This window comes from Desmodus rotundus, chromosome X (genome assembly GCF_022682495.2).
Source record: "Desmodus rotundus isolate HL8 chromosome X, HLdesRot8A.1, whole genome shotgun sequence".
Taxonomy (NCBI): domain Eukaryota; kingdom Metazoa; phylum Chordata; class Mammalia; order Chiroptera; family Phyllostomidae; genus Desmodus; species Desmodus rotundus.
Genome location: NC_071400.1, coordinates 4505327 through 4622744, shown reverse-complemented (window position 1 = coordinate 4622744; position 117418 = coordinate 4505327). Strand labels below are relative to the sequence as shown.

Sequence of the window (117418 nt, the reverse complement as noted above, 5' to 3'; positions counted from 1 at the left end):
AACAACTTATCCATATTTACCCCTTCTACCCTCTTCCATCCTCCCTCTGACGCATACCTTAATCCCTGGCAACTACAAATAACTATCCATTTGCTATGTCCTTTCATTCCTGTGTGCATGATGTTTCCTAAATATAACACCATGTTCTATCCCTGCTTCTACATCCCTGGCAAGCTTAGTTTCAAAAAAACACTGCAAATATCATTCTAAATGTGAAATCTTCCTCAACTTTTTAAAATTAAATTTCTGTTACCTTCTAAATTTAGTTAATCTGTCTTTAATAACATTAATCATACTGTACTATCTATAATCAATTAGCATATCTGGTACTTTCCCTGGTCCTTCTATCTTTGGCTGTGGACTATTTCAAATAAGAAACAAGTCCCCTTTATAGCTCTCTTTTTTCACATGCTCCATAAATTAATTGTATTAATTGGTGTGACAACTCGAGAGAAAAAAACTGAAGTTGATTCCTGCACACTCTTAGCTTATTAACCAGAGGCCAGTATGCCAGGTTGGGAAAGTGGAGTAACTTTTCTGTCTTTCCTCCATCCCTTTTTAGCATGAATAATGCTACAAGAGGCACAACAAGGAAGGAAACCACTAAGGGAAAAGAACTCAGAACTCTGTTGGCCCCTCCTGTCAGCCCAACAGACAAGAAGGAGATTACCACCCAGCTATTGCTGTGGCAGATCTATCCAGGAAGTGTTGCTGGGCTAGTAGGTGGAGCTGCAATGCTTTGGGGTAGCTGTGAGGGACACAGTTGCGATGCCAACACCGCTTCCTGTTTATAGAGGATGGCCCTGTGGGAAGAAGACGGGCAAAGGGCACATAATTTATTGACACAGCTTATAGCCCCTGTTTGGATACAGTGACTTCTCCAGTTAGGTGTTGGGTTCCACATATCTTGTCAGTTTCCAAGAAGCCAAATGATGTTCTGCTTTCTCAGCTATGAGTATTGGAAGCATCAGAGAATGGAGCCTGTGCACTTAAATTCTTAGAAATATCCAGATTCTGAACTGGAGTGAGGTGACAAAACTTTCCAGAAGATTTGGGTTCATTGGAGGACCCTTTAATATGTTATAGACACACTAGGAGTGGCCAGAAGAGACTGAGCAGGCTGGGAAAGGAACCCAGGTCTCAAACAAAAGAGTCTGAGGGGTAAGTAGGAGTAGTTTAACTTGGTTTGGGGAAGCCACAGGAGAATGAGGCCACTGTCTTCACACTTATGAGAGGGTTCCTTAGATCAGAGAAAGCAGACAAATGAAAACATGTTCCACTTCAGTATAAGGTAGAACTTTCTTAAAGTCAGAGTCCTCAAATGGATTTTTTGACAGGAATTGAGTTCTCCAATACTGTTGGTATTCAAGAAGGGGTAGGGTGATTGATTGGTGAGAATTCAAAAATAGTTGAATGTAGTTCACCTTGGAGCGCAGTGTTAATGGTGGACCTACCACATATCAAAAGACACAGGACTATTATGTCTTTTCCAGTTTAGAGAGGAGTTTGATGTCACTGTTTTGTTAGCAAGAGCTGTATTGTCTTCTCTAACCTCCAGAACATTGGACCACTGACATTTTGTTCACTTATCTTGCCCACCAAAGAGATATAGATGCTCTACTTTGGAGCTCAGGCATACAGTTGCACTCATTGACAGATGGTGATGTCTGTGAGGTCAGCATTTGGAACGTCCACTACCTATGCTTTAAAAAGAAATACTTCATTTTATTGAGCTTTGCTTTATTGTTCTTCATAGATATTGCATTTGTCACAAATTGAATACAAAACCTTCCACCAGCAAAAAAAGATTATGACTTGCTACAGGCTCAGATTGTGCATGGCATTTTTAACAATAAAGTGTTTTTAAATTAAGGTATGCTCAGTTTTTTAGACATAATACTATTGCACACTTAATAGACTAAAGTATAGTATAAACATAACTTTTATGCTCACTGGGAAGTGAAAAGAAGTGACTTGCTCTGATATATTCACGTTATTGCAGTGGTCTGAAAACAAACCCACAATATCTTCAAGGTGTGCCTATACCTAGAAAGGATTTACTGCTTTTGAAACAGCTTCTCAACCACCCTGAATGAAGGAGGAAGGTTAACATTCTCATTTTACAGATAAAGAAAATGCTCAGAGAGATTAGCTTTTCTAAAATAGCTATAAAGAATGAGAAATGGGTCCTGTCTCAGTTGGTTGAATGCTGGCCTGGGATCTGAAAGGTTGCTGATTTTATTCCTCGTCAGAGCACATCCCCAGTTGGGGGCCTGTGAGAGGCAACTGACAGATGTCACACATCTATGTTTCTCTCCCTTCCTTTCCTTATTTCTAAAAATAAATAAATAAAATCTTTTTTAAAAAAGAGTAAGCAATGACAGATTATGCTGGCACTCTGATGTCAGCCACAGCCAAACTAGCCTTATAATCTTTCCTCCCCAGATATTTTTTGATCACCCATTATACACTAAACACTATGGAACCAACTTTCAGGCCTTTCCCCCATCCCAACTTTTAATTCTGAAAAATTTCAAACTAAGAGAAAATTTGAAAAACAGCACATTTAATATCCACATTTCATTTACCTATCTACACACACATAGCCAAACACTCTTAGCTAAACCATTTTAAAAGTCAACTGAAGACATCATGAAACTTTACCCATAAATACTTTAGCTTGTATCTTTGAAACATGAACAGTCTTCTATGTACCACCACAGTATTATCATACTCAAGGAAGTAAATGTTGATTCAGTGTAAAATAATATACATTTTAATTTCTCCAGTTATAAAAAATATCTATTTTAGATTTCCTTCTTTGTTTTCAATCAGGGAACCCATTAAGGTTTACAAATCGAATTTATCATGTCTCTTCAGTCTTCTTTAATCTAGAATGTCCTCTACTCCAACTTTTTATTTTGGCCTTTCATAACCTTAGCATTATTTCTTAAAAGATTTTATTTACTTATTTTTAGAGAAAAGGGAAGGGAGGGAAAAAGAGAGGGAGAGAAACATCCATGTGTGAGAGATACATTGGTCAGTCGCCTCTCATATGTCCCCAACTGGGGACCTTGCCAGCAACTCAGGCATGTACCCTGACTCAGAATAGAACCAGAGACCTTTTGCTCAATCCACCGAGCCACACAGCCAGGGCAACATTAGCATTATTTGAAGAGATCAGGACAATTGATATATAGAATGTTATAGGTTATTTCAAAATACAAGTTAGGAAACCTGGCTTGTGTTAAATTAATTTAAAAAGGAGGTCATTAGACTGAGGTGGCTTTAATGCTTTGGTAGCCTATACAGGCAAACAAAACCCTAAGCCTGAAATTCTAAATTCATCATGAAAACCTAATTACAACACGTCACAAATAGCCAACTAGACTTTTTCAAATAAATCAACCAGTTAATCTACAGCCAATTAAGCAATTTCCTTGCTCTGCTTCCAGCTCTTCACTACAAAGGCCTTTCTCCTAGTTCCTGTTGATGGAATGTGCCTAACCACTGCTTGATTCAAATTGATTTTTGCTCAAATAAACTCTTAATATTTTTAATATGCCTCAGTTTGTCTTTTAACAGTTTTGGTATCAAAAAGGGGATCTGAAGAAGACTCCCAATGGTCCCCAGGAGCAATAACCAGTGAGCAGGTGTAGATACACTCTGAGTGCATTTTGCTTACTGCTTTCTCACAACATCTAGAGGTCTTAAGTAAGTCCTTCTCAGATATCTGAGCTCCACAGCTTTTTCACTATGAGTGCCCAGGAGTTATTTGAGCATTTCTTTTATCAAAGTATCTACAGAGTCAGACTGAGTCTGGGGTTAAACTGGGTCTGGTTTAAACTGGACTGGGTTCAGTGTAAACACTCAAGTAAATAAATTTGTTTAAGGGAAAAAAGACAAAGTGAGTTTCTCTAAGTCCAAAGAGTCTGGGCTTATTCTCTGTGGGATTCTAGCTAACTAAATGAATAAAAATTACAGCTCCCGAACCTATATTTGTTTGAATAATTGAGTTAACCTTTCCAAAGATTATTTTTGGTGGAAATTACAGTAGCCATGCTGAAAAGCTTTTAACCTAGATAAATTTGTCCATTTACAAGATACCCTAGAGAAAAAGGAGCCTCAGCCAAGAACTCAGAATGGTAAAAGAAAAATTATTTTTCTTCCCCTACAGTTTCTGGCAACTCATACGGGGGTCTGCTAGGACACACTCCACTCACTTTGGAGCCTGCAGATGGGATTCTGTGAAAACTGGCAGAACCTCATAAAAAAACAAAAATTCTTAATACAGTCAGCTTTCCTGGATCTGTGTCTGTAGTGCCCTGTCAAAAGAGGAATGTAAAATTTTATATTAACCCTTCCTTTTCAAAATCAGACTCTTGTAAATGTGTTTCATGGTGTCCATTGCTTATCTACCCTTTCCCCCTAGTAGAAAGACATTGCTTTCTTGTTTGTCTCATTTTGTGTCCTAATAACTTGGCTTTGCCTTTCCAACTCTGAGGGCACACAAATTTTAAGTTATTATGTGCACTGGCAGCTCACCTATCAGGGGTGGGGTACAAATATGCCTTAACAGAAATGTGGGTTGCACCTCATTTACAGCTAGCATCCTACCAACTGTTGTCAGCTCTCACAGAAATTGTCCAAGTCTTTCTTTTGGATATCTCTTGGAGTAATTCTGGATCTGGGTGGGATGCATCTTTTGCACCCTCACTGGTAATGCCTCATACAACCATGACTAAGCCATAAAGGCATACTGGTTTTGGTTTCAAGTCACTTTATAAGTATACTTTTGCTTTGAAAAAAGGAAAAGTAATATTTTTAAAAAAATTCAAGAGGCTTCCAGTCAAGACTGAAGAGTAGGTCAACAGTGTACTGGCCTCCATTCATGAGCACATCAAAACTACACTTACCCATACTTTGCCGTGTATAATGCTCACTTTTACCCAAATTTTTGAGGGAAAAATAAGGATGTGCATTATATATGGGTATAATGATTATATACCGTGGATATAATAATAGGTACAATAATCCCATGTATGATGCACACAAAACGTGGGTGTGCATTATACACGGCAAAATACAGTAAACCATACAACAACAATCAATGAGAACCACCTGAAATCTAGCTGAATGGAAGTTCTATAACTAAAGACATACAGAAGTAAAATCAAGACTGGTAGCAGGGGCAGAGACATGGAATGCGCTTGTCCCACACACGTGTGAGGTGGTTAAAAATTGGAAGGGATATCTTGGCTTTGGAGGTTCCCTTCTGTGGAGTGAGAGGTCCCAGGTCCACACCAGGCTCCTTCACCCAGGGTTCCAGTGCCAGGAAGAGGAGTCCGCATAACATCTAGATGTGAAAACCAGCTGAGACTCACTTTGAAATCCAGTGCTGGTGCAGCAGCTTAAAAGGTGCCAGGGACATACAGGGAGGAAATGAATTTATCCAGCTATAGGGAAAGGGCTGGACAGGCAGCTCTCTCCCAACCAGAAGTGTTGCCAGAGGGCATTGTTCCTTGCTGAGCCCTCCCCCTGCTGGCACAGTCAAGCAGCATATCTACATCTCCATCAACCTGGCTAACACCATTCACCCTACCCTGGTGATTCCCTGAGACCTCACCCCACCCAACCTGCAGGCCCTCCCAAGCAGCTTCCCATGGAATTTCCATACAAACAACTGGTTTTGGCTTATGCTGCAGACTTTCCTAAAATATCTTTTTTTTAATATATTTATTGATTATGCTATTACAGTTGTCCCATTTCCCCCCCCACTCCACTCAATCCTGCCCACCCCCCTCCCTCCCACATTCCCCCCTCCATAGTTCATGTCCATGGGTCATACTTATAAGTTCTTTGGCTTCTACATTTCCTACACTATTTTTACCCTCCCCCCGTCTATTTTCCACCTATCATCTATGCTACTTATTCTCTGTACCTTTCCCGCTCTCTCCCCCTCCCACTCCCCTATCGATAACCCTCCATGTGATCTCCATCTCTATGGTTCTGTTCCTGTTCCAGTTGTTTGCCTAGTTTGCTCTTGTTTTTGTTTTAGGTGTGGTTGTTAATAGCTGTGAGTTTGCTGTCATTTTTACTGTTCCTATTTTTGATCATCTTTTTCTTAGGTAACTCCCTTTAACATTTCATATAATAAGGGCTTGGTGATGATGAACTTCTTTAACTTGACCTTATCTGAGAAGCACTTTATCTTCCCTTCCATTCTAAATGATAGCTTTGCTGGATACAGTAATCTTGGATGTAGGTCCTTGCGTTTCATCTTGGGTAATGTAATTATGATGTGCCTTGGTGTGTTCCTCCTTGGGTCCAGCTTCTTTGGGACTCTCTGAGCTTCCTGGACTTCCTGCAAGTCTATTTCCTTTGCCAGATCGGGGAAGTTCTCCATTATTTGTTCAAATAAGTTTTCAACTTTTTGTTCTTCCTCTTCTCCTTCTGGCACCCCTATAATTCGGATGTTGGAACGTTTCAAGGTGTCCTGGAGGTTCCTAAGCCTCTCCTCATTTTTCCAAGTTCTTGTTTCTTCATTCTTTTCTGGTTGGATGTTTCTTTCTTCCTTCTGGTCCATACCATTGATTTGAGTCCCAGTTTCCTTCTCATCACTATTGGTTCCCTGTACATTTTCCTTTGTTTCTCTTAGCATAGGCTTCGTTTTTTCATCTGTTTTTCAAACAGATTCAACCAAGTCTGTGAGCATATTGATAACCAGTGCTTTGAACTGTGCATCTGATAGGTTGGCTATCTCTTCGTCACTTAGTTGTATTTTTTCTGGAGCTTTGAAGTGTTCTGTCATTTGGGCCATTTTTGTTTGTTTGTTTGTTTGTTTGTTTGTCTTGGCCCGTCTGTTACTTTAAGGGGCGGAGCCTTAGGTGTTCACCGGGGCGGGGTAATGCTGGTCGCTGCGCTGTGACGCTGGACGTGGGGGAGGGGCCGAGTGGGAGCAATGGCACCCGCCTCACTCTCCTCCGGATTTCAATCTTTCACTCCAATACCCACAATCAAACTGGGCCACTCTGGTGCTGGTTCCTGAGTAAGTGGGCCTGCGCACACTCTAGGCCCCTGTGGGTCTCTCCAACAACCTCTCCTGTGAGGCTGGGAGTCTCTCCTGCTGCCGCCCCAACCCCCAGGGGCGCTTTCAATCAGAGGTTTGAGGCTTTATTTCCCCGAGCTGGAGCCCTGGGTTACGCAGTCTGCTTCGCTCCCCGCTGTTCGTCCGGTTTATCTGTGGGCGAATGTGGTGCCACGGGGTGCTACCCACTTGCTCTGCCTGCCCCGTTCTCCGCCACTCTGAGTCCGGCCCTCTGGGTTTATCTGTGCAAATGTGGGGCCGCAGGGTCTGCTAGTGCTCGGAGTGCTTGTGCCATTTGTCCCACACTCCGCCAGTCTCAGTCCCGCCACAGTCACGCGAGTCCTGTCCACCCCGGTGCCCGTCTCCACCCCTCCTACCAGTCTGGATGAATGTTTATTTTCTATTTCCTTGGTGTCGGTCCCCCTTGCTGTTCGATTTTCTGTCAGTTCTGGTTGTACGAGGAGGCGCAGTGTGTATACCTACGCCGCCATCTTGGTTCCTCCTAAAATATCTTAATAGTTCACAAACCGAAAACAAGTAGCAGCTGGCCTCAGTGTGCCCTATACTTCTTGCTAAGTAGCCTGAAGCACAGCACTAGTGTCAGCTGACCTCAGGAGGGTAAATTCTTCCCGTTGAAGTGTCAACAGCAACCAAGGCTCAAAAACAGGATACATACACCCCATACAAGGAACATACTTGGAGCACCTAACTAATGTGACCAGGAAGACTGTGCCAGTGAACCTCACAGGACATCTACTACATACAGCCACTCTACCAAGACTGGGAGAAGTAGCAGCTGTAGCTAATACACAGAAACAAACACAGGGAACAAACATGAGGAGACAAAAAAAAATGTCCCAAGTGAAAGAACAGAACAAAACTCCAGAAAAAGAGATAAACAAAATGGGGACAAGGAATATACAGGTGTAGAGTTCAAAACACTGGTTATAAGGATGCTCAATGACAGTCACCTCTTCCCAGGACCAAATCAAAATTACAACTAATAATGGAACAATCAACCTGAATAACCGACTGAAGACTAGCTGGACAGAAGTCTTTTAACCAAAGACATAGGGAAAAAGCCACCTTGAGACTGATAGAAGGGAGGAGACATAAAACAGGCTGGCTCTGCACTCATGTGCAAGTGTTGCAAATCTGGAGGGATATCTTAGCTGTAAAGGGCCACCCTGAAGAGCACGACACCCAGCCAACTGAACCACACCAGTCAAGACTATACCATTAATTTTTAATTCATAAAGCAATTAGAACTTTACCAATGGTGAATTGGTAAGACTTTCTGTATTTGGAGTCTGTGGTATTTCTTTTTTCACAAACTGATCTTAAGCACCCTTAGGGCTATATATAACATTATACTCCCTCACTATTTGGAATCTCTAGTTTCTGCAGCAGCTGGCCATTAGTTCCACAAATGTTTTTGGAGGCATATGTTCTGGGTTAGGAGTAGAATACAGGTTATTGAGACCAGAGAATGGATTACATCTTCCTAGGAAGCAGGTGGATTCCAACAGAGAGAATTTGGCTCCCCAAACACTAACTGAACTTCTCTCCATACATCTATTTCAAAGTTGTTTTCCATCAGTCATAATGCACTGCTGCTTATGTAGTCCATTCCTTGGAATGCAAGTCAAATCACATGCTCTGTGCACAGTGGGTCAAAATAATCCTTTGAGAGATAGCATAAAGTAGTACTTATAAACACAGGTTTTGAACTTATTCAGTCATCTGGATTTTAATCCTGCTTTCACAATTTGCTATTTGTGAAATCTTGGGTGAATTATATAACATCTCTGAGCCTCAGTTTCCTCATCTGGAAAATAGCACCTATTTCTTTGGGATGTTGTGAAAATTAAATGAGGCAATGCATGTATCAAGACTTTTGAACATAGTTCTCTATGAACATTAACAATTGCATATTATTGTTTTCATTGATATAATGGAGAATGACCAGAAAGCAGAAGTAAATTAGGCAAGAAGCATAATATCATAGAAAGGACACTGGCCTGGAGTTAACAGATCTGACTTCAAGTCCTGGTTCTACCACTCCTACTATGTATAGAAGCATAGATAATAAGGACATGTTTTAAGAAGGATGATTGGTAAAGAACATATCTGTGGCATAGATTCTGTGAAAGAATGTGGTAGAATGGTGTTTTCCTAAACATTACTGAATTCCAAGCTTTGGACTTTATAAGGATTAATTATATTATGCAGGATAGTAAGAAGCAAGGAAAATTCCTAGACAAGTGGAATGGGGAAACCGAGACAAGAAAATTTAAAAAGGCCAAGCACTTTGAGCAACTTACAGCCAGCTGGTGAATCACAAGACCTTATCTCCCCTAACCAAGGACACTCAAGAGCAAATAGTTCATACTTCTCCTCCCTAATGAGAGAATACATAGCTTTAATTTCCATGGTCTAGGAAAAGAGAGAACAAAGACCCAATTAATGCCATTTGTTCCAGCTAAATCCAAGGACAGATGAAGTCAGGGGAACAAATAACAAAAAAAACCCTATTAAACACCAGACAGACCCAAGATAAAAGTAAAACAGTATAGAAGACCAAAGAATACTCCCCAGCCCCTCCTATGTGCTCATTTTGATGCATCAGCATATTAAAAATGCATGTGGAAAGCTGATTAATATTCTGCTGAAATCCTCCCCTAAGATTCTCACCTGCTGAAAAAAGGTAAAAAACCCTCAGGACAAGGACTCAGGGTGGGCTCACCCTAGAGCATGCCCATGCCCCTTCCTGGGCACTAACATTTTCCTTCCTCCTAAACTCTAAGGGTCCCCATGAGATTTGCAGCCAGGGGAGCAGTGGGCATCTAGCAGCTCATCCCAGGCTGACCCCCTAATCCTGTCGCCAAGGCCCAGTTTTCCCTGACTTCCCCACCATGGCTCACTTCTGTCTCTGTGACCTTCACTTCCCAGTGAGCTGGCAGCAGGCCCGCCTTGGCTCCCTCCTTTCCTATAACATTTCTAGGGAGCCAACGCAGAACACCGCCTGAGCTCTCCCGGCTTATGCTCCTGTTGCTTCTTCTGCCCTTAGTCCTTCCTTTGTTTCACTGTCCCCAGCTTTAATAAATATACTACCAAAATCACCTGGACTCGTGTTGTGAAATCTATCCCACACAAAGCCAAGAACCCACACAGTACAGGCCGGCAGGAGGCGGATCCACTCCAGGCCAGCGGTCCCGGCCTGGTAACAATATTTTGGAAGCAAAGTAGAGGCTGAATCTGCATCAAAGATTCTTTACCTTGTGGAGATTTCTACAGATTATTTTCATTTTTAATTTGTCTAGTTACTCACCATTTTAGTCATCTGTTCATCTGTGCTTTCATGCCCAATGCAGTCTTCTATATTTTTTTCTGCACAAGAAAGAAACTCTAATTCTTAGTGAGATCTACTCAAGTTGGTACAACTTTCTCAGGCTAGATTGAGTCAATAAGTGCCAAAATTATAGTTAGTTACCCCATATTCTAGAACGATTCTTTATCCCATTAGTGTCTGTCCTTGGCTGCCTTCTCCTGGACTGGGTTTCACCTATCATTTCTTACCTCTGTCTAATCACGGCCCAGGACATCTCATAAATAAGATTCTGGATCATAGAATTTTTCATACTGAAATATTTGGTTCTGTTATTACAGTGCATAGTTGATTTCTCATGTCTTTTGCCACCTCCCTCCTCCCCAGGTAAACAGAAATAGAGAAAGGTGTGGATACCAGGGGATACTCCCTAAGTGGTCATGGAAAGTCTAACCCAGGGAAGTTGCCCAGAAAACTCCTACTATCTTTCATTTTATTTAATTTAGTTTTTAATAAGAAAAAACATTTTTAAAATGTGTTACTAAATTATTTTGTATTTTTATTTCACTGGAACTACCAAGGCCCAAAAGGGGTCCAAGGAGACAGAAGTGATACCCACAGCAACCAAACCCCTCATTGGTTGCCAAGAACTGGCTCCTGCTCTCAAAAGACTCCTAGAGCCTAACTAGGTGCCATTTTGGAAACTGAACCTAATTTCTAAGAGGCACCATGGGCCTGTGAGAAGAGTAGTTAACTAGGAATCTCAAATCTGATATTGACAACTTGTGAAATTCTTGCTTTAGTCTCTCTTCAGGCCTGAGTCTCTCCATCTGACAAGTGAGAGGAGAATAGGTCGAACTGAGTGATCTCTGAGATCCCTTTAAACTTTGATGTTTCCTGAGTCAATACTGTCTCATCACTACCCCTTCATCCTGAAATTAGTTTTGGTGTTCAAACAACAATGAGAAAGGAGAACATCAGAATAGCCACCCCTCACATGTATAATGTGTATATTTCCACCTCTGATATGTGTTTCTATCCCTTCAAATAAGTTGACATGCTGTTCTTTGTAGTCCATGGTGAATTAGAACAACAAAGGTAAATGACACATGGGTGAGCTGAATTGGGCCTGTTGGCCTCAATAATGAGGTGTGCCAATCAACTGAGTTAATCCGCTACACACTAATAAAGCAGCTTAATGGCTTTATCTGAAATGCCCAAGGGAAGATAGCAGGAAGAAAGAAGTTCTAAAATACTTATATTTCCCTGAAAAAAAAAAAGATGAAAGGAATGAAACTAGCACTTCTTAAGGACCTACTATATCAGCTCCATGCTTACCATACACCGTCTCACACATTACCTCATTCTGCTATGAGGAATTTGTAGATACAGTGTCCCTCATCCTGTGGACTTCTCTTTATTACTTTCCCAAGGTTGTACTCCTCTTCATTACTCTCCATCCCCTGTGTGTCACTCTTCCTTGGTTGAAGAGGCTGACGTTCTCACATTGAAAAAGACCATCATTTTGCCAAAGACTTAACAGTAGCTGTCTTTCTAGAATCTTCATTATCATATTTAATTCTCTTACAGGCTTCATGAGGTCCAGATATTCTTGCCTTCAGACAAAACAGATGATGAAACTGAAGTTCCATGAACTGAAATGATTTACCAAAGGTCACACCCCAGCAAGTGTCAGAGCTGGAACAGGAACCCAAGACTTTTTTTTTTAAGTACATTTTATTGATTATGCTATTACAGTTGTCCAATTTTTTCCTCCCCTTAATTCCCCTCTGCCTTGTATCCCCCCTCCAACCAGCATTACCCCCCTTAGTTCATGTCCATGGGTCGTACATATAAGTTCCTCTGCTTCTCCATTTCTTATACTATCCTTAACCTCCCTGTCTATTTTGTACCTACCATTTATGCTTCTTATTCCCTGTACCTTTTCCTCCATTCCCGCCCACTCCCCACTGATAACCCTCCTTGTGATTTCCATTTCTGTGATTCTGTTCCTGTTCTAGTTGTTTGCTTAGTTTGCTTTTATTTTTGGTTTTTTTTAGGTTCAGTTCTTGATAGTTGTGAGTGTTGTCATTTTACTGTTCATAGTTTTGATCATCTTCTTTTTCCTAGATAAGTCCCTTTAACACTTCATATAATAAGTGCTTGGTGATGATGAACTCATTTAACTTGTCCTTATCTGGGAAGCACTTTATCTTCCCTTCCATTCTACATGATAGCTTTGCTGGATAGAGCAATCTTGGGTGTGGGTCCTTACCTTTCATGACTTGGAATACTTCTTGCCAACCCCTTCTTGCCTGTAAGGTTTCTTTTGGGAAATCCACTGACAGTCTTATGGGAACTCCTTTGTATGTCAGGAAAGAGAAGTAATTTTCCCAAGATATGGAGCTGGGGCTGGTCTCTCGACTCACCTTCCAATACAGTATGCTGCTCAGGGGCCCCAAGCCAGCCAGCCTTATCCCCTCCTTTTAGTCTTCCTCAGTCACCAACTTGTCATTACTGTCTAAGGCCTCAAGCTGCAAGATTTTATAAGTGAGAAGTTCTTGAAAGCAATAAGAATATTACTGAATTTAGAAAGTGCAGGCTGCAAAGGTGCCTAGGGACCATCTAGTCAGGGATTCTCACAGAATCTTCAACACGTGTAAGAGAGTTCATCATTTTCCCAGCAATGAGAGGAAGGAGCTGGTGGGAACAGAGTATAGGGTCAAGGATTTTCAATGAGTAGTGCATCAGACTCACATGATGAAGTAGAGAAAAACAGTGCAGTTGTATGTTATGTGGAATCGACAAAACTTGAATTCTAGAGTTAGCATGTAAAGGAAAAATTGAGATTGGTCACAATCTCCCTTAAAAATTCTTTTAATTACCCAACTTAGGTGGGCACTTAAAGTTCAAAAGCAAGATTTTTGTTTGTTTGTTTCACTGTATATTTTGGTTGTGGCCTCTCTTCCCTCCTGGTGTCAGTGGAAACCAATTTAAATTAGGGAAGGAGTAACAGTAAATAAAGCACCTTTTCTTCTTTTGCCTAACAACATACAAGTAAATGCCCATAAGTCAAATGTGTGTACCATGCAGCACCACTGTATGAAGAGAAACTGCTCCTCCTATTCCTCCTCCACATACGATTGTAGTGATCCAAACTACAGCCTTTCCTGGGATTGCCCCAACCAGAATAGGCCCCAATATTGTACATATGCTGTTCACCTTTCCTTTGACTTTCCTTGTTACCTATCACAATCAACCACATATGCAACTTATTGTGCCTGTGCTTGGTCCTGGGCCCAAGATTTCATTAAGTCTGCATCTTACAATAGCCCTGTAGGGTAGCCAGATCATGACTCATTACCCCCATTTTGAAAAGAAAAAGACTGAAGCCAAAGTCACACAGTGGCAGAACTGTTCTGGTTTCCATTTTAGTGCTTTTTACCATACCATTCACTTTATGGACATGTAGAAGAAGAAGAATAGCTGCAATTTATGGAGCACTTATTCTTTGCCAACCTCTGTGCCAAACAATTTACATTTATTAACTGAATTGAGAAGATGGTTGGTGGTATATGCAGAATGAATTGGTGGAAAATTAGGGAGGAGGACATCAGATAGAAAGCTATTGAAATTGGTTACATGGAATAAGAACACATACTAGGAAACTGATGGTGAAAATGGAAAGGAAAAGTGAAGTGGGAGAGACTTTAATTGAGTCAGCTGGAAAACAGCAGGATCCTGGAGACATAAAACACACAAGTTTTGATGGGGGAAAGAAAAATAAATGTATATTCTAAAGAAAGGTGCTATCTAGATTACTAGCGAACACCTATGAAGTTAGCTAGTTTCTGGAAGAATCCCAGACTAGTATAGATACACTTCAGTCACCATAATCTTGTTTACTACTTTCCAAAGATGGAACTTCTCTCAAATGCATCTCACTCCCCTCCATATGCTGGCCATAAATCCTGCTCCATAGCCCTCCCAAATTTGATTATCTTTCACTTCTGCAATGGGTATATCTGAGGAAATGAGGGAATTGGAAGGATCTCATGCAGGATTTTAGGCATTAATAATCAAAGTGAGGAGGCCTCCAAATAAAAATATCTACCTACAATTCAAATTCAGTACGAACTTTTTCTTTCTATAGTCTTTCTATTGTCCCACCACCAAGATTCTAAGTTTTGAAATCCTCCCAGACTTAGCCCTGGCTGGTATGGCTCAGTGGATTGAGTGCTGGCCTGTGAACCAAAGGGTCTCTGGTTTGATTTCCAACCAGGGCACATGCCTGGGTTGCGGGCCAGGTCCCCAGCAGGAGGCGTACAATAGGCAACCACACTTCGATGTTTCTCTCTTTCTCCCTCCCTTCCCCTCTGTCTAAAAACAAAATTAAAAAATTAAAATCTTTAAAAAAAATCATTCCAGACTTCTCTCTATCCTTGCCCTCCCACACATCAAACCAGTCACAGAGTCCTGTCAGTTCTTTCACTACAGCAGAGCTGAGATCACTGTGTGCCTTTTTATCTCTAATGCCCAAGTCAAAGCTCTTATTATCAGTGACCTGGATTATTGTAATAACTGTTCTTCCTGCCTCCTCTCTCTCACTCCTCTGATACATCCTGCACCAAACACTCACCTCCTTAATGAGCTCTTTTGATAGCTTGTACACTGGAGTGGTACAAAGAGAAAGACACAGAGAAAACAATAACTTTGCCCTTAAGAACCCCCTTATCTAGCTAAGTAATACAGATGAAAAATAAATGTAAAAATAAACCCTGACAAGTAGTAAGTTAGAAGCAATGAAAGTCTGTAGAAACATAAAAAGGGAATAAATGTAGTATTTTTGTTGTGGTTTGGGGGGGGGGGTTTGAAAGGAAGGAAGGTTTTACAGAGGCAGTAACACTTGAGTAGGATCTTAAATGTTAAAGAGTTGACCTGGTGGAGAAGGGGAGAAAAGCATTGTACACTGAGGGGAGGGTATGTGTGATGACATGAGGTGGTAAGATCAGGACTTTTGAGCAGTTAAGTGGTCTAAATACAGAGACCTAGTCAATAAGGCAGAGGATGGGGCTCAGGTGGAGGAGTCAGAAGGCAAAACCCCTCTTGGAGGAAGTGAGAATGGGGAGAGGACTACACAACCACCTCAGACAAGATTCAGGCTTAGGGGGCTGTCCAAATGGGGACTTGTTTTGTGGCAACAAAGATGAAAGCCCAAAAGTATGTCCAGGGGTCTGCTAGAGCAGGACTATCATTCAGCAGCCAGTTTCTTCTGGTCCCATTTGAATAGGGAGCCTCATTCATTGTGCCTTGCTCTTTCCTCCAGGGACACAGTAGGGGTTGACTCCAGCCCTCTTCTTGCCAAGCTCTAAGAACAGTTACCTCTGGTTCAGCATCTCCAGAACCTCTTCATCCTTACCAAGTCCTCCCTAGGTCTTGTCTGTGCTTTTGCAGAGGGAACATCTGGCCCTTACACATTCTTCTCCCGGCCTTATCAGCATTTGGCAGGGTATAGATCTGAAGCATCCTGAATTCCTTGCCTTTGCTCTCTCATCCCCAAGTACTCTTCCTCCACTGATGCCCCTCAGTCTTGCTGGCTCATACCCTTAAGTAAGCTTGTGTATGTGGTGTAATATTTCCACTAACTCCTTCAGACCAGGGGCTCTGCATTTTTGGCACTTGTGGATTCCCCATAGCAATCAGTGCAAGGTCTTGAAGCTTGAGAAGATCCAGTGATATTTGTCAGTGAATGAAAATGGCACTAAGCTCTAAATCCAAATCATTGCTTCTTGCCCTTCCCCATGTCCTTGGACCATAATTCCTGTCACTGCAAATTGGCCAGAAATTCTCCCCAAACTTGCCAACTCATGCCCTTATCTTTCAGTGACCTCCTCCTTTCATTCCCCACTCCTTTCACAATCGCTCAAGCTAGAGGTCCTTCCTTGCCTTGGCCTCTCCTCTCTTCTTAGGATCCCTAGCCCCTGTCTTCCCTAAGCACCCTAATCCTGGCCTTTCTTTGTCTGCACAAGGGCCCCAATACTGCCTCCCTCTTTGCTGGCTGTCCCCCTAACACTACTTTGCAGCCCAAGTCTGTAGAGCTTTTTCTGCAGTCCCCACCCCCACCATGCCTCAGTCACTGAGCTATTGGATCTACACCCTACTCCTCCCCTCCCCTTCACAGCTCTCCTGTAGCCCCTCCCAGGGCTGTCTTAGGGCCAGAGGCTCTCCCCAGTCCAGCTCCATCCAATCCATTCCAGTCTGGTCTCACTCGCCTGGTGACTAATGCCCTTATTTAGCAGGCAAGGAGGAGCCTAGTTGGGTGGCTACCAAGAGGTTCGAAACCCTCCAGCAGAGCCAGCTGGAAGACCACACAGTCTCTGTTCAGTGGGCTGCTCTGAGCCCTTTAAACCTCTCTCTCTCCCTCTCTCTCTCTCTCTCTCTCTCTCTCTCTCTCTCTCCTGCCCCTCTCTCCAGCCTCACTCCTCAGCCCTCTGTGTGCTGCTACCCGTCGGGGCAGCAGGGAGGTGGACAGTGTATTGCCAAAGACAGCTTCGCTGCTGCTGCTGCTGCAGTCCCTTCCCGCACCACCCCCTTCTCCTCTGTCCTGGATAGTGATTGGCTTCTCACAGGCTAGGACTACAACCCCAGGGCCCATGCCTGCCTCCTCCATCCCTTAGGGGAAAGCAGTGAATGACAAGCCTCGCCGCTGGCCACCCACACGATAGATCCAGCCAATCTGTCAGCCTGTCATCCTCTAAGCCTGGGCTCAGCAGCAGGATCAGAGCAAGCAAGGTAAGTAGTGGGGCAGCAAAGGAAGGAACAGGTGGCCAATTATGTTCTAAGCATGGCCAGGCTCGCATGCTGGGATGTGTTGGGGGCTCAGGGCTGAGGAATGGAGCTCACCAACTCCTGCTGACTCCATCTCTGGTGACTTTGACTCTGGCCAAAGTCCTGCTTTCCTGCCTCAGACTCGGAGGTATGGATGTGAACTCCACTTCCTTCTTCCCTGACCTGCCAGCATTACCTGCTGGGGAGTCAGACCCTGCCGGGGTAAAGTTCAAGGGGACTCTGCGGGGTTGGGTACTCAGCAGTGCAAGAGTGCAGCAGGAGCAGAGACCAGCCTCCTCCCCACAGTGCAGATATTGATTCCCCACCCCCACCCACCACTCAGAAAGTATGGGAATTTCACTACTTTGCTCCATCCAACTCCAGAAGCATTTCTTCACTATGCTACAGTATATTCATCTGTTAAACAGGGCTAACAAAGTCCATGTAGAGCACTGCTGTGGGGATGACAGGAGGTAATGTATATGAAAGAGCACAACACAGCTCTTGACACAGAGTAGCCACTCACTTTTACTTTTCTTTTCTCTTGACCCTTCAACTTTTACATGATAGAAATTGGAACATTTCATGTGAGATCAGATTTTTGACCCTGTATGCACGAATTAAGCTGAATTAATTATCTCAGGGACAGGGGCTGGAGAAAACAAGTGGGGATGGGCAGGAAATGTCCAGAATAAAACAAGAGTTTGCCAGTGAGAGGATAAATTCAGGTGACTAAACCAATCCAAGGAAAAGAATTGCTGGGAAAGTAAGAGGAGATGCCAGCAAGGAGGTAGAACCTGAGAAAGATATGGGGTCTCAGGAATTTGAACAGGGGACATCAGGAAATATTAGATCCAGGGGAAAAAGTGAAGCTTCAGGGAATTAGAGAAGATGGTGGGGGGAGGTTGTGCCACAGAGATATAGGGACCAAGAAACTGCACAAACCCAGGAGAAAGATAAGATTTCAAGAAAGTGTAGAGGCCTGAGGATGCCAGGAGGAGATCACAGGAGAGAGATGGGCATGCAGAAAATAGGCGGGGCCCCAGTGATACAGGAAAGGGTCTGTAAGAAACAAGTGCAAAAAAGAGGTGAAATCAAATAGAGATAACGGTTCCTAAAACAGAGAAAAACTGTGAAAGAACAGTAGAGGGACACAGTACCATGGATTTAGGGAAGAGAACACAAGAAAGAGAAAAGTCAAGAGATATAGGTATAGGTGGCCCCTAGGAGAGACAAGTCTCTAGAAAAAAAAGATGAAGCCCTAAGAAAAGATGGAGTGGCAGCCCACAAAAAATTAGGACCTAAAGAGAGATAGGACTAAAAATATAAATGTTAGGGTAGTTAGTCTAGGATTGAGATAGGACCTTACAATAGAATGGCCTTTATACTGGAGGGACATCAGAAAAGGGAAGTAGATCCAGGAATTTGAGTTAAGGATGCCAGAAGAAAGGACCAAAGAAAAGTGGTGGAATTGCAGAGATGTAGGGAGAGGACATCAGAAACATGGTATAGCCCCAAGATTTGGGAAGACCCTCAGAAAGAGAAGACTCCTAAAGCAGGTACAACTTCAGAGATATAAAGTTAAGTGTCTCCAGGAGAGAGATAAGTTGAAACCCTGAGGGACATAGAAAACAAATCCTAAGAAAAGTTTGGACTCTATAAAAGAGGAAGATAACTGCTGACAAATATGAGGTTTATTTTGAGGGTAATGAGACTCCTACAAGTACGGTGCTGGTTACACAATTCTGTGACTCTGCTAAAGAACATTGAAATGTACAATTTATTTTACTTTATTTCATTATTTTTGAATTTTGCTCATGAGGTTGCTGTGGGGGTGCACGGGAGGTATTAGCAAAGAACCTGAGGCATGAGGACTGGGGCTACTCTTCTCAGGAAGCAATGCTCTCCCTTCTCCCCACCTCCCTGGAGCAGCAGACGCTGTGGATCCTCTGCCTGCAGCCCCAGGTCTTCCACTTCAGGGAGATCCAGCAGCCAGCAACTACATCTCTCTGCCTGAGGCCTTTTCCTGCAACCATAGAAGGTCACTCTGCCCCCAGGTAAGTCAAGCCAGAAGCAGTCCTCCCCTGGAGTGTGTAATGCCACCATCTCCCTACTTTCTGGGCATCCAGCTCCTACCCCCACAGGGGCTGGGTGATACTGTGTTGGTAGCAGCCTTCCTTGCCCAGGCCCCTTCACTGCCCCTCTAAGGATGCTTTCCTTCACCTCCCAAAGGAACAACTCAACTGGAGTCCTTTCCCAGGAACTGCTTCCAGGGTGACTAACCCAAAGCATGACACTTCCCCCCCCCCCGCCATGTTTTCCTTGTTTATTCAGCCTCTCAAGGTGCCTCACTCATGTGGACCACAGGACTCATGTGTTTCTCCTCCTGCAGGCAGAGTGCATTCCTGCCCGGGACACCCTCCCCAAGCTTGGGAGCCCAAGCAGAGCTCACTGTAGTGCTAGAGGTGAGTCTTCCATTCTGGTAGCTGGCTGAAGTGTACACTTTAAATATGTTAATTTTATAGACTCTAAATGATATCTCAATTGAGATATTATATATGTATATGTATACATATATGTCTGTATATATGTATCTATATGTATATATGTGTATGTATAATGTGTGTGTACATAGAGGAAAAAGAAAGGAAGAAAGAAAGAAAGAAAGAAAGAAAGAAAGAAAGAAAGAAAGAAAGAAAGAAAGAAAGAAAGAAAGAAAGAAAGAAAAGAAAGAAAAGAAAAAGAGAGAGACAGAGAAAGAAAGAAAAGAAAGGAAAGGAAGGGAGGGAGGGAGGAAGGAAGGGAGAGAGAGGAAGGAAGGGAGGGAGGGAGGGAGGAAGGGAGGGAGGGAGGAAAGAAGGGAGGGAGGAAGGAAGGAAGGGAGGAAGGAAGGGAGAAAGGAAAGTTGACTAACTTAGGGACATGGGAAGGAGAGCCACAGAAGGAATTTGGACACACAAAATGGATGGCCCTAGATATAGTGAAGAGACACCAAGAAGGATATAAGACCCAAGAAAAATGTGTCCTGCAAGATGGTGTGACATAAAAAAGGGTAACTCTAGTAATTCGGGGCAAGTTAGTTGAAGAAAGGACTACAGAAAAAGGGTAAAGGCACAACGATGTAAACAGGGATTTCTAGGCAAGAAACTAAACTGCCTAAAAGTAGGGGAGTCCCAAGCCTGCAACAAGGGAACCCTAGGAAAACAATAGAATTTTCAATGAGTCGTGCCCACTTAAGGAAAGTTCAAACCTGTAGAGAATTTTTAAAAGTTTATTTGAGCCAAACTGACAACATTGCAGGGAAGCAAGTTCTCAAATGCTCCTGAGAATGACAGTTCGCAGTTTCTTTTATGCATTTGGAATTAAGGCAGGAATGTAAGAAAGACCACATGAAAGTGGGGGAAAGCAGGGCATTACAGGATAGTTAACAAGATTGTTATGTGCTCTCCTGAGGGTAGTTACTCTTCAGAGGAGTCTGAAAGAGACATTTCAAAGGCACATTAACTAAGGTGCACAGAAACAATGGGCAGGGCTTGCTTAAGGCAAAGGTAATTTTTTTTTTATTGAAGGAGTTATTGGCCTGGGATGTGAATACCCATCATGACTAGCCCACTTGAGAATCTATGATCAAATCATCCTCTGAGGTTACTTTCAGTTAGATTTATTAAAGCACCACTTAATAATCCTAGTTGAAACCTAGGTAATTTGGGAATGAAACACCAGTTGAGAGGATGAGCTGCAGAAACTTGAGGACCATGACTTTAAGATACTTATAGGACTTCAGAAAATAGCTACAGGACTGGAGATTAGTTAAAGGAATTCTAAGAAAAAAAGTAGGGATGCCCTGGCTGGTATGGCTCAGTGGAAACAAAGGGTCACCAGTTCAATTCCCAGTCAAGGTACATGCCTAGGTTTCAGGCTAGCTCCACAGTGGGGGGTATGCAAGAGGCAGCCACACATTGATATTTCTCTCCTTCTCTTTCTCCTTCCCTTCCCCTCTCTCTAAAAATAAATAAGTAAAATCTTTAAAAGAAAAAAGTAGGGGTAAACACATAAAAGACATAGTGTTTATAGAGCTTAAGAGACTCAGGACAAGAGGAGGTACCTCATAAAAATGTGAGGTACCAGGGACTTGGGGAAGAAAGCAACTTTAAAAGAGAGATCAGTACCCAGAAAAAAAAAAAAGTGAATCCTTAGGAGATCGAGAAAGAAGTGTCCCCGGGGACATAGGGATGGAGATATCCAAGGAGAACAGTGTGGCCATTAAAGAAGGAGCTTTCAGGGAAGGAATATCACCCCAGCAGAAGGCTGAAACCTCAGCCTGAACTCCATCTTTTTCCTTTTCTGCTCCCTAGTAGACTGGGTTGAGATGTCTGTGTTCAATCAAGGCTGTGACAGATAAGGGAGTCCTCAAGGAGGGGGTTGGGCTAGGACACCACCCCTGCCTCAGGTTCTTAATTAAAACCTTCCTTGCCTACCTTTTCTCTTCCATTACCTCAGGCACACACCCCAAAGGGCTTGCAGACCACTAGGTTTTAAGTGATATTTGAACATAGGACCTTTTTTTTTTTTTTTTTTTTTTTTTTTTTCAGATTTCTGCTGCTTAGCCTGAGGTGTTTTTTTAAGCCTCTTCTCATTTAAGGTTCATTTTATTTCTGTTTTCACTATTTCACTAACATATCATTATTATTATCATTACAATAACTGTTGTCAGCCCACTACTTAAAATATAAATCTACTAAGGGAAGTGGCATTATATAAGACAATGATAAAAAATATATACTTTCTAGTCCTCTGTTGAATGTAGGTGTGCTGGAATAATTCACTTTTCTTATCTGGGCCTCAGTTTCTTCATCTGAAATACTCCATGTTATTCTGTGATTCTATAAACCAATTTCTGGGTGGCACATTTACTCATCCACCTTAGGGTTTCAATTAGAAGAATCAAGGCAACCAGGGCAGCCTACTCCCTCTAGTAGAGTCCCAAGAACTCCCTAGGTAGTCTCATTGTCACATCATACTAACAGTCCTGTCTGGGCCAACAGGAACTTCTGGAAATCCAAGATTTGGTGCAAGTGGAAGAAAATTCTGCTTTCTTATTGGGCTTAGTGGTCTGACAGTCACTGATGCCTGCACCCAATATTAAATCAATGAGTGAGACAAGTGACTGTTTGATTGCTTATGCCTGCTGATCACCACTCAGAAGAAATATCATGTGTCTGAGAGGCAGACTCTGGGTGTCCTTGGGTACCCCATTATGTTCAATCTCGAGCTCATAGCCAAGTGCCTTTAGGTAGGGCACCAGGAGAACTCCAAGGATCTTTAATAAGTATGCCAAGAAAAGGGGGTACCCCATTATGTTCAATCTCGAGCTCATAGCCAAGTGCCTTTAGGTAGGGCACCAGGAGAACTCCAAGGATCTTTAATAAGTATGCCAAGAAAAGGTCTCTGAAGGATTACACTGCTCCCACAGAGTGCAATGACCTCTCAGTTGCTCTCATCCCACAGGAATCCTAGTTTTTTAAATTGGTCAACTTAGCCATGATTGTTTCCAGAGGAAAATGGGGGAGTTCCATCCTCCCTTGTTCTTTTGCTGACTTACTCAGAATCTTTGCATTTGGTGGTATCAGCCAAGGAGTCCCCCTGTGGGGGACTGCATTGCTGCTGCTGACACAAACCCAGCGAGAGAGACCCAGCACTATGGTTTGTTGATGGACCTAAGAGTCTAGGCATTATGTGGATAAAATTTTAAGACTGGTACTGCTATTTAGTTCATGGTAAGTACTCTGTGTAAATTATGGATATTCTGAGCTTGACTAATCCCTAGGCACACTCTTTACTCACTAATAACAAAGTACCCACACTGCCCCATCAATATGTCCTCTATGTCTTCTCAGCTCCAAACAAGGCCAAACAGAGTAAACCCCCTCTGCCCCAGGTATTTTTCTCCTTCCTCCACCCTCAGCTGAAATGAGGGGTGCCTGCTCTACCAACAGGTTCATGGGAGGGGTAGAAAATAAGCCATCTCTCCCCTTGCCTTTCTCTCCCAAGGAAATTACCACTAGGGTAAAGTAGAGGTTACTCAGCCTTTCTAACTGGAAAGAATAATTAATACCTAGTCTTTAACTTTCCCCTACCCACCCTACATTTAGTTAGAGTGAGCCAAACACGATACCTTCATTGATGTCAAAGCTGAAGGGAAATAGACTGTATGCCTCATTTTGTAGATGGAAAGCTGAGATTCAAGAAGAAGAGATTTTCTCAGTTACACTGTTAGTGGCAGAGTAGAGTGTAGAACCAGTATTATCATTTCTTCCCCTGTCAGCACCACCCCTCTCACCCACCCCTCCACACAACTCTGAGCCCTCTACAGTGTTGGACCAATTCATTCCAGGTGGATTACCCATGAAAAGAGGACCTCAGGAAAAAGCTATCCTTAACCAAAGTAATGAACCTAGCAAGATATGGTCTAGGGTATCTGATAACAATAATAGTCTGAGAGAGATATTGGAGTTGGGGGAGTGGAGTGGGGCAAGGTGGGAGGGGGTCCAAGGGAAAAGAACATGGACAATATCTTCATTTTGACTTACATTTAGAAATCCCTTTCAGCTTGTCTTTGACCCCTCACCTTCATAGGCAGTTAACTCTATGTATCACCCCTCCCCACAAAGCCCTCCTCCTGAAGGCAACCCTAAGACAGCTACTCCAGACAGGAGTGAAGTGATAAAAAGCCAAGGTAAAACACTCCTACTATTTTATTCCTCATGTACCACTTAGTAGCCCCAGACCACCCTTGGTTATCTGAAGCTTTTATTATGGAACCCGGGGTTTTCAACAAGTTTCTATTTTATCACTTCCCTTGGCCCCTAGACTACATTTTCTTCCAGGAAAAATAGTTCCTTTTTCTCTAGGATTAGGGTACTGTGGGCTGCCTCCATAGCCGTCCTCACAAGGCTTAGGAACTGGACAAAGAAATGAGTGATAAATCATTGAAATTTCTGGGGGGTTTTAGGGGAACGGGGATTGTATGTTCATAGGAGATCTACTTATAGATACTGATTTTTCAGAATCACCTCTAGGTCCTGAGTTCTGGTTCATCTTGGCAATCCTTTTTCCTGGGAACAGCCATAAGGAGGCAAATACTTAACTTTATTGTTATATTGTGCCTTTTATATAAATTATGCAAGTGAGTGACAGTATGTTTGTTCATGGATATAAATATGAGTGGTAAGTTTCAAAGGTCAGTTGTACAAGTTTGCATGTTCATATTTCAGCTAAAACTAGTATAGTTTACATTGCTGGTTAACATTGGCATGAATGAGAACAAACTTCCAAATACTAAAATGATATGGAACAACAGTTATTTATTCTAATTTCCTTAAATACTATAGAAAGGGTCTGTGTGAACATCAGTCTTGAGGACACACGCATGCCACACACACACAGCAGCAGCAGCCTAGACAAGACATTATTGTAGGGATACTATAGCTATTTACTTGATATGGTGGCTCTTGGAGTAGAAACAAATTCTAAGATTAGAGAGTAGATCCTTGAAAATGTTTGGAGCCAAGTGAATGCTTAAGAAGCTTAGTTCTTGTTTTGGCTCTTAGAGCAACTTACTGTGTGAGCTTAGGAAGATCTCTTCAACTCTCCAAGTCCTTTTTCTCCATTTGTAAATGTTGGCTTATGACCCTAGCCTTCCTTTTATCCACAGTTTGGGAGTTGGAGAGGCAAAATATCCAACACAATACCTGAGAATAAGGGATCAGAATATTGCACTTGTTCTGTGGAGGACAAGAACTATGCCCTTTACTTGCCTTCATGTCCCCTGTCCCTTGGCCTCAGGGTAGCTCTTGTCAAAGTGACCAGGATGGGTGAGTGGTAGGTAGCTAGACTGGTTGGTAAAATTACTTTGAGTCTGAAAAGCTCTATCTCCACCAAGTTCAGAGCAGGAAGAATTGGCATCAGCCCATTTGCGCTTAGACCTCTACCCAAGCGCAGATGGAATGATGTTATTCCTTTTTGCTTGATTCCTTGTTGTGGTGGGGACCCTTCTTCAGGACCATATCCCCAGGGTTTCTACTCCCTCCATCTTCTTCCAGCCATACACATTTATCTGCTTACAGATTTTTTTAAGTTGCTGGTTTATTTGTTTACTATACTGTATTTTCTATTCTTATTTTAGAGTATACTCTCTACTTATATAAAAACATTTGCTGTAAAACAGTATGCTGTGTATACCAACAGCACCCTCATACATCTTGTGTTTAACCGCATCTCTTGATTGCATCATTTTCTCTTAGGCTTGATTTAATTATGTGTTGTTTTGTGAATTTACTGTAGATCAAGTGTAAATTAAGTGTACAATGTTTATAAAGTTTTCAATAATGTACATTGATGTCCTAGGTCCTCACACTCACTCACCACTCACTCACTGACTCACCCAGAGCAAATTCCAGTCCTGCAAGCTCCATTCATGGTAAGTGTCCTACACAGGTGTGCCTTCTTTATCTTATCTTGTATTTTTAATGTACTTTTTCTATGCTTATATATATTTAAATACACAAATATTTACCATTGTGTTACAACTGCCTACAATATTCAATACAGTAAGATTCTGTACAGGTTTGTAGCTCAGGAGCAATAGACTATATGGTGTGTAATAGGCTATACCATCTAGGTTAGTGTAAGTGCACTCTGTGATGTTCACACAATGGTGAAATCACCTAATAATGCCTTTCTCAAAATGTATCTGTCATTAAGAAGCACATTCCTGTAGCTGAAATATGAAAGTTAGCACAAGTATGCTGGCACCACTAAAAATATCAAGAAGGAAAATGGAACAGAAGGAGGAAAGTATAAACACTAGTAAAAGATGTCAAACTTTCCCTCCCAAGTTTGATAACCAACTGAAATTCAACCACCTGCCCTGTTCTACATATTTTGATTTTTTTTTTCTTTTCAGATGATTTCAGTGTGGGAAATATGGGGATTAAGGAGTAGGGCAGGGGGTAGGGACAGCCAGGGCAAAGCCCTGCCAGACAGTGGGCAGTTTCTTTTTTCCCTCAACAGTTCTCAAATGTAAGGACTGGGCCGCTTATATTTCTGGAGGAGATTTCTCTTGTGGTACAAATAAATGGTTTGAGGGCCTACAATTTTGCTAGCCCAAAACCATTCTGGCCTCTGACCCTTTGCCCATGAATAAGAGACTCCAAATTCACTTTCATTGTTCAGGCCCTAAAGCTGGAAGCTGGCCACACAGGTTGCTTGACTGCTGTTTTGGCAGAAGCCATCCTATCTTCAGCAAGGTGACCCTCCAAGGACCAATAGACATTTGAAGGTAGTGGGGCAGGGGTACATGTGGGAGAGACCCAGGGTTCTTTCTAGGAACAGAAGAACAACTTGGATGGGGTGGGGTTTTGAACCAGTTTGTCTCTAAGCCTGTCTAATTTTTTGCCACTCCTTTTGGGAGAACCACTAACTCTTTAGGAATAGATTTGGGAGCCATTTGATAAGACTGGAGAGAGCCAAGAGATGCAGGCCCAATCTTCTCTGATGCTGCTCACAAGTCAAGTGATCTGAGTCCAGGGTCCCTAGGTAGGCCCTGGGTCCCCTCAACCTACTTCACCGGGTTATTGTAATGATGCCATAAGATCATGTACGTAACACAGAGGAGGGCTCAATAAATGTTTCTTTAACATATTCATACATATGATAGTGCTTTGCAAACTATAAAGCTCCATTCCAAATGGTAAAGAGAGTCAAGAGTTTTGCAGCCACATAAAGAAAATGATTTTTGCAACCTGGTCTCACTCTTGACTCAAGATTGAGGCATGGGAGTAAAATGGAGAGAAGAGAAAAAGTTGGAAACAGTAAATAAAGGGGTAGGAAAACAATAAACAAAAGAAGGACCTAGGGCCAGATGTCTCTCCAGGGGCCGATATATTATTTGAGAGTGGCAGTGAGGGTACAGGTGGGAGGGACTCAGAGCTCTTTCTAGGGACAGAAGAACAGATATAGATGGACCTTAGATATTCACTTCAAGGCCCACCTCCTGTTTGCACACCTCCAATAATAGGTAACTATTTTCCTCCTTAGGCAGCTTGTTCTAATCATAACCAGCTTTAACTATCAGAAAGTACTTCCTTGTATTAAGCTGATATCTGCTTCTTTGTAGTTTTAAATTCTACCCCTTGGTGCCATATAGAAAAGGGCTAATGTCTTGCCTGACACTAAGTGAGCCTTTAATGAGTGTCTGTTGAGTGATATATTGGCAGGTGCTAGGAAGGAGTAGACTAACTCCTTTTGTATTTTCAGGAGCCAGTCAGCATAGCCTTAGATTTACTGAAGGCTCAATAAGTATGTGTTGAGTAAATGAATGACCATCCCAGCATAGGCATGACTGCTATAAACTCTTGGGATGAAATAGTACCTTAAAGATCATCTGAATCTATCAATCTACCTCTCAAGAAACTCTAAGCCATCCCATAGGATTCTGAGTCTTCACTATCCACCTGTTTGTTCAGTGACTTTTGGGCCAAATTGCAATCTTACAGTGGAATAGAATAATAATCTCCTATTGATCCATCTCCATCCTCTTCCACATTCCAAGGCTGATGGAAAGCAAAATGCGATAAGAACTGATTGTCTAGGGTAAAAGATAAAACTTAATCCAATGTTTGACAAATGTTCAAACGGAAATACAGAGGCAGGAGTACTTGGGTTCACCTCATTGAAGGCTGTGGGAGAAGATTCTAAAGCTTAGTCTTGAAAAATAAAGGAGCTTCATAAATGAATGAGGTCGGAGGTGTGGGTATAAAGGGGGCAGGCAATCCAGATAGAGCAGATAGAGGGAACTTTGTGGGTCCTAAACATGTATTCATGAGTCTGCAAAATGACTAAGTCTTCCTAAATAGGCTCCCGTAATTTGGATGGGGAAGAGCAAATAATCACTCTCAATTCAGTTTGATTTTGAAGGTGAACCAGAGTTTGGCAAGAAGCTGAACCATGATTAATCATAGCTACTGTGATTATGTGATTAGCATTGTTAATCTTCACATTCTCATCTCACCTGTCACCAACACAATCATTGCTGGCCTCAATAATGGCTGTCAGAACTATGATTGCAGTTCCCTGAGGTGTCACCTTAATTGCCACCATTCCAGTACACCATTACATCACTCATGCCCTTCACAGTTGACATCCACTATCCCTCTTGCCATAGCTCTCTAAGCCACTGTTTCTCTAACCCAAAAGGCTGAGGAAAATGTTCTGTCCTTCTGGGGGTTCCTGGGGCTGCAACCCAAAAGAGCTAACTACAAGCCAAAATTTCTTTGAAATTTTATATCGTGTATTAAATATTCATGCAATTTGTTTTTAAAGATTTTACTTATTTATTTTATAGAGAGAGGGAAAGGGAGGTAGAAAGAAAGGAAGAGAAACATTGATGTGCGAGAAAAACTTCGATCGGCTGCCTCTTCCACACCTGCAGTTGGGGACCTGGCCCACAAACAAGCCAGACATGTGCCCTGACTGAGAATCGAACCAGAGACCTTTCAGTTTGCAGGACAACATCCAACCCACTGAGTCACACCAACCAGGGCTCATGCAAATTTTTGTTTTCTTTGATATAGCCATGCCTCTTTTAAGATATTTTACATTGTTTGTTTTATCCTCCCCAAACCTATAAGTAAAACAGAAGGCATTTAGTGTTTATCCCGCCAAACTTTATATCCTTTAGCACCTGACATTTTCCTTGCACCATTCCCCAAATGTATGTGTGTGTGTGTGTGTGTGTATGGATATACCCTCCAAAATGGAATTTATTTATTAAAAAATGTGCGTGTATTCTTACGTTTAAATTTCAGTCACCTTCAAAGTACTCTCCATTTGATGCAATACACCTATCAAGACATTGTTTCCACTGCTCAAAACAGTTTTTGAACTCCATTTTTTAAAACATTTTATTTATTTTTAGACAGAGGGGAAGGGAGGATAAAGAAAGGGAGAGAAACATCCATGTATGGTTGTCTCTTGCGTGCCCCATACTGGGGACCTGGCCCACAACCCAGGCATGTGCCCTGACTGGGAATCAAACTGGCAACCTTTTGGTTCGCAAGCCAGCACTCAATCCACTGTGCCACACTGGCCGAGGCTGAACTCTGTTTATTATTTCACCTCTTTCACATCAGCAAACCATTTCCCTTTGAGAACTATTTTCATCCATGGAAACAACAACAAAAAAAATAGTCATTCAAGGCATGATCGGGTGAATAGGGAGGGAGGAGCGTGGGGCTCATGCTGTTTTGGGTCAAAAACTGCTGAACACTCAGTGTGGTGTGGGCAGGTGACACCATAAATCACCCATCATGAAATGGGCAAAGACAATGAAAGAATCTTCAAAAAAAATTCACTGAAGCTCAACACAGCTTCTCACAACAAGGCCAGCTGGTACACTGATACACTCACCTAGCAGGGGAAACCTGTACTACAAGGGACCCACCCTCCAGAAAGTAATTCTGTTTTTTTGGGGGGGTCCCCCCTCATATATCCCAATTTGGTAGTTATTTCAGGAGCAGCTGAGCATAACAGTTAAGAGTGTGGGTCATGGTATCAAAGGCCCTAGGTTTGAATCCTATCATACTATAGTATGACCTTGGGAAAATTAATTAACCTTTTACACTGTTTTCCCTTCTATAAAACAGAACTAATAATACCTATCACATAAGATTGTTGTAAGAAACCAATGAGCTTGTGTACGTAAAGTGTTTAACACAGTGCCTGGCTCATGTGTGCCCAATTATTTTTTCATTTTTAAATTACAGTTGGTGTACAATATTATTTTCCTTTCAGGTGTACAGACCCATGATTAGACATTTATATAACTTATGAACTGATCGCCCCAATAAATCTATTACCACTCTGACATCATACACAGTTCCTACAATATTATTGACTATATTCCCTATGCCGTATTTTATATCCCCCTGACTATTCTGTAACCACCAATTTGTACTTCTTAATTCCTTCACTTCTTTCACCCAGTTCCCCAGCTTCCTTCCCATCTGGCAACCATCAAAATATTCTCTATGTGCTAGCCAAGATGGAGGCATAGGTAGATGCACTGTGCCTCCTCATACAATCAAAAGAAGGACAACAACAAATTTAAAAACAAAAAACAACCAGAACTGCCAGAAAATTGTAAGGAAGTCCAACAACCAAGGAGTTAAAGAAGAAACATTCATCCAGACCGGTAGGAGGGACACAGATGGGCAGCCGGAGTGGAAACATCCGAATTATAGGGGTACCAGAAGGAGAAGAGGAAGAACAAAAAATTGAAAACTTATTGGAACAAATAATGAAGGAGAACTTCCCTAATCTGGCAAAGGAAATAGACTTCCAGGAAGTCCAGGAAGCTCAGAGTCCCAAAGAAGTTGGACCCAAGGAAGCACACACCAAGGCACATCATAATTACATTACCCAAGATTAAAGATAAGGACAAAACCTTAAAGCAGCAAGAGAAAAGGAGACAGTTACCTACAAAGGAGTTCCCATAAGACTGTCTGCTGATTTCTCAAAAGAAACCTTACAGGTAAGAAGGGGCTGGAAAGAAGTATTCCAAGTCATGAAAGGCAAGGGCCTACATCCAAGATTACTCTCTGCAGCAAAGCTATCATTTAGAATGGAAGGGCAGATAAAGTGCTTCTCAGATAAGGTCAAATTAAAGGAGTTCATCATCACCAAACCCTTATTATATGAAATGTTAAAAGGACTTATGTAAGAAAAAAAAGATAAAAAATACGAACAGTAAAATGCCAACAAACTCACAACTATCAACAACTGAACCTAAAAAAGAAAAACAAAAATGAAGCAAACAACTAGAACAGGAAGAGATTCACAGAAATAGACATCACATGGAGGGTTATCAGCAGGGAGGTGGAGCGGGGAGAACGGGGGAAAAGGTACAGGTAATAAGAAGCATAAATAGTAGGTACAAAGTAGACAGGGAGTGGTTAAGAATAGTACAGAAAATGTAGAAGCCAAAGAACTTATATGTACGACCCATGGACATGAACTAAGGTGGGGGAATGTGGCTGGGAGAGGCAGTGCAGGGCGGAGGGGAATAAAGGGGGGAAATGGGACAACTGTAATAGCATAATCAACAAAGTATATTTGAAAAATAAAAAATAATTAAAAAGAGGAAGATACAGAGATCTCTCCCTTTCTCTTTCCATGCACATACAGAGGAGAGGCCAGGTGAGAACACAGTAAGTAGATGGCCATTTGTAAGACAGGAAGAGAGATCTTCCCACACACCAACATTGATGGGAGTTTGATCTTGTACTTCCATCATCCAGGACTGAGAGGAAATAAATTCTCTTGTTTAAGCCATCCAACCTTTGGTATTCTGTTATGGTATCCAGATTAGACTAATACATTAGTTGATGAACTTATTTTTGTGACCAGAGCTGGTTTTTCCTCTTATTGAGATTTTGGGTTCTAAATCAATTTTCTCAATGGCCAATTTATCAAATTTACTTTTTTCTTGTTATGAGTTCATTTTCATTTTGTCCTCTTTTTTTCAGTGAAATATTGTAATAAACATTTACTAAGCACCTGTTACATAACATAGTATTTTGTTAATATTGCAATATCCTCTCTCTATAGGACACCAAAATGAATGGGATATAGTCCTTGCTCTGATAAAACTCACTTTAGTAAGGAAAAATGTCAAAATAGATAATGATATGGTAGAAATATGAATAGACAGATTACAGAAAAAGAAGCAGTAAACTTTACCTGAAGATTTTATAGGTGTCATCAAATTTACTCACTATTATTTCATTTTTTTATTGTTGTTCAAGTACAGTTGTCTCCATTTTCACTTTGTCTTCTTAAAATCATCTCAAAGAGTGTTCATTTTGTTTCAGTTCGTCTCCTGCTGCTCATCCTGATTAACATACATTAGGTAAATTAATTGTGTTTTATTTTTATAATGAATATGTACAATATATCATACAACAGTGAATATAAATATATGTATCAACCTGGATAAATCTCACATATAAAAAAAAATCCTCTATGAGTCTCTTTCTATTCTGCTTGTTTACTTATTTTGTTGTTTTAGATTCCACCTATAAGTGAAATCTCTGGCATTTGTCCTTCCCTGTCGGACCTATTTCACCCAACATAATACCTTCTAGGTCCATCCATACTGTTGCAGATGGCAAAATTTCATTCTTTTTTATGGCTAAGTCATATTCCATTGTATACAAGTATATGCACCACTTCTTTACGTATTCATCCACTGATGGATACTTGTGTTGCTTCCGTATCTTAGCTATTGTAAATAATACTGCAATGAACATAGGGGTGTATATGTCTTTTCGATTTAGTGTTTTGGGTTTCTTCAGATAAATACCTAGAAGTGGAATTGCTGAGTCCTTCTTTGTCTCTTATTATAGCCTTTGTTTTAAAGTCAATTTTGTTTGGCATAAGTATTGCTACCATGGCTTTTTTGCTTTGTTTTATTTCCATTTCCATGAGATATCTTTTCCCATCCCTTTACTTTCAGTCTGTGTGTGTCCTTCAATCTGAAGTGAGTTTGTTGTAGACAGCGTAAGGGTCTTCTTTTGTGACCCATTCAGTCACCACACATCTTTTCATTGGAGTATTTAAGCATTTGCAGTTAGTGTAACTACTGTTAGATATGTATTAATTGCCATTATTCATATTTTTATCTTTGCTTTCCTACTTAAAGAAAACACTTTAACATATCATGTAATACTAGTTTGGTGGTGATGATTTTAAATGGCACATGCCGAAAATTCCCTCTGATCTCACCCTCCTCTTTCCTGAAAGAAGTCATATAACTTCCAAGTGAAAGGTACCCTCCATGTACCAGGAGGAAAGAAGATATTCTTATCACCAGCGATGGGGAACTTGGGGCCCAAAAATCTGTACAAACAAACCTTGTTAAACTAACCGTTATCTTCCTGGTTACTTCTTCACTACTTACTACCCTTAATCAAGTCCGTTTGTCTTGTCAATTCTTCACAAATTTATTGTTTCTTTGTCTAAAATATATGATTGCTTTCCTGCTCTGGCCGGTTCTTCAGGTATTCATTCTCTTGTGAAGGCTCTCATGTACATCTAAAAAATAATAAATTGGTATGCTTTCCTCCTGTTAATCTGTCTGCCACTTTAATTTTTAGAACCATCCAGGAACCCACATAGCATCAGGTAAAACTTTTTCTTCCCCTCCAGAATTCAAAAGGAAAAGGGGGGATCATTCCAAAGCCACACTTCCCAGTGAGGAGCCATACAGTTATTCAACAAACATTGGGAGTACCTATTATGTGCCAGGCAATATCATAGAATACAGCTGTGAATAAGAGTCTCTGCTTTGTGACGCTCATATTCTAGCTCAGGGGTGTCAAACTCATTTTCACCGGGGGCCACATCAGTCTCGTGGTTGCCTTCAAAGGGCCAAAATAATTTTAGGACTGTATCAATGTAACTACTCCTTAACCGTTAGGGAGTTGAAATTACATTCGGCCCTTTGAAGGCAACTGCAAGGCTGATGTGGCCCCAGGTGAAAATGAGTTTGGCACCCCTGTTCTAGTTGGACAAGACAGGTAATAAACTAATCAAGAAATAAGGGAGAACCAAGATGGCGGCGTAGGTAGACACACTGCGCCTCCTTGCACAACCAGAACTGACAGAAAATCGAACGGCAAGGAAGTCCGACACCAAGTAGATAAAAAAGAAACATACATCCAGACCAGTAGGAGGGGTGGAGATGGGCACCAGGGTGGAGAGGACTTGCGTGGCCGTGGCGGGACCCAGACTGGTGGAGTGTGGGATGAAAGGGGCAGGCAGTCTGACCACTAGCAGACCCTGCGGCCCCACACTCGTGCACAGATAAACCTGGACCAACGGTGGGGAACAAAGCAGACCGCACAACCCAGGACTCCAGCGCGGGGAAATAAAGCCTCAAACCTCTGATTGAAAATGCTCGTGGGGGTTGGGGCGGCAGCAGGAGAGACTCCCAGCCTCACAGGAGAGGTTGTTGGAGAGTCCCACAGGGGCCTAGAGTGTGCACAAGCCCACCCACTCGGGAACCAGCACCAGAGGGGCCCAATTTGATTGTGGGTAGCAGAGTGAAAGATTGAAATCCGGTGGAGAGTGGAGCAGGCGCCATTGCTCCTTCTCAGCCCCTCCCACACGTACCGCGTCACAGCTCAGCGACCGGCATTACTCCACCCCGGTGAACACCTAAGGCTCTGCCCCTTTAAGTAACAGGTGCCAAGACAAAAAAAAAAAAAAAAAAAAAAAAAAAAAGGCCCAAATGTCAGAACACTTGAAAGCTCCAGAAAAAATACAACTATGCGAGGAAGAGATAGCCAACCTATCGGATGCACAGTTCAAAACACTGGTTATCAAGACGCTCACAGAATTGGTTGAATTTGGTCGAAAACTAGATGAAAAAATTGAGCCTATGCCAAGAGAAACCAAGGAAAATGTACAGGGAACCAATAGTGATGCGAAGGAAACTGGGACTCAAATCAATGGTGTGGCCCAGAAGGAAGAAAGAAACATCCAACCAGAAAAGAATGAAGAAACAAGAACTCGGAAAAATGAGGAGAGGCTTAGGAACCTCCAGGACATCTTGAAACATTCCAACATCTGAATTATAGGGGTGCCAGAAGGAGAAGAGGAAGAACAAAAAATTGAAAACTTATTGGAACAAATAATGAAGGAGAACTTCCCCAGTCTGGCAAAGGAAATAGACTTGCAGGAAGTCCAGGAAGCTCAGAGAGTCCCAAAGAAGCTGGACCCAAGGAGGAACACACCAAGGCACATCATAATTACATTACCCAAGACTAAACAGAAGGAGGGAATCTTGGAAGCAGCAAGAGAAAAGGAGACAGTTCCCTACAAAGGGGTTCCCATAAGAATGTCAGCTGATTTCTCAAAGGAGACCTTGTAGGCAAGAAGGGGCTGGAATGAAGTATTCCAAGTCATGAAAGGCAAGGGCCTACATCCAAGATTACTGTATCCAGCAAAGCTATCATTTAGAATGGAAGGGCAGATAAAGTGCTTTTCAGATAAGGTCAAGTTAAAGGAGTTCATCATCAGCAAGCCCTTATTATATGAAATGTTAAAGGGAGTTACCTAAGAAAAAGAAGATCAAAAATAGGAACAGTAAAAATGACAGCAAACTCAGTTATTAACAACCACACCTAAAACCAAAACAAAAGAAAACTAAGCAAACAACTAGAACAGAAACAGAACCACAGAAATGGAGATCACATGGAGGGTTATCAATAGGGGATTGAGAGGGGGAGAGAGGGGGGAAAGGTACAGAGAATAAATAGCATAAATGATAGGTGGAAAATAGACAGGGGGAGGGTAAGAATAGAGTAGGAAATGTAGAAGCGAAAGAACTTATAAGTATGACCCATGGACTTGAACTATAGGGGGGGAATGTGGGAGGGAGGGGGTGGGCAGGATGGAGTTGAGTGAAGGGGCGGAAATGGAACAACTGTAATAGCATAATCAATAAATATATCAAAAAAAGAAGCATAATTGGTAGGTACAAAATAGACAGGGGAGTGTTAAGAACAGTATAGGAAATGGAGAAGCCAAAAAGAACCTATATGCACAAACCATGGACATGAACTAAGCGGGGGAATGCTGGAGGAAGGGAGGTACTATGTAGAGGAGGACAAAGGAGGAAAACCTGGGACAACTGTAATAGCATAATCAATAAAATATATTTTAAAAAAACTAATCAAGAAATAGATTATATCATTTCAGCTAGTAAGAAATGTTATGAAAATATTAAAACAGGATAAATGATATAGAGAATAGGTTCAAATCATGGCTCAGCCACTTATTAGTTGTGCAACTTTAGGAAGTTTGCTTAACTTCTCTGTGCCTTAGTTTCCTTACTCATCTATAATATGGGATAATAACAGTATTTACCTCATAGAAGCATAGTGGGGAGGATTTAATATATAAAGGAGGACTAAGGACAGTATGTGACACACTAAAAGCCATATGTGTTGGTTATTATAGATGTATGTATGTGTGTTTTGGGAGGTAGAAACTACTTTATTTTTTAAATCAAACTGTTGTTATGTTTTAAAAAAGCTCCATGAGGGCATGATCCCCTCCCTTTCATTATATTCCCTCTCCCCAAGCTTCAGAGGCTTTAACCCTTTAATTTAGGGCCTTGAGGGAATAGGAGATAGAAAAGGAGGATACAACGTTACAGAATGGGAACTACTTTAGATAGGGTGGTAAAGGAAGGCCACTATGAGTTGGGACCTGAATGATGAGAAGCTAGCCATTGGAATTCTTCTGGGAAGGCCATCCCAGAGAGTGGGACAATTAAAGGTACTGATACCAGAATGAGTATGGGATATTAATGGAATAGAAATAAGAACCAGGACTGACTGATAAGAAAAGCTGAGAAAAGAAGATGAGAAGGTTGTAGGGTTTTCTGGCAGGTGGCTGGCAGCAGAGGGTAGAAACACAGACCAGTGATCTAGTAAGGAGGACATGGCAATGGTCCCAGCAGCAGAGGAAGAATAAGTACATGTGGCATTAAAAAGCTATATAGGGAACAGAATGGGAGGCAGGAGGATTGGGAACAGGGACAATGAGGAGACGGGGGGAGGGGGGGTTGCCAAGAAAAAATATCCAGGTTCTTATTTTGGGAAAAAGAGTGCCACATGAGAGGGGAACATAAGAGGGTGAGTAGGTAGGGTGAAAACAGAGAAGATATATTTGCTTATTCGACTTTACAAGTTTGAGACTCCAAGAAAGTCAAATGTTGCACCTGTCACTCTAAACTGTGTAACCTTGGGCAAGCTACTTAGTCCTTAGTCCTCTCTTGCCTTGGTTTTCTCATCTGTAATAATCACCCTTACCTCAGAGATGTTGTGAAGATAACATGACATAATAACTGACATAAAGCACACTGAATAGTGTCTAGCATAGAATAAACATAGTTAATGTTAATTATAATTATTATTACAAAAGCATGTAGGCATGAGCAAGTCTGAGATGTTGAGGGGCTGGCAAGGATCTACTATACCCATAATGTAAAGTGCTGGGGGGAGATAGTAAGAATGAAAAGTGAAAAATAAGACAAGGCAAATTGTCGACAGCCATAAGTGCTTTTTAGGCTCAAGAATGGAATCCATGTTCTCAGGGAGTAACAGACTTGGAACCCTCCATTTCAGCTCTAGAAAGGGATCTAGAAGTTGTGTGGCCTGTTTCCTTAGGATGTTAACTAAAAGTTTCAAGAAACATCTGTACACAGCTATATAAATGGTAGGGTGGGAGTCTTTCTTTAGCAAGAGGATTGGAGGCAAACCATCTGAAACACTAAGGGTGCTGCATGGTAGACTGTGTACAGGTCTGGGGCAGAGGCAGGAAATAGTTCAGGGTCCAGTCCTGCCATTGTGACTGTGGACAAGAGCCTTTAATTCATGGGTCTCAATTTCTCACTATATAAAATAAGAAAGGATTAGAACCAAGAATCTCTGAGTCCTTCCTGTTCAGGCCTTATAATTAAGGGATATAAGAAAGCAGGCAATGGAGTACTACTCCTGGATAGCAGAGAAGGCCCATGAAAAAAATCAGGAAGCAATTTCTAGACCCATATCTGCCCAACCGCTTGTGGGATCTTACACAAATCTTTCCTTTCTCTGAGATTCCATCTGTGCCAGGAAACTCTTGGTCTACTCTATACTCTAGAGCAGTGGCTTTCCAAGTGTGGTCCCTGGAACAGCAGCATCAGTACCCTCTGGGCACTTGTTAGAAATGCAAATTCTCAGGCCCCACTTCAAGCCAACTGAATCAGAGACTCAGGGGGTGCAGCCCAGTAATCTGTTCTAAGAAGTCCACTGTAATTCTGATACACACTAAAATTTGAGAACATTGTTCTAGATATTTCCAAACTTTCACAGTGAGGGAGCTACCCATTTTTTTCTTTTTTTTCAGTTGTACTTTACATACAACTGGATAATTTTTTTGCATGTTTATGCCCTGTAACCACCACGCAAACCAAAACTATTTCGATGACCCCAGAAGGTTTCCTTGTATCCATTTCCAGTCAATTCCAGCCACCAATTCCAGTCCCAGCTCCAGACAACCATGCCTGCACTAGAACCTTACCTAACTGGAATTATACAATGTTCTTTTTTGTATCTGCCCTTTCTTGTACATGTTGCCTATGAGATTCATCCATAATGTTGTATGCATCAATTTGTTTATTTCTACTGTTGAGCAATATACCATTGTATGAATATACTAGTTCTGTCCATTCTCTAGTTGATGGGTATTTCAGTTGTTTCCACATTGGAACTATTGCAAATAGTACTGCTATTCCTTTGGGTGCATGGAAGCACTCATTGATCTTGGATATATACCCAGGAACAGTCTCCCCTTTTAATTAAATCTTTTTTATTTTTAGATCCTTGTGCAATAAATTCATATGAAGTTATAAGAAATAATACAGAATAATCTCATGTATCCTTTACTCATTTTCCTCCAATGGTAACATCTTGCAAATTATAGTACAATATCACAAACAAGGTATTGACGATGATACAGTCAAGATAGAATATAATGGCAAGTATCCCTCATGTTGTTCTCTTATAGCCACACCTACTTTTCACACCCCACTCCCTTTCCTTAACTACTGGCAACCTATTCTGTTCTCCATTTTAATAACATTAGCATTTTAAAAATGGAGAATTCTGAGAAGTGGATAACAACGTTATAGTGACTTAAAACACAAATTTATTGCCTTACAACTCTACATGTTAGATAGATGTCCAAATTGGGTTTAATTTGGGCTTAAACAAAGATGTTAGTAGTGCTGTGTTCCTTCTGGAGATTCTAGGGGAGAATCTGTTTCCTTGCCTTTTCCAGTTTGCAAAGGCCACCTGCCTTCCTTGGCTTATGGCCTCTTCTTTCATCTTCAAAGCCAGCAGCATAGCATCTTCAACTCTGATTATGACCCTCTCCCATCATTTAAGGATCCCTGTGATTGCATTGGGCCCACTTGGATAACCTAGCACATGTCCCTATCTTAAAATCCTTAATTATATCCCTAAGTCCCTTTTGCCACATAAAGTAATATACTCACAGGTTTCATGAATTAGAACAGGTACACCTTTGAGGTGCCATTATCTTATCACATGGAAGCAGAAAGTCCCTCTGTCATCCCCTTTAAAAATAATTAATTACACATATACAACCTAACATACAAAGCATACAAAAAACATTCTCTGGTCCTGGCCAGGTATCTCACCTGGTTAGAGAGTAATTTTGATATGCCAAGGTTGCGGGTTTGACCCCTGGTCAGGGCACATACAAGAATCAACAAATGAATGCATAAGCAAGTAGAACAATGAATCTATCTCTGTCTTTTTTTCTCTCTCTCTCCCTGAGATAATTTTTCTTTAAATCTTCTGGATGAAGTTGGAGCGGACCTAGAGCTCCTTTATTCCCCAAAGCAGTAATAGTTGGGGCTATCATTAGTAGAAATTCCTTAGCCCCCCTCCTACACTGATGTTCTAGGGCCCTGGAATTCTATTTGCTACCTTAGAACTGAAGTATATCATGTTCCCGGTATATGCCCACCCTCTCCAATCCTCTGGTGGGAATGGTAGGGAGAAATATAGCCATAGTGGTTAAGAGTGCAGGCTCATGAACTGGATTGTTTGTGTTCATCTGCTAACTCTACTACTTCTAATCTCTGTGACCTTGGACAAATTAATTCATTTTATTGGGCATCAATTTCTCCACCTGTAAAATGAGATAAAACACCATGTCCTCAGAGCAGTGGTTTCCAACTCTTTCTGCACATTGTAATCATCAAGTACTATACTGATACCTGTGTGCCACCACTAGAGATTATAGTTAGATTTGAGGACATAACCTGGGCTTTGGAATCTTTAAGATTCTAATGTGCAGATACATTTGGGAGCCACTGCCTCAAAGGGTTATTGTAAGAATTTAAGGCTCACAAAATATGTAACTTACTTTTCCTTGTAAGTATTGGCCCACCAAAAAGGGAGCTGGTGAGATTTTTCTCACCTCTAAAATTGGGATGACCACATCTAGGTTACAAAATTGATGTTTTATAAACCATAAATACTGCCCAGCAGTTATTGTACATACATACATGATTCACCCTCACTTTACACCTCATTCTCCACTATTTTTTGCAACAGGGCTCAAAGTAATTTATCTGACTTTCATTGGCACTGCAATAAGTGTGGGAAGTAGGAGGTGGACAAGCCTGGAGGCTTTGCTAACAAGGAGGCAGGACAGGGCTTGACCACACCAGAAGTTGAGATATGAACCACCCCTCACAAGAAGCCCCAAAGCCCCGATGCTAAGCGAGCCCACCTAGGGACATGACCATGTGCAGGGCCCACCTAGTTGCTGTGGAGCTGCGAAAAGGACATAGAGTGTTAAGTCAGTTAGTCCTGTGCCCTTGGACAGTAGTTGTACTTTTTCATGTCCATTCCTTCTTCTATAAAACAAAGATAGTCATATCCACTCCCCGTAGGACTGAGGTGAGAATGAAATGAGACCAGAGATGGTGATCTATAGAGTGAAAATTACAGTGAAGTATCTTACAGCCATCCACTCATGTCAGAAAGAAACATCAAGTCACAGTGAAGTCTTCCTAAATTTTATTGGCACTGAAATAGAACACAGTTGAGCATAAACCCTTCCAAAACATAATTTTTAAAAACCCCCAAAATACACACACAAAAAAACCCTGAATACAAAATCTAACTTTTCTCCCCAGCCTCCCTGGGGGTTGGTTACTGCTCTTAAGGCAGTTAGATTGCCCCACAATTCCAGGTTTAAATTTAGCTAATATAGGGTATATCATCAAGAGGGTGTCAATATAATTCACAGCAATGCACATAAAATTCCCCAAGGTCAGGTAGAGTGGAGAAGAAGGGGTTGGGATCAAAGCCATGGGCTCTGGGCTAGGGGCACTTCATGCAGGAACAGTATAGCCCCTTGTGGACTGAACTCTGGGGAGAAGGCAAAAAAGGAATGATAAACCACACACCAAGGACTTTAAGAATGGATTGTATGACCTACAGTGACAGGTGATATCACTAATACTGAAAGCTTCTTACATTAATGTTTCTGGCAAAATATTCTTTTATAATATAGTATATGGTTCCTAGGTATGGGAGTGGTAAGGGAATTTGGCCAAAATGACTGCTCCAAGACTAAGATGTTCTAAGGGTACATTAGCAAGACATGCAGAAATCAATATTTAGTTAGATGCCACTAAAATATATAATACTGGTAGGAAAAAAAGAACACGCATGCAACAGAGAGGGAGAAGAGGCTACTCCTGGGTTAAGAGCAAGGGCTAGTAGGGCTGTGGAAGGGACCAGGCCAGAGGCCCCAACAGTTCTCTGGTTTACAGCTTCAAAGGACAGCACAGCTGGTGGGAAGATCTGGGTTAGAGATTTGTCAAACATAGGCAAGGCCCAGTCACCAGCTTGGAGGTAGGTGACAGAAAGGGGCTATTAGGCACATGATGGAGTCAAGTAAATTGTGGGATCCAGGCCATGGACTTCTCTCACCACACTCAGTTTCTTCTATCCATTCACCAATTGAGCTAACTGGTATCAAGATCCAAAGTTCACCATACCAAGGCCTTGGATGGCCCTGAAGCAGAAGCGGTGGCCCAAGTAGCTCTGATAAGAGAAGTGTCCTGGGGCCCATAGCAGGGAAAATACAGAAGCCAGGTGTGAACATTTCCTCCCTCTGACAACAGTCCTGGATGGGGAGGGGCACTGGATTTTTGGGTAACCATCCCTATTGTTCTAGCAGGACAGGATTTGGGGATTGGAATGAGGAAGAGTAAATCCCAAGAAGGGAGAAGGAACCCAGAATAATAAGGGATACTTCTGCACACAGAGCTCACTTGAAACAGGCCTAGGTTCCCATAAGGCATTGAGGGAAGTATCTTCTACCCAGCCTTGCCTTAATAGAAGGGCAAATGGCCTTCTAGGATGTTGGTAAAGCCTCTTGAAGGCACTGTCTTCCCCATCTCAACCTGGGGAGAAATTGAGTCCCTGAAGTCAAGGACAAGGCTTATTGGGACTGAATTTGTAACAGGCCCAATCTGGGAGGTAGAGAGAATGACTGAACATCTTTTTAGCTTCCAATGATTATAAAGCCTAAATAACTCTAGAAGGAATGGACACTGGGAGGCTTAATCCTAGGTCAGTTGACATCCTAGAACATATAGCCAGGGCCCTGCCTCTTTCCCTAAACCTGTGATGCTCCAATTCTTCAAAATCACAGGACCCTGAAGAGGAAGGCAGTGGTGGGGGCTAGTTTTCAACCTACTCCACACTTGACACCTAGAGAACAACAGTAAATGTGGGAATGTTTCCCAAATCAAGTGGGAATTGCCTCTGAGCTATAGAAGTGGTCTGTTCTAGAAAGATAGATTGAATGGGACAGAGAGGCAAAAGAGGGTCCCATTGGCACCAAAGTGAGCCATTTCTCTGCCCAGGGAAGTGAATAAGGGCTGAGGGGCTAGGATTGGTCCCGTGACTACAATGAACACTTGGCATGACTTCAGGGCTGCTCTAGTTAGTGGCTCCAGCAAAGTGTGAGTTAGGCAAGAGTATAGGAGTACAGGGGCGAGGAAGAAGGGAGGAGGGGTCCCTAGAGGCTGGGTGCCTATTACATATTACATGGACTCAAACTCATCTATGCGCTGCTTGGTGTTGCCCTGCCGAATCTGGCGCAAGGTCTTGTATTTGTCTCGGCCCAGTCGCATGTTCTCAGCATGGATCATGTCATTGGCAGTCTTCTTGGACTCATCGAGGGCATTGGCCAGCTCTGAAGTGAGGGCCTGTGAGGATGCAAGGGAATGATGGGTTAATGGATTCCGCTCATTTTACCTCCCTTTTTTAACCACCTTTTTCCCTTCTCTCTCCTCTCTTCTCTTCCTCCCTCCCCCTCCCTCTTGTCTTCCCTCCTGGTGCCCCCTTTGCATGCACACACACACACACACACACACACATTTTTGAGAGCCTTTTCCAGCCCTGGTAGGACTGCAGTAGGTCAAGAATAAGAAATTAAAACCACAAACTTAGGGGCCAAGTTTCAACTGATGACAAGTATTCTCTGAGAGTAGAACAACATACTAAAGATCCATGTAGAAATTGTGTCAGCTAAGTACTTCCTTAATATGAGGTAAATGGAGTATGGGTGGAGGTTGTGGCAAAAAAAAAAAAAAAAAAAAAAAAAAAAAAAAAAATTTAAAGAAAGAGGTGGCTCAGGGTCTGATTAATAAACAAGCGGTGCCACTCATTAAAGTTTTCACTTGAGACAGGCTCCTCCATCTACTCCCCCATGATGATCTAGTGAAGACCACACCATGCACTACCAAATCAATGCACATGGTCCCCTTGTCCCTTTTGCCCTGAGGATACCTTCAGGTGCTTCTGCACACGCTCATTCTTCTCTGCCTCAGTGGTACGTTCCTCTTCACTGCGGTCCTTGGCCATAGCATCAGCCCGCAGTTCAGCACTGGCCTCTGCCCCATTCTCATCCTGCTCATCCTGCTCATTTTCAGCAGGCTCTGCCACATGAGGAGTACTCATGGCAGTCTTCAGCTCGGCACGAGTCTTCTCCAAGTCTTCTTGTACCATTTGAGCCTGTCCAGTAACAGAGGGAGAGGAAAGGCAATCAGAACAGGCTAATTTGCAATATCCTACATATGCCTAGAATGGCCCAGCAGAAGGCAGGCACCAGGTAGGCCAAATCACTTTGTCTGCCTGATCCTTAGTTTCCTCAGCTATATAAGAGGAGCAGTTGTACCTATTTCCCTAGAGTATTGAAGAATTCGAGGAAGTTACTTGAGAAAGCCTTGAGCTCCTTCTCCCATGATGCCTGCTGTCAAGGAATGATCAAAAGAGGATGGAATGCACACCTAAGGCATATACGGAACTGGAACCTATGCATGTGGTACCCCTTTCCACAACACTTTGCTCTGGGCACTATGTCTTACCTTCTGTTGCCATTCTACAGCCTCACTCTCTTTCTTCTGTCGGGCAATCTCCAGCTGGGAGATCCGAGCTGTCAACTCAGCCATTTCCAAGGCCTATAGATAAATTGAAAGTTTATGAGAGCTTGGCCTTCTGGTCCTCAAGGCCCAGGTGGACAACCTTCTGTTCCACTTGCTTGCTGTACTGGAGGCTCTTTTTACCACACCTTCTCCAAGAATCCCAGAGGACCACTCTTACTCTCAATCTACTATAGTACCCTATTAACTCCAAACCATTTCCTTATAAGTCAGAGCACCCCACCTAGACTGTACACATCTTGAAGACAAATAGCCTGTCATCTCCGTCTCTTCCTCACCTCTTCACCCCTCCCTTCATTCCCATTCCTCACCCCAGGACAAGTATAGGAAAGACACTCAAGTGTCATAAGGTGATCTGAACAAGGGAAAAAAGCTTATGCATACCCTCACACCTTTGACAAAACTCCTGCAGGGGTGTCCAATCCATGGCCTGTGGGCCGCATGCAGCTCAACACAAAATCATAAATTTACTGAAAACCTTTTTTTTGCTCATCAGTTTTCATTAGTGTTTGTATATTTAATGTGTGGCCCAAGACAACTCTTCTCCTTCCAGTGTGGCCCAGAGATACCAAAAGGTTGGACACCCCCCTTACAAGAAACATCCCCCTGAGAATCTTAGGTCTTAGTTCCCTGCACTCCCACTGCAAATAGTATGGGGAAGAACATATACCAAGGAATTTGGATCACAGATTCCTAATTTCTGAATCACAGAACCCTTGGAAATTATAATGAAAGTATGGATGCTCACCTTCCTCCCCTGAAAAATGCATAGCCACATAGTTTCACATATGATTTTAGGGAGCACAACCTTCAGTGAGGCAGAAATGGGTTCTCATCCTTACTTAGTAACAACTGTGTGACCTCTAGCAAGTCTCGTAAACTTCTCTGAGCCCTATTTTGCTTAACTGGACATGTATTCCAATATGGGTTAATGCCATAGAGTTCTTTGGAAGAGGAAATAAGAAAGTAAGGAAAAGGAGAAAGTTGTTAGTATAGTTTGTAACACACAGTAGGTAGTTTAATCAAATGTAGATCCCTTCACTTCTTCCTCCCTCCCTTTCCTTTGTCATGTCATCAGCTCATATCCCCAAATGCTAAGAAAATAGAGTAAAAGGAAGGGTTAAGGAAGACTGTTTGCAAAGGTTTCTGGGCCAAACCAATGACTTCTCAGCTTTCTTCTGAGTGAACTACCTGCTGGAGGCCCTGCTGGGAAGAGCCAGCCCTATGGGCAGAGAAAAAATAAATAGGAAGGCAGAAAGGGAAGAAAACTCAGGTCCTTCAATCCCAGCCCATTTTGTTGCTTTACCAGCTGTTCTTGGGTCTTCTTCTGATCCCGAGAAGCCTGCAACAGAGCCTCCTTGGCCTCTTCAGCTTCTCGACGCTCTTTGGCCAGTTTTTCAGCCTCACTCTGGGCACGTTTCCGCTCCTGTTCAAGTTCCATAGCCCTACGGGTCTGCTCTTCCAGTTCTGGGAAGAGAAGGTGGGGAAAGGAAGGTGAAGAGCGCAGATAAAGAAGAGACACCTAACTTCCTTCCTTGAAATGTTTCACACCAGGGCACAGCTGGCAGAAAGCTCTGAGCACTCTTCTTCTTGTCCCATCTATTTATCTATTCTGTAGTCACATCTGGATTATGTGGCCTGAGTCTGCAGTTCAGGCAGTAGGCCTCTAACTCATAGAGTTAGTTAGGCTCTGGAAAAATCTACTCTCCAAGGTGATGTCAAGCCTCACCCTGCTGAGCTTTCTTAGTCTGTTCCTCAATCTGCTTCAGCTTCTCCATCAGTTCTTCCTTCTCTCGTTCAATCTTCTCCTTCTCCTTTTCTGCCATCTCACGCTTCTTCTTCTCATTTTCCAGGAGAGCACTGGGAAAGAAGAAAGAAGGGATTAAACAAGATAGCAAGGCCGAATGGAAAACCTGGGATCCCCAAGGCTCCCTGGCCCTGGACCCTCAGTCCCCACCCATGTAACACACCCATAGCTTGTGAGTTGGGATCACTCTACCTTATCTCCAAATCCTGGTCCTTACATCATAGTACCACATGGGCTGGTACCCTTAAGGCTCAATCAGTTACACTCAAGGCTCAATCAGTTTGTCCAAGACTCAGGAGATCCAACCTAGACTTCTAACCAGTAATGACCTTAACTATGTAACTTCTTTGCACTTGTTCTCAGTACCTCTATCTGTAAAATGGCCTATTAAGTTCTGCCTTGGCAACCTTGGGGAGTTATAAGACTAGTTTTGGCTCTGTGCTGGGATACTGTGCTTCAAGTATGCTGATCTCTGAGGCTAGGGCATCAGTCCTCAGGCCTAACTCTGCTGGTTCTCTGAAGCCCAACTCTATGTTCCTTTTCCCCAGAATTTTTGGCAAATCTAGAATAAATATTTTCTTTTTCTTGCCCCCAAACCTTTTCCGGGAGACCTTTCTCCCTTGGCTAGATGTCTTTTTTCTCTCTGAGCCCACAGAATACTTGGACTATCCTTTTCCCTATTCCTCCTCCCTCTGACTTTTCCCCATAGCACTTTGTACTGTGAAAATTAATAAATAGAAACCTCATTTAAAATTGAGTCTGGAGGGTAGAAGAGAGAGCTCTCACACACATACCATTCAACACACATTACTGACCCCCAAAGGAAGAGACTATCTTCCTTTTTGGAATTGATACTACTTCAGCAGGAGGAAGAAAAGATTCTTCTTTGCCCAGGAACAGCTCAGCCAATGGAGACTGCCATAAGTAAGCCAATGAAAAGTCAACATACTTTGAATTTTCAATTTCCTTTTTCTCCTATAAGACTGTGATATCCTTGAGGGGAGATTTCTGCCAGATCCAGCTCTGTAAACTGCCCCTAATCTCAGTAACCTTTTTCTTAATAAACGTGAACCTTGGTGTTTAACTTCTCATACATGGTCTCATTTTCCAACCTATTGGATTAGAAGCCTCCTGAAGTTCCAAGCTCTTTGTGAAATGCATAGGAATCACCTAGGATCTTATTTTTAAATAAATTATTAAGGTGAAATTAATATAAAATTAACCATTTTAAAGCAAACAATTCAGTGGCATCTAGTACATTCATAATGCTATCTAGTTCCAAAATATTTTCATCACTCCGAAGTAAAAACCCATATCCATTAAGCAGTTTCTCCCCATCTCCCATCCCTTAGCCCCTGACAATCACCAATCTATATTCTGTCTCTATAGATTTAACTATTCTGGAAATTTCATATAAATGGAATCATACAATATGTGACTTTTTGTGTCTGGTTTCTTCCACAATGTTCTAGAGGTCCATCTACATTGTAGTATGTATCAGTACCTCATGCCTTTTTCTTAAGATTTTATTTACTTATTTATTTTTAGAGAGAGGGGAAGGAAGAGAGAAAGAGAGGGAGAAAAACATCAATGTGTTGTTGCCTCTTGCGCATCCCTTACTGGGGACCTGGCCTGCAACCCAGGCATGTGCTCTGACTGGGCATCGAACCAGTGACCCTGTGGTTTGCAGGCTGGCACTCAATCCACTGAGCCACACCAGCCAGGCCAGTACTTCATGCATTTTTATGGCTGAATAATATTCCACTGTATGGATGCATAATTTATCTATCCATTCATCCACTGATGGACATTTGGCTGTTTCCACATTCTGGATATTGTAAATAATACTACTATGAATACATGTGTACATGTAGTTGTTTGAACACCTTTTTAAAATTCTTTGGCATATATACCTAGGAATGGAATTATGGGATCATACGGTAATTCTAAGTTTAAATTATTGAGAAACCACCAAACTCTTTTTCATAGCACCTGAACCAGTTTACATCCCCACCAGCAACAAACATGAGTTCCAATTCTCTAGAACCTTGACAACAGCTGTTATTTTGTTTTTATTTATTATACCCATATTAGTGAGCATGAAGTGGTACCTCATTGTGGTTTTGATTTACAATTCCCTAATGACTAAAGGTGTTTTCATGTGCCTATTGGCCACTAGGAGATCATCATTGGAGAAATGGTTACTAGGATCTTAAAATGCAGGTTCTGAATCAATAGGTCTGGGATAAAGTCTCAGATTGTGCCTTTCTAATGAGTTCCCAAGTTGACGCTGATGCTGCTGAGCCTTGCTGTACATTGAGTAGTAAGGACCTCTAGTGCCTAGGGGCTTTGTAGGGAAAATTCTGGCAGTTCTACCCAATTCCACTCAAAAAACTCCTACAGAGTTTAGGTTTAAATGTGCATGGAGCCTTCTGCTATTGTCACTATACTGGGGAGATAGCCTGGAACAACCCAGAATCTGCCTGGAAGAACAATGGCATGAGGATCATAACAATGGTGAACTATGAAATGACCCTCCCTCCTATGAGCCTCTGAAAGCCTAAGTTTCTGATGCCTGCTTCCTGGAGGGGGTCTCATCGCTGTACAGCGCTCTCTCTCCCTCCCAACCACCTTCCATGCCCCCAGTCTCAGAATGGCTTCATGTCCTGCTTCTAGCAGACTTGGCAACTTGGAGCAGTTTCCTTGGCCTGGCCTTGGTCCCCACTTGAGGTCCACAACACCTACCGCTCCATCTGCTTCTGGTGCTTCTCCTCTCTGGCCTGTGCCTTCATTTGCTGCACCTCAATGGTGTCTGGCTTGCGACGGCGCATGTATAGCTCATGGTTCCCCATGCACAGGGCCAAGATCCGCTTGTTAATCCGCAGCCGGGGAGCATAGAAGACAAAGTCCTGGTGGGAAACCAGCAATCAGAAAAAGTTTGGAACTAACAAGGAAAATGGGGACAGACTCATAGATGGAGAGCAGGATGACAGCTGGGGGGAGGGGAGGTTAGGGGGTGGAGGAATTGAGCAAAAAGAAAAAAGGACTCATGGACATGGACAACAGTGTGGTGACTGCTGAGGGGAGGCAGGTATAAGGGGACTGAATGGTAATGGGAAAAAATACAATAAAGATTAAATCAAAGAAGAAAAAAGTCTTGAGAGAGAGATGAAGGTGAACTTCTCTTAAGTCCAAAAGAACTGGAAGGATCATTTACCGTATTTTTCCATGTATAATATGTTCCTGTGTATAATGTGCACTGACATTTTCATGCACGTTATACATGGGACTATTATGCCCGTTGTATGTAATCATTATACCCATGTATAATGTGCATCCTTATTTTTCCATCAAAGATTTGGGCAACAGTGGACATTATACACAGCAAAATACGTAACTGAAAAAAAAAAATACATAACTGAATTTTCTGTTACAGATAGGGAGGCTAGTTATCAGTGATTAAGTTACTTGCCCAGGGTCAAACAGGTTAGTTAGCAGACCCAGGGCTAGAATCCAGGCTTGACTCTGAAATCAGTGCTCTTTGGACCAAACCACAATTTCTTTTAACATTTGCACTCTAAAATACCCTCAATCCAGTTAAAAATCAAGAACTGACTTTATCTGCTAATTAGGGGTCTCAGGGGCCACTCTTCGAGGCTCAGTAATCCATGCATAATTCGCTGATGATTGCAGTATGAGTGACTGGGCTTTTTCTGTAATCTTCTAAAAGCATACCCTAGACCCAGCCCCTTAAACCGTTTTTGGAATAACATCTATTTGCTTTTCCATGCATTGATGCATTCACTGGTTGATTCTTGTACATGCCATGACCACGGATCAACCTGCAACCTTGGCATATCAAGACAATGCTCTAACCAACTGAGCTACCCAGCCTGGGCCTATAGAGTTTTTTCTTAAATGATTGTTTATTATGGTATTATTTTTCATATGAACAACTATAAACCTAATTTTGCCCTACCCGTATATGAGCAGTTCCCACTTTCTGAAGCCTAGAAGTTTTAAAAGATACACTCTCTGTTTTCAGAAAGCCCCAGGGCAGCAGAAGATAGTGGCTAAGACATAGTATTTAGACTGCCTGTGGCTCTCCTCTACGACTTAGATAGCAAGATGGCACAGGCAGAGGATACCTCCTAGCCATTTCTTGACACCAACATCACTTTCCATCACCAATCTCCTTTTGTGCCTCCTGTATACGCGCACACACACACACACACAGAGACACACCAGAAAAAGGACAGAAAAGTACAATTACATGATTGCTTCTAGCATTATCCAGACCTTGGCAAGTACTTGTCTTGGCCAGCATGAGGAATCACTTACCGGGGCTTTTTTGTCAATGGGCTTGATGACAAATTTCTTGTCATTGAAAGAGATGTTTCTGATTTCACTCCAAGGGAAGCCTATCTTGGGAGTCAGTCTATAGAAATGGAGACCAAGAACATCAGAACAAGGGCAAAACAAGAAGAACATAGAGGGTTGGTGCCTTCCCTCCTCTACCACCAACTTCTACTTTTAGGAGGTGGATTCATTACCAGCTCAGCCAGTGTCATCACATGCTACCAGGTCAGTTTGCCAGCTCTGAGGCTGCACCAAAAGACCTCTTAATACTACAACCAACATGTTACTCTTTGTTCCAATCTGTGAGATTTGTTTTAGTATATTTTTATGTAGCATGGACCTTGTAACAATCTCTAATAGACTCCCCAGTCTTATGTAACTGGGACTCTTCCATCCAAGGTTGTAAAAGTTGGAGAGAAAGTAAATAATGAGCTCCAAATTCAGAAGTTACAAGAACAATAATCTATTGACCTGCATCTTCCCCAAGAGCAGACCAAGGGGAAAAAATAAGCAAATGAGATAAGGTTGTAGTGACGGAGATTATAGAACAAAAGGTACTTAAATTACCATACAGGGGTGAGATGAATTACAAATCCTGACAAAGTAGGTTCTAGCCCAGTGTTGTCTAACAAAAATATAATAAAAGCCACCCATGTTATTTTAAATTTTCTAGTAGCCACATAAAAAATAAATAAAAAGAAATAGGTGAACTGAACTGTTATAAGAGTTCATCAACCTAGTACATTCAAAATACTTTCATTTACACATGCAAATCAATATTTAAAAAAAATATGAATGAAACATTTTACATTCTGCTTTTCACACTAAGTCTTCAAAGTCTGGTGTATAGTTTATACTTAACCTACCTCAGTCTAGAGTAACCACATTTCAAGTGCTCAGTAGCCACATGTAGCCAGTGATACGATAGTGAATAGTGTAAGTCTAGTCAGTGCAAGATTTAGAGGTCTGAGCAAGGTTGTGCAATTATCTGGGCTGGTCTAAACTAGGTAGAAAAACAACTACCAAGGTGGGACCCAGGAGGTATACAGTCTTACTCTGTGATGAGTGTCAGAGTGGCCCAAATAATCTAAGAGACCTCTGATATATACCTGTCATTCTGTTCATAGATGTTGAGACCCAGAGCATCCACCCCCAGCCACAGCTCTGAGCCTTTCTTGTTTTTGATGCTGAAGTAGTTCACACCATACATCTCTAGGTCCTGGGCAATCTTCAGATATTCCAGGACAGCATCCTCCCTAAACAATAGAGTCAGAGGTTATAGAGGGGAACCTGTGAATCAGACCTAGGGAGAAAACAAGCCTATCTGCTCTGTACTTCTGCCAAGTATCTTGCCATTAAGGGTGGGAAAGGGGATGGAAGGCAAGCAGATGATGATGAACAGAGCACAATATGAAGCATGAGGTCTGAAGTTCACAAGGAAAGTAAGAGTGAACTGAACCTTGCTTATCCTCTAGCATATCAGCTGTCACAGAAGCCTCTTATACAGGCACATTCTTAACAGAGCCTACATGGGGTGGTGGTGGCAAAATGACAAGACTTATTCCTCAACTACATAGCCCCCAAATGGTTTGCCATGAGAGAGCTCATTCCCTGCTACTTACTTGGGGAAGAGCCTCTAGTGGCCCAGATGCTCCCTGGGAATCCTAAAGGACCCTATATTTTGTTATGGTCAAAACTGTTTGGGCTATCAATTGCCATCATCCACAAAAAATATAGCTTTATAATGGTTCTGGTTATCCTTCTATCTCTAAATTCCCCTGTACAGTATATTCCCGTCTCTCTCTTTCCAACATCCTCCAATGTTCTTAGTCCTCTGCATGTTATCCCCCAGAACCAACTCTCACTCTCCCTGCAAGGGCAGTGGAAGCCCACAGTTGCTAGGGCAGGCTTACCTGAGCATGCCCCTATGCTCCTCATGCCACACCTGGATCCGTTCCTCCCACTGGTCCTTGTTGAGCTTGTGTTGTTCCAGGACCCTGGAAAGACAATGGGTAACGAGTAGTTAAAGCACAAAGCCCAAACTGCAGGGGTTAAGGAAAGCCCACTTATCTCTCTAAGGCATGGATGCAAAGAGGTTGTAGAGTCAGCTTACTGAGGTTAAACTGGAAGCAGACTTAAATTATAGCAGGAGGTATTAATTAGACATAGGGGATTGCCTAAGAGGTAGGAAAGATACAAGAATGAGTGAGCAAGCAAAACAATGGTAACACCTTCCTTTATACCTTTAACCAGAAAATCCAATAATGCTGTGGTCCCCAAGTAGAGCAGTAATGTATCAAGAGTCTGTTCTGACTTGTGTGGCTAAGAGTAGGGATGGGTCTCAAAGAGGCATGCATATTTTCCTCTAGATCTTTGTGGAACCAACAGTTTGTGTTTGTGAGAATACTGCTAAGGAATGAAATTATAGCTTGTGGCTAGAGAACAGAGAACTGAGCCCAAATGGCTTTGGGAAAAACTAACAGGCTCAACCTCTCGGATCTAGATCATAAACAAGGCTTTTTTCAAATATGCCATCTCAGACATCATGACAGCGACTCAGGTGGAGTCCCAGGGCACAACTAATATCCCCAATACTTTCAGGTAAGTTATGCATATGCCACAGCTCCAATGGGACAGAGGCCCCCAGAATGAAGCAGAAGTTTTCCTTCCAATCCAAAAAAAAAAAAAAAAAAAAAAAAAAAGCCTATGAAAATGGCCATTGAATGCAGTGGCAAAATAAACTAGGGTTAAAAAATCAAGAGACTAGGGTTCCAGGTCTGGCTCTGCCCCAAATGAGCTGTGAGATATCAAGCAAGTCAGTGAGAACACCTCTGCGCCTCTGTTTCCTTAGCCAGGAAATAAGGATAATGCCTGCCTTATTTATTTTGTGTGTTGTTGTGATGCTAAAACAAAAATAATGCGTGTTTTGGAGCACTCACCTTTGAAGTTTACAAAAGCAGAAAGCTCTGGCCACTGATTACCATTATTAAAAGACTGTTTGAGCTACCCATGTCCCTGGCTTGCATATTTCTCTCTCTCCCCTGTGAACCTCTGATATAAGAAGTCTAAGTCAGTAAAAAGTGTTAAGGAAAATGGAACCAGGGAGAATAGAAAAATCAATTCACCTCTGGTTCTCAATATAAGAATTTGTTTCCAGGGTAATGAAGTTCCATAATCAGAAAAACAGAGGGTGTGGCAGGAGGGAAGTTTTTTTATTGTGGGAGCCCAGGAAACAACAACAGGGTGTGGTGCCATATGCGAATGTGCTACTCTGACTACCATAACAACATGGTCTTCAGACAGACCCTAGCAGGAAGGAATATATCTGGCAGCCCCTGTGTAATAGGAATTGATCAGCCTTGGGCCACAAGCCCTCTGGCCAGGGCAGACAGCCAGGTGCAATCTTACCTCTGTGGAAGCAACTTGTCCCCTGCCAAGTAACCAGACTTGTGAACTTCCTTATTGAAGTCACCATACTTGGACTGGACAGCATAGGAGGCCAGCAGCACAGCAGTCTCAGGTGGGCAGTAAATATCATCATTGAGAATACCCTCCTTCACTTGCAGGAAGAACAGGCGCTGTGTGATATCCTGGATCAATTCCTCGGATACATCCTCAGGGTAGAACTTGGCCCGGAACTTGAAGAGCAGGGGGCTTTCCTTCCGCACATCCTGGGCAGTCACCTGGGAGCAGCAAGGAGTTATGGGTTCTTAAAAAATAGACTTTGGGGTGGGAAGAGTGGCTGTAGGGTGGGGAGAAGACACTGAAAGTTCATCAACCTGGGTAATCCCAAAGAGCCAGGGGGCAACTGTCCTAGTAATTCAGAAAAGAGACAGATTATTTTCATTGGGGACTCAATCCCATGTTCACAATTGCTCTCTGTTGAGCATTCATTCTTGAAATGAAGATGGTCACAAGCTCCCAAATCACCATCATCTGATAGTACAAGGTCTGTCCAGGAAAACTCCAGCTATTGTTTGTTTGGGTTTTTTTTTTAATATATTTATTGATTATGCTATTACACTTGTCCCATTTCCCCCCCCTCACTCCACTCCATCCTGCCCACCCCCTCCCTCCCACATTCCCCCCCTATAGTTCATGTCCATGGGTCATACTTAAAAGTTCTTTGGCTTCTACATTTCCTACACTATTCTTACCCTCCCCCTGTCTATTTTCCACCTACCATCTATGCTACTTATTCTCTGTGCCTTTCCCCCTCTCTCCCCTTCCCACTCCCCTATTGACAACCCTCCATGTGATCTCCATCTCTGTGGTTCTGTTCCTGTTCTAGTTGTTTGCCTAGTTTGCTCTTGTTTTTGTTTTAGGTGTGGTCGTTAATAACTGTGAGTTTGCTGTCATTTTTACTGTTCCTATTTCTTATCTTCTTTTTCTTAGGTAAGTCCCTTTAACATTTCATATAATAAGGGCTTGGTGATGATGAACTCCTTTAACTTGCCCTTATCTGAGAAGCACTTTATCTGCCCTTCCATTCTAAATGATAGCTTTGCTGGATACAGTAATCTTGGATGTAGGTCCTTGCCTTTCATGACTTGGAATACTTCTTGCCAGCCCCTTCTTGCCTGTAAGGTCTCTTTGGAGAAATCAGATGAAAGTCTTATGGGAACTCCTTTGTAGGGAACTGTCTCCTTTTCTCTTGCTGCTTCTAAGATTCTCTCCTTCTCTTTAATCTTGGCTAATGGAATTATGATGTGCCTTGGTGTGTTCCTCCTTGGGTCCAGCTTCTTTGGGACTCTCTGAGCTTCCTGGACTAGCTGGAAGTCTATTTCCTTTGCCAGATGAGGGAAGTTCTCCTTCATTACCTGTTCAAATAAGTTTTCAATTTTTTGTTCTTCCTCTTCTCCTTCTGGCACCTCTATAATTCGGATGTTGGAACGTTTCAAGATGTCCTGGAGGTTCCTAAGCCTCTCCTCATTTTTCTGAATTCTTGTTTCTTCATTCTTTTCTGGTTGGATGTTTCTTTCTTCCTTCTGGTCCACACCGTTGATTTGAGTCCCAGTTTCCTTTGCATCACTATTGGTTCCCTGTACATTTTCCTTTGTTTCTCTTAGCATAGGCTTCATTTTTTCATCTGGTTTTCGAACAAATTCAACCAATTCTGTGAGCGTCTTGATAACCAGTGTTTTGAACTGTGCATCCGATAGGTTGGCTATCTCTTCCCCGCTTACTTGTATTTTTTCTGGAGCTTTGAAGTGTTCTGTCATTTGGGCCTTTTTTTTTTTTTTTTTTTGTCTTGGCGCGTCTGTTACTTCAAGGGGCGGAGCCTTAGGTGTTCCCTGAGGCAGGGTAACGCTGGTTGCTGTGCTGTGACAGCTGTGATGCTGTACATGGGGGAGGGGCCGAGAGGGAGCAATGGCACCCGCTCCACTCTCCACCAGACTCCAATCTTTCACTCCGCTACCCAAAATCAAACTGGGCCCCTCTGCTGCTGGTTCTCCAGTGGGTGGGCTTGTGCACGCCCTAGGCCCCTGTGGGTCTCTCCATTGACCTCTCCTGTGAGGCTGGGAGTCTCTCCTGCTGCCACCCCAACCCCCACGGGTGTTTTCAATCAGAGGTTTGAGGCTTTATTTCCCGGCGCTGGAGCCCTGGGTTGAGCGGTCTGCTTTGCTCCCCGCCGTTTGCCTAGTTTATCTTTGCGCAAATGTGGGGCCGCAGGGTCTGCTAGTGCTCCGACTGCCTGCGCCATTCGTCCCACACTCCGCCAGTCTCAGTCCCACCACAGCCATGCGAGTCCTCTCCACCCTGGTGCCCATCTCCACCCCTCCTAACGGTCTGGATGAATGTTTATTTTTTATTTCCTTGGTGTCGGACTTCCTTGCTGTTCGATTCTCTGTCAGTTCTGGTTGTGCGAGGAGGCGCAGTGTGTCTACCTACGCCGCCATCTTGGTTCTCAACCAGCTATTGTTAATATAAGGAGAATAGTTTGTGTGACATAGATGTAACTTGGCAGCCGAGGAGAGTGGACTGGAATGTGCATGCATTAAAAATGACAAGAACAACTTCACTGTACTAGTCAGTGCGGGCAGTAGATGGCGTTGAGTGAGCATGTGTACTGTGTGGTTGTCGCATTTAAAATGACTGAGCAAATGGAGCAAAGAATCTGCATCAAATTTTGTGTTAAATTTGAAAATTTCTCTGCAGAAGCTATTCGGATGATTCAGAAAGCCACAGCTATGGGCAACTGGTGATTGGCAACTTCATCACAACAACATGCCTGCTCATCTATCATACCACGTGCAGTTTTTTTGAGAAACATGAAATCACCCAGGTGATTCAGCACTGCTACAGCCCAGATTTGGCACCCTGCAATGTCTGGCTTTTCCCAAAACTAAAATCACCTTTGAAGGGGAAGAGATTTCAGACAGTTGATGGGATTAGGAAAATACCACAGGGCAGCTGATGGAGATTGGGACAATTGTGTGAGTTCCCAAGGTGACTCCTTTAAAGGGGACTGAGGTGGTGTCCTATGCACAATGTTCCCTGTATCTATATCTTCTTCAGTAAAAGTCTCCTTTTCATGACTGGATACCTTCTGGATATACCTCGTATATCTAACTGCCTGAAAATTCTAAGTGGAGGCTTAAAAGAGGTCCTCTTTTAAGTCTCCCCCAATTCCACCAATTAGGAAAGTAAAGACCAGGATGCATGACTAAAGCCTGGGAACTGGCTAGGTAAGCAAACAAACTAGGTTGCCTTTTAAAGCCTGAAATTAGCTCCTAACAGTTCCACATTTCTCCAGCAAAAGTCTCCAGTCTTTGGGAAAACAAGACTGCCAGCCAGAAGGTGAGGCACCAATCCTCTAGACACAATCAATGAAACAAGCCACAACACAGAATGGAAACCTCCAAGGTCAAAGGCAGCCAGTTTGAGGGTATTGAGATGAAGCACTGCCATGTTCCTGCAGAGATGCTACTTGGAAGTGGAGAGCTTGAATGGACCTATACTCAAATCCTCGCATTTGGAAATCAATTGAGATAGAAAATGAAGAAAGAATATATGTATCGGATTCAAGCATCAATTGACAGGTTGGGAAAGAAAGAAGATAAGATTATGAGATCTTTGAGATTCCAGTTCGAGAGTATGTGACTCTCTTTTTAACAAATTTCCTAAAGCCCATGAATTTGAATAAAAAAAAAAAAAGAATACCAATCTCCTCCTGAAGAACCAATAGCTATGTTATAAAATAAGTCAAAGTTCAAGACAAAGCTCCCAGTAGGAATGGAATGATATGCTCCTTCTAGGACCCTGATCATTTTTGTTGTGAGAAGTCAAAGTGGAAACAGTACAAGAGCTTTGCTTTGGCTGAGTCCTCTGCCCTTATTTTGATCTAGTGGTCAACAGATGGCCCAGTGAAAAACACAGCCCTAGGTGCCTTGGATTTGCCAGCTAGCAGATGTTACACCCCCTGAGCAAGACCTGGAAGAGGAATGAATTCCAAACCCGAGAGTGGGGTAAGCAGTTACCTTCTTATTGAGTTTCAGCCAAGTGGAGAAACCCTTAGTGTCCTGGTATTGCAGACCAAAGAACCAAACTTCCCTCAGGCCAATCGTTTTCACCACCTGAAAGAGAAAACACAAAACAACCACTGATTGAATGGCTAGCCTGTGCCAGGCACAGAGGACACAAATGTGGAGCCCAGTTGGTCCCTAACCTTAAAGGACATAAGGTGCCCAGGGTCTAGAAAGAAAATACACTTGAACAGCATTCAAGAAGTGATGTCAGCATCTCTTTGCACAAAGTACTTCTGAGGTAGGGAATGGATCCGTTATTTATGAGCACTGCCACACATCAATAACTTTGTATCTGTTATCTCCTTTAATTTTCATAAGAGCCCTATGATATAATTACAATTAGGCCCATTTTACAGATAGTGAAAGTAAGGCTCAGAAAAGTAGAGGTTCAGTTAAGTCAGTAGCAGAGTCAGATCTGTTTGACTCCAAACTTATTCAAATCTAGTGCTTTCTGCCACTTCCCTTCCTCTATTATGCTGTGCAGCTTCCCACTCCCAGGATGAATTAAACGTTGAAGGTAGAGATTGTTGGCTTAACTCCTGCATCTTGTTCCCCTGGGTTGCTCTTCTATCTTTAGCAACTAAAAATAATGCCCACAACATTCAGACTGAGTCCCATTTACAGTGCCCCAAGAAAGAATGTTTGATGAGACAGAGCAAGGACTGGGTATCTATATCCCCCAAAGCTGTGCTGTGTCTTGGGTCTGAGATGCTTCTTTCCAGCCCTGGTTAGAGCCCAGTCATGATTTCTGTTACCACTCAGTTCAAAAGTGGAAATGAGGGTGGAAACAGAGTGAGTACCTCAGTGTAGCAGCTGAGGGGCCCCCTGATGTTCTGGGCCTCTTGGCTGAGCAGTGGGAAGGAAAGAGGGGCTGGCCAGGAGAAGACAGATGGGATCTGTTTTCCAGTCCCTTACATTAGCATGTTAATAGTTCTGGCCAACGGCTGAAACCCAGCATGCCTACCACTAGGGATGAAGGCAATGAAGCTGAGCCACATCCCAATGAGGTCATGCTGGCATTGGGTAGTCTTCTTTATCTTCTATTTTTTGGGTGGGGGTGGGGGCAGGGGAAGGGTGGAAGGCAGTAAGGGTGGAGGGGTGAGATGAAGCAATTTATCTGGAGATAGAAACAGGGAACTAGGACACAGTGTTGCTGACATCCTTCCCTGTGAATATATCACTATCTCCCCTCAAAATGCACAGATACACACACCCCTGTACTGTATCCACAAAGTTTCTAGTGTGCTTCCAAAGCCAGGACCCATAGTCATTCTCAGAACTTACAATCTAGAGCTTCAGAGACCCCAAGGAAAAAGTACCTAATATATATTAGGTACCTATTATATATGTCAAGTAGTGAACACTGATACCCTGAGACAGCTATCATATCTCCATTTTATAAACAAGGAAGCTGAGGTTTAGAGAGGCAATCTTTCTAAACCCATTGACCCTAGACTAGAATCCTGATGTGCATGACTCCAAAACCTTTACCCTTTCCTCTCTAGCATGCTTCATCCTAATGCCAAAGGCTCATAGGAGCTTAGGAGCCCTAGGGTTCTCAACTAACTGCTATGTCTCACTTTTAGTACAGATATCCCAGCCAGGTAATGAAATTTGACCATCTATCTCTCCCACTAGGTTCCATCAACAACCACTTTGGGGAGAAGCCACATTCCCAAGTCATCAACCTTCACTGCTCCCTGGGGCAGTAAATACTGATGACCTGACCTTTCATATCTTAAAACCGGTATCAGGAAACCTGAAAGTCTCACTTCTGTCTCCATTTCGCTGTGTGATCTCAAGGTAGTACATTTCCCCTCTGAACCTCAGCTTCCCCATCTACTACAAGTGGTGTGACATAAATGGCCTATTTCTTCTCTCAAGCTTTATCACTCTATTAATTAGGTTTTTGTAAATAAGAAATACAATCCCATTTCCCATCTACCTCTTGCTGACTTAGGTAACCAGGAGCATGTTTAGAAAAGATGAAGTGGGCATGGAGATGTGAGGACATATCAAAAGACTTCTGCGATTCAATGGCAAGGTGAATCCCTGAGTCTAAGCAAATAAGCATTAAGAACTGCCAGCAGGTTTTACATGGAGAATACGTAATGTAATGTTGAAATGTGATACTGGCTATTTTTTTTGCAGAGGATAGAGGATGAGTGTGTAGACAGGAAAGATTGTTTAAAACACCTTTTATCTCACCCTAGGTATAAGATAGGGACCAATTAACAGTTCTAATGGTTTTCCACAGGGTTGCAGTTGGATAGTGTGTCCAGATGCAATCAGTGAGAAGAAGTATGTTCCAGTACATAAAGAGACCCACCAAAGATGCTGAAGATCAACAAAGAGGACCAGGATACTAGGTTGCAGAGTGAGAGTAGAACAAACTGGGAACAGAGCTGGTAGAGCAGTAACTGGTCCTTACCTGTGTCAACAGCTCCACTGCAGAGGCTCAGAGACCCCAGAACTAAAAAGGGGTACAACAGGCACAGACTGCACAACCAGTCCCACAGGTCCCAGGAGTGAGCTCTTTAGCCTCTTTTTGTACCAGATTATCTAGTTCACTAGTGAGATTGGTAAAAGTGTGATGAGAGGAGGATTTTGGGTGCCAAAATAGTTCCAGGACCTGGAGTATCTCTAAGTAAAAGTTGGACAAAGCAATAGCTAAAGTGCTACCCCCCAAAAATAGATTTCAGAATCAGTAGGGAATTTTAGTCTCTCTAAGCACAGTGTCTTCCCTTATAAACATAGAGAAATCAGATGAATATAAATTTTGTACTCCTTAGTCTCCAGCGCTTGCAGAGATGAGCAATGTCTCTCGCCATACTGAAGTTCCAAAGTGAGGAAGTAAGGGTGTGTGTACGGGGAGGAAATATGATCTGAAATCAGAATTGAGACTGAAAAAGAACAAAGGATACAACAGATGACCCCTGGACCCTAGACTATAAGGAAATCTCAAGCCTTGGAAAAGAGGCCAAGCTTTGGTTCCAGGTGAGACGTCCACTCCAGAGGCAGGAGAAACCTCATTTACTAATGGAAGAGCATATCTAGATCCTGGTTCCAGGAACATCTGTGGCTCCAGTGACTAGGATCCTACCCTTCTACTCTGAGAAATGGCTCTACCCCTGAAGAAAAAAAATTCTTTCTTGGCTCCCTTTGACCCCAGACAGCCAGCTCATCTGGCCTGAGCTAGTAGTTCTCAAAGTTGCCAAGGAAGAAATCCCTAAGCAGCATAAAATAATGGATGCATATATACAAGGGCCACAAGGAGGGAGCAAGGATGGGGGTGGTAATACAAGTAGACAACTGCAAGCCAGAATTTCTTTCAAGCCACAGGTTTAGTCTTAATCGTTTGTGCAAATTTTACATTCTACAAAATTTTAAATCATTATGTTTTAATGAAATAGATATCATCTACAAGTAAAAGTGGTGTTCCAAGATACTAAATCTCATTCATTCCACAGCTCTGTGTACCTCCTAGAACTGCCACATACACCTAGAGGGACTATAGCTTCAATTTGTAAGACACTGGCTGTGGATTCTATTCAGCCCCACAGTACAAACCCACAAAACAGGCTGTGGAGCACTATAGGGTCCAAGCAGCATAAACTTGAAAACTGAGACCCAGTGAGAAGAAGAGATTTGCCTCTGAGAAAATACTCCCTAATTATCAGAAGCATCTGGATGTAAGAAAGAACCCCCTTCTGCTTCTCTTTTGCATGTGAAGCCTGCCCATATCTGAAGTCTGTGGAGGAAAGGGGAGATCAGGTCAACTGTGGAGCCCAGAGTACCCCCTCCCTATACACCCTATGAATCTGTCTGAGTAAACAAATTAGTGATGTAATTTGCCACTTCAGAAGCCCAGAAAAGGATCAGGAAGCAGTGCTGGAGCCCCGAGAGGAAAAGTGGGTGAGAAATTATGTGCAAAACTGCGTCAATGCCCAAACACCTGAGGCCCATTGAGATCCCATTATCGGCTTGGCAGCAGCTACATCAGCCACCCACCTAAAAGCAAATCAATGCACAACTGTAAAGTTCCAGGAGGGGATGCCACCATTGCTACTTCTGCTACTCCACACTGCCTGTGTTCAAGTGGCCACCTGCTGTATAGCATAGAACTCAACTAGAGTTCTAAGTTTAGGGACCAAACTTGCATCTACTCACAATGGGAACAGGCAAAGAAAAGGTAGGTCACAGAGGACACAGCTGATAAAAGGAAACTGGAAACAGTATAAGGCTTTGTTCAAGGTCTATACTATTCCCTAGCTATCTGACCTTAAACAGATCTTTTCCCCTCTCAAAGCCTCAGTTCATCTATAAGATGGAGACACTACAATTATAATAATAGATATGAGTTATTTTATAAAATCAAATGCAAGAAAATGAAGAAAGGGCTGCTGCCTTCAATGCAGAGTCCACAAATAGTAAGGATTTTACCGAGCCAGAAAAGCTTATTTCTCATAGCTCCCTCTATCTGAACTTCCAGAGCAATTTCCACCTACTTGTTTAGTCCATAATAAGAACTAACATTAGAATGCTTGCTATGTACCAAGTACTTCACTTATTTTTAGATTAATTAAGACCACAAAGATGTCTGAGATTAGAATGATTACCATTTTATTGAGGAAAGTAACATCCTAAGAGGTTAAATGAGCCATCCAAGTTCACACAGCTAAATAGAGCAGGAATTTTCAACCAGTATGCCACAAGAATTTTTAAGACATGCAATATCTGACTATTTAGTCAGGGGCACTGACCTCTTTTCCCTTAGACTGTCAAATAAAAAAATGACAATAGCCAATACAACAATAGCTGTTCACTGTAAATGAATCAAAATTATACCTATTATACCTATTTTTGTCAGATCAGCAAAATCGTATTTTTTGCAGTGTCACAGAATTTTAGTAATTAGTTTATGTGTGCCATGAGATGAAAAGGTTGAAAATCAATGACATAGAGGGATCGAATTTGAACCCAAGGACAACATGAAATCCCATGCTCTATACGCCAGCTCTATACACAACCTGAGCTGCAAAGGCATTTTTTTTTTTCATTCTATCTGGGAGAGTTGCATGTACTTTCCTTAAGGGCAGAGATAGTATCTGATGGACCTAGAGATCTTCCCTGGGGCACAGTAGGCCGTCAGTCAATATTGAATCAGTTAATGAATAGATGAATGAATGGATGCTCTGAGATTTCATCTCCTTTCTACAGCTCAAAACCTTGAAGGAAGGAGGCAGGTGAAATTAGACTAGAGATACAGCTACAGCCCCTGGCTGGAGAGGAGCCAAGCAGAGGATTTTCAAAGAGGAATTCGTTGTGGTGGCACTGCCCCCTAGTGTCACCTAGGTACTCAAGAGCCCTCAGAAGAACCTCAGGCTTTAGAAGTGGAGGTGACAATGCTGTTACAAAACGTTCTCTCCCCTCCCTACCTGTGAGCACACTGATAAGAAACAAAGGTAAACTGGAGGAACTAGGGGCCTCAATCCCGTTTCCCACCAGTCCTTGGGCCTCCTCAAGCTATGGCTTCTCATTGTTGCCTGTTATTTATTGCTGGTACCAACGAGGGTGCTTCCTCTCCAATTGGCTTCCTCTCTGGTCATCAGCCAGGTAATTGCTAGGTTTTTGGATGGCCCCAGAGCTTTTGTCAACTCCTCCAAAGGAGTCCAGCTCCTTCCTCTTAGGCCCAGTTCTATCAGGAGGGCTTCCTTGAATGGTCAGTCTCAAAGGCCAGACAGAATGAACTTCCTCTCTTATGCCTCAACAATTTAGTTGGAGAGATTATAGCTCCCAATAGCCTATGAACATATATACTTCTGTGCATTCCTGTCCTTGGCCCCCAAAGTGCCAGATATTCAATTCCTTCTCTCAGTTCAAATCTTTTTCCTTGTAGTTTTAACCTATGGGGTCCCAGCTCTACCCCTTTTGATTTCACAGAACAAATGCCCTCTGCTTGCTAAGGCAGCCTCTCAGAGATTCCAACACAGAGAACACATCTCCACTTTTTTTCAATTTGTTACATTTATTTTCGAGAAACATTGATTTGTTGTTCCACTTATTTATGCATTCATTGGTTGATTCTTGTATGTGCCCTGACCAGGCGTCGAACCACAACCTTGTGTCATATTGGGATGACGCTCTAACCAACTGAGCGATCCGGCCAGGGCACATCTCCTCTTGCATGTTCTTCAAGCCAAACAGCCTTATTCTCTCTAAACAGAGTAGTGCAGTGGGGAAAAGCTTTATTTTGGGAACTCCATATCACAACTTACTAACTACATAACCTAGAATGTGTTCTTTCATCTGTCATAGAAAGGATCTTTGTGAGAATTAAAGCACTTAAGCCAGGGCTACTCCATAGTAGGTACTCAATAAATGATATTTCTCAAAACGACACTGACCTTCAGGATGGGAAGTCATGAATTTCCTGGTTTTCTCCCTTTCCTTTCCTCCACCAATGAAAGATGAAAATTTCTCAAGGGCTTTCTTTGGGAAGTGGTAGCTTTCAGAACTAGCATACCAATCTATCCAGAGATCCCTACCATCTGGGCTTCCCTCAGAACCACACCCACAGTACGCAAACCAAACCAACACTAACAAAGAATGACTAGGCCTTGGGGCTTTTAGAAATTAATAAACTTCTTTGTTCAAAGATTTTTCTGCCCTGGGCTTTAAATTATGCCTTCCTCACCCTCCACAGCTATTCCCCTCCAATGCAAATGAACAAAGCCCCCAGTGTTGAGTGCAGGGGATGGCGTCATTTGTCTTGAGAAGAGTAGGGTATAAACTAGGGCTCTGGGAAGGAGTCTGGGTAGAATTTGAAGAAGCCTCTGGTTCCCAGCTGCACCATAAAACCCACAATGGCTGATACTCTTCCCTCTATAGCTGCTGCCCAGAATGATACTGCTTTCTGAACCAAAGGGCCAAATAGCCTTCGGAGCATACAGACACATTCTCCCTTTTGTCCCACAGACATTAAGAAGCCTGTCCAGTAGGAGATGCCCTGCATGCCAGGTATCTTCCCCTCCCTCACACATATGCCAACTGCTAATCATACTCGTGAGGTATTTCTTTCCTTTTTATAGAAGGAAGTCATATGAACTCCAAACAGTGGATTTAGAAATGGGAAAGGGATGTAGAATGCAGAAACAAAAGCTGGAGATAAATTTTTGAAAGATAACCATAAATGGCAATAGATGGAGACTTGATTTGGTATGGTGAACACATAATACAGTGTACAGATGACGTGTTGTGGAACTGTGCACCTGAAACCTGTATAATTTTGTTAACCAGTGTCACCCCAATAAATTCAATAGAAAGATAACCAGACTTGAGATCAGTTAGACATTGTACAGATGGGTAAACTGAGGCCTGAAGAAGAAGAAGGTTTGTGTAAGGTACCAGGAGAGTTAGCAGTAGAGCCAGGCCTAGGGCCCAAGATTTCTAACTTTCTATCCAGTGCCCTTTGCATTTTACCAGGCTGTTCCTTTAAAAAGGTCTCCAATATAAAACCTGCATACAAGCCCTGACTGGTGTGCTTTAATGGGTTGAGTGTTGTCCCACCAACTGAAAGGTCACTAGCTAGATTCCCAGTCAGTGCATGTGCCTGAGTTACAGGCCAGGTCCCTGGTTGGGGGTGTGCGAGAGGCAACCTATCGATGTTTCTCTTGCACATTGATGTTTTTCTCCCTCTCTGACTCCCTCCCTTTCTCCCTCCCCTCCCCTCTCTCTAAAAATAAATAAAATCTTTTTTTAAATAATAAAAAAAATTTTAAATCATAAAATAAGACCTGCATACAAAGGGAGAATGCAAAGCCTTAATATAATCAAAATGCACTCATTCCAGGCTAGCATTGTAATCACCTGCAAGCTATGTGAATGTCGGCATATTACTTTAATTGTAGTAAATGCATGTTTAAATGTTCCTCTAACTAGTCTGTACTTTCACAAATTAAAGATTAATGATTACCCTTCACTATTACAAACAAAACAAACTCCAGAGAGCAAGCAAGTTCCAGCTAAATTCAAAGTTGGATACTCTGAGGATCTTCAAGCCTGTCTCCCAACTCTATCTGATTATCAAGACAAGAAGTATCATGGCATTTGGGGGCTAGCATTTGGGTGCTATCATTTATTACATCTCTACTACATGATGGATGCTTCACATAGCACTTGCTTCCCTATTTGTATTTTCTTATTGTCTTTCTCACCCATTTCTAATTTATCTTTTTGAATTTTATGTATCCTTATAAACCACTATAACAAGTTTTTTTTTGGGGGGGGGTAACAAGTGATAAATAATATACTCATTCATAACCTCACAAAAAGCCTTTGAGGTAGGCATTAGACCAACTTTTTTAAATGAAAATGCCAACCAGGAGAGGTTCAACAATTTTCACAAGGCCTAGCTAGGAAAATGAAGATTCTGTATCCTTATCTGTAAAATGGGGCCAGTACTAATTTATACACTCAAAGGAGTTTGTGATAGTCAAATGATAGGGTACACAAAATGCCTGTCACAGTACCTAGCATACAGTAAGTCTTGGGCAAATGTTAACTCTTATCTATATCAGCCATAAAAAAAATTTTCTGTCTACCATGTGATATCAGGGACCCAGAGTGGTATGCCCTACCAAGCTTTCCTCAGATATCTAGCCATCCCTTTCTTCTTTTTACAGGGAGACCTGAACAGAAAACAGCCCTACCCTGGCTGGTGTGGCTCAGTGGATTGAGTGCTGGCCTACGAACTGAAAGGTTGCCAGTTAAGATTCCCAGTCAGGGCATGTGCCAGGCTTGCAGGCACTGGTGTGAGACGCAACTGATTGATGTATCTCTCACACACTGATGTCTCTCTCCCTCTCTTTCTCCCTTCTGTCCTTTCTCTCTAAGAAAATAGATAAATAAAATCTTAAAAAAGAAAGAAAACATCCCCTTACTATCTCCATCCTCTCCTTGTCTGCCCCTCACCAGTCAGGGATATTCATAGGAATAGAATTGTTTCATTTCAATATAACCTCTTTTGTGTTCTTCCTTACCCTTCCCAATATTAGGCAAGTTCTCAGACTGTAGAGGGACTCTGAGGGCAAAGAGAAAAGGAAAGCAAGAGTGCCTGGAAAATACATCAAGGTAATATGTGGTCCTAACATCCTAGACAATGTCAGAATGGCCCATCTGGAAGAATCCCAGCCACATTTTCACTTCTGAAATTCTGGTCACAGAAAGCAAATTCCCTTTGCCCCTGGAGAGACTCTGAATGCTAAAAGATTCTGTGGCTCCCACCTGGCTATTCCATACCACATCCCTTCTGATAATAATGACTTGCAGTGAAGGGATACCCTCTGGGTTGGAGACAGGAATAACCACATCAATATCATCTTCATGGCATGACTACAGGAGATAAAACACCCTCCTATTGCATTCATCATCCTCATGGGTGTCCTAAATCCTAATATTCCTTTGAGGGAAATGTACATAAAGTATACAACCTCAGGGACATTAAGTCAGTTTCTGTGTACTAGAAAACAACAACATAAATGTGACAAAGGCCATGAGGTACAGTGACAAGAACATGGAGTTTAAGTCCCAGCCAAATACCAGCTACATGAATTAAGTTATTTAATTTCTGAGCCTTATCATTGAAATGGAGAAGAGATTGCTTACGTCTTTCAGAGTTCAGAGGAAGGCTTGGTGAGCTAACGTTTCTATTTTTTTATTTTACTTTTAAATTACAGTTTACATTCAATATTATTCTGTATTAGTTCCAGGTACACAACATAGTGGTTATACAATCATATACCTTACAAAATGCTCCCCTGATATTTTAAGTACCCACCTGGCATCACACATAGTTATTACAATACTACTAACTATATTCCTATGCTGTACTTTATATCCCCATGACTATTTTGTGACTACTAATTTCTACTGTTTTAAAAGATTTTACTTATTTATTTTTAGAGAAAGGGGAAGGGAGGGAGAGAGGGAAAGAAACAACAATGTGTGGCTGCCTCTCACGCATCCCCTACCAGGGACCTGGCCTGCAACTCAGGCATGTGCCCTGACTGGGAATCAGACCAGCGAGCCTTTGGTTTCTAGGCCAGCAGTCAATCCACTCAGCCACACCAGCCAGGGCCAACTTCTACTTCTTCATCCTTTCACCTTTTCCACCCAGCCCCCCAACCCCTCCCTTGTTTAGAGCATCTAGCACAGAATCATACCTGACTTGCTTCTCTTTTCTGCCATGTTCATGACCAAGGATAGAATTAATCAGAACCATCCAAGGTACAGGATGCCAAAGTTAAACTTTGCCTTCTTTGTTATTAAGACCTATTTTAGAGAAGCAAGTAGGAAAAGAATTTCCCAGGAAGTAGGCATTGGGAAAAGTGGAAGAGGCTAAGGGGCAATGACTTTGTCCCTTACCTGGTCAAACAACTGCTTGCCGGTGGTGTTGGGCTGGATGGCAAACTCCAGCTCTGCGTCCATGGTGGTCACGCGCACATTGATCTAGAATGAGATCAAAGGAAGCAAGTTAGTTGTCTGGTCTGTGCTCAGCAGAGTCTGGGACAAGTGTCTCTGCTCAACCACATTAGATAGAACTAGGATACTAAGAACCTGAGCAACTTAGATATTGGTGGCATGAAAAGGAGAATATTGGAGTGAACAAACAATAATCCAGCCTCTGCTTCCAACCAGCTTACTAGTGAAGATAAAAAACACAGCAACAGAGCAATGCTTACCAAGGGGCAAACAAAATGAATGGAAATCAGCTTACTATCAAGAGGAAGAAAGTGTTGACTATACTTCTTCCAGGAAGCCTTCCCCACCTACTCCAGCCAGTCCCAAGCCCACAGTGTTCTGTCTCCACCTCTGATTTACAGCCTGGATTATCTGCAGCACTGGTCTTTGGAGAGCCAACTTAAGGACAGGATAAAGAATACTGGGTTCCAAGCCTAGTACTATAACTGGCACTATCTACAACCCTGGATGAGTCTTATTCGTTCCCTGAACTAGGTGATATCCAAGGACCATTTTGGTACTGATGTTTACAGTTCTGTATACTAACTTGCGTTATTAATGTTTCTTGTATTTATGCTTCATTGGCCTCCTTAGGCACTAGAGAGGAAAGAAGCTTCAGCAGAAGTAGGTTGTGTATCACTGAGGTGCTACCAAACTCAAGCCAGCAGAGGAAAAAAGAACAAAGAGAGGCCCAGATTTGTTTTTTAAAAAGCAGGTAGCCACACACAGGATTTCATAGGCACTAACAAAAGTGTCCTCTACCTTTATGAATAGATCCCCTAGCCCAAGTCAATTATAGCTGAAATTTCTTCTGTATAGATTTGTTCCTTTGGCTGAAAACTTGGTAGTTTCCAGGTGGTAACAGTAGTAATAGCAACAATAAGCAGTAGCTTTCATGTATGGAGTCTTACTTCTCAGTATGCACCACCCAGTTTAATATCAATACTCACCCTGTGAAGTAGAGAGTATCATCTCTACAGTGAGGGTGAAGAAGTCGATATCTGTCTAAAGTCACATCACTAGTAAGTGGAGAAGACATGATGTGAATTTACATCTAACTCCAAACCTCAAATTTAAACCAATATGGTAAACACCTCTTACATCAAAGTGTAAAATGTCTTCCATTCAAACGAGTGGATCCAAAAACTATGGTATATTTACACAATGGAATTCTACGCAGCAGAGAGAAAGAAGGAGCTTATACCCTTTGCAACAGCATGGATGAAACTGGAGAGCATTATGCTAAGTGAAATAAGCCAGGAAGTGAGGGACAAATACCATATGATCTCACCTTTAACTGGAACATAAGCAATAGAAGAAAAAAGCAAACAAAATATAACCAGAGACATTGAAGTTAAGAACAATCTAACAATAGCCAGGGTGGGGGTGGGGGGTGGGAGCGGGGACAGTGGGTAGAGGGGATTACAGGAACTACTATAAAGGACACACGGACAAAACCAAGGGGAGGGTGGAGGGGGGGAGGGAGGTGGGTTCACCTGGGGTGGGGTGGAGGGATGGGGAGAAAAGGCATACAACTGTAATTGAATAACAATAAAAAATAATAATAATACAAAAAAAAAAAAAAAAAAAAGAAAAGAAATCATCCCTGACCTGTATGGTTCAATGGGTTCAATGTTGTTCCACAAAACAAAAGGTCGCTGGTTTGACTCCCAGTCAGGGCACATGGCTGGCTTGCTGCTTTGGTCCCCAGCTGGGGCGCATATAAGAAGCAACCAATCAATGTTTCTCTCTCATATAGATGTTTCTCTCCCTCTCTTTCTCCCTCCCTTACCTTCTCACTAAAAATAAACAGTCTTTTAAAAAAAAAGAAATCAAAGTTTTTAAATTGATGGACATTTTACTTAAATAATCTATATGGTACAGACACAACATGACTTGTTATATGATGATACAAAATATTTCATGCCCAGGAAAAATACCTCAGTAATATTAAGTGAGGAAGAGTAAGCAACAAGATCATATGAGCTCAATTTTGTAAAAACTATGCATAGGGAGAAGATTAGAATCACACCCAAGTGTGTTAGGCTTAGTTTTGGGGTGGTGATCTTATGACTGTGTTTTACACTTTTCTAGGATGTTCATATAGTACTTATACTACTGGGGGGGGGGAGACTAAGAATAGAATTGTCAAATATGAAAATCCCCATGGAATGGGTAAAACATTAAGCCTTATCAGTCTTTGACACCTCTAGGCCTTTCCTGAGCACAGGGGTCAGTTAGCGGGAAAGAGGAGGCCAGACAGCCATTTTGCTAGCTAAACAATTCCGATGAGGACCAGGCCTGGGGAACAACTTTGTAAATAAATCTGGCCAGGGAGCCAGGGAGGAAATCTATTTTAGGATTGACAATGGGACAGGAAAGGCCCTGAAGGCAGGAACAAGTAAGGCAAGTACCCCAGTGGGAGGCAATGGGCAAGATTAGCTACCTAGACTTGGTGTTACTGGATTTAAACAGATATCTACTTCTTCACTCTCACCGTGGATTGGCTTTCTGCTAGTCCAATGACCTCCATAGAATAGGGCCTCATAAAGTAGAGAGAATGAGGCCCAGTGGACTGGAATTTGGCCACAACATCTAGCCTCAAATCACCCACCCTTGAGCTGGGTCAGGAGAGACTTCAAAACACCAGTGACTGAGGGAATAGTAAAAAGTGGAAAAGGGACAGTGGGTCTTTTAGTACCTTGGACTTCATTCTTACCTTAAGGTTTCTGTCTTACTTAGAGTTACCACTCCAACACCCAAGACTCAGTGGATACACACAAGATGTTGACTAAATAAATAGTATTAAACAAGGGGATATAAGAGACAGATATTAGCACACAGATTCAAAAGTGGTAACATTTTACATCTTGTGCCATGGACCTTTCTGGGAAGTCTGGTGAAATCTATGGACCCCTCCTCAGAATGTTTATAAATGCATGAAACAAAGTAGATAAAAAGAAGCCAATTATATTGAAATAGTTATCAAAATTTAATATGTACTTCCTTATTATCATTTCAAATAATTACCTAACACTGGGCCTTATTAGTTATTACCACCATAATTTCAACTTTGTGTTGAGCATAAATAATATTCTGAGACATCTATATTAACTAAATTGTGATATAAAAGTACCTTTGACTTCCATTGGTGACAAAGTCACAGATATTGCCATTACTACTTCCCTTTTTTAAACTATATTCATAATTGGAAAAGGGGTTAAAATTCAGTAAGAGGTTAGTGAAAACCAGTATGTAATTTTCCTCCATCGAATTGTATGCTTCACACTTCTAATTAAATCTATGGATCCCATGGAGGTCCAAGGAGTCCAGGTTAAGGAGCTTCCTATAAATTTCAGTTCACCGAATATTAATGGAACACTGTGTGTAAGGAATTATGGTTAGAATAGAGTTGTAGGACCAATCCCTGACCACAAGGCACTTACTGAGTAACAGAAAATTATATAAAGGAGAGACATCCTGCCCTGGCTGGTGTGGTTCAGTGGATTGAGTGCGGCCCTACACACCGGAAGGTCACTGGTTCGATTCCCTACTGGAGCACACGCCTGCGTTGCAGGCCACGTCATGCAAAGGGTAACCAATTTCTCTCACACATCGATCTTTCCTCCCCTCTCCCTGCCGCCTTCCGCTCTTTCTAAAAATAAATAAATACATAAATTTTTTAAAATAAGAGAGACATCCTGAGAAGTCATGGTAGAACAGAAAAAGCCTTCTGTGAAAATAAAACAGGAACACAGTTCAGTGGTATTTGCACTGGTCTCTAAGGATAAGCTGGATTTTGAAAAAGGGAGTCTGTGGGAATAGGGGTAAGAGCACTCAAATATCCTAGGTAGAGAGATGTATGATGGCCCACAAGGGACAGCAATGAAGCAAGCATACAGGCCTACTCCAGGGTGAATGAGGCCAGCAGAGTGAAGAGTGGGCAAGATGCTGAGTAAGCGGAGGGCATTGAAGACTATGCTAGAAAGCTTGGCCTTAATCCTGTCAGCAGTGGACAGCCAGCTTGGAGGTCCTGAGCAGGGTGGGGCAGAATGTAAACAGGGCTTTTTGGAAGAAAGCACCCAGGGAGGAAACTGTGGAAAGGGATGGGATTCCAGGGCCACATTCCACAGCCTAAGAGTTCCCTTTAATTCACACTATTAGGAAGATTTTTCAAGGGATGTCAATCACAGATTATATCAATTTAGCATCTTTGGGGCTTAGCCCACAGGCCCAAATACTGAATTCAAATATTTGTTACAGAAAATGGATTAAGAAGTACAAATTGACAGTTACAAAACAGTCACAGGGATGTAAAGTACAACACAAGGAATAAAGCCAATAATACTGTAATAACTATATTGTAATAATTGTGTGTATGGTGCCAGGTGGGTACTAGACTTACTGGGGAGTTTACCTGTAAGTTACATTAATGTCTAACCACTATGCAGTAAACCTGAAACTAATATAATACTGAAAGTCAATTGTAATTGAAAAATAAATAAATAATAAAAAAAAGAAATGCGTCTTAAATAAATCAATTAATAGAAAAGCACCCAGCCTCGGTTAGGAATAAACATGTCAGAGAGTCTAGTGTTGTCCACATGTCCTCCCTCAGAACAAGGGCTCTTCTAAAGTTCTCAGCAGAGAAGTAATTCTGAAGATGTCCACCTGAAACCAAACTGGAACCTACTTCCCCAGAATCCCTGCTTAGGGTTTCTGCCATTCCACTGTGGCTGCTTCTCCAAGGAGAGCAGCGTGAGGTTTCTTGAATTTCACTGTGGAGACAAGTAATCTTACGTTAAAAAAAAAAAAATAGAAAGAGGGCCAGTGGATTGAGTGCCAGCCTGTGAACCAAAGAGTTGCCAGTTCAATTCCCAGTCTAGGACACATGCCTGGGTTGCAGGCCAGGTCCCCAGTAGGGGGTGCTCGACAGGCAACCACACATTGATGTTTACCTTTCTCTCTGCCTTCCCCTCTCTAAAAATAAGTAAATAAAATCTTTAAAAATAAAAAAGTAGAAAGAAAAGCAAACACAAAGGGACTTCTATTCTTGCCACCACTTAACTCAGAAGAAAATGTGAGTCACAAGGTCAGGGTCATGCATCCGTGCTCCTTGTTTTCTGTGTATTGGAGGTAACGAGGAATAGGATAATAACATAACTGAAACCTAAAGGTGATAGATAGAGCAGAAGTCTTGATCAAAGAAGATCGCTTGGTCTCCCTTAGAGTAATCTGGGACCCAAGTGTGTAAAATGAGCTGCAAGCCACACAGGGCCCACTAGATTCTCACCCTACTGGAAGGGTGTCAAACTCATTTTCACCAGAGGTCACATCAGCCTTGAGGTTGCCTTCAAAGGGCTGATGTAATCTTAGGACTGTATAAATGTAACTATTCCTTAGCAGTTAAGGAGTTGAAATCACATTCGGCCCTTTGAAGGCAACCACGAAGCTGATGTGGCCCCTGGTGAAAATGAGTTTGACACCCCTGCCCTAGTAGGTACTTACTAACCTTTTGGACCCAGCCTCTGCAATCTTAAGGAAAAGAGGATAATCTAGTTTGGAGGGCAAAAGCCTGAAAAGAAAGCCTCTGAAGTCAGAAGTTTTAAGCAGCCCCTCAGCATCTTAAGAGTGGAGGAGCTAGACTGGGTGGGGCAGCATTTCAAGATGGTTCCCATCACAAAACTTAATTCCTGCCTAAGCCTGTCCCAGAAGACTTAGGCACAGACAGAGTTGGTGTACAGACTGTCTCTGGAGAACATTAAGGGTTTAAGGAACAAAAAATAAAGTCTGGGTGTGGTCATGGGGGGTGTCACCCTCCCAAACACACTTAGCCATCCTACCCCCAGCCCAAGAACAATAAATCCAGTGTTATTTACTAAACAATTGAACAAAGACGCTTCCCACACCAAGCCCTTCACTGGACTAACAAGTCTATCACAGTGATCTGCCATCCAAAGTTCTCAACAAACTGGGATCTCTCTTCTGTGTCCCCAGTTGGCTGGTCTAAGAAACAAAAATAACAAGGGCCCTGGCTGGTGTGGCTAAGCAGGTTGAGCATTGTCCCACAAACCAAAAGGTTGCTGGCTTGATTCCTGCTTGGGGTACAAGCTGGGATGTGTGGGCCAGGTCCCTGGTTGGAAGTGTGCTAGAGGCAACCCATCAATGTTTCTCTCTTACATCAATGTTTCTCTCCCTCTTTTTCTCTCTCCCTTCCCTCCTCTGTAAAAATAAATAAAATCTTTTTTAAAAACCCAGGCCAGATGCTACCTTTTCCTTGACCTCAGCAGCTGGGGTACTTTGGTCCACGGGCCTGGACAGCTTCAAATAGTGGACCCTCTCTTTGCCTAGAGCTAGGAACACCCAGGTGAGCAATAGCCAGGCCACAGTGAGAATATAAGGCAATGAGTTCCCTCTGAATAATGTGTTGCTCCTGAACATCACGATGGCTCTTTTCTGGAAAGGAGTTTGGGTGAGACAGAGAAGAAAGCAGAGAGAGCTGAATACTCACAAGTAACTTGCCTGAAGCACAGACCGGTAAGCCAGAGAGAATTGGCATTACTGGTGCCACTTCATGGGTGAGGAAACTGAAGTACATACAGGCAGTTGACATAAGAATGGAAATTAACACTTACTGAATACCAACTATGTGCCGAGCCCCATCACCCACTGTCTCACTTAACATCACTGAAGTCACATTTACTCAACCAGCAAGTAGTGAATATGGGTTTTCTGGACATTCCTGGAGCTCTTTTCATGACTCCACCCACCTCTCTGGCCATGCTGATTTCACTGCTGTCTTTAGACACCACCTTGGCAACTAATTTGGCCAAGGCCCAAACACTTTGACACAGGAAGCCCGGGCACATCTGGGAAGTACTGCTTGGGAAGAGCAGAGCTTATGAGTCAGTTGGTTGAGTCTGAGCTAAATGACCTCACCTCCCCCCATCTGCCACCTCCCCAAACTCCATTAGGGCCCACCCGCTCTGGGCTTTCAGTGCAGCTACTGGTATGGAGAAAACAAAGGAAAGTGGGGGAGAGAGAATAGAGGTAGGACAAGCCATACCAGGGCAATCCCAAAACTCCAGTCTCTTCACTGGACAGAGTAGTCACCACAGTGTTATCCAAACTGCCTATTCCAATTATTTAGGCTGCAGCACCCACCATTTCCTGCTACCAGAACTGGGGTGAGAGCAGGGCAGGGCCTGGTCTGTCTTGCCTCTTGGGATGACAGCACTGCCTCAAGCAGCTGTTTTCCATAAGGAGGAAAACAAGGGTTGCTTTGAATCTCTAGCCTAGGAGACATTCTCTTCCCCTCCCTCTCCTCCTCCTCCACTGACTCACAATTCTCAGCAACTCAGCCTCTTCCTTTTGACTTGGAAGTGGTACCTGAAACAACAGTTACCTGTCCTGACCTCTTCCTACCAATTTCCAAACCGTTACAACTAGCAAGACCTGCCTGGGGTTAACCCTTCCTAGGCCTGTGCCTTTTCTCAGTAGTTTCTAGAAAAGAGAACCACACCCAACCCAACATACACCCATACCTTAATGGGTCAGCAATACCTTCAACCACTCCAACTGCTGCAAAGGGTATGGGAGACAAGGGTCCCCTTTCACTTGCTTTAGCTTAGTTCTGCCCTCTAAAAACTCTCCGAGAACCATTTCAACTGTCAAACAATGGCAGTTGGACACTGTTACTCCTCCTGTTAGCACATATTTAAGGGAGTAATCCCAAACATAACCCCCAAACTACCCCCTCTTAGCAGTGATAACATAACTATGTTGTCACTATGGGAAAAGAGCTCACAGCAGAAGCCAAAGCTGAAAAGGTCAGAAACAGTGAGATTACTTCAGCAAGCTGTAGCTTCCCCAGTAACCCAGCCTTAATTGCAGACTTTTGCTCAATCTCAGGCCCAGGTAAGATCCCCCTCTTCCCCACACATGAAGGTTAGGAAGGAAACCAGCTCCTCACCATTTGTGTCTAACTCCAGGACTTACTTTCAAAATCAACTCGGCCAAACCATACCCCAGGAACAAACAACATCCACTCCCCTACTTCCCACCCCAGCTCATCTTTCCATCCTAGGCATGGGGGCTGCCCCACCACCTCCTTAGCAAGTCATTGCTTCTTTTTACACTTTTTCAAGGTTTCAATCCACTCATCCTAGACTCTCATCTGGCTCCTCCAGAATAATAATACCCTTCTGAATTTCTCATCCCTATTCTCCAAGAGAATAAAGAGTCCAGAATCCCAAACTGTCAGATCTTAAAGGAGCTTCACAGATCATGATTCAAACTCTGCAATATACTGCAGAGGAAACTAAGGTCCAGAGAAGGATAAGCTCTATCTTAAGGTCACACAGCTGCTAGGCAGTATGAGAACAGAAATGAAAAACTTGGCTCTTGATCGATTGTCCTATTTAATAAGCCTACTTAATAGAATCACCCTCAAACTTAAGAAAACAGTAGACTCTTCAGGATAACTACTGTTGATCTGTTTCCAGAGCATCTTCCATAGTCTTTTGACAACGTGAAGAAAGCTGGTTCAGCTTGCTTCCATGAAAAACTCCAAGCTAACAATGCTTGGAAATCTAACTCTCAATAAAGAGCAGGCCCAACTTTCAGGCTCTGAGACATTCATCACCATCTATTGTAGGGAGACTAACCCTTTTACAAAATAGAAACTCAAAGATCTTTTGTTTATAGGACAGCTTTTTTTTACCAAAACTTAGGTAGCAACTGATTGGGAAGGTCCCTGGTAGCAGACATAGCTAAGACCCAAGCTGGAGGTTAGGGAAGGCAGGAATGGAGGTGGGAGGAGAGGGGAGCGCAGCAAGGAAAGAGGCAGGGGATCTGGGGAACAGATTTACACCCAGGTAGCTAAGAACAACATATTCTTCAATTCCCATAAAAATTTGAAACTGCTAAAATAAAAGGAAAGAATCATCATTAAAGTAAGTCTCCCAAACGAGTTAAACCTCTCAGGGGCCACACCCAGCTGGGTCTCAGTCTCTCAAATCAATTTCCTGGTTGACCCAGCCAGCTTCCTGCCTGCAAGTTTCACAGGAGGTACTTGTAGACTGGAAACAGAACATTTATAGCTTGCCTGAAGATGCCTGTTCCGCCTAGAGCACCAGAAGAGGGCTCTATTCTCTCTGGTCAGTAACACATTCCAGCAACCTCCAGCATCACAGCTCTGAAGCACACTGGAGTTGATTCGAGCCTCAGTTTAGGTTCCATCCACTGTTTGTGGGACTTCTGCCCTGTGCTGTGCTCCTGGGTGTTAAAATCTCTGAAGCCATGATCAGTAAAGTATGCCGGGGTAGAGGAAGGCTTCCACACCAAGTCAAGAAGATCTGTTTTCAACCCCAGAGCTAGGCTAAGGCCAGCTTCCTGCCAATCTTGCAGGTTAGCCAACAGCCAAACTCAGTATCTGAGGAACCCACAAAATTGAAGCTCTCATCCCAGAAATACTGATGTTTGCTCTTTGAGGAGCAAAGCATGGTATAGTAGAAAGAGTCTTTGGAGTCTCTTTGACCTTCCTCTTTCTGAAGCTCAGTTTCCTAATCTATAAAAAGTGTCTAATAATATCAACCTTACAACAGGGTTATTGGGAAATTTAAGTTCAAATAATAGACATGAAGGTACTTGGCCCATCAGTAGAATGTGATGATTACTAACCCCTCCTTTTTCAGCCTTATTATTACAAATATTCTACTTCTCAGGAATGATTTAAAACAAAAACCTGTTCAGCCACAGAGGAGACTAAGGGCTGCCCAAGAAGACCTCCAGAGAGTCCTTCTAGCATAAAGGACTCTCACTTTGAGGACAAACTCTAAAATTTGATTGGAATTCTAGTTGATTAGACCATGTGAAATGATGCACATCAAATAGACACACATATATATACTTGCAGTATTTTAAATGTGTTCTCTCTTGAGAGGGAAGGGGATTTCCCTCAAGAAGCAGAGCTGTAAGGGGAGGCAGAATGCAACAGAGCACCTATGCTACCTTGTCCTTTTTCAAATGTGCCTAATCTTCTTTACTTATTCTGGGCCCTGCCTTGCCATTTTCTCCAATCATGTCGTAGCAATATACACAAGTCCCCACCCCCTCAACACAACCTACCAGGACCTCCAAACTCCTTCAGCTGGTATCCAAAAAAATCACAGACTGGGTCTGCAAACTGACTCATCATATTCACCTGGGAAAATATTTAAACTACAGATCCCCTGGCCTCACCCACAGAGATTCTGATTTATTATATGAGAAGCAGAGCTCAGGCATCAGAAGTTGAGAGCTTCAGATAAATCTAAGTCCCAGATAGATATGTGAACATCTGGAACAGAATACAACTCCCTGAACCAACCAGCCACTCATGGGCTGGTATTCACATGGCTAAAGGGATACTTCTGGGAAGGGAAACACAGAAAGTAGAGAACAACTGAGGAGACATCTGGGTTGCTGGGCCTGGAGAAATAGCTGTCCAAAGTTGAATACAGTCAACCTCCACAGAAGATCAGGAATGCAATCAGTTCTGCTACTTTCCCCAAACTCCTCTGCAACTGGTCTCCCTATTTGTAAAGTAGGGCAAGGATTATCCTTGTTGCTCCCCACCTAGTATCATCACTCCCACCACCACAGATATTACTGTGCACTAAAGCAATGTGTCTGTTGTAGGAGAAAACTTTGTGTTCTGAAAACCTTAGTGCAAGGTCCAGCTTCACCAATAACAAGCCATGATCTCTTGACCTTCCCACCTATAAAATGGGCATAATGATGCAAACCTGGCAGAATGTTATACAGTGCTAATGCAGTGTTTTCCAAACTTAACAATCATTTGGGGCATTAGTTTAAAAACCTGGATTCCTAAACCCCACTCCAAAGATACTGAAACAGGGTTTCCAGAGGAGGAGCTCAGGAACTAGTAGTTTTGCTGCAAATGATTCTTATCCTGTGGGAAGTTTAAAGAAATATCACCTGGCACAGATGCTGTTGAGATGAGATAAGGGGTAGGACCAGAGGTCTGGTCTTCTGAAAGGCTTTCTGGCCCAGAGATCCTCATTACAAGGACCTCAAGATTAGGACCCACCAGAGTGGACTCTGCAAGCAGCAGAGGGAGAAGACTTTAAATGACACTCTCCCTTTCCTGGATATTCTAGGAATTTAGGGAAGAGAAGAGACATGGTGAGAGGGCCCTGCATTTGTATACCGATACTCACACTGGTTCCAGTGCACCATTCTCTGCAACTCCTCCTTCAAAGATGTATTGGTAGCTTGAAATCGGCTGTCATGAGGGTATTTACATCACAGGAATCAATCAGTAAACAGCATAAATCATGTTTTCACCAGAGAGTTTGTTGTTAAATATTTACCAGTACATGAAACACATGTGCAGTAAGCATCCTTAAGCCCATTTTACAAATGAGAAAACTGAGTCTCAATAAATGAAAGCAACTGCATGGCCCTGGCCAAAAGCCACGTCTGTCCAATCAGCAACAAATCCCTGGCTCTCTGTATCAGCTCTCCATGGGAGTAGGAAGCCCCTCTTCTCAGGAAAAAGTGGCTGACCCAAAGGGCTCCTCCATCAATTACAGGCAAAACAAGGGCACCTGGTATGCCTGGTGTACCACCAAGGAAAGCTGGGGCTAAAGAGCCCTGAATTGAAACATGAAGGCAACATCCTCACCAGACAAGAGAGCCTGGAGGGGCAGGGAATGGTTTGGAAAGCCCCAGTGGAAACCACAGCACATTCTTAAGGCCTCTTCACAAATATCTGATAGAGATTTAAGGCTCTGGAGGGAAACCCTGGGACACTCCATGTCCTAGCTCTCTTGAAGCATTAGTTTCCCTACAAGTAAAATAGGAGTAAGTAAATGTGAGGACAACCTTAGCTTTAATTATAGTAAAGGATGTAACTTGGAACTAGCATGTATATTAAATGTTTGATAAATTTTCATTCCTTTCTCTTGCAACCTCATTCTCCAACCCAAATGCCTCCATGGACTCTGCCTTACCCTTATAGAATAATAATCCTAGCCTCATGTGCACTGTTCTCTACAGTTTAAAAGACATTTGTACACATGCATTGTCTCACCAAATTCAACTCTGTATGAAAGGCAATGCAGAGAAGCACCATTTTATAGAAGGGACAAATAGAGGCGTAATGAGGTAAACATCAAATTGTTCAAGTGTGAAGGAGACAAGACTAGAACCCAGGTCTCCCCAGCTACCAGTACACTGTCACCATTTCAAGTTTCCCTTATTAAGGTTACAAGAGGGTCCTTCCAAAGGTTTAGCTATTATTTATCTTATTCAAGAAATCTAGTGGCCTCTGACTTCTAGCTCTGTTTCAGGGTGCTACAAGAAGAGCTCTCCTTGGGACAGGAGATCAAGGTGGCTCAGGGTAGAGGTAGTCTTTCCTGTAGTGGAAGATGCCACACCATTAGGTGGGAGCAAGGAATCAAGAAATTTATTCTGAGTCTGGTCCCAGTAACCTATGTCAGAGTGCCCCCAGGTGTACTGTCTTGCTCAGTGGCTCTAAATTTTGCGATTTTCCAGAACCTTCCTGCCTTTTCACTCTCCTGAACCGAAAATTGCATGGTACTTCATAATATGGAAAATATTTAATATAAAAGTAGAATTGTTCTGGTTGAAGGCAGACTGCAGCTACCCACATGCTCAGCCAAATCCAGTTCGCAAATCACTGGACTAGCAGCTTGGTGGAAGGGGTAAGATCCAGGTCTAACTTTCCAGAATTCTACTCATCTTAATTCTGCCACTGATTCCTTATAGGGCTTAAAGGACTCTCCAGACCTCCGGTTCCTCATCTGTAATCTGAGGTGGTTGGACCAGTCAGCTTCTAAAGGGATCCTAGTAATCCCCATGGTAGAGAACTGTAAAGAGAGACCAAGAAAAGCAAAGTCCCTAAACCCCAGAGAGCCTCTCAGCCTCTAGTGACTGAACTGAACTCTTTAGGCAGTTCCTCAAGTACTGGGTAAATGGCATCTGGGCGGGTGGGCAGACAGGCAGGAAGGCGGGCGCCACACCCTCCCTTGCACAGGAAGCTAGCTACATCCTCTTTTCCCCACCCCAGGCAGAACATCTCCAAAGGTCCCGAGCAGAAGTAGTGGGGGCAGGGAGGAGAAGAGGATGGGGCCTAAAAGGAAACTGAACATGCAAATCACCTCAGTGTGCTAAGAAGCCATCTGGGGGGAGGGGAATGACTAGGGCCCTGGGAAAGTAACAACGCAGCCTCATTCTCTACCGGGTCCCAGCTCCCAGGAGAAAACCTAGCCAAAACTGCCTATGGCTTCAGAAGTCACAAGGCATAGGCTGGTACAGTGGGCAACCTGGGCACACCCACTCCTTGCACTGAGTTTCTGCAGCCCGAAGAGCTAGGCCTCATTCACAAGTATTTACAGTTCTTTCTTAGGGTGAGAACACAGACATGCTGCGGGTGGGTGGGTGTACACATGAGTGAACACTAGAAAATACAGGGGCTCTTCATGTCTCTCAGAGCCAAGGAGACAAGCACCAACTCACATGGCCACACCATCAGCCCACTTTCCCGCACCCGCCCCCATACCCTGTGACTGGGGCCCAGCCCTCCCCACATCCTGTTCTCAGAGAACACGTGACTGCCTGGGGAAAGATATTGTCATTTACCACACTTCCCCTCCCTAAAGGAGGCTTAGGTTGACTGGGGAGGGGGTTGGTGTTCTCTGCCTGATTAGGCTGAATAATCTGCAGTAAATCTCCCAGTTTCACAGACAAGGGCAGGACAGTGACCAGTTAACACTGACAGCACTTTCCACAATCAGAGGATCCGTGCATTGAGACAGAGGGTGATGGTCCAAAATACTTCCGGAAAAATGAATTTTCTGGAAAAACACAAATTGGCAACTTCTACATTTGAAAACTAGAAGACAACATGCCGATGCGCTTCCTTGATTAATGAAGGAGGAGATGCAAAAATACAATACATTTATTTTTAAAAAAGGTTCCCAGCCCTGGCAGGGTGGCTCAATTGGTTGTAGTGTCATTCTGTGTACCAAAAGGTTGTAAATTCGATACCTAGTCAGGGCACATACCTAGGTGGAGGGTTCAATCCCTGGTTAGGGCACATACTGCAGGCCTGTTTCTCACATTTCTCTCTCTCTCTCTTTCTCTCTCTTTCTCTCTCTCTCTCCCCCTCCCTCCTTCCCCCCCTCCCTCCCTTATTGGCTCTCTAAAATCAATAAAAATATATCCTCAGGTGAGGATAAGAAAACAAAACAAAAAAAGGCTCCCAAACATCACAAGTCGCACTACACATGGTTTTTAGATGCCAATATCAGCATTTCTGCTAAAGCAGCATGATTTGCAGAATTTTGACAGGCCTACAGTGGTTTTGGCTACTTGGAAAAAGAAAATTATTTTAGACCTATATGAACAGCTCCCCCAACAAACTCAGAGGAAGGGATGGTGAGGTGGTACCACAGCCTGAACCCACACATTGTTCAATTTCCCGTTACTCCTCTCTGACTGACTCCCTGCCCCTCCCCTTGTCTTCCCTTCCCAAACGTTAAGCAGCAAAAATGTGGCTGAACATTAATCTGAATTTTCAGGGAGGGCCTCCTCAGTTATCCAGTGTGAGAAGTCAGAAGGCAGATGTCATTCCACAGCATTGCCTAAGTGCAGACGTTCAATGCAGCATGATATTTGGCTAGGCTTGTAGAGAGGGCCTTGGCTAACCACCCCCGAAATAGAATGACCCTAGTCCCACTGAGCCTGATGCTTCCCCATACCTAATCTTGCAGCGCAGTCTAACTTTTGCCCCATCAAGGAACAAGGTTCATTACATAGGCTTTAATGAAATACCGACTCTCAGCACCTGCCTCAGCAGATGTGCTGAATGCTGAAGAGTAGCCTTACACCTGCCCTAAGAATCTCTGTTTTATAGGTACTAGCTCAGTCTTCATTTTTATCATGGTCACCTTCCTAGAAACAGAGGTATAGAGAGCCCAAATAATGCCCTTGAACTCCTGTGGATCTATGATTATTTTGGAAAAGTCCTGGTGTGGGGCAGTAAGAGAACAGGGACACGACGCCCAGCTTATTAGGTTTGGTCCCTACCTAGATTACTATAACTTCTCTAAAAAAATGGATTTGTATTTTTTGAGTTGTTGATGAAGCCACATCTTGGCCTTCCAGCCACAAACTCAGCTACCGATTTACTGAGACTGGCAAAAATTGTTTATCCAGCCAACAATACCAGGGTTTTTAGCACCCCTACCACATAAACACAATCTTCACACCTCCTAATTCTGAGGTGAGTATGCACAAAACCACTCACCAGCCCCCACACACACACATCTATCAGATAGCAGCAGGAAAGAGGCATACCAAATCTCTACAGAAATTACTCAGCAGCCTCCCTAATGGTCCAGGCAATAGACATTGCTCCATAATCCAAAGCAAGCCCTACAACTTTACCAACAATTCTAGGAAGACCTAGAAAAGCAAACAGGGCCACCTCTTACCTACCTCAGGTGTTTTAGAAAGCACCCACATCCCTGACACAGTCACATATAAATATACACACATGCTGGTTCATATACCGCCAAGTTATCAGACACACAGTACAGAGCAGGCCTTGAGATGATTGCTTATAGATGTGCATGTGTAAAAGCATGTGAGTGAGCGTGTGAAAATATTTTTGTTTACAAGCAGCAAACAAGCAGGCAAATGAATGAGGAATTAACCATTCCATACAGCAAGGGCTGTAATAAAGGTAATCAGAGGGAACTGTGGAAACATAAAAGGGGATCCAGACCAAAAAGGAAAAGGTGGGAAGGCAGAAGGTTTCTAGAGGAAGAACTGTCCTGAAGGATAAATAAGATTGTCGCAGGACATGATGTTCATGAGACATCATTAACATGATGTTCATGTTCATGAGAGGAGAGAAATAACATGTACAAAGACAGAGGCAAGAAAAAAAACGTATGCTCTCCAAATGCCACAGGGAAATATACTGTATTTGAAAACCTTCCCAAAGGTACAAACTTAAGAATGAAGGCGTCCTTTGCCAGCTCCCTGAGCCTTTTCCCAGAGTCTATCAGAAGAGAATAAATTTTTGAGACCTTTCTGCCACCACAGCATGAGGTACTACCTCAGCAGATATGAGGAAAAGGTGTGTCACAGACAAGAGATAGATACCCCTGAAGACGAAGCCAGACAAGGTAGTCTAATGTACAAAATATAGGTAGGAAGCTGGCTGTTTTGCACAGCCCTACCAAGGCACCAGCTTAACTTAATGAGCATTCCCTACCCTAGCATCCACAAACCTTGGGGGAACCACTCTCCAGACCTCGAGGGAGTCTACCACAACCTACTTCTAGTCCATATGGAAAGCCTATCTATGCTACAGATAGACGTGGAAGGGTAACCCGACTAATAGCCCCCTGCACCCACACCCCACCACACACACACACAAAGAGGAAGTGAAAGCTACCAACACAGCAAGGGCTTGGGGTGGGTCTCAGCCAGTGCTGCCTGGCTTCTGCAAAGAGGCGTGGACCCACTAATTTCACAAACTATTTTGCCCTCTTGAGTAAAGGTTCCTCTAATCATTTTTTCCTCTGCACATCCTCTATTCTTCGTACCCAATAACCACCCTGTCTAACCTGGGTCTCATATACCTCTTCTACTTTTTCCCATTCCCTCATCCTGGGACTTTCAAGGCTCCCTAGAGCTGCAGTTCCTGTTCACAAAGCAAGAGACACACCCACACAGATTCTCAGACTGTTGGTCCCCAACTAACTGCAGCGAAAGGCACACTGGGGTTTGCCACAAACTAGGCCCGACATTGGCATCAATCACTGTTTCAAATATCAGTTTCCTCATCTATTAAAACAATCATACAGAGATATTGTAGTATAGGGAGCACACTTACAAATTAGAGGCAAAGCCTAACTAGGGTCCTAAAATTCTTTGATCTCAAATATTTACAGAGGAAAAAACATGATGAAAGAAACTAAGAGAAATGGGGCATTTATCAAGCACCTTCAATATGTCGGGCACCCTTCTAGGTGTACTTTCACAATCAACAGCTTGTTACTCTCTCATAAATCCTGAGGAAGTAGGTATCATTATTATTCCCATTTTAAAGATGGAAAACTAAGGTTCAGAAAAGTTAAATGCCTCACCCAAGGTCATGAAGCTATAAATAATGCTATAAATAATGTTTCAAAATGATTCTACCTAACTGGCCTACTTCATTTATCTGATGGCTACTATCCTCCTTTGTCTCAAGTCATCTTGATCAATGCTGACTAGGCTCCAACCAAAATAGTCACAGGAAAAGCTAAGGCAACTCTACTTGGCATACTCACCATTAATTGTCACCTTAAAAACTTTTAAGCTAACCACACTCACTGACTAGCCACAAATATACTTCAGTCCTTAGGGTCAGAAATATTTGTGCATATTCATCAAGTCTTCTACACTGTTGGTGTTAGAGAGAGGTACAGGGCTTTGTGTACATTAGGAAGGGGAGAGGAGGGACACCCCTGGTGAGTGCTGTTTATCCCCTTGTGCTCTGGTTATCCCTGCTCAGTGGTGGAGTCTCCCAGGCCTAGTAGCCTGGAGTTGGATGTCAATCTAGAATTTAGGTATGTTTGGGGGAGGGTAGGCATTGCAAAAAGGAGAAAAGAATGTATTCCAGGGCAGATCTCGTGCAACTCCTCCTAATCCCTGACCTTTCCAGGAGAGTGACTCAGCCTTGGCACCACACTCTCTCTACTCCAGTATTCCCAAAGACTTGGCATGAATGGGCATGGGTGCCCAAAAAGGCATGTACCCACATAAATACATAACTGCTAACACAGTTTGCCCCCCCGCTCCCCCCCCCCACCCCGCCAACACTGAGTGTAAGGACTACAGATTGAGCTGGGAATGCCTCCCTGTCTGGGTAAGCTTATCATAGATCTACACTGTAGTATCACCCCCCACCCAAAAACTCCAAAAAGTCTCAGTATCTACCTCTAAAAATACCCAGGATTCCTTCTGTTCAGGCACGGTCTCACAAGAACACAAAGAAGGCACCTTCTCAAAAAGCCAGGTTTGATTTTAGGAGGCTCAGCAAAGCTAGAGATGAAGCGTGGGGGAAGGAACAGGGACAGCTAGGCCCAACTCTGGAATCCCCTGGTGAATACAGCTTTGGATGGTTGTATTTTTGTTTTCAAATCTCCCTAATTACTATCAACAGCAGCTGCACACTTATCAGATTTTGGGCCATCTGGGATGTAAAACTAAATCTTACATAGGAGGTGTGAGCTAGAGGAAAGCATCATCTATGAGGTTCTTTCCACTCCAAAAAGGATACAATTCTAATTTTAACCCTCTCCCCCCTGGTGACTATGACTCCAAGTCATAGACTTGAGAAGAAGACAGAGTGGTTTGGTTACTTAGTGACCAACATGGAGGGGGATGGTGACAAGCAGCGCAATCATAAATCAGGATTCAAAGGCCTAACGTGTCTGGCTCAGAAAAGAGGTGACTATAAAGGAATCGTGAGTTTGTAAGAAATTGGTGTACAATACATTGGGAATGTAAAGGCTACCCGGGGTTGAACTGTTTCCATGTGCCACATATGATCTCTGTTGCATATTCCTCTTTTTTCTTTGCAAACGATGCTTTTTAAAATATGACTTCTCCAAGAAAAACACCAAATGGTGGATGACATTGATGCTGCAGGAGGACCCAGAGGCCTGATAGGCCCTGAAATTGGAGGCTGCTGTTCCTTCCATGGAGGATTCAGCAGCAGCATCTGGGATGAAGTTTGGGCCAGGCCAAGGATGCAGAATTCACGGAGGCAATGCAGACCACGAGGAGTGGATCATCATCACCAAACTGGGCCTCCTGGTCAAGGACATGACTATCAAGTCTCTGGGGGAAATCTATCTCTTCTTCCCAGCCCATCAAGGAATCTGAGATCATCGACTTTTTTCCTGGGGACACTGAAAATTATGCTGGTATAAACCCATGCTGGCCAGAGGTCCCAGTTCAAGGCATTTGTCATCATCAGGGGACTACAATGGACATGTCCATCTGGGTTTTAAGTGCTCCAAAGGAAGTAGCTACTGCCATCCACGCAGCCATCTCTGGCCAAGCTCTCTATTGTCCCTATGCAACAAGACTATCATGTGAACAAGATCAGTAAGACCCTTGCAAGGCAACCGGGTACTATGGTTTTGTGCTGGTGCACCTCATCCCAGGCCCCAGGGGCACTGGCATCTTCTCAGCCCCTGTGCCCAAGAAGCCGCTGCTGATGGCCAGTATCAAAGACTGCTACAAATTGGCCAGGGGCTACACTGCCACCCTGGGCAACTTCCTCCAAGCCACCTTTGATGATATCTCTTAAGACCTACAACTATCTCACACCTGACCTCTGGGAAGAGACTGTGTTCAACAAGTCTCCCTGTCAGGAATTCACTAACCATGTTGTAAAAACCCACACCAGAGTTTCTGTGCAGATGACCCAGGCTCCAGCTGTGGCCACTACATAATTTTATACAAGAAAAATAGAGTGAATTAAGCCTGTTTTTAAAATACCATATGATCTCACCTATAAGTAGAACTTAATCAACAAAACAAACAAGCAAGCAAAATATAACCAGAGACATTGAAATAAAGAACAAACTGACAGTAACCAGGGGGGAGGAGGGAGGGGATAATCGGGAGAAGGGGGAAGGGTTGTCAAGGAACATGTATAAAGGACACATGGACAAAGCCAAAAGGGGTAGGATCGAGGGTGGGAGGCAAAGAGGGATGGGGCAGGAGGGTGTGGTAGGAGGAAAATGGAGATAAATGTTCCTGAACAACAATAAAAATTTTTTTAATGAATTAATAAAAAATGTGAAACTTATTCTTACAATATATACAAAAACAGGTCTAAGCAAGCAAATCTGCCAATTGCTAGACTAGACTAACTATTGGCAGGCTAGTAACTCCACTCACTACCTGCAGGGCCACAAACCCAGATTAATAGGTCTCTTCACATTCTACTTTCCATAGAAAATGGGCAGCAAGGGTCTTATCTGAAAGTTAGCCAGATAACTAGCCCAGATAATAATACACAGTAGCTTCTTCCTACTTAAGTAAAGCCATTGGGGAGGGGCAGTGAAGTAAGTAATAAACTTAGACCACTAGCCATCTTCCACAAAGGCTCCTTCACATACCAGAAAGGCCCTGTGCCAAGCTGATCCCCCTCAATAGCAGGCCCCAGGCCAGGGGCTGAGCCATACTGAGCCTGGCCCTTAGGGCTCTGGCTCCAACCTCTGGCCTTGAAGAGCAAGAGGCATACATTAAGAAGTAAAAAGTGAACTATCCTAACTGGCCTATCAAGTGTTCAGGAAACAAAGGGGTGGACATAAGTTGTTTGTTTCCCCCCATCCCCTTAGAAAAAGTTTGGAGAATAAAAGGAAATTAAGTTAGAGAAGCCAAACTCAGTGGTTGTTATTGCTAAGAATGAAACTAATGCCAATCACAAACCTCCAAGGTTAAAGACCTCCATTAATAGTCAACACTACACACAAGCCTTTCTCTCCTCTGAACTACATCTAGGATCCTCAGGGTCCAGTTAGCACTTCTCTCACAAGTTAAGTGGTAAGAAAGAAAACACTCAGGAGTGCCTACCTTCTAGCTTTCCACACCGTACCCCTGCTCCTCATACTTGCCTCTCTTGTAGAGAACAAAAATAAGAAAATCATGTACATGTGAAAGCATGCATACCCTAAAAGTCAACCACTACCTAAGAACTATGGGCTTCTGGATACAAGGTGTGCCGTGGATGGTCAATGCTCAGAAGTAGCCCTTTCTTCCCCATTAGCTCCCAGATTCCTCCCCCGGGAGGTAGATGACTTCTAGGGCATCTGGTCTGACTCAAGGGAGGATACAGGAGAAGAAATGCCTTCAAACCAATTCAGCAGCTACTAAGCACCTGCAAACTGTGGGGCAAGGTACTGAGCACTGAGAGTACAGAGATTATGACAAACAGAGATTATGACAAGCCCTTACTTCAAGGGGTTCCCCATCTACTAGTGAAAACATGTAATCATTGGGTCCCTCAGAATGCAGTGTGTGCTATATGTACCCTAAAACTCCCAGTCGCCTTTCTCCCCAAATGAAATTTTCCTTTGTAAGCTAGTGGTAGAAAAAAACCAAGATGTCCTCCTGGTGCTGCCCAGTTCTCCACATTAAACATGTTCTTGTGCCTCTGGGAGAGTTTGGAACAAAGTCCTCTTTCCTACCATACAAGGAGCTTATTTTCTAACTGGGATGCCACATATAAAACAGTGGAAAAATAATCAACGACCACACCATGATATGGTGCCAGAGCTTGTGGGAGAGCTTGGTGCACTCTTAAAAGTGTAAGAGCAGCAGGGGCTGGGGTCTAGTCAATTGTAAAGGCCATTCAGCTGAAGCAGGAAGCAGTGAACAAGCAGTCTTCACTTCCCAAGCACCTTGCTTGAATATAGGGCAGGATCCCAGCCCAGCACTTCATATAGACCTGAGGAATGCCATCACCAGGTCCTTGGGCTCTTACTCACAAACTAACTGTAATGTTCCCAGTAACTGAGTAATACCCACAGCATTACTCACTTCCCATCCTGTTCTATCCCCCACCACCACCACTGGTCTGCACATGCCCAGACAGTGAATTCGTGCTCTAAAGAGAGATGCTTACCTCCTTTGGGTCCAGTTAGTTACTCTGAACCCTGCTCCTTCCTTCAGAACTTGGGTTAAGAGTGGTACATATCTCATCTAAGCCTAATGGCTAAGTTTAAAAGCTGCCCAATTGAGTTGTCAGGGCAACCTTTACCTCCAGCTATCAGAGGAGAGTAGAAAGAGCCCCTGGATAGAGACTCAGCTCAGCTCAGCTGTAGCCATTCTGTATTGCCATGGGCATAGGCCTCCTATTTTTCAGACTGTTTTGTCACATGTAACATGGAGAGGCTTCAACTAGGGATATAGTTATCAACACTGGCCCAACATTAGAATATCTTAGGGAAACTCTTAAAAAATACTCTTGCCCAAAGGCAGAACAATTAATCAAAGTCTATGTGTGCTTCCACAAGCTGGCCAAGACCAACTACATAGGCAAGCTGGACTTCCCCAGTAGATGAGAAGGCAAGAAGCCTAGCTGGCCAAATGCAAAACTCAGTCCCCTACTATAAGAAAGGCAGTTTTAACAGCTAAACCTGACCTCCTTTCTGGCCCCTAGGGTCTCTAGAGTCATAAGTTCAAATTTCCTCCTTTTCCAAAAATTGCTTCAAATCCACAAGAAAAAAAATGTATTGGCACTAGTAAATTCAACTTTACATACTTTGACATCAAGCAAGTATTATGACTTTTCCTTCTTCTAAAGAACCAGGTTTATCTTCCATTATTAACAGTGTTTACCCATTTGCCACATCTGGTCTCTATGGCCCAACTTTAAGGACTTCACACCCTACACATAGAGGATAGTGACAAGGAAGCACTGCCTTTCCTGCTTCCATAGCCTTTGGCTGCTCTCGTGACACATTCCCATGTGACTGTGTCACATTCCTAAGGGCTTACCAACTAATTATGACCAGGGACTATTTGTCCAGGAACTACCTAAACTGTCTATCTCATGATGTCATACTATTGCCTATTTCTGGTGGGTTCCCTAAGAACTACCTTTCTAGAGCACCTCTTCCCTCCTCACTCTCTCACCAATGTAAATGTAGGCTACATTCGGACTATATAAGAGAGTATGTTCCAAACTCTCCCAGAGGCACAAGAACATGTTTAATGTGGAGAACCAGGTGAGGCCTGCAATGACTCCTGCCACCCTCACCTGCCTATTCCTCCACCCAGTTATGCTCCTGAATGGTCAAAGGCCCTGTCTCCTCTCCAAGATTAGCCAAGCCAACTCCTTATAGAACAGGCCATGGCCCCAAAAGGGGCAAGAGACTGGCCAACATTGCCCTGGGAAGTTAGCAGCAGAGCCAGACTAAACTCCAGCTTTTCAACATCAGAAAAGTGCTCTTTCCATAATTCTGCAACACCTCTTCCACTCAGCAACAACTTAGACCAATGCTCATGTTCCCACCAAGGTACAAACAAGACCCTACATTAGCTATGTCTAAACAATCCCCAAACAATTCTCACTTCCTAACGAGCTACGTTTACATGTCCAGGAGCAAGGCAAAGCCAAGTAAGTTATTGGCTCAACCAGGTGGAAAGCTCATCTAGCCTTGAAGGCAGTAGTCTGACTCCAGCAAGAAGGGTGACACATGAAGCCAGCTTCAAAAACAAGAGTCGGGCCAGGCTCCAAACAGGCAGAACACAAACAACATCACATCTTCACACAGACTCAACTACTAGAATTTTCTTTAAACTTTATCCTTGAGTCATGATATTTTTGAAGAAGAAAACTGAAGGGAGGTTGGGCAACTACTGGAACAAGGGAAGGGCCAAGTGTTTAAAGCTGAAACTTCCTCTCTAGCCTCAGAACCCTGGCCTAACCATGATTAGAGCTTAAGTCCGGGCCTTTATGAAACAGCACTTGTCTCCCCTTCCACACCCCACCCTATGCAAAGTCTAAAACCAAAGTCTTCTGTTCCCAACTCAAGTCCTGTCTCCCTTATTCATTAGATGAGTAATTTTGGCAATCATTTAACTTCTTTGAACCTCAGTTCCCCCATGTTAAAAAGTGGAGATGAGCCCTGGCTGGTGTGGCTCAGTGGATTGAGCGCTGGCCTGCAAAGCAAAAAGTGGAGATAATATCGTATTTTTCGGACTATAAGACGCACATACCCCACCCCACCCCCAGATTTGGGAGGAAAATGGGGGTGCATCTTATAGTCCAAATGTAGCCTACATTTACATTGGTGAAATATTATGTTATTTATGTTATTAAATATTTTACCACACATTTTGCTTCAAAATTTTTTTCCTACTTTCCTCCTCTAAAACCAAGGTGTGTCTTATGGTCCGAAAAATACAGTAATTCCTGATCTGCCAACTAGAGTTAATTAATATCAAATGATATAACAGTAGGGGTAAAAGGACTTTGACAACTATAATGAATACCACAAATGTAGAGAATTGTCAGCATTTGTATTTAATACCCTTTTTTTGGGTGCAGACATGGGGTGAGAAAAGCTAGAAACACTAGAAAATGATTGCAGGGCAATGCCAGACAACCTAAAAAGGGGATTCCTTCAATTCACATTTGACAGGGCTGTTTTAAACAGGGAACTAAAGCCATCCTGTAAACTTCCCTCCCACTTTCCTAATCTTAGCATTCCCTTTTCTGGGATGTTCAACAACTACAGATTCCAGAGGAACTTGCCCAGAGAGGTCTGTAATACCTCTTTAAAGATTTCTTCAGTCTTGGCTTTTCCTGACAAAGGCTGAACCCTAGTGGAGTGAGGGGAAGAGAAAAACTTCAAACCCTCCCTGAAATAATAGTCCATATACAGCAATCTCATACATGGTCTTTTCTGCCTCCACTCTGAAGGGTTGCCTCTCTCCCAACCCCAGCCTCATAAATTTGTTACCCCTACCTGAGTTTACACCTAGAGGAATGATCAGTGAGGGTATAGAGAAGTCATCACTTTCCTTGCTCCAGAGATCAAAGTTTACCATTTTCCTTGTGGTTAAGTTCAATTACCCACATCACCTGTGGATAATTCAGCTATAGCAATCTCACCATTCTATTTTGAGAATTTTTTTCAATAATTCATCTAATTATGTATTGTTTGGGCTATCAGAAGAACCAAGGGAGTTTGCATTCCCTGGACTCACATGGCTTAGAACAGGCTGTCCACAGGTAGCTGGGAAAAGAAAATTTTGTTATAGATAGTTGAGAGCTGCTTATATAACAATGCATAACTGATCCCAAATGGTCTGTGAGCTGTTCCACAGAAGTGAACTTTTCCTGATAGCTACGCCTTTCCCTTTTAAGAATCATAACTATCCTTAATGGTAAGGTGGAAGTCTTTCATCCACTGACACACTCTACTAGCTTTGTCAACAGAGGCTGTAAAAACATGATTTAAGTTTCTCTGAGCACCTGAATCCTCTATGTTTGATTTTCTCCAGAACTAATATTTGAGGGCTTTCCAGTATTCTCTTATCCAAGTTTCCCACCAACTCTGAGGCCAACATTATCATCCCCACTTTACCAATGAAGAATGGGAGGCTCAGAAAGGTTAAGGGACTTCACCAAGGTCACAAAGCCAATCAGCATTGAAACATAGAACTTCCTACAAGCCTGGTCTAAATGCATGGAGATACTTTGGATCCAAGCCTTCGAAATAAACCCGATGAAAAGCAAGGACCTACAACCAAGATTACTCTACCCAGCAAAGGTATCATTTAGAATAGATGGACATATAGAGGGCTTCCCAGACAACAAAAAGTTAAAGGAGTTCATTGCCACCAAACCAGTATTATGTGAAATGTCAAAGGGTCTTCTTTAAGAAAAAGAAAAGATCAAATATATGAACAATAAAATGGCAATAAATACATATCTATCAACAAGTGAATCTTAAAAAAAAAGCAAAGTAAACGAACAAGCAGAACAGAAACAGACTCATAGATACAGAGAACATTTTGACAGTTGCCAGATGGAATGGGGGTTGAGAGGGGTGGGGGAAAAGGTGAGGGGATTAAGAAGTACAAAATGGTAGTTACAGAACAGTTATGGGGATGTAAAGTACAACATTGGGAATATAGTCAGTAATATTCCAGTAACTATGTATGGTTATGAGATGGGTACAAGATTTATCAGGATGATCACTTAGTGTATCTAATCACTGGGGTGTATGTCCTGAAACTAATATACTATTGTATGTCAACTGTAATTGAAAAATTAAAAATTATTCAAAAAAAGAATGTTATACCCTTCCCTCTTTGGAGTCTGGTCTTATGGCCTTGCTCTCTCTGCCCCACAAGGATTCAAAAGCTCCACTCACTAAAAATTTGTTTGTCTAAAGCTTCCTGTTTGTCTAAAGGGGAAGGCAATAATGCCTGCAGTGGCTGGTAGACCTAGCACAGTCATGGTCAACTCTGGTGGCCAAGGCTCCAGGATTAAAGGCTACGCTAGCAGAAGCTCTGCTCCACCCACTGTGAAAGTCTGAGAACTAAAAGACAAGAGAAAGGTGGGGCATGCCATGAGTGAACAGAAAAGAGCCTGCACTTCTGGTAATTCTGCTTCTCCTTGCCTGGCTTGGCTCTTTGAACACAATCGGTGTCCTCAAGCTAGCAAGCTTCTACGACCAGGAGCAGCCACTGGGCTAGAATTTTTTTTCATAATATATTTTATGGTTATTTATACATCACAAGTTTCTATCTTCCTCAACGCTTCAACTGAATGGCTCAACTACAGCTGAGTATTCTGCAATATCCTACTTTCCTGCCACCTGGACTAGATCCCTGATAAGTATGGTAGGGATATTGCAAGTATGGTAGGGATTAGAATCTAATCCAGCTTCACTGCTTTTCTTTGAAAAAGACTGGAAAGACACGTGCCCATCACCAACACATACACACACACACACACACACACACACACACAGCTTCTTTTTCTAACCTCAGACAGCTACAATAGCCAGAGATCTTCTGAGGAACAGGGTTCTCAGTCAGGTACTGTTTTGAAACAAACTACCCCAGACTGGCAAAACCGCAGAAGAGGGAGGGAGCCACTTTTAGTACAGAAAAGTGGTCTGCCGTATGGCCAATCACTCCACTAAGATCATTTAGGCACAGGTGAAATCAAAGAAATCTCTAGATATGGGACCTAATGAGCTTAGAAAGGGGAACAGTTTTCATCACCCCATCTTTTATCTCAACAGAAGGGCCACAACTCCTACCTTCCCCAGAAAGCCTTTTCTTTCAGGCAGGCAAGCCCCTACAATACCCTCTTTATTTTCCACCAAATGAAGAATATGGCCCTTTTCATTTGCATAGATTTTGAGTGCTGCACTCATTTGATAATTTGCCTATTAATGAGCACATACAGACATTAAAATCTGATTTGACACAAAGAGATGGCCATCACATGGTAGAAAAAAAAGTTGCAGAATAGCATGGATTTGTCTTAAATGTGTATTTAAACTTATATGTGTATAAATGCATTTAAAAAGTTCACATAGTGCTTAATAATGATGGTTTTCTCTAGAGAATAGTCACAGGAAGACAGGGGATTTTATACTTTTCAGTGCTGTTTCATTTCTTATAGCAAATTACGTATTCATTTCATAATGAAAAACATTATAAATCAAAAATTGTAAAATAAATAAGGTCTGTCTGTATTTAAGCCTACCCTACCAAACAGCACAGACTTTCTTGTATGGTGTCTAGCTCGGCACAGAAAAGAAATTCCTTTAAATACAAGATGACCACCATGGGGATGTAAAGTACAGCATAAGGAATATAGTCAATAATATTGTAATGACAATGTGTGGTGCCAGGTGGATATTAGACTTTTCAGGGAGATTATTTCATAAGTTATAGAAATGTCTAACCACTATGTTGTACACCTGAAACTAATATAATACTGAATATCAGCTGTAATTTAAAAATTAAAAAAACATTTTAAAATAAATTAAAATAAAGACAAGATGACCTTCAGAGGCTCTTGCTATTTTAGGGCACAGAACCTATCTAGTAGGCCTAAAACCTATACCTCTAAAATGCTGGCCACACCCCTCTCTCAGAAATGAGTGAAAGGAAGAGTACCTCCTATTGCTCCCAAAATTAGCCTACTTTGACTAAAACATGCCCAAATCTGCAAAGATGTGCAGCTCTGGGCCCTAAGGCAATCTGGGTGATGGTGGCAACAACAGTAACCACAGAACTCAGCTTCTGAGTGCCCCAACTTGAGATCAACAGGACATCCCTGCTGTCCTTCCCTGATCTGTTCCTGGCCCTGCCCATCCCTGGGCATAGTAGCCAACTCAATCCCTAAACCTAGGGAGCACAAACGTGTCAGGATTATGATACATAATGCAACCCTGCCTGCTGGCCATGCCATAATGAGAAACGCATGTACAAAAAAATTTTTTAACTGGGTAATGCTTCAAATATGTACTCCAAGGCCAAACTCAATGTTGCTTTACAAAGGCAGATAGAAGTGTTTGCATGGTTCCCTGTTAGAATCCATTGAAATGTTTGATTCAAATATTGCCCCTTGGTGTGAACACTACTGTATTGTGCAAAGACATGGGAAATGGAACTGGAAATTGGCTGTGAACAAGCTGGCAACTTACAGGTAAACAGGCTCTCCAAGGTGAACAAGAGGGACAACTCCTCCCCATTCCTTGGCACTAGTCAGATCCATTCTGCCAGGGCCCAGCTGGGTCCACATTACGTAATTTCTAGTGGGCCACTAGAATTGTTTGGCTTTCTAGAAGACCTAGCCAAAAGACTTTGTTAAAGACAATTCCAACTTGGCAACAGTAGCTATTAATGTAGTATCTATTCAACAAACATTTGTTAAACACCTCTTCTATGCTAGGCACTATGCTAGGTACTTCGGATTCAGTGGGTAGTGGGAAACCACCCCTGTTCTCATGAAGCTTACATTCTTCAGTGGACTAAGCTGACAGAATGAAAAGAATACCCATCTGAGAGTCTTGAAGTCAAGACCTACTTCTGCCTTGACTCACTAAGTGAACTTGAGCAAGTCCCTTTCCCTGGTTGTGTCTTATAGTTGACCAACAGATCTTCCATAGATTCAGGTAATCTGTTTCCTTTATAAAACATAAAATCCTGTGGTGGACTGTGGATTTTCAAAATGGCCAGGACAGCAGCAACAAGCCATGGGTACTATGTGGAGAGAAAAGGATCCCTGATGGAGGAGAATCTCCATCCTAAGATCTTAAATCTGGCTTTTCTGTCCCCCATGAGTTGTTTGCCCAACACAAGTGGGATGGACAGGCCTTTGAAGAGCATATAGTCAGTGACAGATGCAGAGACATGTCCTTCTAACAGTGCATGGCAGGCTTGGGGCCAGAAGGCCTGAAAAGTGCCCAGTTTCACTGCAGCTCTGCAACTTCTATAAATACTTCCACCTCCACCAAAAGGGATGTTAGGAAACCCTCTACTCTAGTACCATTCATATGGTGCTAAAGAGCTGAGGAAAAGGTGGCACCTCCCTCCCCAGCTACTTGTGGTCATTCTTGAGTAGGGCTGTGTTGGGGACAGTTGGAGCCATGCTGCTCAGGTGAGTGGGGAGATGAGACTTCCCTGCATACCTCCCATTAAAAGCACCAGGCTGTAGGGCACCTACAGGAATGCTTGCTCCTAGAAACTAAGGCATCTGGCATTCTGGGCTCAGAGGCTTGATGGGAAAGAAACATAAAACAGAACTTTAAGAAGCCAACTGGGCCTACCCTCCCTCCCTTGTGCCCCATACCTGACAGAGCACTTTCAGATGCATTAGTGCCTAAATCTTCACCACAATCCTTAGAAGTAGGGTGCTATTACTCTTTCCATTTCACAGATGGGAAACTGTTATCTGGCATGGTTTAAGAAGTTTACTCTGGTGGGTCAACGCCAAGAAGACTCTCTCAGTCTCTCCTCCCTCTAAGGGCTAATGCACCCTTCCCTTCTCCAAAATGTATTTTCTCTATTACCAATGCATAGTAAGTCCTACCAGGTGCTCATCCAACACTGTTGAGTCCCTTGTATGCATTACTGCTGCTTCACTCTCTCCATATCTGTCACTGATTAAGTGCTCTTCAAAGGCCTGCCCATCCCTAACTACCTCCATATGCACAACAACCCCTTCTTGAGTGGAGGGATTAGAAACTTTCAAATACACAAGTTTACTGAAGGAGAAATCCTGGGAGACCAGATGAGTGCAATACCACTTGATAAGTATGATAATAGAAATTCTTACAAAGTATAGCAGGCACACAGAAGATGGTATAATTTATACTATCTGGGAGTATTAAAGAAAGCTTCCAGTACAGGTGACATGGAGTGAAGGGAGGTAAAGAAGAGATCCTTGACATTTCAAGCTGAAAGAAAAAGCATATGCTAGAGCTAAAAGATACAAGAGGTATGGCTTACTTGGGGACACTTGATCCCATAAAGCTACAGCAAAGCATACATGTGAGGAGAAGTGGAAACTGAGTTATGGAGAAGGAGCTAAGCTAGAGCCATGTATCAAAGGGTTCTTCCTATAACCATACTAAGGGGTTTAGACTTTCTCTTGTTCACATTCACTGCCACCTTATAAATATTGGCAAACGCTGGGATGTCCCCCTAAAGGGAAATGGTCAAGTAAATTATGACAGCCATTGGAAGAAATTTTGTAAAGCCATTAAAATATTCATTTTTAGCCCTGACCAATGTGGCTCAGTTGGTTGGGTGTCATTCTACAAAGTCAAAGGTCACTGGTTTGACCCCTGGTCAGGGCACATGACTGCACTGCAGGTTCAGTTCATGGTCAGGGTGCATAAGGGAGGCAACCTATCAATGATTCCCTCTCACATTTATGTTTCTCTCCCTCTCTTTCTCCCTCATTCCCCTCTCTCTGAAAATAAATAAATAAAATATTTGTTTAAATCTTGATTTTTAAAAAATAAATGCCACTTACCTAAGTTTTTATTGATATATTAAGTAGGGATAAAGGAGTAGGATTTTTTTTTTATGTACACCACAACTGCACCATGGAAAATTAAGGTACATATGTGATATGTGACAAGAAATACACATAAATAATAATTGCTATGTTAAAATGGTGGGCTTGTGGAAGAGTTCTTCCTCTATTTGCTAAACTTTGTCATGTACCATGCTGGGTTTTATAAAAAGGGGAAATAGAAAAATAAAGAACAACTCTTCTCCCATTTGACTCCTCTTTCCTTCTCCCCTTCCTCCTCACCTCCACCTGTTTGCCTACTCTCCCTCACTAACAATCATTCTAATCTACCACTTGCAACTGGAATCTTTGACCCATGTAAGGCCCCACATGGAACAAAAGGCTGCCACCAAGGTATCTGCTCCCATCAGCAAGCTCCTGCATGGCCCAGAAGCCATTCCATGCAAAAGCATTACCCGCTCTACCCAGCTAAGCCTGCTCTGAAAACTGCCCTAGGAACTTTTTCCTAAGGAGGGAAGACAGGTGTCAAGAAGAATTCAATTTTGTTCTCCCTCAAGGGGGCTCAGGAGAGGTAAAGATCATGTTCATGACCAACTCCTAGCTGGTGGAGATACAACCTGGGATCGTTGATTTGCAAGCAAGTACTGTACAAAATGTCACAAAGGAGGAAGGAAGAGAGTGAAAACAGATCCAGGCAAGGGTACACCATGTCCTGGAACGTGATTATACCCTATTAGCCCATGAGGCCCTCAGAGGAAATTCAGAAATCCCTCTCCTTTGATCTACAACTCAAATATCAAAAGAAGTCATATTCACAAAATATAGGATCATTTGAAGGTTGAACTAGGCATGTAGCAAAATCCCTCACTAGAAATCCCTCCCCTTCACTCCACTCAAGCCCATATCACCTAGCTCTCCCCATTCCAAGGGCAACATAGACATCAGTGACCAGACAGGGAAGGGGAAGAGAAGCTTACCAATTTAAGACTAACCAAAAGTAATTTCATAGCCCTAAAGAGAGGGATGTTGTTGGGGAAGAAGGAAGAGGAAGTCAAATATAATTTGCATTTAGTTATGGTTTGTTTCTTGATCTCACTCTTCCCTGCTAGAACAATAGCCAATCTGAGAGTCTTCTATTATTCCTGGAATCACCAATGACTGAAAATAGCCAGCAACTATAGTTTTCAGGCTGAACTCTAAGGCCCCACCCAAACACTCAGTCAACAGTTGTCTCTCCAAGCCAGGATGACCACAGCGACCTCTGTGGTAGGTGGATCCAATACCTCTAAGCCAATCTCAGTGAAATAAAGAGGGATGCTTACACATTGATAGCTGGGGGGGAAATGACACTCCCAATGCCATTTTAAAGAAGAGACAGCAACTTCTCCAAATAGTCACTGCTCTCTGTTCTTTTTTCTTTCTTTCTTTCTTTTTTTTTTTTTTTTGGTGAAAAGGACAGGAACTATTTATTCAAAAGTGATACAGGTTTACAGCAATGGTGGAATGTCACCATTAAATCTCAAAGTCCCTTTAAAACATCCACACACACACTGTGCCGCCTCCCCTTGCTAAACCAGGCCAGTCAGGGGTACCGCATCTCAGGAAAAGAAATAGAAGTCCGTAGCTCATCTAGACTTCTGGTTCCTCCCAGTATCTATGCTCAGCTGACTGCTGTCTGTTCTGTTACACTCTTTCCAAGAACCCTTTATTATCTTTTTAAAGGCTGGGCACAAATAATTAGGAAGTCAGAAAAAAAATGATGTTCTCATTTTAAAGACAGGAAAATGAAGGCCTGTAAGAGGGATTTGCCCAAGGACACAAAGGCAGAGACTAAAAACCAGATATCCTGATTTGGTGGTCCACTATTCTTTTCATTGTGACATTTCTACAAAACAGCATTTTAAAAAATCTACACAAGTGCCCCAAACTCCAAGTGTCAAAAAGCTCAGCTCTCCCAACCTAGGGTTAGACAGTTCAGGACTGAGGATGGGAGCCAGAGGGTCTTTGGATCCACTCCACTCAGTTAAGCCAAGTGAGAAGCCTAGGCGTACAAAAGGCACACACAAAGAACTTACCAATTGGAAGGCTTTACCTACTCCAAAATACTAGTTTCAGCTGCTGAGAGCCCCTGACCCACCCTGCTCTGCCCCACCCCACATTCTGAGCCTTTTCAGGCCAAGCAAGTCTACTCCTAAACTATTAAAAATCTTGGTAGAAACTAGAGTGTGGTGACTGGGCAGGGTCAAGAGGGCAAGGAGAATTAAAAAAGCAGGGTAAAGAAATCACTCATTCCAGAGCTCTCCCATCTTCCTCTCTCCTCTCCTACTCATCCTCCATCCCTATCAAAGAGTCTCACGTCCTGCTCTAAACAGGCCCTACCTAAACAAGGTGAAAAGTTTGCAGGTGACACCACACAAACTTGAGGAAGGTGTTCCCTGTATCAAAGTAGAACAGACAACTAGTTGAGGTGGCGAAGGGCATTTGAGGGGGGAGAAAATAGCCAAATAAGGCATACTTGACTGGTAGGGAATCATCAGGAAAGGTTCCAGAAGCTGACATCACAGGGAGGAAGCCTTTAGTCATTGGTTTCCTCTGGTAACTGGCCTAAGGCCAAGAGGCAAACTCCCAACCTTAGGAAAATGCCCAGGCTATGGCAGAGAGAAAGGTAACCAGGCTAGATTTCTCCCAGATCCACCTCAGGCCCTGCTGGAACAGCTCTCCAAGTACCAGCAGAGATGTGTAATGTAACCTTGAAGCAAAACAGCAAATATCCTCACCAAGCATATGTTAGGTCCACCATGGCCCAGGTGCCAAGAAGTCACCTGAAGAAGGGGACTTTGATGTACTATGGGTACATATTTCTCATACTGTTGATGTTTTCATATCAGAGAAAAAAATCAAAGGCCAAGAGGTTAAGTATCTTTTATTCTCAGCAAGGAAAACTGCTATGGGCTTGTCAGTCTCTCAGGGGTATCTGCAAGGAGGTTTGGAAAGGAATTTAGCTCACTTAAAACCCTTAAAGATAGCAACAATTTGTATAACTTAACCAATGACACCCACATTGGCTGTTATCTTAACCCCCACTCTCCAACTCCATACCACAGATTAGTCAACCCCAGTTAAAAATTACAGCCAGTAAGAGCCTCTGGTTGTACTTCATCTAACCTTCACGCTGAAATTTCTGAAAAAGTATGGGGAGGCAAAGGAGACCAAGACAGTAAGGTCAGGAGCCTCATCTAAACACACTTCACTGGAGAAAAGCAAGCCTTAATCCTTCCCAGGTATTTAAGGGAGGCCAGGATTAAAGAGAGGGAACTAAATGCTGACCAAGCCTGATAGACAAGCCTTGTTCTCCCTCCCAGGACCTGGCCCCTGTGACCTTCCAATGTGCAGGAAAGGATTCCTCAGGATTATACTTTGTTTTGTACTAGCAAATGCCCACAACTCAACTTTTCTTTCATTAGGCCCTGATTGATGCCCTGGCCACACAAAGTATCTTCTCCAATTTCCAGAAAGTAGAAGGGTCACCAGGGATGAAAAGAAACTTCAACCTTCAAACCTTCAAACTCACCAATCACAGGACCTACTTGGCAAATCATTACTACAAAGCAAGCACAGTGGTAAGTCACCATACTAGTGGCCTAGGAGCTATGTCAACACTTAACCTTATACCACAAGAAGCCCATTAAAAGGAGCATGAAATCTAGTTGTGTCATCACACATAGCCAAAGAACTATGCCTTGAAAGTAACCCATAAGGCCCTTTCTCCAAGTTTAAGGTCTAGATGCTGTAGATAGGCTCTGGCCAGAAAATGCCACACTTCTTAACCTATCACAATCACACACTAAGAAATCCTCCCCTCATTTTCATCCTATCCCAAATACCTATCTCATAGCAAAGGCATTAGAACTGAAAGCTGTTTTTAAGCTGTGGACCTAGAAAGTAATCACTAAGCTCTACTCCTTGGTTTATCTCACATGGAAACATGAAGGAAGGAAATCTACAAAGGCAGCAACTGTATCCTCCACTAATTTATTTGTATTCCTTATAGTAAATAGTACCTAGTAACCACTTAATAAATGGTGAGATTGCAGCTGCCTGCCTTCTTTCTTACCATCCTACCAAGAAAAGGGTGGGCATATACCAGTAATTATAATAGCTAACATTTGCATAGCATTTACTAAATACTGGGAACAATTCTAAGCACTTTACAGGAATTGCCTCATTTCATCCTCACAACAACCCTATGAGATAGGTACTGTTATCTTCGCTTTACAGTTGAAGAAAATGAGGCACAGAAGTTACATAACTTGCCCAAGGCTATACACCTAGTTGGTCACAGAGCTGGGATTTTGAGCCCAAGCAGTTTGGTTCCAGTCTGTGCTTTTCACCACTACTTTATGCCCCCTTTCTATAAAGGCTTGGAAAAAACTTTTTTGGCTAGCTACCTGCCTACAACACCTAAAGGTGACTAGTGAGGGTTGAGGCCAAGAGACTGCAGTCTGTATTCAAATGGTTGCTACAGAAGCAAATATTGTCGCCAAAGTGGAAAGTACCATAAAATCCTCCTAACTCAAGAACAGCTTAAGATGGAGTACTGAGTAAGAATACAAAGAGGTCAGAGCTCAAATTTTAAATGGCAAAGAGAAAGTGGGGAATTTGGGTGAGGGGCAGGAAGGAAGAGAAAAAAGTCATTCTGAGGCCCCAGAAGAACTGAGTCACCCACTGACTGAAACCTGCTACAGCAGAAGCTATATAGGGGAACTCCACTGTAGCCATCTTGTTAATATAATCAACACAGAGCCAATTCTCTGGAACTCTGTGTCCCCTAGGTGAAAAGAGTCATTGCTCCAAGACAGGCAAATCCAGCGAGAGACCACTTACTTGGGAATCAGGAAAGCCAAGTTCTCCTACCCAACTATTACCAACTTCATGTGATCCCTACAAGCTGGGGGGGGGGGGGGGCGGGTACTCTAGATCTAAATATGGAAAATAAATAACTATACTCTATAAAGACTCTTAGGAGAGTGAGGCCTAGTCTCAAGCAGGAGTTTGTTGTTACTGGCCTCTCCTCACCTCCCTTCAGTGCACACATCTGCCTTCCACCACCCTTCACAGTCAAAGCAGAACACTTACCTTCCTGGGAAGTGCTACAAAGAGTCCCAAAGGCACAGTTGGAGCCTGAACCATGTCCATATAAAGTAACCTCTGAGGTCAGCTCTACACACTAACAAGGACTTGCTCTTCCCATGACCATAATAACAGTATGGTCAACTCACCCTCAGCACAGAGAAAGAAAACATTGAGCACCCTTCACAGAGTGCCATTTAGAAGGCAGACATTAGAAGTTCCTCCCCTATACCATGGGCCAAGCCAAGTTGGATTTTAGTGCCAGTACTATTACCACCTCATTCAAATCACTTCCCTTTTCTGGGCTTTGGTGTCCCCATTTAAAAAATTAAGGTTGAGCTAAAATGTTTAAAACCAGCTCGGTTGATCTGTGGTTCAAAATACTCCTCTGAGAAACCTAGACCATCTAGAACAATTGGCTAAAAGGAAGCTTAAGATAGAGGAAGTTCTCAGTCATCCTAAGTACAGAGACATTTGAAATGCTGTACCCCAGACCAGGTAGCCCTCAGTTCACTGGTGGTAGATATCTTAGGAGCTTGGTTTATGCTCACCAGCTTTTTAATGTCCACCAATATATCAAACTACTACACTCATGAGGTTAAAGGAAATTTGAAATATAACCTAGTAGTTTTCTGACCTGTCAGCAGAACTATAATGGGTCTATGCTACTTATAGGCAGTGAGAAGAAGGGGAGGGAAGCCCATGAAGTTTTCAGTGTTTGTCTGAGACACTTCAGTCAACCCACAGCTTTCAGAATATAGTCTCATTGGCTTCTTCTTGTTCCTCAGTGTTCTTGTCAGCACTACTAAGGAAACAAACCAACTCCCAAGCTAGAAACTCTCCATATTCAACTTGGTACCCACAAAGAAACAACATTCCAGAGGTTAAGAGGACAACAACGTATATTTTAGCAAGTGCTGTTCAACTTTGGATTGCCAGCATACACTGCCTAGTATAGAGAAGGCACTCAAATTTTGAGGAAAGAAGGTCTCAAGAACATCAGTACTGGAAGGGACCCTAGAGTATACCTACTACTAGTACAGTTCCCTCATGACAAGCTAGAGAGACAGAGGGCCTGAAGAAGGGACTTGCCTAAGGCTCATTTATTTGGGTCAGTTCACTGAGGACAGGGAAGATGTTCTTCTTACACAGAAAAAGAAAAAGAAAAATTCTCAGGTCAGTGTTACTTGCCATTTCCCAATACCCACCTTCCAAATCAATGGAATCCTGAGTTAACCCTCCAAGTACCAAAAATTAGAACCTGGAATTAAAGTTTTTCAGCTCTATCAAGCATGAAATGGGATGAGGAATGAACATCAAAGCCAGTCAATTATGACAGGAGCACCTCATTCACTTGACCAGTAGACCACCCCAAAAGAGACCATTCTTGTATTCTGTTTTTTCTATGGGGGCAGAACAGTAGGGTGGAGTAGCAGGGAGAAAAGATTGTGAGTTGGAAAAGATGTACATGATAAATTCAGTTCTATATTTGAAAGATCAGAAACAGACTGTTCCAAACCAGTAATGATGCCAATTTTCAGTAACTCTAGCCATGAAAAGCCCAACCCTAGTAGTGTTGGAATACTAGATACCCTCTGGAGACCTTGAGGCTGTAAATTCCAGTGAGGGGGACTCCCAGGAAAATACAAAGGGACCTAGACACACTGTTGTCAAGTAACAGTATTAGAACAGAGTTCAGAATATATGTAGCTGTCATTTCATCTCATCTAGAGAGAATTAGATTTGGAATCAGGGAGATATACCAGATGACCTCCAAATGTCCCATCCAGATCCAGCATTCAGTAAAGCAGTCCCCTGAAAAGAGGAAGAGAGTGAAAAGTAGGAACACCCTTAAAACAAGCTATTGTTATAGGAAGCTAGAGAATAATGGAGAGTTAGTAGAATATTGGTCAATACCACGTCTGTCACCCACTCACAGAGCAACCTTTTCCTCTCCAAGCCTAACATAAGAGAGTATAAATTAGTTGATACCTTCAAGGGTCCCATAAAGACCAGTTAGTAGCACCAAACTGGTCTGGACTGAGCACCAGACTGCAAAGCAAGGGGTCGCTTGTTCGATTCCCAGTCAGGGCACATGCCTGAGCTGCAGGCCAGGTCCTCAGTAGGGGGTGTGTGACTGGCAACCACACATTGATGTTTCCCTCCCTCTCTCTCTCCCTTCCCCTCTCTCTAAAAATAAATAAATACAATCTTTTTTTTAAAAAAAGACCCTCTTGTCCCACTATCCCCTCTCTGCCCAGGGGGCTATTCAAAAAGAAGCCTAAAGGAAATCTCCAAGATGGTCCCTGCTCTGTCTCTATCACCTACACCTTCACAAAGGGCCGAGTAAACTGGAGAACCAAAGAAGTGGAGAGATGCAGGATCCAAAGAGTCACCCTTCTCTCACATAACCTCCATTCCTGATCCATTGCCCCACCCTAAAGTCTGTAGGCAGAGCTAGTTCAAGGGTTAAAAGACTGAGATTTTTCCTCCTATTCACCAAGTACCACTTTAGTGCCACTCGAGTGGCTCAAGCAATGCTAGGAATGGCAGGAGAGTAAACAGTCCACATAGCCCCTGTTAAAGTTTAGCTGAAGGCAAACCCAGAAGCCTTCAAATACTTCAAGGAGCTGGGCCTTATGTCTGCTGACATGGATGGTCCCATGTCATCTTTCCTCTGACCTATTGAGCTAGGGCTAAAAACCCAGCAAACTGGAATACTTTCACCAAGACTGACCCTCTAACTAAGACCTAGATTCAAGTCCTAGCTTTACTACTGACATGCTGCATCATTCTAGGTCAGTCCTTCCCTACCTGAAGGTCCTAGTTTCTCCATCTATACAATGAGTAGTGTTGGACCTGACAATTATGAAGAACATTTTGAACTCTAACAAACCAAAAACTCAACAACACCTTGAAAATTCAGGACAACCTCTTTTCAGGGAACCCAAGAGTGTCCCAAAGACTTTGTGATCTAAAATCAGTTAAAGAATGCAGGAAGGGAGAAAAAGGTTTTGCTTTGTTTTTTTTATTTTTGCAATTTTCTTATAATCACCAGAAAGTATAAATAGCAATTAATAAGTTCTCCATTCTGGCTACTAAAGCAGGCCCAGGAAAACTGGCAACTAGAAGCAGAATCTAAGAATTGGCAAAGGGTGTGCAGAGGGGCATGTTTTAAGAGATTTAGGGGAGGCTGGGCTGACTGTGGGAGACAGTTGGCTGCAAAAGTGAAACTAACCCTGGAAACACTGTAGACATGGTTCATATGAATGAATGGATTTGATTTTTCCACTACCCTTCCCTTTCTGTCATACTCCAGAAATAGCCTAAAGCACACTGGTGAAGAGGGAGTAGAGAACAGGGGAATTTTCTTCCTTCATTAAAGCTACTAACTGGTATGCAGTGAACTAGACACCTCAGCATTAAGATGAGGAATTAGAAAACAGAAGGCACCTTGACACACCCCAACTCTTACCAAGAGACCACACAAATGCAAATGTTGGTTACTTTGCCCAAATTATCCACTTCCTTTTATCTCAGGTCCAGAAAGACCTTAAAAAGGATGGCAATTTGCTTTGGGTAAGAAAGGGGCTCAATTTTAAGAGCCCAATCACTGAGTCAGAATGTGATGAGTATGATCAATCAGCCTGGACCCCAATCTTGGTTCTCACCATGTGCCCTTATGTAGGTCCTTTCCTGTAGGCCTAAATAACCTCATCAGTTGAGAGAGTTATTAGATCCATAGTCTCTGAGATCTCTTTCAAGTTAAAAGGCATGATATCATTGTTTCTCCTAGAAGTTGACTATTCCTTGAGCCAAACAACATGGAAAAATATCCAGATCTTCCTGTCCATCAAAATTCAGCCTTCTCCTTCCAACCTGATTCAAGTTTTAGTCAATCTGCATAAAAAATACCTTCAGTATTCAGGTACATTCAGCACCTTAGGTATGACCTCAAACAGCTCATATTCATCTCTCTCCACACCCAGGAAAAGGATCACCACACCATCTTCTTTGCCACATTTGACTAAGGATGAATTGAATGGTTAAGGCCACTTTGAGACAATTTCCAGACCCATCAAGTAGTGTTTAAATGTGAGATATCACAGAATTGAGAATGAGAAATACAACTAGACAAGATAAATCACAGGACTGTCTATTCCCAGAGATCCACCCACCTATTTAGGCAAAGCCATACCTTAAGAGGAGTCAAGGAGTCAACTACAGAGAGATAAACCCAAGAAGAGGCATCTGGAAGGTTCTTTATAATCCTGTGTTGGCAGAGACAGTGGGGTATTTTCCCTCTCTTTTCAAAACCGTTCTCTCACACTTTGTGTGTGGTGGGAGCAGGGGTACAAGTGTGGAAAAGCCTCATGCCATAAAACCAAAAGCAATTTAACAGAGAGAGATGGTAGAACCGCATACTTGTTGAAAGCTTAGTTTTTCTGAAGGACAGGGATTGGGAAGGGCAAGAATGACTTGGCAGTAAGGCTGGAATACAGCAACGTGGCAACCAAAGCTCAGCACACACCCAAAGAACTGCCCCCTCTCTCCCGCTCCTCTCATCCAGAGACCCTCAGCCCTTCTCAAGGTTACTAGTCATTATCTCAGCTCCACAACGCTCAGGCAGTCCTAGGGAGAGGGTTCTAGGAGAACTGCATATTCTAGGCCAGCCCAACAAGCTGCTTGGCATAAAGGACTCAAACCAGGGTGGTCACCAGGCCTCCCTGGGCAAGGGAAGGGCCCCAGCAGCCATTTGGCATGACTTGCACAAAAGCAAGCAGTGCTCATTATTCAGGCACACTCCTCCCCCGCCCCTCCCTCCTGGGCATCCGGCCCCCCTAGGCCCCACTCCCAAGAGGCTTCTGCTCTTCTCATAACAGCCAGTGGGGTGGAGACCAGATCCTAGAAGCTACCACCACTCTAGAAAAGTATGGCCCCACAGAAGAGAATCTACACTTCACAGACAGTCCAGAGGGGAAAGTAAAGAGATACAGAGCCATTAAGTAATGGCTTGAAGGGCAGGGATTTGGCAAGTGGAGAAAAGGAAGAAACCAGTGTTCTCCCCTTAGGGAATAGGGCAGACCTGCCCCTCAGACTGGTGTCTAGTGAAGTGTTAGCACTCCTGAGTAAAAGCAACAAGCTTCGAAGAGTCCCTCCACAACTCTCTTCTCCTAGTGGGAAACAGCTGAGGCTGCCTGGAGAGTCTGTGGGAAAGATGAGTGTGGGATCCGCCCTTAACATCTTCCTCCTCCTTGCTTCTCATTTCCCAAGGTCCCTCCTGGACAGTGGCAGCCTTGCCCCAGAAGGTGCCAATTCCTGGACTGGGGGGACGTGCTCCCCTCCGAACCAGAGTCTTTTTCCCTGCGCCCACGGCCTGTCAGGGACAAGAGGAGAACTTGGGCCCCCAAGGAAACCTTCCCTACAGTCGCATCCCGACGCAATAACCGGAACCTGAGAAAGAGGCCTGCCCCGCCCAGTCCACACTTCTAGCCCGGGACCACCTCAACCAAGCCCCCCCTCGAGGGCGCGCCACACCAGGATTCCACTCACGCCCCTCCCCAACCCAGGCCTTGGCGGAGGGTGCGGCATCCCGAGCCGGCCGGGTGACTAGCCAAGCCCTCGGCCATCATCAACGGGCTACAAGGGTCAGCTAGAGTCTCCGGGGCTAGCAGCGCCCACCTCCTGCACTCACCGTCTTGGGCATGGTGGCGGCAAAGGCGGCGGAGTTGGCGAAGTTTAGCTAGGAGCTGTCGGGCAGCGTTGAACACGCAATACACACGGCTCAGACTCTGGGGGCTGAGGGCTCGGATTGGGTCCCTCGCTAGCGTCCGGGAGACTGCTCGGCTTCCTGCTAACGGGCCACGACTTCACAAACCCCACCCAGGAAAGAGCCGCCCCAGTCGCACCGCCCGCTCCTTTATGTGGCCCGGCTTCCGCGCCGCTCCCGCCCTCGTGCCCGCCTCCTTGCCGGCCGCCTGCCTTGCCCCGCCCAGCCCAGCCCAGCCCTGCCCTGGCGGGCAACTCCAGCCACGTGGGGGTCGGACTGGGCCTTGGTGTCCCAACGGAGGCACCCACCCCCCACCCAGACCCACCTTTCTCTCTCCCACGGCCTTCACAGCCCTTATCCCCCCCGTATCCGGGCCATCCAGCCCCACCCCAAACGATGGCCGGACACTGGGCCACACCCTGGCAGAGACTTAAGTAGCCCCTGACTGCAACTTTCCACTGATGGGGGAATCTCGCTACCTGTCAAAACTGCCCGTTCCCTCTCGAGACAGTTCTGACTCTTAGAAAGTTCTTCATCTGTGTATCTGAACCCCTTTCCTCTGTAGCTTCTGCCTGTGGATGCCACATCTGCTCCCCAGGGCCGCACAACTTACCTGCTGACCCTAACAATTCCTCAGAGATCTAAAGATCCAATATCCCTCTGAACCTCTCCTTCTCTCTTGGCTAAAGTGCCTCAACTCATCCAACACTTCACCCATTCTCTTCTGTAGGACGCTATATCCCTTTTCCCATCATATTTCCTCCCATCCTTGCTCAACCGTCATTTTCACCAGAATTGGGCTTCTTTTCCCAATATCTGTCCTCTACTACTTGCTTTCCTTCAAATCTCAGTCTCCACTTTCCTCAAATCAATGTCCTGATCCTTTAGCCCCTCCCCAAATACATTCACCAATTTATGTAACTCACTTTCTGAAAAGGCTGTAATTCAAGGTTAGAGGCATCCCCAGTCCATTCCCTTGAGTTTTGTCTGCCGGCCCCTCTCTATTTCTTGTCAATGTCACAGAATCCCAAAATGGCCATGTTCTAGACTGTAGCAGTTAACTGGTTGTCTGAGCTTTAGTTTGAAAGTGATTGGCCGTAGTCCTTTATCCTCCTATCCATTGGCAACTGTTCTGAGTACCTTTGTGAAGCAGAGCTCCACATATCTCAAGGATGATGAGCCAACTTGGGACAACAGAAAGGATATTTCAGAGGGGTGGTCAGGACACCTGGCTTCTAGTCATAGCTTTGCCATTAACTCACTCTGTGACCATTGTGTGGCCTTGGGGTAAGTCCCTTCTCTTCTCTGCACTTGAGTTTCCCCTTTTATAACAAGAAAGGGCTGGACTCCTGGGCTGCCAATGTCCTTTCCCACTTGAAATTATGAAATAATGAAAAACAGAGTAGACTCCCTCGGAAAATAGATGAGTCTAGTAGGGTGGCATAAAGACTGCCCTTGCATTTGCACTCAGGAATCAACAGTCCTATTTCCTGCTTCTCTTCATTCCCAGTTCAACAGTGTCCATGAGTCAATGGGCCTCAGTTTCTCTCATGACTGTCAAGATCCATTGATGTGTGCTAATGTAAATAAAATTCCTTGCCCAAACCATTTCCTTGAGCTGAGCAGTTCACCTAAGGAAGAGTAGCACTCCCCAGAAAGCCTCAGCAGCAGGGGTAGCAATGGCAGCCAATCACATTCCTTGGCATTGCTATGGCCGTTTTTCTCCCAGAAGTTCAAAGAACTCACTGATTCCCTCATTTATATTCTCCTAGAGCCCACAAGGGCCTGGAACTAGGCTAAGTGCCTAAAGGGGGAGGGGCAGTTGATTGGAGATTCCAACTTTCATTATCCATTCTGGAAAGTGGAAACCCCCTGTGTGTCATTCTCCACATCCCATGCCAACAACCCCTCCCAACACACACACAAGAGAGAGAGAGAGAAGAGAGAGAGAGAGAGAGAGAGAGAGAGAGAGAGAGAGAGAGAGAGAGAGAGCTCGTTAGAGAGCATCAAGCAGCTGAATACTCTATTAAAAGGGAAAGGGAGCACCAGAGTCCTAGTGGGGGAAGGGAGGTCAGAGGGTGGAGAAGCTAAGAAAGTTGATGGGAAAGAAGGACTGAAAGAGAATTGGCCCCCTGGGGAAGGGAAGGGTGAGAAATGGAAGGAAATCATACACTATCAGGGCCTCCATTAAGGTCAAGGGAACTGAGGACCAGAAAGAGGAAAGGACTTACCCAAGATTGGGCTACCAGTGTGGAGAATGGATTTGGAGGGTAATAGAGAAGACAAAGAGTTCAGTTAACCTGTTGCAGTAACACAAGCAAGAAATTTTGAAGTCTAGCCCCAGGGAAGTAGTGTCCCCCCATCCCACTTCACCAAACAGAAGCTGGCTATGGTGATTATAATCAAGTAGCTGATGTTGCTTGAACGTTAGACTTGAAACTCTCTGGCTAGGAGGAACCCATCTCAGAACAAAGGCAGCTGAGGTGTTTGCTCTCTTGCTCTTCAAGATAGCCAGAGAAACATGCCTTTGGTTGCTACCTCTTTGCAAAACACTTCATGCTTGTATGGCCAGAACTTCAGATCTCTCCCCACTTCACTCCTTACTATGATCCCATGTAAATTGAGTTATCTCAATCTTCCTAGAACCAGAGTAATCCTCACAATTACATTTAGATATGACGAGACTGCCAGTGTTTCTAGAGACAAGACATGGGAATAAGGGCTAAATATCCCCACATATATGGCTACCCTTGGTGTGGGAAGTAAGAGGTATGAAGACACCAGGGTTTTAAGAAGAGCTGAATTCAGAAAGTTCAAAAAGAAACAGGTAAATATTTTTCAAGCCGTAAAGCTAGATAACAGTCAGTATAAGCAAAGAGTGGTACAGAAGCATTCTGAAGCTGGATTCCAAGGAAGCTGGGAACATCTGAATCAGGGGTAGGAGATGAAAAAGGAGAAGATTTGACCTGAGCTTTAGGGCCAGGCATGGGATCCAGGTAGAAAGGCTCAGAATTCCTAGGGGGCTGAGACTGCTCTGGAGCTGCAGCAAGTTTAAGTGTCAAAGTCAAGGGAATAGCAAGCATAAACTGCATTAAGGCTGATTTATGTGAAAGCCTATGCCAAGCTCAAGAGAGAAATGAGATTGGACTTGTAATCACCTCCCACCCAAGACCTAAGCTCACTGCAATAAAGAAACTTCTGCATTCTAAATGGCATTCCTCCTTCAGAGGACACAATAGTTTAGGAGAGGCAATACCTGAGAGATACTGGGTAGGGAACAGTCCTGAATTCCAGGAATACTTTGGATAAGGAAGCACCTGCCCCTAATCCTTTGAATGGTGACAGTTTTATTTTCTTAAATCATTTTTATTTTTAAATGACAGTTGGCATGCAATATTGTATTAGGTTCACATGTACACCCCAATGATCAGACATTATATAACTTACTAAGTAATCATCCCAATAAATCTCATACCCATCTGACACCTTACGTATTTGTTACAATATTACTGACTATACTCCCTATGCTGTACTTTACATCCCCATGACTATTTTGTTACTGCCAATTTGTACTTCTTAATCACCTCATCTTTTCACCCAGCTCCCCAACTTCCCTCCCATCTGACAACTTTCAAAATGTTCTCTGTATCTATGAGTCTGTGTCTGTTCTACTTGTTCATTTATTTTGTTTTTTTAGATTCAATTGTTGATAGACATGTACTTATTGCCATTTTAAAGATTTTGTTTATTTATTTTTAGAGAGAGGGTAAGGGAGGGAGAAAGAGAGGGAGAAACATCACTGTGTGGTTGCGTCTCGCAGCACTCCCTACTGGGGACCTGGCCTACTGGCAACCTAGGCATGTGCCCTGACTGAGAATTGAACCAATGACCCTTTGGTTCACAGGCCTGCGCTCAATCCACTAAGCCACACCAGCCAGGGCTATTTATTGCCATTTTTATTATTCCAATTTTTTATCTTTTTCTTTTCTTCTTCTTAAAGAAGACCCTTTAACATTTCACGTAATACTGTTTTGGTGGTGATGAATTCCTTTAGTTTTTTCTTGTCCAGGAAGTTTTTTATATGTCCTTCTAAATGATAGATTTGCTGGGTAAACTAATCTTGGTTGTAAGCCCTTACTTTTCACCACTTTGAATATTTCTTGGCAACCCTTTTTGGCCTGCAAAGTTTCTGTTGCGAATCAGCTGACAGGCTTATGGGAGTGCCCTTGTAGGTAACTAACTGCTTTTCTCTTGCTGCTTTTAAGATTCTCTCTTTGTCTTTAACCTTTGGCATTTTAATTATGATGTGTCTTGGTGTGGGCATCTTTCAGTTCAGCTTCTTTGGGACTCACTGCACTTCCAGGATTTGTATGTCTATTTTCTTCACCAGGTTAGGGAAGTTTCCTATCATTTTGTTTTTAAATAGGTTTACAATTTCTTCCTCTTTCTCTTCTCATTCTGGCACCCCCATAATGCGAATGTTGGCATGCTTGAAGTTATCCCAGAGGCTCCTTGCAGTATTCTCTCTTTTTTTTGCGGGGGGGGGGGGGTGGTTCTTATTTCATTTTGCTGACCTAATTGAGTGGTTTTTTTGCTTCCTTATATTCCAAATTACTGTTTTGATTCTCGGTTTCATCTACTCTCCTGTTGATTCCCTGTAAATTATTCTTCAATTCAGTTAGTGTATCCTTCATTTCTGACTGGTTCTTTTTTATGTTGTTGAGGTCCTCTCTAAGTTCATTGAGCATCTTTATAACCAGTGTTTTGAACTCTGCATCTAGTACATTGCTTGTCTCCATTTTATTTAGTTCTTTTTTTGGAGTTTTGTTCCGTTCTTTCATTTGGGCCATTATTCTTTGTCTCCTCATTTTGGCAGCTACCCTGTATTTGTTTCCATGTATTAGGTAGAACTGCTATATCTCCCAAGTTTAGAGTGGCCTAATGCAGTAGATGTCCTATAGGTTCCAGTGGCACAGCCTCTCCAATCACCCACACTGAGTACGTGCTCCCCTGCGTGGGCTGTGTACACACTCCTTTTGTAGTTGAGCCTTGATTGCTGTTAGCAGATCAAAGGGAGAGATTTACCCCCCAGGCCAATCAGCTGCACGTACTGACTATTACCACCTTGGAGGATCAGCTGTGCAGGGGCCCAACCCACCAAGCAGGACTTACTCCAGCAGAGCTCTATTGCTTGTTGAGTCCACCCCGGGAGTATGTTGCTTTTGTAGGTGGTTGAGAGGTGGTGCTTTGACATGGTCAGAAGCTGTCCACCATGTACACTGGCTCTCTGGCCTATGGGAGGTGCAGACCAAGGTCAGCCACTGCCCAGATTCTGCCCAGGGCCACCCAGCATGAGCTATAAAGCAATCTGCAGATGGCTCCTAATTGTGCTGGGCTTGTAGGTCCTCAGATGAGGCCAAACTGCAAATTAAGGCTGGCTGCTGCTATTGCTGAGCCTGGGGCCACTTAGCAAGAGGTAGTTTCTGAGGGCCGGATTTCATTTTCATCACTGTTTTGGAAGTCTTTCTTTATATTTAAATTACATGTCTTCTGCTTCACTCAGTATAATTGCTCTTCTCTTCTGTTTGGGGAAGGCATCAACTAAGAATCTGATGTTACTCTTCCATTCTTAGAAGAGAAATTGTGGCAGAGAGATGAGGACAAACATTGGCTTAAGGCCTTCTTTCTCTCTCTTCCTTCCCCCATGACAGGAGCCCAATCACAAGGATGGCTGTGCCCTTTACACAAACAAGAGAATAGGCAGAAGAATATACCACTGTCTCCACCAGATGAAGAGGGCTTCTTGGTACAATATGGTTGAGAATCCAAACAAAAGCAGTAGAGAAATCTTACTTTTAAACATCTTTAATCTTCCTCCCACTTCTTAGAAACAAAAGCTATGGTTTGAACAAAAGGGCAAAAGATAACATCAGCACATATCATGTGCTGAGCTGTGGGGAGGCCATTTCAACATTTAACAAGAATCTTTAGAGGTTGAAATGAGGAAATTGAGGCTAGGATGAGCAAAGCGAGTCATCCAAAAGTCACATGGCTTGGTGGTGGGTGGGACAGGGATTTGGGCACAGGTCTTTTTTTTTTTTTTAATATATTTATTGATTATGCTATTACAGTTGTCCCATTTCCCCCCCCCACTCCACTCCATCCTGCCCACCCCCTCCCTCCCACATTCCCCCCTATAGTTCATGTCCATGGGTCATACTTATAAGTTCTTTGGCTTCTACATTTCCTACACTATTTTTACCCTCCCCCTGTCTATTTTCCACCTATCATCTATGCTACTTATTCTCTGTACCTTTACCCCCTCTCCCCCTCTGACTCCCTTATTGACAACCCTCATGTTCTAGTTGTTTGCCTAGTTTGCTCTCATTTTTGTTTAATGTGTGGTCATTAATAACTGTGAGTTTGCTGTCATTTTTACTGTTCCTATTTTTGATCTTCTTTTTCTTAGGTAACTCCTTTTAACATTTCATATAATACGGGCTTGGTGATGATGAGCTTCTTTAACTTGACCTTATCTGAGAAGCACTTTGTCTTCCCTTCCATTCTAAATGGTAGCTTTGCTGGATACAGTAATCTTGGATGTAGGTCCTTGCATTTAATCTTGGGTAATGTAATGATGATGTTCCTTGGTGTGTTCCTCCTTGGGTCCAGCTTCTTTGGGCCTCTCTGAGCTTCCTGGACTTCCCGGAAGTCTATTTCCTTTGCCAGATGAGGGAAGTTCTCCTTCATTATTTGTTCAAATAAGTTTTCAATTTTTTGTTCTTCCTCTTCTCCTTCTGGCACCCCTAGAATTCGGATGTTGGAACGTTTCAAGATGTCCTGGAGGTTCCTAAGCCTCTCCTCATTTTTCCAAGTTCTTGTTTCTTCATTCTTTTCAGGTTGGATGTTTGTTTCTTCCTTCTGGTCCACACCGTTGATTTGAGTCCCAGTTTCCTTCGCATCACTATTGGTTCCCTGTACATTTTCCTTTGTTTCTCTTAGCATAGGCTTCATTTTTTCATCTGTTTTTCGAACAGATTCAACCAAGTCTGTGAGCATGTTGATAGCCAGTGCTTTGAACTGTGCATCCGATAGGTTGGCTATCTCTTCCTCACTTAGTTGTATTTTTTCTGGAGCTTTGAAGTGTTCTGTCATTTGTGCCATTTTTTGTTTGTTTGTTTGTTTGTCTTGGCGCGTCTGTTACTTTAACGGGCGGAGCCTTAGGTGTTCACCGGGGCGGGGTAATGCTGGTCGCTGAGCTG

General features: G+C 43.0%; 1 protein-coding gene and 1 long non-coding RNA gene across 2 annotated transcripts; one reads left to right on the top strand and one right to left on the bottom strand.

The window, feature by feature from the left end:
- Positions 1-16887: 16887 nt before the first annotated feature.
- Positions 16888-32007, top strand: LOC139440531 (uncharacterized). Its single transcript, XR_011650781.1, has 4 exons — positions 16888-17207; positions 19176-19300; positions 19636-19708; positions 30288-32007. It is a non-coding gene; the product is annotated as an uncharacterized lncRNA (long non-coding RNA).
- An 8945-nt stretch (positions 32008-40952) lies between these two features.
- MSN (moesin) lies at positions 40953-110300 on the bottom strand. Its single transcript, XM_024555322.4, has 13 exons — positions 110082-110300; positions 68533-68616; positions 58060-58155; positions 53987-54261; positions 52492-52575; positions 51688-51834; positions 50561-50657; positions 48965-49128; positions 46142-46272; positions 45719-45879; positions 44338-44430; positions 43760-43984; positions 40953-43176 (listed from the first exon to the last, which is right to left on the bottom strand). The coding sequence occupies exons 1-13, from the start codon at positions 110091-110093 to the stop codon at positions 43012-43014; spliced, it is 1734 nt and encodes a 577-aa protein (XP_024411090.1). The 5' UTR covers positions 110094-110300; the 3' UTR covers positions 40953-43011.
- Positions 110301-117418: the final 7118 nt, after the last annotated feature.

Coding starts and splice junctions, on each gene's coding strand:
- MSN (XM_024555322.4), bottom strand. Junction 46,273..48,964: donor CACCAGAAGCAGATGGAGCG/GTAGGTGTTGTG, acceptor CTTCTTTCCCAG/TGCTCTCCTGGAAAATGAGA. Junction 43,177..43,759: donor GTGTGCAGAAGCACCTGAAG/GTATCCTCAGGG, acceptor GCATCCTCACAG/GCCCTCACTTCAGAGCTGGC.